At 48.4% G+C, this 142813-nt stretch overlaps 1 protein-coding gene, 1 long non-coding RNA gene and 3 other non-coding genes across 17 annotated transcripts; 4 read left to right on the top strand and 1 right to left on the bottom strand.

Annotated features, from left to right (window-relative positions):
• The first annotated feature begins 33801 nt into the window (after positions 1–33801).
• LOC105078618 (lanC-like protein 2) lies at positions 33802–138232 on the top strand. Of its 13 annotated transcripts, none has more exons than XR_012509697.1 (10): positions 33804–34281; positions 61829–61961; positions 69567–69653; positions 71161–71317; positions 81259–81368; positions 86287–86421; positions 87294–87431; positions 88776–88922; positions 134254–134351; positions 137901–138232. It is a non-coding gene; the product is annotated as a lanC-like protein 2 (long non-coding RNA). The 13 variants fall into 13 exon arrangements; XR_012509704.1 differs by lacking the exon at positions 137901–138232 and adding an exon at positions 97962–98068 and having other exon boundaries at positions 33805–34281; XR_012509699.1 differs by lacking the exons at positions 134254–134351; positions 137901–138232 and adding exons at positions 97962–98068; positions 104589–106474 and having other exon boundaries at positions 33805–34281.
• Positions 114777–115887, top strand: LOC105073876 (small ribosomal subunit protein eS7-like). The gene has a single exon (XM_074372477.1). The coding sequence runs from the start codon at positions 115219–115221 to the stop codon at positions 115813–115815; it is 597 nt and encodes a 198-aa protein (XP_074228578.1). The 5' UTR covers positions 114777–115218; the 3' UTR covers positions 115816–115887.
• On the top strand, positions 123738–123809 carry TRNAC-GCA (transfer RNA cysteine (anticodon GCA)). The gene has a single exon. It is a non-coding gene; the product is annotated as a tRNA-Cys (tRNA).
• On the top strand, positions 126289–126360 carry TRNAC-GCA (transfer RNA cysteine (anticodon GCA)). The gene has a single exon. It is a non-coding gene; the product is annotated as a tRNA-Cys (tRNA).
• TRNAD-AUC (transfer RNA aspartic acid (anticodon AUC)) lies at positions 129927–129999 on the bottom strand. Its single transcript has one exon. It is a non-coding gene; the product is annotated as a tRNA-Asp (tRNA).
• Positions 138233–142813: the final 4581 nt, after the last annotated feature.

Genomic DNA, 142813 nt, shown 5'->3' with positions numbered 1-142813 from the left:
GTTTCCTAAATCCAACATACAGAAAGGGAGAGGTCCCTGAGGCCCAGCCCAGATTCCAAGTAGACACCCTCCTGCAGGTGGTGCAGATGCAGAACCTGGGATGAAGGCTGTGTCCTGCGCGGGGGCAGAAGGGAGGGGAGACCGAGGCTGGGGCTCCAGGGGCTGCAACAGGGATGCTGTCCCCACCTCTACCCGGGGCCTGGTGGGAGGAGGGGAGTGGTGTCCTCTGAGTCGGGGAGGGGTCTCTCATGGGTCTGCTTGGGGTCCTGGGTGCTGGCCTACGGGATCATTACAGAGATGGAGGAGGAGGACGGAGGGGCTGTGCTGGGCGGCTGTGGGGTCAGGGAAGAGGACTGAGAAGACTCAGAACCTTCTAGTGACCGTGGTGCCCTTGGGCACTGAGTAAACTGGGTGATGACTCTGCAGGAGAGCCCTGGGGGTCTCTGGGAATAGAAGAGTGACCCCTGGAAAGACGCTTCTCTGAGGAGCTGAGTGTGGAATCAGATGTGTATCTGGACTCTACTTGGTTCCCCCACCCGAATCCTGGGGGTCTCACCTCCCAGCTGCTCCCCCAGCAGGGACTCCCTGGGCAGGGGGGAGGGACTGGGGTGCAGGGTGAGGATTCCCACGTGTGACACTCTTGCCCCCTGAGCAGAGCCACTGGGAGGTTCCCCATGGGGACACGAGATGAAATAGGTTTCCTCCAGCAAGTGCACATCCGTGGAAGGAACAGACTCGGGGATGCAGGAGCTCATGAATGTGGCCTTGGCACTCCCTGCAGGGCCCCGCCCAGTTCTCCATCTATCCCTGCAGCAGACTGGGGTGGGCAGGAGGTCAGGGAGGGCTCCCTGGAGGAGGTGGCCCTGAGGAGGTGTAGGAGTTCCCACCAGTGCTCTTCACCCACTAAAGGGCACAGGAGTTTCCTGGAGAAGTTGCTACAAAGTTCTCAGCTGGTCTGACCCTCACTGGTCCAGGTGGAGATGCCCAAGCCAGGAAAAGGCTGATTACCAGGATCCTTAGATGATCATGGGGTGGGCGTGGGGGAGGTCAAAGGGGCAGGGACAGGGCTATCTGGGGCTCAGCCTGCGCACAGCCTGGACGTGTGAAGAGCCTGGCGGGGCAGATGGAGGACTTGTGAGGCCCGCTGTGCCGGGTCTCGTCCCAGAAGCTCCCTCACCCAGACCAGTCTTGCCCTGAGGACACGGCCAGTTTCCAAGGAGCAGGATGGACCCGGAAGTCGGTAGTTTGGCTCTGATGCGAGTAGCTGTGTTTTTCCTCATGTTTACTCAATCTTGCCTGGGCTTGCTGGCACACAGAGATGGGCTGGCCGAGGACTCAGCGCTGCTGCAGGGCCTCCTCCTTCATCAGACCAGCCCGTGCACAGGCTGATGGTGGCTGCAAAGGCACCAGATGAACACACCCAGCTGCACACATGCCCCTCAGGCCTCTTGCACCGCACTCACCCACACCTCATTAGCCCGAGAGTAACCTGTCCGGGCGAGCGTCTGGACACAAGGGACCCCAAGTCACACGGCAAAGGCGAGGTCCCGGGGTGGTGAGTGTGGTCTGTCACCTCCATCCACTCCCCTCATCCTCAAAGCAGCCCTGGGACAGGTGTTCTTACACACTCTGGTTCCACAGAGAAGGTAGGTGGCTGCCCACAGCACACACCAGTCTGGAGCAGGGCGAGGACCCGAGAGCCCAGCCCCCGCTCCACCACCCTCTCTGAGGGTCACCTGCAAACTGGCCAGTTGAGAAGGGCCACTCCTGCTTCATCCAAGTCCAGGGGTGACACCCCTACTCCTTCAACTTCCACTATTCCTTTTCAAACGCAGACCCTGGCAGTAACGTGCAGGACCCCTGGGTGGTCCCCCCAAAGGACCAGTCCCCTCGGCCGGCCACGTGGGGAGTGAGTGAGTGGCCGGAGCCCCCGGGAGCTGAAGGCTGAGAGGCTGGGGGATGGATGCCTTGGCCTCTGTTACTGCTCCAGAGCCTGGCCTGTGAGAGAGGGCGTCTGTCAGCCTGGTCACCCTGTCCACCATCCCTGATGCCTCCAGGCCCCTGCCCCTCAGGAGGAGCTCAGCTCCTCAGCCACCAATTCCAATCAGCCTTCCCTGGGAAAGGGGGCAGGGCCGGGCAGGGAATCTGGGGAGATGTGAGGAACCCAGGAGGGCGCCATGTCCTCACAACAGGAGCCCCAACCCCCAGGCCAGGATGAGGCCCAGAGAACACACATGGGGCCACCGTGAGGGCGGGGCCACTGTGAGGGCAGGGCCCCTCCTTGGAGCTTAGGGGGCTCCGGGTGGGGAATAGCAGATCAGGGGCTTCGGGACAGGGCCCCCCAGGCCAGAGAGAGAGCTCCCACTCAGAAGTATGGAAACCCGCCCAGGTTCTGAAGGGCTCATGGTGGAGACACGGGAGGTCCTGGCTGTGTGACTTCCCTGGAAAGTCCTGCCTCTGGACCGATTGGGGGGCTGGGGGGAGGGGTCATTTTTCTCCTTCCATTAATCACAAACACTTGGGTTTATTACTGTGTTCTCTCTGACATCTCCTGTAGCCAAGGTTTATTTGCTAAAGGAAAAGAAACATTAAAACATTTTCTTTGTTACAAAAGAAAAGCCACATCCCAGGAAACACACAAAGGCCTTTACCCACCGAGAAGACTATAAAAGGGCACCCCCACCCCACCCCCCAGCCCGTGGGCGCAGCGCCTCAGACAGAAGGAAGAGGCTCCAGCAGCCCCAGCCCCTCCTGTTCCTCCCTTAAGACCTGGAGGAGGAAACAGAACGATCTTCATTGACAAACATATCACCCCGAACTGGAAAAAGTTAAAGCAAACCACATGGAGGGACACCCCAGCCAATTCCCTATTCCAGGACAGCATCCCTGGGGCCAGTCCTGGGCACAGCAGGCTGATTTCCATCCCAGGACCATGGACAGCAGGAGAGAGGCTGCTGGGACCCTCCAGGCGCCAACTGGACACAGCAATCGGGCTGCAGTCTGAGACCCCGCCTGGCTCACAATGCCAGCTCCCAGAGGGCCTGAGCCTGAGCCAACCCAAATTCCCCAAGTGCTCCCCCAGCCCACCCACCTCCGCCCTCCCAGGGGCCAGGAGAGGGAGCCACCACCACTCAGGTCACAGAAACAGGCAAAGCATCCCTGAGAGACCTCCTGCCAGCTGCTGATCTCCGCGCCCAGCCCACGCCCGGTCTCTCTTTAGTCTGCACCACCCGCGGCAGAGTCAGGTCGGAATCCTGCAGGGAGAGGGCTGGGAGCTGCGGCCTCCCACACGTAGGACGCCTGTGGACCCCTCGGCTTTGCCCCCCACCCCACCCCGTCTCCCCGTCCCTTCTCTCAGCCCCTCCGTCCACCTGCTGGCTTGTGTCCTAGCACGCACCTCCCCAGGCCCCTCAGACACAACAGACCCAAACCTGCCCTCCCTCCACCCTCAGCCCGGCGTCTGCCCACCTGACTGGACAACGTCAGGCATGTCAGCCCCTCAGGCCCGCGGCCCCCCAGGAAGGTGAGGACACCGGAGGTTACACACCCACAGGCTGAGGACCCCCCGGTGGGCGCAGAGCAGGGTCAGGCCCGGCCCCACTTGCTCCAGAGCCCATTTCGACAGACCCATCAAATGGACCCGGGATTTCCACCGAAGGATGGGGTGCTCCTCCCAGAAAAAAAAATGTTCCTTTTCCCTTCTGTCTCCCCAGAGCTTCAGAGTCTTGGTGCTAGCGCTGGCCTGGAAACACCCCTGTGAGCACTGGACTCCAGTCCCAGCTTCTCCCAACGACCCCTGTCGTCCCTAATCTGTCACCATCCACCCGTCTGTCCACACTCACATGATCACGCTCCCTGTCTCTGCTGCTGTTCTGTCAGGACAAGGAAGTGAGCATTTCCTCCCAGACCCCCCGCCTCCTGCAACCCTGAGGAAATGATTCCCCAAAAGAGGAATGGCCGAGGTGAGCTGCTTCTCCCGTGTGTCCTCAGGAGCCCTGGACGCCCAGGGCCCAGACGCCGCCCGCCCCGCTGCTCCCCATCAGATAGGTGGGTCGGCCCCATGCACCCTGCGCCCCCCTTAGCCTGAACCCCAGATTGGGGGGGAGGCTTAGATGAGGTTATTGGTTTGGGGGCACTCTGGCTGGGACGGAGGAGACGGGACTGTGCTGAGGGTGGGTCACAGTTGCAGAAAGCGGCCCAGCATCACCTAGAACCCCGACTTGCCCTGAGGGGACCTTGCCTGCAGCCCCCCATGGTGGGGGGAAGACCCTGCATGTGCCACATCTCCCCCATCCCCTAGTCAGGTCCCACCCCAGGGATAACGGCCCAGCATCCAGGGCACCTCAGCAGCCCTTTGTGAAGCCAGACGTGCAGGGAGCAGTCCCCCACCCCTGGCTCCCATGCCTGCAGGTGTGGGACGCACAGCCCAGAGGGCATTCCCTAAGGGGCCCACAGGGGCCTGGGCTGGCGGTCTCCATGAGCAAAGACCAGGCTCCCAGTGGTCTGATGTGGCCCATGAGATGGTCCAACATGTCAGCCCCGAAAACAAGCGGGGCCCAGGCGCCTTTCCTCCAGAGACTCCCCCATGTTTCATCTGCCCACCATCCACCTCAGAAGCACACAGTCCCCATCACTGATCCCCAGGTCCCAGCAAACAGGAGGGGAGGCAGGCGGGAAGGAAGGACACAGCTTCACCCCCGTATCAGAGACAGTCCGGGAGTCCCCTGGCAGAGGCCAGTGGTGGACGGTCAGCCTGATTCGGGCTAACTGGGAGCAAGGCTGACACCTCTGCCCCTGCAGTCCAGCCCCTTCTGTCACAGCGCAGGGCCCCTTGTGGCCTGGTCCACACCTAGATCTCCCCCAGTCTTGTCCCCCACAGTCTTGATGCAGGGGAGACCCAACTCACAGAGTGGCTCACGCCCCAAAGACAGGACATGGCCCACGCTACCTCGGGGCCCAAAGAGGGAGGTTCCCAGCTCTTGCCCCCTCGGGCTGCTCACCACGCAGCAGGTGGACGTCCTGTGGCTGGTACATGTCTGGTCACACAGGCCCCTGCGGCAAAGGGACGAGCCAAAAATTGAAGGAAGAGCGGGGGTATTGGCAATGAGGAGGGCGCGGAGATGGGGTGGCTCAGTCAGGCAGTGAGCTGGGCCTGTGGCTACAGGAACCAGAGTCCTTGATGGAGACACACAGCCCCAGTCAAAGTTCGGGGACCCTGTGTGACAATAAATCTCCAGCAGACGCTTTGCTTTTTTTCCAGAGACGAGGAAGAGGAAAGGACTCGCACAGGCACAGGAACCAGCATGTCCTGGCCCCACCTCAGGCTGTCCTGCCACCGAGAGACCCACCGGAGGCATCAGGAGTCCCCCCACTGCTGGCGGCCCCAACGTTAGGGTGTCAGCCACAGCCACCCTCCAAAAAAGCCTGTCTTCCCCTGGTAGCCAGAGCTAGCTGCCTTCCTTGGGCCTCACAGGTAGTGGCCATTGAGTGGCCTCCGTGTCTGCCCTCCCTGGTGGAGGACAGGGGAGTGAGCAGCACTGCGGGGGCGTCCTCAGTTGTCATAAGACCCTGGGAGTCCAGGTGAACCATAAGGCACTGCTTAGTGACAAACAGCCCCAAAGACCACAGGTCCTATGAACCCATGAACATGCGCTCACGTGGAACAGGAGTTTCTGCAGACGCAATTCAGTGAAGGGTCTTCAGATGGGGACCTCCTGGGTTGGCCTCACTTGTGATGACAAGTGACCTGGGAATGGGAGGCAGAGGGAGAGGTGACAGAGAAGCGGGGCCTTGTGACCACGGAGGCAGACAGGGGAAGGTGGGAGCCCACGGCCACACCCCTGGAATCGCCAGGAGGAAGCGCTGCCCTCCTCGCCCTCCACTCTCACTCCTTTGCACATTTGTATGGCCGACCTCAGCCAGGACCGCTCCTGGCCCGGAACCAGGGCGGCACAGAAGTGACCTTGCACTTGCGCCTGTTGGCCATGTCCCAGGCTCGAGGTCCATGCCCTGGGTCTCCATCCTGCCTGTACCTGGCTGCAGGACGCCACCCTTCCCTCTGTGGGCTGTGGTCCCCATGGATGGTGGTCCCCTTGGGCCATGGTCCCCCAAGGGCTCTGGTCCCCTAGGAGCGGTGGCCCCTCCTGCCCTCCGAGGGGCTGGGTCTGGACTGCTGTCTCCCATGGCCCCGCAGCCTGCAGCCCTGGCCCCTCCAGGGCAGGCCTTCCCAGGAGACACCTTCTCACTGAGTTGGCAAAGCCCTCGTCCTCCAGGAGCTCTGAGCAGCTGGCCCCTCGGAGGGCCTGCTCTGACTTTTGCCTGGAGACAGGGCTAAGATTGGACAAAGCTGAGGTCATGCCCTGTGATGCCTGGTGGCCGTGGCCAACTATGCGGGCTATTTCTGAATCACTCTGTTCTGTCTGTCCTGCCACTGACCCCAGGAGCCTGGAGGCCGAGGTGGCCTTGGCCGTGGAGGAGCTGGGGCTGGGGCTGAAAGGGGCTCCATCCTCCATGGGGCCTGGGCCCCCAAGCAGCACACGGGGGCTTTGTTCTCCAGTCTGAGCCCGGGAAGACCCCCTCCTCCAGCTGGGGCCCGCGGGGCCATCTGGCAGGAATGGACATGTTTCTCCAGGCCGAGGTGCGGACTGACGGGCTCCTCCCAGAGTCACTGCCCAAGGGTCGGCCAGTCCACGGTCCTCACCCTTCCCTGGCCATGGGCCAAGCCGGTCTGACGCCCTGTATGAGGGACCCACCTGCCCTGGCCAGGGCAAGGTGTGCCAGGTCATGGTATATACTGCCCAGACTCGCGGGAGGAACCAGGGTGCCTGGGACACCAGGGCAGGGGGGTCACACGCCCCTGTTTCTCTCTCCTATGCCTCCCTTGCTTCTGCTGTCAGTATTTTATCCGTCTTCTTCAAGATGCGTGCTGTCCCTGCAATAAAGCGGTGCTCACACCTTAGCAGGGGGCCCTGCTCATCGGGGCTGACCCCCAGGTGACCCAGCATCTGCCACCACTCCTCTCCTGTGGTCCAGTCAATTCTGCTCAGAAACGCCACGGCTGCCGTGATCATGGCCCCAGGAACCCCGAACCCCCTACACAGGCCCTGGTCTTCCCCCCTCTGCCCACCCCATCCTTCAGAACCCTTTCCCTCAGGACTTGCCATGAAAGGGTCCTTGAGTAGCCACTAAAGGGAAGACACGTGCCCGGGCCTTCTGGCAAGGGCCTGCTCCTTCACCCCTACGTCTTCCCTGGTAACTAAGGCGCTCCTAGCTGGCTGAGCGGGCGGCACCCTCGTCAGGGCCCAGAGGTTCACAAAGGCCCCACTCCATGACAGGGCTAGCACCAGGCTCCGGGCTCAGATAGGCAATAACTCCCAGACCAGCAATGCTGACCTCTTCTCACAGCCCACCAGCTGTCCCCAGGCTGGGACACCTACGTCTGCTCTTGGGTCTCCAATTCCTTACCTCTCGCTGTGTGTCCACTCGCCCAGAAGTCGGGGCATGTGCTGAGTCTGCTGGACCACACCCCGGGCTGTCCTCCCTGACCCACCCTTCAGCCACACTGGCTTCTCTCTGGTCCTGGACACAGGGCTCACGCCTGTCCACGTGTTTGCATCGGCTGTTCCCTCTCTCTGCAATGCTGTTCCCCCTGTAATGCCAGCCCCATCCCTCGCCCTCCTCCTGCCTCTGCCCTTGGGAATCCTCAAGGGGCCCCTTGGACAACCCCACCTGGAGTCCGACCCGGTGCCCACTCTGTCCTTGTCCCCGGCACACACTCTCAGTGCTGTGCCCCTGTGCCCCGGACAGTGCTGGCACAGAGGACTTCAGAGTAATAAGACAGTATAACAACAGGAGGGATGGGTGACACGACATTCGGACTCCAGGGCTGGCGAGCAGGACGGCGCAGGTTGTGTCTTCCCGTGATGCTTTTTACAGTGAGCCGCCATCCAGCCGAGAGAAGCAAGGAAGGACCTCACTGTTTCCACGGCTCAGCCTTGCCCAGCCTCTCATTTTTCAGGAGAATCTCCCGCTCCCCTGGCTCTGGTCCTCACTGGGCAGAGGCCCAGCTGCCTCCACCTGCTCCCCAGTTTCCCAGGCCTCTGGATTCACAGTTTCCGGGAAAACCTTCCTGGGAGTTGGGGTGGGGATCCGTGCCTGAGTGGCCCGCTCTGCTCCCTCTGTGCTGGTTGCTAAAGCTGGGGATCTGATCACCGAGGCCCCTCCCCAGCCCCTGGGTCCCCTCTTCCTTCTTCTGTCCTTGGGTTCATAATTCTCCCCACATCCTTCATTTATGCTCACGGTTTAATTAATTTCTATCTTTCCTGATTTCTAGTAAGACACACAGAAGCCCCTGGTGTGGACCAAACCCCCCAGAATCCATGGGGAGCAGGGTCTTTCCCGCGGTGGTTCTGGACCTGCACCCTCCATCCTGTTACCCAGACCTGAAGGCACAGATTTAATTGCACCTTCCCATCACGGCCAGAGCCCAGGCCCTTCCTGGTGAGACCAGGCCTCGGCTTGTGCCCCTAGACTCAGCTGTTGGCTTTACCAGCTGTGTTGGTTCCACCTGACCGGCTGGAGCGCCGGGCAGGTCTCTGGCCCACTGATTGCAGGGTCTGCCTGGACACAGGCTCTCAGGTCCGAGTCACCTCCCTCAGAACCTCCTTCTTCTTAAAGAGAGTTGACAGGAGGCAGGTGGGGGAAAGCACACTTTGGGTCCCTCTCCCACCAGCCCTGAGGGCAGCTGCGGGCTCTCTTCTCAGGTGGACGATTCTGGAGGCCCTGAGGGAGTCAGCCTGGGTGTCTGACACTCACCGGGCCATGGGCACAGTTGCCTTGGGGTCCATGAGAGAACTGGGGTGGCAGGTGCGAAGCCCTGTGGCCGCCCCCATGGATGGGGAAGAGCCAGCTGCATCCCTCCCACCTGTCCATGGCCCAGAGCAGAGCACAGGTGCAGGGGCGGTGACAATTGGCACCATGACCCCATCCCCTCAGCCTGAGGTGGGCGTCAAGCCTGACTGCAGGGAGGACCTCCAGCAGCCAGCGGGCAGGGCCAGGGAAATTGCACATCAGTGTTAACAGGTGGGACTAAGAGCCCCGTCAGGGCATCTGATCAAAGACCCCAAGGACCCAAGGCCACTTCCAGGTCTCTGCATCTCTGGCCGCAGCCCACCTGCACCCCCAGCTCACCTCCACTCGTGCCGCATCTGCAGCTGATCACAAACCCTCCCTTTGCCCAACTCTTCCCCCCAGACATTCCCCAGAACCCCTGGCACTGCATCTTCACACCCGTTCCCGGCATGTGGGGTCCTGGCCACTCCCTCTGCTCAGACCCTGGGTGGCAGCCCCCGTGGTCCCCATTCTGCCATGAGACAGCCTGGATTCTCTTTCTTCCTTCTTCCCTGGCCATGTGCTGCCACCTAGGATTTCCATGGGCCACTTTTACCTAGCTACAGCCACGGCTCTCAGAAATGCAGCCAAGAGACGCCTGCACCACGAGGTCTTGAGATGGGATCTATTTGGACATATCCTGGCCCTCTGCTCTCCTGGACAGGGCTCCCAGCCGCACCTGTGGTCCCCCACTCACCACCACAAGGGCAACAAGTCCACCTGGAGGTCAGCAGGTCAGCGTGTATGGAGCAGACAATGAGGACGGACTCTCCGGTGATGGGAATTCCCAGGATCACAGGCATCGAGTGGAGGCTCCCTTATGCTTCAAGAATGTTCCCAGAACCAGAAATCTGGACAAAGAAGTAGCAGTGTCACCTGTGGCAGCCCTATGAGGACTGGGGGAGGAGCAGAAAGACTCCGGGGCAGCCCCCAGCCCTCCCCAAATCCAAGCCCGCCCCTTCCTGGCCCAACACCCTCCTGCAAGTCAGGTGTGGCCACATGACAAGTTGGTCAGTGGCCATGGTGTGTGTGGATCTAGATCCTCCCTGGGGGCCCCTCTTGCTGCTAGGATAAAGATAGGACAGAAACCTGGAAGCCAGTGGTCCCTGGAGGGCTGCCTGGAGGCAGAGCCCCTGCTGACTTTCCCCACTCAGCACAAGTGTGAGCAACCGCCTTACCGTTTCATATCCTGTCCATTCGTTACCACGATGTCCAGTATCTCTGAAATTCAGATCTTTTGGGGGAATGGATTCTGAGCATTCTAGTTGCCTGAGTTCCTGCCTCGCGGGGTCTGCCTACCCTTGAACCCCCGCTGAGGCTCAATGCCAAGGACAAGGAGGGCAGGATGCAATGACTGCGCTCTAGGTAAAGTGGGCTCTGCCCTGAGGTCACTCTCCCAGGTGGCTCTGGGGGCCACTTGCTTGCGGCTGCCAGACTCACCTCCCTGGGAGATGATGACACCTTGTGAGCTTGAAAGCGCTGTGCCACCCCAACTCCCCAACCCTTCAGGACCAGAAGGTCACCAGGACGGGGCCAGTTCTGGGAGGGCGCCGCACTAGGGGTCAGAGCTGGTGCCTTCTTGACAGCTGACCCCACAGGGGTTCAGCCGGCTGCTTGGAGAGGCTCAGGCGTGCCAGCATGCGGCAAGAAAGACCCTGTCTGTAAGACAGACTTGTACACTTTAACCAAAGTTTGTGATTGTCTGTCTGCTCCTCCACTCACAGCCATGGGTGCTGAGGGGGGAGGTGGCACTGCCGATGATGCCTGGTAACAGGAGGGGACACAAGTGTATGTGTGGAATGCAGATCCCAGCCACCCAAGAGGGCAAGGGAGGGGAGGTGGGTGGCCCCTCTGTGAGCGCCAGGGAGGACCCCAAGCCTTGTCTCTTGGACTGGGGGAGATTGGTCTTCGTGGACATCCATGAGGCTGGCCTGTTCCCAGGGGTGCAGTCCAGACTCCGCCCTGGCCCTTCAGTTCCCCAGTTCCCCAGTTCCCCAGGCCCTCAGACTGTGGCCTTCTGGCATCTCTTCCCCAAAAGGACCAGCGCTTCCTAGGGAAGGGCTAAGTGCAAGGAGGGCTGGACAGGAAGCCCCTGGAGCAGTCCTAGGTCACCCTTCCCCCACCACCATCTCCCACCTCCCCCTCCATAGCAGTGATGGAGCCTCAGGGGACGCAGTTCCCTGGCCTTGGTGGGGAGCACAGCCCTCCCCGCTGGAGGGAAACTTCACTCAGGAGAACAGGCCTCCCCCAGGGACAGGGCCCCCTCGCTCGGCCCAGACCTGCCCCTGTGCACACAAGGGGTCCTGGCCTGGCTCTGCTCTGACAACCTGGGTTTCCTGTGGGGCCGGGCGGGGGCCAGAGTGGCCCAGCTCCAGGCTGGGATCAGCCCTTCCGCCTCCCCCGGTGCCTGGGGAACTGACAACACTCTAACTCCAGAGCCAAGTTGGGGGAACCATTTCCTAGAACCTGGCCTGCCTCCCCTCCCCCGGCTCAACTGATGGTCCGCCCTGGTCGTCAGGGACCTGTTTACCAGGAGACAGAATGCGCCACAGGGTTCTGAGCCGTCAGTTGTGGCCCACAGGACCCTGGCCTCAGAGGCAGAGCTGTGGGCCCTGGCAGCCATGGGGGACCTGCTCCCTGCCCCCAGGCCCGCATCCCCACTGATGCTGGAGTGCCAGTGGGGCACTCTGGAAATCCTGACCCTGGTGTTTCCTTGGGGGACCCTGGTGTGTGTGGCAGGGCTGGTGTTTCTACTACACAGACGGTACACCTCCCAAAGTGGGGAGATGCCAGGTGAGGCGTGCTCCTCCCACGTCGAAGACTCTGTACAACAGACCGAGAGCGCTGGACCCACGACCCAGGGCGAAGGAGCCGGCAGGCCACCCGGTGGGGAGGCCAGTCCTCCTCTCTTACAGACTTTGTGTTTGGCTTCTCTCAACACGAGCGTGAGCAGGCAATTTTCTAAGGGCACCGGGGACTTGGCAGAAAAGACTCGGAGGAGCCCACCTCCTCAACTCCCCCCAAGGGAGCCGTGAGACCCCCAGCCTCCCAGCACCAGCGAGCACTGGGGAGCAGCTTCGGCCCAGACAGAGGGAGGAAAAGCCTGTTTCTCCACCAAGTCAGGAGCTGCTGGCCCGGGACATCATCAGATGGAGGCAGCTAGTCCAGGAGAAGGAGGAGGAGAAAGAAAGGCTGTTGGAAGCAATTACCAGAAGGGAGCGGGCCCTGCAGGACAAAGTCACCCACCTGGAGTCCCTGGCTGAGCACCTGCTGAGGGTCACCCCCCCGGCCCGGGCCCCAGGGAGACGGCGGGAGGGACAGCAGCGCCAGAGGCCAATGGGGCGTGGGGGCAACACAGGCCCTGGAGGTGGGGGGCCCCGGGCATCGGGCCCCCAGCAAGGAGGAGGTGGGGGCTCAGGGCTCCAGGCTCACCTGCAGGGGTGACTCAGCTCCCAGCGCCAGGTCTGACCCCCACAACCACCGCACCACGTCCTCACGTGTGTCCGGGGAGGACCCGTCCATCCAGCCCTCCCTCATTTGTCCCGGTTGCACATCGATGCCACGGTGTCTCCTGCTAGGAGAGTGTTGTAACTCGCCGGGAGCAGTGTTTAAACGTTAATGTTTTCTCTTATGTACCCACTTTCCCCATTCAAACCCTTAGGAATATAGTCTATAGTGTTGTATTTTGGTGGAAATTAAATGCCCACTATGATCTAAACCATCCTCTAAGTTTGTCCGGGTAGAGATGTTGGAGACAATGGGAATTCTCTGCATATTAGCTACTATTTACAATGTAGAAGTAACTGCTGGATATTGACCTGAAGACGTTTTGGTTGGTTTCAAAACCTAAGCAGAAAACCCCCCCTAAACAAACATTAAAAAAGGAAGAAAAAAAAAAAAAAAAGAAACTGATAAAAAAGAAAATCTTAAGCAAGACAACTCCATTAAAACTATTTTATTTATATTATTTCTATTAGCTTAGTCTTAATTTATAGTTTGTCCTGAATTCATGAGTAGGTCTGTACTTAATTCATAAATGAGAAAATTTTGAGATTTTGCAACCACTCTTTCCTGTTTTGTCATTTCTTGTTCACCTCCCTTGTTTTGTTTAAGATAGTGTTTGTCATTTAGCATTTCTAAATATCTGCAGTCAAAATTAAAACGTTTTCTTTTGATGTGAAACATACACACAAACAAGGCAGATACTGGACAATTTTAGTTGTTTCATAGACCTCAAAAATGTGAGAGTTGCAAATTTCTAAAACTGTTTTAAAATAAAGGTGATTGTAGAGAAACAATTGTGTGCATAGAATTTTATAGAGATACACGTTTCCTAAATCCAACATACAGAAAGGGAGAGGTCCCTGAGGCCCAGCCCAGATTCCAAGTAGACACCCTCCTGCAGGTGGTGCAGATGCAGAACCTGGGATGAAGGCTGTGTCCTGCGCGGGGGCAGAAGGGAGGGGAGACCGAGGCTGGGGCTCCAGGGGCTGCAACAGGGATGCTGTCCCCACCTCTACCCGGGGCCTGGTGGGAGGAGGGGAGTGGTGTCCTCTGAGTCGGGGAGGGGTCTCTCATGGGTCTGCTTGGGGTCCTGGGTGCTGGCCTACGGGATCATTACAGAGATGGAGGAGGAGGACGGAGGGGCTGTGCTGGGCGGCTGTGGGGTCAGGGAAGAGGACTGAGAAGACTCAGAACCTTCTAGTGACCGTGGTGCCCTTGGGCACTGAGTAAACTGGGTGATGACTCTGCAGGAGAGCCCTGGGGGTCTCTGGGAATAGAAGAGTGACCCCTGGAAAGACGCTTCTCTGAGGAGCTGAGTGTGGAATCAGATGTGTATCTGGACTCTACTTGGTTCCCCCACCCGAATCCTGGGGGTCTCACCTCCCAGCTGCTCCCCCAGCAGGGACTCCCTGGGCAGGGGGGAGGGACTGGGGTGCAGGGTGAGGATTCCCACGTGTGACACTCTTGCCCCCTGAGCAGAGCCACTGGGAGGTTCCCCATGGGGACACGAGATGAAATAGGTTTCCTCCAGCAAGTGCACATCCGTGGAAGGAACAGACTCGGGGATGCAGGAGCTCATGAATGTGGCCTTGGCACTCCCTGCAGGGCCCCGCCCAGTTCTCCATCTATCCCTGCAGCAGACTGGGGTGGGCAGGAGGTCAGGGAGGGCTCCCTGGAGGAGGTGGCCCTGAGGAGGTGTAGGAGTTCCCACCAGTGCTCTTCACCCACTAAAGGGCACAGGAGTTTCCTGGAGAAGTTGCTACAAAGTTCTCAGCTGGTCTGACCCTCACTGGTCCAGGTGGAGATGCCCAAGCCAGGAAAAGGCTGATTACCAGGATCCTTAGATGATCATGGGGTGGGCGTGGGGGAGGTCAAAGGGGCAGGGACAGGGCTATCTGGGGCTCAGCCTGCGCACAGCCTGGACGTGTGAAGAGCCTGGCGGGGCAGATGGAGGACTTGTGAGGCCCGCTGTGCCGGGTCTCGTCCCAGAAGCTCCCTCACCCAGACCAGTCTTGCCCTGAGGACACGGCCAGTTTCCAAGGAGCAGGATGGACCCGGAAGTCGGTAGTTTGGCTCTGATGCGAGTAGCTGTGTTTTTCCTCATGTTTACTCAATCTTGCCTGGGCTTGCTGGCACACAGAGATGGGCTGGCCGAGGACTCAGCGCTGCTGCAGGGCCTCCTCCTTCATCAGACCAGCCCGTGCACAGGCTGATGGTGGCTGCAAAGGCACCAGATGAACACACCCAGCTGCACACATGCCCCTCAGGCCTCTTGCACCGCACTCACCCACACCTCATTAGCCCGAGAGTAACCTGTCCGGGCGAGCGTCTGGACACAAGGGACCCCAAGTCACACGGCAAAGGCGAGGTCCCGGGGTGGTGAGTGTGGTCTGTCACCTCCATCCACTCCCCTCATCCTCAAAGCAGCCCTGGGACAGGTGTTCTTACACACTCTGGTTCCACAGAGAAGGTAGGTGGCTGCCCACAGCACACACCAGTCTGGAGCAGGGCGAGGACCCGAGAGCCCAGCCCCCGCTCCACCACCCTCTCTGAGGGTCACCTGCAAACTGGCCAGTTGAGAAGGGCCACTCCTGCTTCATCCAAGTCCAGGGGTGACACCCCTACTCCTTCAACTTCCACTATTCCTTTTCAAACGCAGACCCTGGCAGTAACGTGCAGGACCCCTGGGTGGTCCCCCCAAAGGACCAGTCCCCTCGGCCGGCCACGTGGGGAGTGAGTGAGTGGCCGGAGCCCCCGGGAGCTGAAGGCTGAGAGGCTGGGGGATGGATGCCTTGGCCTCTGTTACTGCTCCAGAGCCTGGCCTGTGAGAGAGGGCGTCTGTCAGCCTGGTCACCCTGTCCACCATCCCTGATGCCTCCAGGCCCCTGCCCCTCAGGAGGAGCTCAGCTCCTCAGCCACCAATTCCAATCAGCCTTCCCTGGGAAAGGGGGCAGGGCCGGGCAGGGAATCTGGGGAGATGTGAGGAACCCAGGAGGGCGCCATGTCCTCACAACAGGAGCCCCAACCCCCAGGCCAGGATGAGGCCCAGAGAACACACATGGGGCCACCGTGAGGGCGGGGCCACTGTGAGGGCAGGGCCCCTCCTTGGAGCTTAGGGGGCTCCGGGTGGGGAATAGCAGATCAGGGGCTTCGGGACAGGGCCCCCCAGGCCAGAGAGAGAGCTCCCACTCAGAAGTATGGAAACCCGCCCAGGTTCTGAAGGGCTCATGGTGGAGACACGGGAGGTCCTGGCTGTGTGACTTCCCTGGAAAGTCCTGCCTCTGGACCGATTGGGGGGCTGGGGGGAGGGGTCATTTTTCTCCTTCCATTAATCACAAACACTTGGGTTTATTACTGTGTTCTCTCTGACATCTCCTGTAGCCAAGGTTTATTTGCTAAAGGAAAAGAAACATTAAAACATTTTCTTTGTTACAAAAGAAAAGCCACATCCCAGGAAACACACAAAGGCCTTTACCCACCGAGAAGACTATAAAAGGGCACCCCCACCCCACCCCCCAGCCCGTGGGCGCAGCGCCTCAGACAGAAGGAAGAGGCTCCAGCAGCCCCAGCCCCTCCTGTTCCTCCCTTAAGACCTGGAGGAGGAAACAGAACGATCTTCATTGACAAACATATCACCCCGAACTGGAAAAAGTTAAAGCAAACCACATGGAGGGACACCCCAGCCAATTCCCTATTCCAGGACAGCATCCCTGGGGCCAGTCCTGGGCACAGCAGGCTGATTTCCATCCCAGGACCATGGACAGCAGGAGAGAGGCTGCTGGGACCCTCCAGGCGCCAACTGGACACAGCAATCGGGCTGCAGTCTGAGACCCCGCCTGGCTCACAATGCCAGCTCCCAGAGGGCCTGAGCCTGAGCCAACCCAAATTCCCCAAGTGCTCCCCCAGCCCACCCACCTCCGCCCTCCCAGGGGCCAGGAGAGGGAGCCACCACCACTCAGGTCACAGAAACAGGCAAAGCATCCCTGAGAGACCTCCTGCCAGCTGCTGATCTCCGCGCCCAGCCCACGCCCGGTCTCTCTTTAGTCTGCACCACCCGCGGCAGAGTCAGGTCGGAATCCTGCAGGGAGAGGGCTGGGAGCTGCGGCCTCCCACACGTAGGACGCCTGTGGACCCCTCGGCTTTGCCCCCCACCCCACCCCGTCTCCCCGTCCCTTCTCTCAGCCCCTCCGTCCACCTGCTGGCTTGTGTCCTAGCACGCACCTCCCCAGGCCCCTCAGACACAACAGACCCAAACCTGCCCTCCCTCCACCCTCAGCCCGGCGTCTGCCCACCTGACTGGACAACGTCAGGCATGTCAGCCCCTCAGGCCCGCGGCCCCCCAGGAAGGTGAGGACACCGGAGGTTACACACCCACAGGCTGAGGACCCCCCGGTGGGCGCAGAGCAGGGTCAGGCCCGGCCCCACTTGCTCCAGAGCCCATTTCGACAGACCCATCAAATGGACCCGGGATTTCCACCGAAGGATGGGGTGCTCCTCCCAGAAAAAAAAATGTTCCTTTTCCCTTCTGTCTCCCCAGAGCTTCAGAGTCTTGGTGCTAGCGCTGGCCTGGAAACACCCCTGTGAGCACTGGACTCCAGTCCCAGCTTCTCCCAACGACCCCTGTCGTCCCTAATCTGTCACCATCCACCCGTCTGTCCACACTCACATGATCACGCTCCCTGTCTCTGCTGCTGTTCTGTCAGGACAAGGAAGTGAGCATTTCCTCCCAGACCCCCCGCCTCCTGCAACCCTGAGGAAATGATTCCCCAAAAGAGGAATGGCCGAGGTGAGCTGCTTCTCCCGTGTGTCCTCAGGAGCCCTGGACGCCCAGGGCCCAGACGCCGCCCGCCCCGCTGCTCCCCATCAGATAGGTGGGTCGGCCCCATGCACCCTGCGCCCCCCTTAGCCTGAACCCCAGATTGGGGGGGAGGCTTAGATGAGGTTATTGGTTTGGGGGCACTCTGGCTGGGACGGAGGAGACGGGACTGTGCTGAGGGTGGGTCACAGTTGCAGAAAGCGGCCCAGCATCACCTAGAACCCCGACTTGCCCTGAGGGGACCTTGCCTGCAGCCCCCCATGGTGGGGGGAAGACCCTGCATGTGCCACATCTCCCCCATCCCCTAGTCAGGTCCCACCCCAGGGATAACGGCCCAGCATCCAGGGCACCTCAGCAGCCCTTTGTGAAGCCAGACGTGCAGGGAGCAGTCCCCCACCCCTGGCTCCCATGCCTGCAGGTGTGGGACGCACAGCCCAGAGGGCATTCCCTAAGGGGCCCACAGGGGCCTGGGCTGGCGGTCTCCATGAGCAAAGACCAGGCTCCCAGTGGTCTGATGTGGCCCATGAGATGGTCCAACATGTCAGCCCCGAAAACAAGCGGGGCCCAGGCGCCTTTCCTCCAGAGACTCCCCCATGTTTCATCTGCCCACCATCCACCTCAGAAGCACACAGTCCCCATCACTGATCCCCAGGTCCCAGCAAACAGGAGGGGAGGCAGGCGGGAAGGAAGGACACAGCTTCACCCCCGTATCAGAGACAGTCCGGGAGTCCCCTGGCAGAGGCCAGTGGTGGACGGTCAGCCTGATTCGGGCTAACTGGGAGCAAGGCTGACACCTCTGCCCCTGCAGTCCAGCCCCTTCTGTCACAGCGCAGGGCCCCTTGTGGCCTGGTCCACACCTAGATCTCCCCCAGTCTTGTCCCCCACAGTCTTGATGCAGGGGAGACCCAACTCACAGAGTGGCTCACGCCCCAAAGACAGGACATGGCCCACGCTACCTCGGGGCCCAAAGAGGGAGGTTCCCAGCTCTTGCCCCCTCGGGCTGCTCACCACGCAGCAGGTGGACGTCCTGTGGCTGGTACATGTCTGGTCACACAGGCCCCTGCGGCAAAGGGACGAGCCAAAAATTGAAGGAAGAGCGGGGGTATTGGCAATGAGGAGGGCGCGGAGATGGGGTGGCTCAGTCAGGCAGTGAGCTGGGCCTGTGGCTACAGGAACCAGAGTCCTTGATGGAGACACACAGCCCCAGTCAAAGTTCGGGGACCCTGTGTGACAATAAATCTCCAGCAGACGCTTTGCTTTTTTTCCAGAGACGAGGAAGAGGAAAGGACTCGCACAGGCACAGGAACCAGCATGTCCTGGCCCCACCTCAGGCTGTCCTGCCACCGAGAGACCCACCGGAGGCATCAGGAGTCCCCCCACTGCTGGCGGCCCCAACGTTAGGGTGTCAGCCACAGCCACCCTCCAAAAAAGCCTGTCTTCCCCTGGTAGCCAGAGCTAGCTGCCTTCCTTGGGCCTCACAGGTAGTGGCCATTGAGTGGCCTCCGTGTCTGCCCTCCCTGGTGGAGGACAGGGGAGTGAGCAGCACTGCGGGGGCGTCCTCAGTTGTCATAAGACCCTGGGAGTCCAGGTGAACCATAAGGCACTGCTTAGTGACAAACAGCCCCAAAGACCACAGGTCCTATGAACCCATGAACATGCGCTCACGTGGAACAGGAGTTTCTGCAGACGCAATTCAGTGAAGGGTCTTCAGATGGGGACCTCCTGGGTTGGCCTCACTTGTGATGACAAGTGACCTGGGAATGGGAGGCAGAGGGAGAGGTGACAGAGAAGCGGGGCCTTGTGACCACGGAGGCAGACAGGGGAAGGTGGGAGCCCACGGCCACACCCCTGGAATCGCCAGGAGGAAGCGCTGCCCTCCTCGCCCTCCACTCTCACTCCTTTGCACATTTGTATGGCCGACCTCAGCCAGGACCGCTCCTGGCCCGGAACCAGGGCGGCACAGAAGTGACCTTGCACTTGCGCCTGTTGGCCATGTCCCAGGCTCGAGGTCCATGCCCTGGGTCTCCATCCTGCCTGTACCTGGCTGCAGGACGCCACCCTTCCCTCTGTGGGCTGTGGTCCCCATGGATGGTGGTCCCCTTGGGCCATGGTCCCCCAAGGGCTCTGGTCCCCTAGGAGCGGTGGCCCCTCCTGCCCTCCGAGGGGCTGGGTCTGGACTGCTGTCTCCCATGGCCCCGCAGCCTGCAGCCCTGGCCCCTCCAGGGCAGGCCTTCCCAGGAGACACCTTCTCACTGAGTTGGCAAAGCCCTCGTCCTCCAGGAGCTCTGAGCAGCTGGCCCCTCGGAGGGCCTGCTCTGACTTTTGCCTGGAGACAGGGCTAAGATTGGACAAAGCTGAGGTCATGCCCTGTGATGCCTGGTGGCCGTGGCCAACTATGCGGGCTATTTCTGAATCACTCTGTTCTGTCTGTCCTGCCACTGACCCCAGGAGCCTCGAGGCCGAGGTGGCCTTGGCCGTGGAGGAGCTGGGGCTGGGGCTGAAAGGGGCTCCATCCTCCATGGGGCCTGGGCCCCCAAGCAGCACACGGGGGCTTTGTTCTCCAGTCTGAGCCCGGGAAGACCCCCTCCTCCAGCTGGGGCCCGCGGGGCCATCTGGCAGGAATGGACATGTTTCTCCAGGCCGAGGTGCGGACTGACGGGCTCCTCCCAGAGTCACTGCCCAAGGGTCGGCCAGTCCACGGTCCTCACCCTTCCCTGGCCATGGGCCAAGCCGGTCTGACGCCCTGTATGAGGGACCCACCTGCCCTGGCCAGGGCAAGGTGTGCCAGGTCATGGTATATACTGCCCAGACTCGCGGGAGGAACCAGGGTGCCTGGGACACCAGGGCAGGGGGGTCACACGCCCCTGTTTCTCTCTCCTATGCCTCCCTTGCTTCTGCTGTCAGTATTTTATCCGTCTTCTTCAAGATGCGTGCTGTCCCTGCAATAAAGCGGTGCTCACACCTTAGCAGGGGGCCCTGCTCATCGGGGCTGACCCCCAGGTGACCCAGCATCTGCCACCACTCCTCTCCTGTGGTCCAGTCAATTCTGCTCAGAAACGCCACGGCTGCCGTGATCATGGCCCCAGGAACCCCGAACCCCCTACACAGGCCCTGGTCTTCCCCCCTCTGCCCACCCCATCCTTCAGAACCCTTTCCCTCAGGACTTGCCATGAAAGGGTCCTTGAGTAGCCACTAAAGGGAAGACACGTGCCCGGGCCTTCTGGCAAGGGCCTGCTCCTTCACCCCTACGTCTTCCCTGGTAACTAAGGCGCTCCTAGCTGGCTGAGCGGGCGGCACCCTCGTCAGGGCCCAGAGGTTCACAAAGGCCCCACTCCATGACAGGGCTAGCACCAGGCTCCGGGCTCAGATAGGCAATAACTCCCAGACCAGCAATGCTGACCTCTTCTCACAGCCCACCAGCTGTCCCCAGGCTGGGACACCTACGTCTGCTCTTGGGTCTCCAATTCCTTACCTCTCGCTGTGTGTCCACTCGCCCAGAAGTCGGGGCATGTGCTGAGTCTGCTGGACCACACCCCGGGCTGTCCTCCCTGACCCACCCTTCAGCCACACTGGCTTCTCTCTGGTCCTGGACACAGGGCTCACGCCTGTCCACGTGTTTGCATCGGCTGTTCCCTCTCTCTGCAATGCTGTTCCCCCTGTAATGCCAGCCCCATCCCTCGCCCTCCTCCTGCCTCTGCCCTTGGGAATCCTCAAGGGGCCCCTTGGACAACCCCACCTGGAGTCCGACCCGGTGCCCACTCTGTCCTTGTCCCCGGCACACACTCTCAGTGCTGTGCCCCTGTGCCCCGGACAGTGCTGGCACAGAGGACTTCAGAGTAATAAGACAGTATAACAACAGGAGGGATGGGTGACACGACATTCGGACTCCAGGGCTGGCGAGCAGGACGGCGCAGGTTGTGTCTTCCCGTGATGCTTTTTACAGTGAGCCGCCATCCAGCCGAGAGAAGCAAGGAAGGACCTCACTGTTTCCACGGCTCAGCCTTGCCCAGCCTCTCATTTTTCAGGAGAATCTCCCGCTCCCCTGGCTCTGGTCCTCACTGGGCAGAGGCCCAGCTGCCTCCACCTGCTCCCCAGTTTCCCAGGCCTCTGGATTCACAGTTTCCGGGAAAACCTTCCTGGGAGTTGGGGTGGGGATCCGTGCCTGAGTGGCCCGCTCTGCTCCCTCTGTGCTGGTTGCTAAAGCTGGGGATCTGATCACCGAGGCCCCTCCCCAGCCCCTGGGTCCCCTCTTCCTTCTTCTGTCCTTGGGTTCATAATTCTCCCCACATCCTTCATTTATGCTCACGGTTTAATTAATTTCTATCTTTCCTGATTTCTAGTAAGACACACAGAAGCCCCTGGTGTGGACCAAACCCCCCAGAATCCATGGGGAGCAGGGTCTTTCCCGCGGTGGTTCTGGACCTGCACCCTCCATCCTGTTACCCAGACCTGAAGGCACAGATTTAATTGCACCTTCCCATCACGGCCAGAGCCCAGGCCCTTCCTGGTGAGACCAGGCCTCGGCTTGTGCCCCTAGACTCAGCTGTTGGCTTTACCAGCTGTGTTGGTTCCACCTGACCGGCTGGAGCGCCGGGCAGGTCTCTGGCCCACTGATTGCAGGGTCTGCCTGGACACAGGCTCTCAGGTCCGAGTCACCTCCCTCAGAACCTCCTTCTTCTTAAAGAGAGTTGACAGGAGGCAGGTGGGGGAAAGCACACTTTGGGTCCCTCTCCCACCAGCCCTGAGGGCAGCTGCGGGCTCTCTTCTCAGGTGGACGATTCTGGAGGCCCTGAGGGAGTCAGCCTGGGTGTCTGACACTCACCGGGCCATGGGCACAGTTGCCTTGGGGTCCATGAGAGAACTGGGGTGGCAGGTGCGAAGCCCTGTGGCCGCCCCCATGGATGGGGAAGAGCCAGCTGCATCCCTCCCACCTGTCCATGGCCCAGAGCAGAGCACAGGTGCAGGGGCGGTGACAATTGGCACCATGACCCCATCCCCTCAGCCTGAGGTGGGCGTCAAGCCTGACTGCAGGGAGGACCTCCAGCAGCCAGCGGGCAGGGCCAGGGAAATTGCACATCAGTGTTAACAGGTGGGACTAAGAGCCCCGTCAGGGCATCTGATCAAAGACCCCAAGGACCCAAGGCCACTTCCAGGTCTCTGCATCTCTGGCCGCAGCCCACCTGCACCCCCAGCTCACCTCCACTCGTGCCGCATCTGCAGCTGATCACAAACCCTCCCTTTGCCCAACTCTTCCCCCCAGACATTCCCCAGAACCCCTGGCACTGCATCTTCACACCCGTTCCCGGCATGTGGGGTCCTGGCCACTCCCTCTGCTCAGACCCTGGGTGGCAGCCCCCGTGGTCCCCATTCTGCCATGAGACAGCCTGGATTCTCTTTCTTCCTTCTTCCCTGGCCATGTGCTGCCACCTAGGATTTCCATGGGCCACTTTTACCTAGCTACAGCCACGGCTCTCAGAAATGCAGCCAAGAGACGCCTGCACCACGAGGTCTTGAGATGGGATCTATTTGGACATATCCTGGCCCTCTGCTCTCCTGGACAGGGCTCCCAGCCGCACCTGTGGTCCCCCACTCACCACCACAAGGGCAACAAGTCCACCTGGAGGTCAGCAGGTCAGCGTGTATGGAGCAGACAATGAGGACGGACTCTCCGGTGATGGGAATTCCCAGGATCACAGGCATCGAGTGGAGGCTCCCTTATGCTTCAAGAATGTTCCCAGAACCAGAAATCTGGACAAAGAAGTAGCAGTGTCACCTGTGGCAGCCCTATGAGGACTGGGGGAGGAGCAGAAAGACTCCGGGGCAGCCCCCAGCCCTCCCCAAATCCAAGCCCGCCCCTTCCTGGCCCAACACCCTCCTGCAAGTCAGGTGTGGCCACATGACAAGTTGGTCAGTGGCCATGGTGTGTGTGGATCTAGATCCTCCCTGGGGGCCCCTCTTGCTGCTAGGATAAAGATAGGACAGAAACCTGGAAGCCAGTGGTCCCTGGAGGGCTGCCTGGAGGCAGAGCCCCTGCTGACTTTCCCCACTCAGCACAAGTGTGAGCAACCGCCTTACCGTTTCATATCCTGTCCATTCGTTACCACGATGTCCAGTATCTCTGAAATTCAGATCTTTTGGGGGAATGGATTCTGAGCATTCTAGTTGCCTGAGTTCCTGCCTCGCGGGGTCTGCCTACCCTTGAACCCCCGCTGAGGCTCAATGCCAAGGACAAGGAGGGCAGGATGCAATGACTGCGCTCTAGGTAAAGTGGGCTCTGCCCTGAGGTCACTCTCCCAGGTGGCTCTGGGGGCCACTTGCTTGCGGCTGCCAGACTCACCTCCCTGGGAGATGATGACACCTTGTGAGCTTGAAAGCGCTGTGCCACCCCAACTCCCCAACCCTTCAGGACCAGAAGGTCACCAGGACGGGGCCAGTTCTGGGAGGGCGCCGCACTAGGGGTCAGAGCTGGTGCCTTCTTGACAGCTGACCCCACAGGGGTTCAGCCGGCTGCTTGGAGAGGCTCAGGCGTGCCAGCATGCGGCAAGAAAGACCCTGTCTGTAAGACAGACTTGTACACTTTAACCAAAGTTTGTGATTGTCTGTCTGCTCCTCCACTCACAGCCATGGGTGCTGAGGGGGGAGGTGGCACTGCCGATGATGCCTAGTAACAGGAGGGGACACAAGTGTATGTGTGGAATGCAGATCCCAGCCACCCAAGAGGGCAAGGGAGGGGAGGTGGGTGGCCCCTCTGTGAGCGCCAGGGAGGACCCCAAGCCTTGTCTCTTGGACTGGGGGAGATTGGTCTTCGTGGACATCCATGAGGCTGGCCTGTTCCCAGGGGTGCGGTCCAGACTCCGCCCTGGCCCTTCAGTTCCCCAGTTCCCCAGTTCCCCAGGCCCTCAGACTGTGGCCTTCTGGCATCTCTTCCCCAAAAGGACCAGCGCTTCCTAGGGAAGGGCTAAGTGCAAGGAGGGCTGGACAGGAAGCCCCTGGAGCAGTCCTAGGTCACCCTTCCCCCACCACCATCTCCCACCTCCCCCTCCATAGCAGTGATGGAGCCTCAGGGGACGCAGTTCCCTGGCCTTGGTGGGGAGCACAGCCCTCCCCGCTGGAGGGAAACTTCACTCAGGAGAACAGGCCTCCCCCAGGGACAGGGCCCCCTCGCTCGGCCCAGACCTGCCCCTGTGCACACAAGGGGTCCTGGCCTGGCTCTGCTCTGACAACCTGGGTTTCCTGTGGGGCCGGGCGGGGGCCAGAGTGGCCCAGCTCCAGGCTGGGATCAGCCCTTCCGCCTCCCCCGGTGCCTGGGGAACTGACAACACTCTAACTCCAGAGCCAAGTTGGGGGAACCATTTCCTAGAACCTGGCCTGCCTCCCCTCCCCCGGCTCAACTGATGGTCCGCCCTGGTCGTCAGGGACCTGTTTACCAGGAGACAGAATGCGCCACAGGGTTCTGAGCCGTCAGTTGTGGCCCACAGGACCCTGGCCTCAGAGGCAGAGCTGTGGGCCCTGGCAGCCATGGGGGACCTGCTCCCTGCCCCCAGGCCCGCATCCCCACTGATGCTGGAGTGCCAGTGGGGCACTCTGGAAATCCTGACCCTGGTGTTTCCTTGGGGGACCCTGGTGTGTGTGGCAGGGCTGGTGTTTCTACTACACAGACGGTACACCTCCCAAAGTGGGGAGATGCCAGGTGAGGCGTGCTCCTCCCACGTCGAAGACTCTGTACAACAGACCGAGAGCGCTGGACCCACGACCCAGGGCGAAGGAGCCGGCAGGCCACCCGGTGGGGAGGCCAGTCCTCCTCTCTTACAGACTTTGTGTTTGGCTTCTCTCAACACGAGCGTGAGCAGGCAATTTTCTAAGGGCACCGGGGACTTGGCAGAAAAGACTCGGAGGAGCCCACCTCCTCAACTCCCCCCAAGGGAGCCGTGAGACCCCCAGCCTCCCAGCACCAGCGAGCACTGGGGAGCAGCTTCGGCCCAGACAGAGGGAGGAAAAGCCTGTTTCTCCACCAAGTCAGGAGCTGCTGGCCCGGGACATCATCAGATGGAGGCAGCTAGTCCAGGAGAAGGAGGAGGAGAAAGAAAGGCTGTTGGAAGCAATTACCAGAAGGGAGCGGGCCCTGCAGGACAAAGTCACCCACCTGGAGTCCCTGGCTGAGCACCTGCTGAGGGTCACCCCCCCGGCCCGGGCCCCAGGGAGACGGCGGGAGGGACAGCAGCGCCAGAGGCCAATGGGGCGTGGGGGCAACACAGGCCCTGGAGGTGGGGGGCCCCGGGCATCGGGCCCCCAGCAAGGAGGAGGTGGGGGCTCAGGGCTCCAGGCTCACCTGCAGGGGTGACTCAGCTCCCAGCGCCAGGTCTGACCCCCACAACCACCGCACCACGTCCTCACGTGTGTCCGGGGAGGACCCGTCCATCCAGCCCTCCCTCATTTGTCCCGGTTGCACATCGATGCCACGGTGTCTCCTGCTAGGAGAGTGTTGTAACTCGCCGGGAGCAGTGTTTAAACGTTAATGTTTTCTCTTATGTACCCACTTTCCCCATTCAAACCCTTAGGAATATAGTCTATAGTGTTGTATTTTGGTGGAAATTAAATGCCCACTATGATCTAAACCATCCTCTAAGTTTGTCCGGGTAGAGATGTTGGAGACAATGGGAATTCTCTGCATATTAGCTACTATTTACAATGTAGAAGTAACTGCTGGATATTGACCTGAAGACGTTTTGGTTGGTTTCAAAACCTAAGCAGAAAACCCCCCCTAAACAAACATTAAAAAAGGAAGAAAAAAAAAAAAAGAAACTGATAAAAAAGAAAATCTTAAGCAAGACAACTCCATTAAAACTATTTTATTTATATTATTTCTATTAGCTTAGTCTTAATTTATAGTTTGTCCTGAATTCATGAGTAGGTCTGTACTTAATTCATAAATGAGAAAATTTTGAGATTTTGCAACCACTCTTTCCTGTTTTGTCATTTCTTGTTCACCTCCCTTGTTTTGTTTAAGATAGTGTTTGTCATTTAGCATTTCTAAATATCTGCAGTCAAAATTAAAACGTTTTCTTTTGATGTGAAACATACACACAAACAAGGCAGATACTGGACAATTTTAGTTGTTTCATAGACCTCAAAAATGTGAGAGTTGCAAATTTCTAAAACTGTTTTAAAATAAAGGTGATTGTAGAGAAACAATTGTGTGCATAGAATTTTATAGAGATACACGTTTCCTAAATCCAACATACAGAAAGGGAGAGGTCCCTGAGGCCCAGCCCAGATTCCAAGTAGACACCCTCCTGCAGGTGGTGCAGATGCAGAACCTGGGATGAAGGCTGTGTCCTGCGCGGGGGCAGAAGGGAGGGGAGACCGAGGCTGGGGCTCCAGGGGCTGCAACAGGGATGCTGTCCCCACCTCTACCCGGGGCCTGGTGGGAGGAGGGGAGTGGTGTCCTCTGAGTCGGGGAGGGGTCTCTCATGGGTCTGCTTGGGGTCCTGGGTGCTGGCCTACGGGATCATTACAGAGATGGAGGAGGAGGACGGAGGGGCTGTGCTGGGCGGCTGTGGGGTCAGGGAAGAGGACTGAGAAGACTCAGAGCCTTCTAGTGGCCTGCTGCCCTTGGGCACCGAGTAAACCACAGCGATGACTCTGCAGGAGAGCCCTGGGGTCTCCCGGAGCAAGAGGGTGACCCCTGGGCAAGCCGATTCCCTGAGGAGCCGCGTGTGGAGTCAGACGCATCTATCTGGACTCCACGTGGTTCCCCCACCCGAATCCTGGGGTCCCACCTCCTAGCTGCTCCCCCAGCAGGGACTCCCTGGGCAGGGGGGAGGGACTGGGGTGCAGGGTGAGGACTGCCCCTTGAGCAGAACCACTGGGAGGCTGCCTGTGGGGCTGCGAGATGAACTAAGTTTCCTCCAACAAGTGCGTATTTGTGGAAGGAACAGACTTGGGGATGCAGGTGCCCATGAGTGTGGTCTGGACACGCCCTGCTGGGCCCTGCCCCACTCTCCATCTGTCTCTGCAGCAGACTAGGGTGGGCGGGAGGTCAGGGAGGGTTCCCTGGAAGAAGTGGTCCTGAGGAAGGATAGGAGTTACCAGCAGCGTTCTTCACCCGTTAAGGGGCACAGGAGTCCCCTGCAGAACTTGGTACAGAGGAGATCCTGGGTCCCAGGTTCTCAGCTGGTCTGACCCTCACTGTTCTAGGTGGTGATCCCCAGCCGGGAACAGGCAGGTTTACAAGGATCCTGCATTAGATGATCATGGGGTGGGTGTAGGGGAGGTCAAAGTGGCAGGGATGGGTCTGTCTGGGGCTCAGCCCGGGCACAGCCTGGCTGCATGAAGACCCTGGTGGGGCAGTTGGAGGACTTGTGAGGCCCGCTGTGCCACGTTTACTGGACACAAGTACAGCATGGCCAGTGGAACCCCATGGACATTATACTCCTGTTCTGAGGGCTGGAGGGGCCCTGGGAGCGGTGCTCTGAGCCAGGCACCTCTAGCCAGTGGTTGACATCTCATCATAGAGCCAGCCCACAGCTGCTGGAGGCTGGAGCAACCTTGGGAAGTCTGGCTGCATTCCAGCCCCACTGCGTCTTGTCACCCACATCTGTGCCCCAGCCTAGTCCCCTTCCCAGATTCCAACGCTGTCCCTCAGAGCAGAAATCTTTTCCAACAGCTGCTTGTAAACAGTGTCAGCCTCTGCTGCCAGCCCCCATCTCTGCCCCTGGGCAGCAGGGGGACATCTTGTCCACTTACAGTCTTCTGTTTCCCAACAGGCAGAGCAAAGCCAGACGCTGGGGAGAGATGGTGCGAGCCCCGCCTTTCAGCTGGGCTCTCAAGGGTGTAACTGGTGGTGACTGAGAACCGAGTTCCTCAGTTCACCAACTGCCCGCTCTGCACCTCCCAGGTGCTGGGCAGAGCGCTATGTCCTGGAAATTTAAAGTGAGAATGTCCTGTGTTGTTGCCCTGGTGAGACCACCAAGTCACCCTCCACCCCTCTCATTTATGCTGGGAAAGGGCTGGGAGCTGCAGTTACAGGAGCTCCATGGATTACAAAATAGTTCTGCTGATCATCATCTATAAAACCTCAGATACTTCTCAGCTTCAGACTCACCAGCATGAGTCCTGCTGTGTCCTAGAGGTGTTGTTTGTGTCCATTCTATTTCAGACAGTTTTCAAATATCCCTGCAAGGTCTTTGACACTCCTCCCATCAAGAGGTCTAGTTTTTTGTCTTAGCTCAGACGGCTATAACTAAATAACACAGACCAGGTGCTTAAATGGCATTCACTTTCACAATTCTGGAGACTGGAAGTCTGCGATGAAGGTGCCAGCGTGCTTGGGTTTTGCTGAAAGTCCTCTTCCTGGCTTGGAGATGCCAGTGTCTTGCTGTGTCTTCACATGACAGAGCCAGAGCGACGGGGGACAAGCTGTCTGGCATCTCTTAAGGGCACTAATCCCACCATGAGGGCCCCACCCTCATGACCTCATTTAAACATAATTATCTCCCAAAGGCCTCATCTCCAAATATCCTCATATTGGGAATTAGGGTTTCAATATATGGATTTTGGGGGTGACACAGTTCAGTCCCTAGCACCTTTGTCTTAGGCCTTTGGGACTGCCTTGATGATAAAGTGTGGTGGTGGTGGTGCATGACTTCCACAGCTGGCTCAGAAAAGGTCCTACAGCTTCTGATGGTTTCTCTTGCACTGCTTACTTTTGGAACACAGCCACCATGCTCTGAGGACGTCCAGGCCATGTGCGACGTCTGCATGGAGAAGCTCCACCTGCAGCCCCACAAGAGGTCCAGCTGATAGCCCCTGTGAGGAGCCGTTTAGAGAGGACTCCAGCCCCAGCCACAGTCTGGCTGTAGCCACATGACAGTCCCAGTAAGCACCATCTGGCTGAGTCCAGTCAACCCCTGGAACCCAGAGTGCTAATCCCTGTGACATTCTTTTCATGGTAGTTCTCTGCCCTCTTTCCTCCTGTCTCAAAGTCACTCATCTATTTTCTGTCTTTGTAGACTAGACTATTTTGGACAGTTCATACAGCACATGATGAAGAGTAGGAGGAGGAACTTTCCATGCCATTATCTGCTAAGGAGGTCAGGTAGTTAACTAGCAAGCCAGCTCTTTCTTTATGAATGGGAAGGCTGTCCCAAGGGAAGTCCAACTTGCATTAGGAAAGGCCTCTTTCTTTGCATGGAGAAGAGCTAAAGAAAAAATTAGCCAGATGGAGGCAGAGCATCCAAGCAGAAAAGGTATCATGTAATACTTGTTAGTGAAAAATACTGTATTTTTTTCCTGGAAACATCTTATCTCTGCAACTGCTCTGTGTACCAGGTAGGCCAGACACCTTAGCTTATGAAAAAGACATTCTCATGAGCAGTAGTAAGTCCTATTTCACTGTCATTACCTGCAACCCAACCCCCCTTGCCCGGAGGAATATTTATGGAAATTTAAGAGTGTGTCTCCTGTGTGCATGGAGAAGTCTGCTCCTCCAGTGCTGTATCTACTTCTCAGGGCCCCAGGCTACCTCTGCCACCCCACAGCTGTGCCTGGTCTGAGGTGAGGACAGGGAGGTGCACAGTTCTCCGTGAAGCCCATTCTCTTTAATGGTGCCCATCAGGGTTGAGCTGGGGATGAGCCCCCAGTCCACATTGCTTTTGGAATCCCACCAAGTCTGCAGACAGCTGAGGTTTTGTTCCTGTGCAGATGGTTGCACCTTGCCCTCAGAGGGTAAAGGAAGACAAATTCCTTGCAAATTGACTGCAGTGGGGCTGCCCGTATGTCCCCAGACCTTCGTGGAGACGGCTGAGCCCCAGTAAGGATCTTCTGTCTGAGTCAACCTTTCTGTCTCTTATGTTTGGGGGCACTCCAGATGAGCTGGTGCTGGGAGCCTTCTGCTGGTGGTGTGGCCTTTCTCCAGAGGCAGTTCGGGAAGGACAGTAGAGGCGGGGTGCACCACAGATACACACTCAGGCAGGACACATCGGAGGTGGTGACCTCACCACGGCCGCCGCGCTCGGACTCCTGGGAGAGGGCCAGTTACCATGGTTTCATGGTGCAATGTTGCAGGTTTGGGTCCTCATTCCACCTCAGGCCCTGGGCTCGCCTTCCTTGGGGGTGGGGGTGAGGGGTTGGGGGGGTGGCCTGCCTGAGAGCTGGGGAGCCCTGGGGAGCCCTGCAGAGCTGCCACTTCAGTGATGTCTCCTGCTCCTTTAAAAAATTATTTTTATTTATTGTAAAATGTTAATAATTATTGTATTGTTGAATTATTTTATTTTGGCGGTGGGGGGAGTAGTTAGGTTTATTTATTTTTAGAGGAAGTACTAGGGATTAAACTCAGGGCCTCCTGCCAGCTAAGCATGTGCTGTACCCCTCGAGCTATACCCTCCCCCGCTCTTGCTCCTTCTCAGTCTTTCCTGTGATCTAACCAACTTCTGGCTTTGTTTTTGCCACCTTATCTATGTGCTAGTTTAGCACAACTTAAATCCTCTCACTGATTCCTGTAGAGATCCAGAAATCAAATGAGATATTTCAGGCAGTCATGGTAGGTTTTGAGCCCATGCTGAAAGACAGTATAGAAGGGTTAGAGGTTACACATTTTGACTCAAAAACTTTCAAGGATAACCACGCCCTCCTCTGGTGAGAGCCATTGAGCGGTCCCCACCAGAACTCATATGAGAGCAGGGGCTATGTCCTCGGTACCCGGGGCCACTGCCACAGAGCACCCGTGCCGAGAGCAGCCACAGAGGACAGGGGAATAAGACTCCCTCCAGTCCCCCATCGCTTCTTCCTGCAAAAACTTCCAGAACCCAAGATCGGTTAAAATCTGAATCGCTTCTGGTTTCTACAACTATCACATAACCACCATCATCCAGCTTACATTTTAAATTTTGGCACCAGCTCTGCAGCTATTCATGCATCATGACCACACATACCATTTGGGTCAGGAACCTCCTAAATTTCCTTTTACATATTTGAACGGACACCTGGCCTTTCTTTGATCACCATATTCCAATCATACATTGAGTCCCACAAAGCAACAAATTATACACATGACATCAAAATACACACGTGTCACAGGGAGACCTACTCAAAAAGACCACAGGAAATAGGAGACACGAGCAGGTGAGGGTGGTGCCCTTTGCAGTATGTCTACACATTGGACCGCCTTGAACGTTCCGTATCCCTGAAGTGGAATATGGCTGATGGAACAGCTTGCTGAAGGCGGCACTTCTCAAATCTGGGGCCTCAGAACACCCTTTACACTCTTAATAATCACTGAGGACCCAAGAAAATTTTTATGGGCCATATTTATCAATATGTACCAAATTAGAAATCAAAATGGAAAAAATTTAAATACTTATTATCAACATATTAACATAAATGATATGCTACAGATAAACATGCTTTTATGAACGATAACTATTTTCAAAACCAAAATAATATGCATAAGAAATTTGAAAATATTGGTTGTCTTTCAGACAGGTTTGTGTACTTGCCACAGTTGTCCACGGCTGTCCACCAGATTTGAAAGAAGAACGAGAAAACCTACCTTAACCTCACACCAGCTTGTGGATCCAATGCTGCCTGCCATTCAGTAAACAGCCATCCTTGCCCACCATCAAGACCTCAGGCACTGCACTGGAGCTGACCCCAGCGATGCACCCTGAGGGGAATTCATGGAGAAAAACAGGACACTGGCCTTAGGTAGTTAAGATGCAGATCAAAGGATAATGTCAGAGGAGCATCTTCACCACACAGAAAGTCCACAAAAATGATCAACTTGGATGTCTGGAGGGCTCTGTGTTTTATTAGCATAATGTTTTGATACTCAACTACAGTTTTCTTCTTTTTTTTCCAGCAAAAACACCTGATTCTCCTGGCTCCTCTCTTACCTCTTTGAAACAGTTCCTCAGAGCAATCTGAGAGGCTGCCATCCCAGGCTGTAGTCTTCAGGAAGGCTGACAATAAAACATAATTCTCCTATTAGGGTGTGCATTTTTTTTTTTTCAGTCAACAAGGGGTAGAGAGAGATCAAAGGTCACCAATCTTTACATAGCAAAGCCAGCAGTGGGGTTTTCTGCCGCACCTACATGTGTGTTACGGTCTCAACAACTCAGGCTTTGGGAAACACCTGCTGTGGGTTATTTTGTCTGGTAAAGTCCCAAAGATGGGAGAGGGATGGCTTCTAAGTGTAATAGGAAAGAACAATTCTGAATCCCTGTTGAATCTGTTGTTTTTTTTTCTTTTTCTTTTTTAACTTTTACCTTTGTATTCCATTGCTTTTGCTACAAGGCTGCTGCCTATAGCCTGAAACATACAGGCTAGCCCATTCTCAAGGCTCTGATCGTTAAAGGTCATTCATAGAGATACCAAGTTGCAGAACAGAGAATAACATTTGTCTTGTTGGAGGTTTACAGGAACATTATGACCTGAGTGAGGTGGACAGCTTTAAGAGAAAAGGATTCCAACTCCAAGAAGTTTGCAACAAACACCTCCCCCCCATTCCTTATTTGGCATAAAAGCAGCCTGGATTCTAACTCTGGTAGAATGAATGGTTCTTTCAGACACTAGTCCACCATCTTCTCAGTGAGCTGGCTTTCTGAATAAAGGCACAAATCGTTACTCCAACAATTTGACCCTGGATTTATGGGCTGTTACACGGCCAGGCATACAAGCTTGGGCTCAGTAACATAAGACAGGTGAGCATCGGTGGTTAGGGGACTGAGTTTTTCACATGGTAAGGGCATCAGAAGGGAGCAGTTAGGAAATGTCCTTCACTAAGGGTGGGAGAAAGATTGACCCCAGGACAAAGAAATGAAGCAGGAAAGTGGAGCAGGCGCTCAACACATCGTGTGATATCGGTTCTGTTTCCTTGAGCTCTGAGGATACTTATGCTGAGTCACCACCTTATAATGATTTTCTCCTACAGCGGAATTTCCCATGGTCCTCCTGTAGGTAGGGGCTAGTTGATACGTCCAACCAGGTACAGCTCGGGGAGACAACAGGACAGGAGGATGGAGCCTTTCCTGTGCTTTGTACTGTTCTCCATCAGGTCACTTTTTGTCACATTCATATACACCTTGCTTGGTTCCAGGAAAGTATCCATATCATGCTGTACTATGATTAGCTTTCTCATCCATGATCTTGGAATCCTCAGGACAGAAACTATCATTTGTCATCACTTAGTACCATATGGCATTTGACATTTAAACAGAATCAATGTTTAAACAGAAAAAAACCTGGAATAAGATGTTTCCCTCAAGGAGGAGAAATCATGACCTATTTGTTTCCAAGTGACTTAAGGAATGACAAGAACAAAAAGAACCAATAAAGACTGCTAACCATGTTGTGATTATATAAACACAGATTTATTGGCTTCTGTCCTTTTATTATATATGTTATGCTCCTGCACAATTAAACTAATATTGGAGGAACTTTGGGATCAATGAAATATTTAGGTGATTAAGTATGCTTTAACATTACCCGCTATTACCAAAGATATCCGTTTATTCAAACTAAAGGGATTGAAAACAAAAAGGAAAAAAGGCAAAAAGGCGGTGGCTTCTCCACCAGACACTCCCCACCCCCCTACCCCGCCCCGCGGAAGGATTGGGAGGGATCGCGACCTCCCCGCAGACTGTCCTCGCGGCGCCTCCGGCCAGCCGGAGCATCCTCGGCGGAGGGGTCCCCGCCACCGCGGCGACCCGGAACGCCGATTCCGCCGCAGCCTCCCTCCCCGGAGGGCCGGGCCAGAGCCGAGCCGGGCCAGGCCGGGGCGCCAGCCGTAGCCACATGTGCCCGCCCCGCAGCGACGCCCGCCCGAGGCCCGGCCCGAGAGTCCCGAGGGAAGCTTGTCCCCGCTCGCTCGCCGTAGGCCGCGCGCGACCCGCGGGAGCGAAACCAAGTCCTGGAGGTTCAAGTTGCAAGTGGGCGGGGACGCGGATATTGTGGAGTGGGCGTTCCCAACCCTTTCTCGGACTACGAGGCCGCCGCCGGCCGGCGAGCAGCAACCATGTGCTCGCCCCGCGCTCTCCCGCGACGAGCTGGCCCTCCCTTTCCACAGCGCCGGGAAGGTGAGTCGGCGGCCAGCAGCCGGCGGGCGGGCGGGCCGGGCGGGGCGGTGGCGGGGGTGAGGGGCGCCGGCGGGCGGGCGGGCCGGGCGGGGCGGTGGCGGGGGTGAGGGGCGCCGGCGGGGGTGAGGGGCGCCGGCGCGGGTAGCGGCCACTCGCCGGCCCCCGTCGCCGCGCTGACGTCACTCGCTCGCGTTTACACGTCACCCATGCGCGCCGCGCGCTGCGCCTGGGTAGTGCGGTGGGGTCTCCGGGAACCCGGCGCAGAACTGGTACTTCCCGGGCGACGGGGCCCTGGAAGGCTGTGGACCTTTGTCTTGTCGCCACTTTCCTCCCGGTGGGCGCCTCCTGGCCCCTCGTGCCTGGGCATTCGGAAGTGTGGACCCGGCTCAGGGGTCGGTGACACGCGGCTTGTTTACCGTCGCGGCCCGCCTCCAGAGCCGCAGGGCGGACCCGCTGACCACCTGCTGGTCGTTGTCCTGGGGCCTGGCCCCTGGTTCCCGCCCCCGTTCCTGTGTTCACGGCACAGGAACAGCAAAGAAGACACATTGTTCATACAGAGTCGTGTCACCCTGACGGGTTTGATCCCTGCGCCCCGGGGTTGGACATGAGTAGTCTGAATAACCATTAAGTTGGGAGAGAAAGCGGGCGTGAAAGAACACGTGGGTATGTGCTGATGCACAACTGTCTTAGTGTTTGGTAAAACCATACGTTTACTGGTGAGGTTTCTGTCTTCCCACCGATCTCTGTTCCAACCCTCACTTTACCTCCCCGGCTTCCGACGTATTTTGTCTTTGGAAACGTGTAAGTTCGCCCGTTTTAGAAGGTAATTTTGAAAGAGCTGTTCTGAATATGGAATCTTAGGCAAAAGACTTCTTTAAACTTCTGTTCTGTTGTATGTGATTAAGAAGTGGAAAACAGTCCCGAACTCACAGGGATGTTGGTGATTGGATTAGGTAAAGTGTATAAACGGCTTGACAAACTGCATTATGTAGTACCTAGTAGGCCCCCAATAAATGCATCTTTTTTTCCTTCCTCTTGGAAAGTCAGCGCTTACGATTTAGAATTCAATATCGTCAATACTGTTTTTTCTGATTTTCTTCTGTTTTCACATACATTTCTGTTATATTTGTGGCTTTGTGTTTAAATCCTTTATAGTCAGTATTTTTAAATTCGTCATTCATACTATCAGTTGCTATCTCAATACTATCCTGTGAGTAAGGAGGCTACTGCAATGCTTAGTTAAAAATGAGTGAAAGGCACTCCTGACCACTATTTCAGTCTCCATGAGAACAGTAAAGTGGTAGGAATAGTTGAGTTTCATTTTATGCCTCACAGAAGATAAATACTTGTTCTGAATTTACATGTTTTTCTTTCTACCCTTTATATCTGGGTGGTTTTGGTCTCAACTGTCTACCAAACCGGCTTATGTAAAAGAAAATTAAAGCACAAATAAGTAATGGGGTTGTGATATCTCCATGCAGTTAAACAATTAAAATGAGTCAAGTGGGGATCCTTGCCAGTGGTTGTGATTATATCAGAAAGGAAATGTTCTTTTTTTTTTTTTTTCCTTTTCTTCCATGTTCTTGAACTTGAAAATGAGAGCACGTTAAAGGGAGAGAGGGACTTCTGATTTTAAAAGATGGAAGGAATGCTTCTTAGGTTTAGGAAAATCGTTAAGATAAAATGTATATGAATTAAGTTCCACTGTCTTCTGTGTAGATAACGATTGGCAGAATATTACGTTTTTAATTGTTAAAAAATATTAAGAATGTAATAAAGATAGATGTTACCAAACTATGCATTTGTTTTGATAGACATGAAGTTTCATGAAAATGAGGGTGTTAATGGGTTGAATTGTGTCTCCCAAAAGGATGACATTCTAACCACCTGAACTTCAGAATGGGAGCTTATTTGGGAATAAAGTTATGCTGAGTGTAATTAGTTGAGATAAGTTCATACTGGAGTAGGGTAGGCTGTTAATCCCATATAACACAGGGAGGAGGGAGAAGGCAATGAAAGGATGGAGGCAGAGATTGGAGTAGTGCATCTGTAAGCCAAGGAACGCCAAAGATTGCCAGCAAACACCAGAAGGTAGAAGAGGCAAAGAAGAATTCTGGCCAGAGTCTCAGGGAGCATGGCCCTGCCAACGCCTTGATTTTGGACTTATGGGCTCTAGAACTGTGAGACTTAAAATTTCTTTTATTTTTAAGTCACCCAGTTTGTTTAGCACCCCTAGGAAACTAATTCAGAGAGTATTTGTAAAGTAGGCATTGAATAATTTTATCATGATGATGTGTGCTGTTAGTGAGAAAAGGCTACATAAAATCTACCAACCTGATAACTTTATTAGTAAGTTTTCTTCAAGTCATTTATTGGTCTCATTTAGGTTAGCTATGTATACGTGTGGTGTAATCAATCAATGAAATTCACCTCAACTTCTAAAGCCAGCTCGAGTCTACTTCACTGAATTATGTTTCCATAAGTAGGCTTGTGTAACATTTTGACATCAGTTCAAATATTATGGAAAGCACTGAGCCAGTGTAATAGCAGGGTTTGTTTTTTTTTTTAACTTATGAAAGGTATCTAAAGTAGACACTGTTGGCCATTTCTTCCCTTCTTTTTACTTGTTTTTGTCCTGGCCGTGGACTTCAGGATCTGATCCTGGTTAGTCTACACCACCATTTCTCCAAGTGTGCTTCTCTGATCAGCAGCATCAGCTCCCTTTGCTTTATCATCAGGAGACGGAAAACCACACAGGGATTTGACAGGGAAAATTTAATATAAAGAATTATTACTAACCATAATGATTGGATGAATGAGATATTGCCTGTAAGAAGTAAAGAGAACTCGAAAGAATACAAGAGTGGCTGATGTGAGGAGCAGCCCCACTCCTGGGGCTAAGAGGGCACTCAGGGAGAAGCCCCTGTTACTAGCCGTCTATTGCTGTGTAGTAAATGATTCTCCAGCTTAGTAATTTAATAAACATATATGGTCTCACATAGTTTCTCAGGGTCAGGAATCTAGTTGCTATAGCTTAAGGTCCAGTTGGCCGTGATTGGTTGTCCTCAGATTTTGATTTCGTAACCTTGAGGCATTTACAGGTCTGGGTTTTGGTGTGCATAGGTAGGTTGGAAAGGTGTTAGAGCCACCTTAGCTAAATGGTCTCCTTGTTTAACTAACTTCATAATATTCTGCTTTTGGTCCCCCTCTCATTCATGAGAGAGTGACATCAAATTGTGTGTAAGTGCCACCTTCAGTCACCATCGGAGTTAAGTTTCTCTTGTCTCATTGTGAAACTCACAGGCTGTGATGTCAGGTCCGTGGAAGAACTGTTTTTGCTGTTCATCTCGTTCAGTTGTTTGTTTCTCCAAGAGCAGAGAGACCACTTGCTGTGCTGCTGGTGGCCATGAATATGCGTTTAAGACCTTTGAGAGGCTACAGACCACCAGGGAGACTATAATGATGACTGTTAGGAGGATAATTACCCTGAGACTGAAGAATAGTCCTTAGCCAGGGCCCCACCCCCATGAACCAAACCGGTTGGTATCAAATAAATCAAAGAATATACCTGATGGGGCATCAACCTGATTTAGCCGAGTGGCTTACTTGCTGATTTGTTTTTATTTGCTACAATAGCAGAGGTGTTGATGCAGGTGTAGCAGGAGGTATCGCTGGCCTGATTAATGCGGAGATCTCCTGGGGGCCTTTAAGGGCCTCCTTTGATTTCCTCTTCTGACAGCAGAACTGTTAAAAGATAAACTTGGGACATGTTACAGATTTTAAGAGATTTGTGAGCACAAACCGATTTGAATCAGGCCGCGCCAAGCCAGATGTGGTCAGGGGCACTTCTCCAGCGGGAGCCTGGGGAGCAGTGTTGGGGTAGGGGCACCAGCCCTCCGGGCAGTCAAAAGCTTAACTCTGTGTATGTGGGTCTTCTGTACTGAGTCTTCCTTATCCAGGGATTTAGCCAACCAGGAATTGTGTAGTACTGTAGTATTTACTATTGAAAAAGATCCACATAACAAAGGGACCCTCGCAGTTCAAACTCGTGTTATTCAAGGGTCAACCGTGTGGAAGCAAAGTAAGGGCATGATTGATTGGCTGTAGCTTAAAGCCTAGTTGTGGGTCTGTGATTGGTTGTCCTTAGTGTTTCGATTTCCTAACCTTGAGGCATCCACAGGCTTAGATTTTGGTTTGCTTACTTGGGCTGCCAGAGCTTCAGAGCTACCTCCGCCCAGTGGCCTCTGTGAATGAATCTCTTGGTGGGGCTTTGCCAGAGCAGAGAAAGGGTGCACCTTGAAGAGGGATGGCAAGGAGTGAGATATGCCTGGAGAGGGGGCGCGTGAATGACACTGGGGGGTCATGAGGCAGAAAAAGTGGACTGGAGCCAATTTTGAAGGACTTGATGGGTCCTGCAGATTGTAAAACTTTTCCACACAAACATAAAGACTAAGAAAATTTTTACTTGGGATCTATAATTTGGCATAATCTTGAGCTGTTGGAAATGCTCCATTTTATCATTCTTCACTTAATTTTCTATATTTCTGTTTCCAAGTTTAAGCTTTTTCACTTCAAAATTTGTTTAATGTCATAATATGTCCTGGAAACATAAGGAAATATTGCACTTTTCAGTAGCCCAGAGAAATACAATTTTTCTTGCATTCAAAATGAACTAAAATGGGGCTGAGGGAGGGGATATACCCCTACAGCCTTTCTCTTCAGAATGAGATTTGTGGACCAAACACTTCAGCCTTCCCTGAAAGCTTGTTGGAAGGTGCAGCTTCCACCCTACACCCGGGGAACCAGAATCTGCATTTGGTTCTGAAAGGGTCCCCAGGCCAGCGGAGGGTCCATGTGCCCGTTATGTTGGTGAGCACCGCTGACAGCTTGTTGAATTTTCCTGTAATGTGCACTTCACCTGCAGCCAGTTTTCAGTTCCCGGTATGGGGTATGGAAAATATTGACGTGGGAGGATTATGGAGGGGAGACTACAGAATGTTTGTTGTAAATCAGTGTTTCCCATTGCTTGGCAGTGAAGTGTGGTGCGGTTGAGAACTTGGATAGGCCTGGGTTGGATGTCTACTTTTATGCCACTTATTCGCTATAGACTTCGGGCAATGATGGTACCTTCCTGATAGATTATGGCAATTACGTCAGTGTCAGTTAATACATGTAAACACTTAGAACAATACCCATTAACATAGGATAATAGCATTTATCTCATCAGCTTATAGTAAAGGGTTAAATTGAAAAGGTACTTGAAGTTCTTAATATAATATTGGTGTAATATATTGGTTGAAAACATATGGTAATGTAGTTGTGACACAACCCCTTCCTCATTAGGTTGCTAGGGTGTTTGAGTTAGTCTATTTAAAGCACTCAAAACAGTGCCTAATACAATTAGTACCTTGTTACACAGTTACTAACACATGGGTGAGTAGTTGAAGAGGTCAGTTAGTGGTAGCTGTTAGCATTATTATGCATCTATTAGCATTATTATCTATCTTATTTTTTATTATTAGAGTGTAAAATGTGATCATGAAAAATTTCGTAGTTTCTTTCTTTCATGGAATATTAAAATGTTACACATCCTCTCTCCTTAGAGAAGGGCTTATTCTTGTGCCTTTTCCTTCTGAGGAGAATGTAGTCAGACGGGCAGTGTTCGTGTAGGTGTGTTCACAGATTATCAGCAGTTCCCAGATTTCTAAATCCCACACCGCACGCTTTCCTCACTGTCATCATCTCTGCAGTAGGGGCACTAACGCGCCTGGTGGTGAGGGTGAAAAAGGATTATTGGATGTTGGAAAGTCAGCTCAACTGTCTGCCCACAGCTCTGTCAGCTCATCTTCTGTTTTCATTTGGTCCTCAGCGTCATTGAGAATTGTTGTATATCGTGACATGGGTCTACAGAATCACATGCTTATGCTTGAAACCTCAAATAGGAGCTCTGAAGGTTTAATCCATGATTAGTGAGGGCCTACTGTAATTCCTTTTTGTTTCTCTTCCCCACTTAACTTTACTCTTTGAGACAGGAATTTTTTCTTACCTATGCTTGAATTACTATTATTAAAAAGAAAAAAACTTCACACTTGATACCAAGCCAGGACATAGTAGATACTGAGTAAATGTTTGTTGAATGAAGAATAAATGTACTAAAGTAAAAAACTCTTATTGTTTTATTGGAATTATTTTTATATATTATTTAATAGCATCATTTTATTTTTAAAATCTCTTCTGTGTCTAGAATGTTAGGTAGGGTCATGATCTAGGTCCTCTAGACAATATTCTAAACTAACGTAAGACTGTAATGTACCTTATGGGTGTCGCAGGTGAGGCCTGTACTCTGTAGTGCCACCTGGTAGTCTTCTGGGGCCAAAACAGGTTTTGAGCAAATTTTACTTGAATAGAATTGAATATAGCAAACTGAGTTGCCTTCTCAGAAAGTGCTTCTCTTCCATAGATTTTAGCTAATACCATGCAGCAATTGTGTAATCAAAATAAAGCCTAACTTTTCACTGACAGCTTTCCAAAAGTAAGTATAGTTTGACCACAAAGTCCCACTGTCCCTATGCTAACTATAATCATGTGTGCTTTGAGCCTTTGGGTGCAGTTTATTAATATACCATCACTTAGCCATTGTCCTTGGTTCTTTATTGAGATTGTAAACTTTCTTGTAGTTATCATATATATCCCTTAGAGTATACACAGCAGGTTATCAATTCATTTTTAAGATATGAAATAAATACATCAAAATTGGACAGTTGCATGTGTTTAGAATATGTAGTCTAGAATATTTTCTGTTAATAGTATTACTGAGCTTGAAAAAAGGAAAAGAGAACAGACCTGATTATGTAAATATATGTTTTTTTTTAAAAGAATGAACAATTTTCAAACACCTAAGCCAACAGCATTTCCTCGACACACATTTGGTTTAGATAAGCATCCTTCTGTTTCTTGAAAACACTAGTAGTGAAGGTAGGAGTCGCACCACCATCTCATTCTTTACCGTCAACGTGTACAGCGTTTCCCCTTTTCTCCTTCAGTAACTTACTTTGAGGTCTCGATCGGGGTACTTTTGCTTATTCATTTTTGTTTGCAGACAGAGTCTTAGAAAACCAAGCCCACCTTCCTCATATGTGTAAACCATTCTAAAGCATCTTCCCCTGGGAGATCCGAGATTATGGAATGCTGTTTCCTCAGCCTGTGCCCTAGAGGAAAGAGGTCTGTGAAACCTTTCCTGTGAAAGAATTCCTGGCTGGTGTCTTACATGTGCACGTATCCTGGTGTGTGTACTCTGTATCATCACATACACAAAACTTGGGTCTATTTTTTATTCTCTTTAAAAACGTAGGTAAGTTATTATTTAACTTTAGTTTCTTTGTCTGTAACATGGGGATGATAATGCTGTAAGTTATCAGAATTGAATTAGATGAAGTGTCCCAAGTGCCGAAATGTATGAGGAGTGTAATAAATGATTGTATTCATAAGCTCTCATGGTACATTTAAAGTATTCATGCTCAGAAGTTTGACTCTAGAATACAGGTTCAAACCCTTACCTTTTGCTTTAGGAGTTATTTATATGTGCATGTTAAACACCTATTTTGAGAGTTTCTACTCTCTTCAAAGTTCAGATCATGATTTTTTAAGGTTGTTAGTTTTTTTAAAGATTTCTGTGTTTTTATATTTGGCGGTTGTATTTCCTCGAACACAACTTTCATGAAAAGATACGGAAAAACATCAGTATTTGAGAAAGAGAATGATTGCGTATTCCTTACTTTTCAGCCTGGACTGCTTATCTCTTCAGAAAGGACCACACGCTCTTTGTGCGTCGGCACAGAGTGGGGCACCTTCCACGTGCGGACTCCTGACCCTTCTAGAAGCCTCATGTCAGATGCTAGTTTCTCAGTTTCTCAGACTTGTCCAGGGAGACTTCTTTACTCGGCCACACACAGGCCATTCAAAGGGTTAAATAAGAAAGTCGTGTTATTTTCCTGTTGCTACCATAAAAAGTTACTACAAGTTATTGGCTTCAAACAGCCCATTTATTTCCTCACAGTTACGTGAGTCGGGAGCCCGGGTGCAGTGTGGCTGGTCACCTGCTCAGAGGCTCACAGGCCAAAGTCAAGGTGTCGGCAGGGCTGTGCTCCTTTCCGGAGGCTCTGGGGATGAGCCGCTCCAGTCTCAGGTGGACAGGGAACTCAGGGCCCTGGGGCGTAGCAGTGTGGCCCCTGTTTGCTTGCTGCTGTCGACTGGGGCTTCTCTTTGTTCCCAGGGCTGTCTGACTCCTTGTCAGGCTTCCACGTGGCCCTGCAGCCACATGAGAGCTGGCGTCTCACACTGCAGAGCTCTCTGCCAGCACCTTCGGCCACATCCTTTGGCTCCAGGCAGAGGAAGGACTCATGTGGATAGATTGGCCCCACTTGAATGCCCCAGGACACTCCCTACTTTAAAGTCTGTGACACGTTTCAGATTCCAGGGATTAGGGCGTGGACATCTCTCGAGGCTCTTCTGCCTCCCCTGAAAGTCCTCAGCATGGTGGTTAGAAGCGTGGAGTCGAGCTGGTTGCCTGGGTACCACTCGTGGTTTGTATCATTTTGGGCCAGTCTGTGCACCTCATGTTTGTCATCTGTAAGATGGGGATAATACTTGTACCTTGGCCATGGGGTTGTTTGATGACAGTGACAATGCCTGGTGGGAGGACACCCACAGACTTGGACAGGGCATGTGTGTCCCCGTCGTGGAGCTCAGGGGACAGTTGTCCACACACAGACAGCTGTGCCGAGCAGACTCGGAAGCATGTTCCTGCTTGAACAAAGTTCCATGGCCTTTTACCCCACTGAGGGCTCCTAGTCCAGGAGACGTCTCTTAGGTCCCACGAAAGCCCCTTTCCAGGCTCACAGTGGTGGTTAATGCCCTTCCGTCTCCTCTTCACCCTTCTGAGCGCCCTGCCTACACACTTGTCTGCCTCCAGGAGCAAGAGTTTGAGAACAAACCAGGAAGATTTCCCAAATGCCTTCTGCAAGGGTGAATCAAAGCCCGTTTTCCAAGATACACCATATTCCCAGCAGCTCCAGGCTGTAGACATGTCTGAAGTGTGTATGTACAGACACCTTTCCCTGCATATTTCAGATTACACATGGCTCTTCAGGCATTTACGATGTGACGTCATAATTATGTTTATGTTTGTCCCATTAGACCGGGAACTGTCGAGGGTGGGGACCCAATCTTAATTCAGCTTTTGTCCCAATAACAGTGCCTGGCACGTGGAGAGCAAGAATTATTTATTTTTCAGAAGAATAATAAAATAATGTAATGTTAGACTGAAACTTTGCTAATGATCCACATTCTTTTTCCTCAAGTATTTCTGTAGTGTATTCATACTGTGTGATTGAGTGAAAGCTATAAACCTTTCCAAAATCTAAAGGTAAACTGTAAACAGAATCAAGCAAAGATTTTCACAGTAAGTGCTTAGCATGTGGAGGCCCAGGGACTTTGGAATTACACGGTCCAGTCACAGCTCCAACAGCTGTCTCTGTTATGTGACCTTGAGCTAGCCTCAGGTTTCTCACCTAAAAATCAGAGAATCATTCGGTGATGTGAAGATTAATTGAGATACTGTGTAGAGCACTTAGTGCCAGGCATATAAATGCTCAATAATTATTCTCTTTATAATAATACCATTGTTAAATAAGATGAACCAGTTAAAATTTCTTCAAATACAATTACAGCATGATAAATTTTCTTCTTTGTTCGTAAGACTTTGATTCCAATATACGCAAATTAGAAGTCTCTTTTATGAGAGAGAGTTAGAAAATTGGGAACTAGAAAAGATACTGTAAAGCAAAGGTAAAGAAGTTATTTTTACAGTGAAATTTTGTCAAGTATGAAAAGGAATTAGAGCAAGTTATCATAAGCCTTAGAACTATACTCCAGTAGCATTTACGAGGAATAAAGCATATGCTTTGCAATAAAGTAATCCGGTCGGAGCTGAATCTGTACATAAATGTGCGTTAGGCCTGCATTCAGCTACAGTAAACAGAAGAGTCAATTTGGGAATATCTTAGTTGGATTGTTTTTCCCATAGAACAAGAAGTCTAGAAGTAGGCAGCTGTTGGCATTGATTTCAACCAAATCAGGGTTGAAATAATTGCAATTTGTGCACTTATGTTGGTTTTTCTCATATTTTTTGTGTTGTAAGAGGGCTGCTGCAGTTCCAGATTTCTTGTCCAATTTACACCAGGATGAAGGGAGAAAAAAGAAGGGCATGCCAGCTGCATCTTTCTCTTTTATCAGGAAACATGAGAACCTTCCAAGAGCCCCTAGAGGACTCGCACTTGTGTCTGGTTGGTCAGAACTGTGTAGTGCCTGCCGCTGGTCATAAGGGAGTGGGGGAAAGCAAGAGCTCTCCTGGGGCTGGATGCGTTGCTGCTGTGAACACAACCAGGATTCTGATCCTAGGGAAGTAGAGTTAGGGGAGTAGACACCAGCTGGGTTCTACCTTATGGGTTCCATCACATCAGGTTATAAAGAGGTCGTACTCCAGTGTTTCTTCTTCCCATGAAAATTATTCTGCATCTCTGATTCATGGGAGAATCCAAAGAGCAAGACACCGGAGGCTTAAATTGCTAACTTGGAGTGAAAAAGTTGTGTAACAGTTGGATGGGGAATCAGACAACTAGGCACATTTATTAACAGCAGTACGTACTAGTTCTTCTGATCCATGAACGCAAAGTATCTTTGCATTTGTTTGTGTCTTCAGTTTCTTTCATCTGAGTCTTACAGTTTTCAGCATACAGGTCTTTCACCTCCCTGGTAAAATGTCTCCCTAAGTATTTTGCTGTTTTTGATGCTGTTGTCATGGGATCGTTTTATTTCTTTTTTCAGATAGTTTATTGTTAATGTATAGAAACACACCTGATTTCTATATGTTGACTTTATATCCTGCAACGTTACTGAATGTATTGGTTAGTGGTGTCGGTTTTGTGTTTGAGTCTTCAGGGTTTTCTGCATGTAAGATCATGTCTGGGGGCCAGGCGCGCTGACCTGGAGCGCGTGTCCCGGGCGGTGACGCCGGCGGCGGGCTCCACGTGTGCGGCCGAGGGGCGCCTGATCCGGCCAGCGGGCGGCGCGCGGGGGAGACTGGAGCGGCGCGGGGTCAGGGGGCGGCGCGCTGTGCGAGACCCCCGCGTGGACATGGAAACGTGAGAGCGGGCGACTCCTGCTCCTTGTCTTCAGGGGGCGCCTTCCTCGCGCTCACCCGGGAAGTCCCGCGCTCCGCCGCCGCCTGGGCGTGTGGGAGCCGCGCCGGGCGGGGGTCCCGGAAGGTCGCGGTGTCGCCCCTCTTCCTCCTGCGCGTCCTTCGGGGCCCGGGGGAGGGGTCGGGACGGGCTGGGGGACAGCGGCACGTGGGCGCGCGGGGCGGGGGGCGCTGAACCCCGCGGCGACGGTTGCTGCGGATCCCGTGTCGGAATGAGAGTCCCCGGGCGCCCGCAGGGCCAGGCCCCCCCCCCCCCCCCCCCGCTTGCGCCCTTACGGCCTCACCTCCGGGAGCCTGGGGACCCTTCCCCCTGTGTGGGTCACACAGCCTTTCACAGGGCCGCACACTTTAAATTGGCCTCCCCATCTAAGACAGTGGCTGTATTGATTTCCTTTTTCCCACCTGCAAGGGGGGCGGCATCAGTGAGTAGACGGCAGCAGCTGACCCTTTAAAGGGATTATTGCTGAGAATCGGAATTGATCACTTCAACCTGGAAAGGTTTCTGGGCAGGGCCCAGGCTTAGAGCGGGACTGACACTTGGTGTTTGCGCAGACGCTGGGACCCAGAAATGATGGGGACCCTTCCTTCAGGAATTGGATGACACCTGGGGTGCGCGTTTCTGCCCTACACTTGGAGTTTTGCAAGGACTGCTTAGTTTTGTGTATTTGACCCTACACCTTTAGGTGTGTGGTTCATCCTTATGGTAAGAGCTCTGCATTCTTCAGCTCAAAGTCCGAGTGAGTCACTTGAGCCTTTGAGTTTCTCTCTTCCTCACCCTTTTACTTCTCTCAGTTTTCTTGGAGACAGTACTGGTTAAGTCTCTGGTTCTGTGTGTCCATTTCACACAGTGACGTCTTCTGGCGGTGGTAGCACAGAGAAACGGAGGGAAGCCAGCCTTGTGTACAGTTGCTTCAGGCTTGGGCCTATTGTCCTGTTGACGTTCTTTTTCTTCTGGTAGTGGTTACAAGTCTTCTTTTAAGTTAGTTTATATGAAATAATGTTTTCTGGCACCAGATCAGTCCATCGAGAGCAGTAGCTTGTTAGATCTGACAGCAAGCAGTGGAGGAAAGCTAGCAGATCATACTTGCCTGGATTCAAGTGCCTCCTGTGTGTCAAGCTCAGTGCGTAGACATATTTCAGTGCCCCTAGCAATCCAGTGGGGAGGGGAGAGTATGGTCCCCACTTTACAGATGAGGAGACTGAGGCTTCTGGAGGCCAGGCTGCTTGCCCCAGACTGCTGAGTAGTGGAGAGGCAGAGCTTGGCTTGTGTCTTCCCTGCAGGGCAGCAGAGCCCAAGAATGCTCCTGTTTGCAGGTCCAGTGTATGAGTATTTCCTGAGGGCTCCTAAAACACAGAGCCATTTACTTGTCCAGGCTCCAGTGCACCTCTGCTTGGAGTTGGGGGATGACCTGGTGACACCATTTCTAGCCCTGCTATGTCCTCAGAGAGCAGAGTTATAACAGCTGGCTTTTAAGAACCAAGCCACAAGGTCACTCCTTTGGTTTCCTTCCATAGCCTGCAACTCAGAAAACAATGTCCCTTTTCTGGGAAGCAGTGTAGATTGGGTGTTTTGAGAGTGATTTGCTAGACCCTCTTCTTACATACTCTCCTCCACCCTTCGTCTTTCATCCAGTTTCTTCCCTAAAATTCTGAAGCTGGTTTTTACAGAGGATTGCTTCTCATCTGGGATGTGGTGTAGAGAATGGGATGGCTCCTGTATCAATGATTTGGATACATTGTTATTTCTATTCAGATGACATCATTTTTTTAAAATGCCAAGTCATCTCTGTTAATGCAGTATTATTTGGCAGATCCTACAATCTTACATTTTGATAGTGAGGAAAGAAGTAAGGCTGCTCTTGGTAGAAAAAATCCTGGAAGGATTTGTACCAACATGTCAACAACAAAAAATCTTTGGATTAGGGTTAGCAGTAGGGTTTTGTTTGTTTGTTTATTTGTTTTTGTGTTTTGGTTAAGCTTTTTGGTATCTCTATTTTCTGATTTTTTAAAAGTTAAGGAATATTGTTTATTTCAGTAATAAAACACATTTTAAAGACTCCAATTCTCAGTTCTTCAGTAATTCTCACTTGTTTTGCATCATTTATTTTGTGAATTTCTACTGTTGCAAGTAGTGATTTCTGGATTGATTTAGTCAATAGATACCAGTGTGCGTACTGTGCCTCCAGTGCTCAGCGGCGTTTGCTGTGAGATTAGTGGGAGAGAAGTCATAACTAATCTCATAAACTTGGGGAAACTTACAAGCGCCAAGGAGAGAGGGACCCTGTGACCTGGTGAGCAAGACTTGAGGGGGGGCCTTCAGCTGGGATCAGAGGATGTGTAGGAGCTAAATAGGTAAAAGAGAAAAAGAGTTTTTCAGGCAGAGAGAGTGCTTGGGACTGAAGGAAGATCAGTGTGTTTGAAGCAGAGAGAGACAAACAGGCAGTCACTCCCCAGGGCTGAGGGGGTCTGGAATTTACCTTGAGAGCAGTGGAACCCCATTGAAGAGGATAAAGCAGGGGCTGGTGCAGTGAGGGTGTGCTGAGGCTCATAGTTAGGACCTCGTGGCCCTTGGATACCAGAGGACTGAAAGATGCACCTGAAGGAGGTGAGTGGGGAAGGAGCGAAGCCATTCTGAAATGTTGGCATTTTTTTCTGGTGTTTTGTTCTCTTGAGAAAAAATCAAGAATGACCCGCAAGGTCTTGAATATGTCAGTTTCCATGGGGGGAAAAAAATGTCACACCCTTAGCACTGAATCCATTTAAGGACTGTTGGTGTGCTAATCTCTGAAAGTGTGGACAACTCAAATGATTGGAGAACTACCTGTTTGCACTTGGGATGCTTCTGTGCCGTCAAATGGAACAGACAAGGCTATTTTCCTGAGGCTTATCCCCCCCCCCCATCATTGAGTTAATCTATACTCATTGTAGAAAACTAGGAAGATGATGAAATAGGTGAGTAGGTGAGGCCTTTATGAGCAGTTGTCCTGGGGTAATAGAGCATCGTTGGGATTTGCTTATAACAAATGTCAGGTTGGCAATAGTGGCAGAAACAGCAGAACGAGTTGGCAGTGTCGTTTTTGGAGGCTTACGGAATTGTGCTGCCACCTAAGTGTGGTTGTCAGAATGGATTCTCTTGAATTATCTGAGCTGTTCTAGGAGGTGAGTTAGACAATCTGGCCTCCGACTGCTATTCTTTCAGGTAACGAAACGTGTTTCATGTGCTAACTGTGCAAAGCTGTGTCTTTTCTTTGAGTTATGAAGGTAACGTGTTAGGATGGTTGAGTTAAAAAAAAAAGATGGGGGACCTGAAGTGGTGGCAGTGAGGTGGCAACAGTGAGATGGTGTTAGAAACAAAAGTCCCAGCTGGGGACAGATCTTGCATACTTGTGGATTCCAGCAAACAGGATCCAGGACATTTTAGTCAAGAGGAATGTCAGGCCACGGGCTTCTTGCCCCTTCCCTGGCTTTTGATGCTGTATTTGTGACTTCTTTTTGTCTGATGAAAGCGTAGGTTAGTCTTTTAGAAGACAAAGGAACTTACTCTAATTAGATACCTGCAGGTAGCCTTAGGAAGTGACTGGGAGTCATCTGGGAACCCTCCAGGGCATGTAGGAAAGGATCCTTGCAGCTTCAGTGTGCTGCACCCACTTTCCCTCTGTCTTCACAAATGTACTTGTTTCACAGGTGAGTTTGTCAGAGGCCTTGCTTTCCTGTTCTCCTGATTCCCAGTTCGTGGATTACTTACATAAAAGGACTGGAGACTTGATACCTAAGAAACAGAGGCCAGCATTTAAGGTAGAATGTGCTGGCAGGGGCTGGGCTGCACCCGAAAGGGGGGCCCCAGAAAGCTGAGGCAGGAGTTTGGGGGAAGGTTAGAGGCTGTAGGACTTTGAGGCTGCTTGGCCTCAAAGACAGACAGGCGCGGCTGCAACCAAGGGCAGGGAGGGTGGAGGCGGAGGCAGCATGGGGGACTGGGGAGGAGGTCTTCACTTGTTTGAGGTTGAAGAATCTTTCTGCCGTTCCTCCTGCAATTCCATCTCTAGATCTGGCACCACCCGACCCACCTTGCTGGACAGGTCTTTTGGTTTGAACCTTCAAACATAATTCTTCCTAAATGAGGTAATGCCTTTGAGTGCACTTAAAAAACTCCTGCTGCACTGTAGTGGTCAACCAGCTCCTCCTGGGGCCGGGGAGGTCGTTCCACAGCCAGTGCCTCCTGCTGTGTGCCAGGTGGGGCTGTGGGCCTGTTCCCAGGCAGCAGGTCCCTAGAGTGGTGGTGTGGGCCAGCTCTGGCTTTGGCTTGGACAGGTTGGGTGTGAGATCCACCGGCCACTTCCTAATGACTTGACCTTAGTGAACCTTGCCCTCTGTTTCCCATTTCTAAACAGGGAATAGTAATGTCTACGTTGAATAGCTGAGTTGGGAGTGAGATAATAAATGCAGGTGGCATAGCACAGCACCTGTTGTGTGTACCTGCTCAGTAAATTGGAGTCCAGGGAGTGTAGCATCGTGACTAGAATAGAGGAGGCAGAGCCCAGAAGCACGGTGACTCCTCCGCTTCTCTCGTGTGGAGCACCTCCATGCTTGTGGGAGAAACCGTCACTGTCTGCTCTGTGTCCCTTGGAGCTACAGCCTCTCCCCACATTTCAGATGGAAGAAGGTGAAGTCCTTACAGAGGGTGGTACTTGTCAGGGCCACTTTGGTGATTTTTCTACAGCTGGGGTTGGGCCCTGGCCTTTCTGATGTCAGACTGTGAATGTTTTTGCCACCAGCCTTGGCGCCTCCCTAGAGATACAGGGTGGCTGGGGTGGTGATGCCTCACCAGGGCAGAGGAGCCACAGCCCCTTTTTCTGACCCGGGCTTACTGAGCCCCACATTCTGACTTTCAGGGAGAGCCCCTCCATCTGTTAAGATGGGAAGATGTTTGCCAGGCAGCTCTCTCATGGGGTCCTGCCTTTGAGAATCAAGAGGGTCCCCTGTACCTCTGGTTTTACCCCTGAGTAGACTCTGGCCAGGTATGGGAAGTGGACTGCTGGATGGTGCTTGCAGTGACAGATGAGAAGGTCCGGGCCCGGATCCCGTCCTTCTTCCACACCTGCACTTACAGCTCTCTAGCCAGCTCGGGAATTTGACGGGTCTGGCTTTGTCGCTGACTGCAGCTTCCTGCTCTTCAGCTTTGGGTGGGTTGTCTGGACACCTGGCTTCAGCTTTCCCATCCATAGATGGGGACTGCGTCTTTAACTTCATGGGATGGCTGTGAGGACAAGTGGGAAATGTTTGAAAGTGGTCAGGGGTACCCTAGCCCTTGCTCCTCCATTCACCTCTGAGACAGAATCCTTTTCCCCCTAGTTGACAACTACATGATGATCCCCCTGGAGTCTCGCATCTCAGTTACCACGCCCAGTGAACCACTCAGATCGAGGAACTAGATTTTGTTTGTCATAAAATCCCACCACAACCTCACCATTTGGAGGTCTTCAGGAGTCATTGTAAGGAGATCTCACCTATAAAGGTCAGTCAGGTTATCCCAGAAAGGAAGTGAAAAAAACCCTGTGGCCTTAAATCTGCCTATAATCCCAATATAACATTTCCTCCTGTCCCAGTTGCTCAGTGCGGTTAGCCTTTGAGTCAATGGCTCTTAAACTTGACAACACATTTTTACGTTAGAGGCAGCTGCTCACCAAAACCTTGGAGGGGAGCAGGTTTCAGGCCAGGATCTTCACTTGAGTTTCCGTATGGTGGAATTTTGTAGCAGTGGCAACAGATTTTAAGTTTTCTTGTGTATTTTGGGCAGGCTTAATCTGCCAGCCAGTTCTTTTGTTTGTTTGTTTTATTTGGAGGGGGAGGTATATAGGTTTATTCATTCATTCATTTATTATTATTTTCTTAATGGAGGTGCTGGGGATTGAACCCAGGATCTGGTGCATGCTAAGCATGTACTCTATCACTGAGCTATACCCTCCCCCTGCCAAGCAGTTCTTAAGGCTTTGCTGCTACGACCTTCATTCATCCTCAGAGGAAACACATTTTTCCCAGTTGCTCAGTCGTTTGGGGAAAGTAGGAGCAGGCAAACTGAATTCTTGGTTTGAAGACATTGACTGAATTGGTTCCGTCACTCCAGACCCGTGATGTTCTCAGGACTTGCAGGTTATTGACCGAACACCTGAACTTCATTTTCTGTTCTCTCGTCTACTGTTCTTGTGCATGCAAAAGTTTAATGCCCATCGCCTTCAGTGGCAGGGGGTTCTTTCAGAGGATTCTGGAATCAGATTCCTCCCTGGGATTCTCTTATACCCACTGGAACCCTGGGATATTTTGAGGATTTCATTACTGTTTTCCTTAACACTTACTTAATTAGCTGACCTTGTCAGCAGTTTTGTATGTGGATCATCTGTCTTTTGCTTCCCCTCCCCAAACCTTTTAAGTTTTTACCGTTAAGTTTTTATTCTGTCGTTCAGCCTTACAAGTGACATTGCCTGATGCTGGAGTCTGGGGAGGACACCGGAGGAGCCTCAGGTGTCAGTAGTAGGTACTGCTTGGTCTGCTTTTGAAGTTTTCTTGGTCAACGATATTAATGGACTGAGTCTGGGTTGAAATGTAATTGCAGCCTTACTGTCAGTTTATATTTGTCAGGCAGAACGTTAGAAATGTAACCACTCTTGGTCCTTGGGCAGCAGATAAGTTTAACATTCACCTGGAGCTGGCTAGCTTGCTTCTGTGTGCTGTTTTGCTGAAGCCAGCATGCAGCATACAGACTTCAAGATGAGCGGGGCATCTTGATGTTTAGAACTGGAAAACTGAGGCCTGAGAGGAGGAGTGGCCCTCCCGGGGTTGACCTGCAGAGGAGGAGAACATAGATCTCTGTTCCCTTCCGGAGTGGTCTGATCTCTGTCATTCTTATTTCTTCATGGCTTAGTTAGTTCAGTGTTTTTTGTTTTTAGGTTCTTCTCTTTATTTACATAGGTCCATAGGCAGGTTTCCTTCCTCAGGGCCTTGTCTTTTTTAGGTCATCGTTGTGTTTCTAATGTGAAGATGGGACAGGGCACAGTGAAGAATTTTGGAATTCTTCACTCAGGGCTGGTTCTGAATCTCAGGGCTGCCTTAAACAAACAAACAAACAAAACCCCCGAAACTCGATTCCTGTTCTGAAATCGAGTGGGTGATGGCTTTCAATTTTAAGAGCATTAAACTGCTTTTCCTCATCTATTGAAAAAGAGTAATGGCACTTATTATTGAACTTCAGGTGAACCATTTTGGGTGATCATTTCAAGATTCAAGAAAGCAACCCGTATAAATTAAACAAGGTGGAGTGGGCTAGACGTCAGCTCCTGTGTCAGGCTCTGCTGGTCAGCTGTGCGAGAGTCCAGGGTGAGAGCGGAGGGCCTTAACACTTAGATAAGGGTGAGTCTAGAACAGCATAACCCAGCTGCTGAAAAGCTTTCAGGGAGGTTATTTCTCACATATTCTTTGTATGTGGGGGAGTATGTCCTGCTTGCTGAAGTGGTCATTTAACCATTTCACAGGAGAACTGGTTAGAGGAATTGAACATGCTTTTGGAAGAGACAGTATCGGGGGTTGGAAGTGGGGAAGGAGTTCTAGGAGGCCCACTGGTGAGTTGGGATCTGGGCTCAGGATTGGACGGTAGGCCTTTCCTCCTGCTGGTGCCATTAAGCACCCACTCACCCTCTCAGGGAAGTTGGAGGGGCTCTTACTTTCCAGAGGTGAGGTCAGGTGACCTTGCCACCAAAGGCAGCAAAAGTGGACAGGTCACCACCGGGGGAAGGTGCTCAGCTTTGGGTGAGCAGGTAAGAGACATGCACTGGCCTTTAAGTGAAGTTTAAGATGGTGGGAGCATGTGCACTTTGTTGCCTTGGTTTATTGCAGAAGGGAGAAGAAACTTAAATTGCTTAGAAAAATTAGGGTCACTCTGATCAGTTTAACCAGTCTTCTGAGTCTGTTGAACCAGTGTTGGCTTATTTTAAAAAGCTATTTTAAAAAGTTAACCCATTGACATTAAAAGAATCTGAGTACGTGCTTTTTAAAATATATATATTTTTATTGAAGTATAGGCAGTTTACAATGTGTCAATTTCTGGTGTACAGCACAATGCTTCAGTCATATGTAAACATACATACATTCGTTTTCATATTCTTTTTCACCGTAAGTTACTATAAGATACTGAATGTAGTTCCTTGTGCTCTACGTATGAACTTGTTGTTCATCTCCCATTGACATTTCAGAGCTTAAACTACTCAGGAGGTGCCACATGGAGTGAAACGCAGCACAGGCTTCTCATTACCGCACAACGGGATGGCCAGAGCAGGGGATGCTAGCTGTGTGACTCTCTGAGCAGAGCTTCTGAGCCAGCTGGCCGAGATGGGTGGGGGGCAGGGATGTAGAGAAGTCCTTGTGACCAGGTGGTCCCAGCCCCAGGCCAGCCCCTCAGGCTTCAGTAGTCCTCATTTTAACTGAAGTGTGTTGTGCAAATATACTTTTTGTTACATGCCATGATGTGAGAAAGACGGGGGATCTGATTTGTGCCCTCCGTGCACACTATTCTGAGAAGAGATGGTTTTCTTGGTCTTGGGTTCACAGATATTGTGAAGAAGGTTTGTCATGCTGGGCTAAACTGTTTACAAGGAGTATTCCCTGCACTGGAGTGTCAGGAAGGGATGGAGTTGGCAGATCCACTTCCTGGACCTCAGGGTTTATGTGAAGTCTTAGTGGAGGTAAGGTTGAAAAATGATTATTGCTGATGACCTTAAATGGAAGGCTTTTGACACCTCATCCTGAAAGAATGGGGAGCCCTCACATTAGTGAGGAGGAGAATGTCGATTTGAAATGGGCAGGGAAGCCAGTGAGGTAAAAGGGTGATTGATAAGAGGCCGGCATGAACTAATATGGCCTTGAATTTGCCTGATAGGGAATAAAAGGCAGGGACAGGTGCCAGAGACACTGCATGGAGATTGGGTGGGGATTCACTTGATACCAAGGGCGGAGGACAAGACATCTGCCTATCCAGCAACTGGGGTCCTTTCCCTGCTGGGTGTGTGCTGTGCCCCTGGGTTCTAGTGATGGGTGAGATGGCCTGTTCCCATCCTGGGGGGTCTTACCACGAGACAGGGCAGGACACCGTGGGAAAGAGGAAGGACGGGCAGGAGTGTGTCTGAGAGGTGGCAGCCGAGTGAGAACTGGAAGGTGACACAGGCCCTGAGATAGTGGGTCTTTGTTTTTAGGGGTGCTGAGTTTGAGCAAAGGTGAGGTGAGCTGGGTCGTGGAGAGGATGGTCTGAGATGTTTCTACTGCCTGGGAGAATGGGAGTATTGGTCAGACAGCCTAGCCTGTGGCCCTGGATGGCCACTCCCTGTTTCCCTGGGCTGGGAGAACACAGTGGGTTGAGATGTGGAGGTCCTGTGTGACCATCAGGACCTAGGACCCACATGAACTAGAGGGGTGTGTCTTTGACTCTGGCAAATCTCAGCTGGCTCTGTGGATTGGGTGCAGAACTTGATAAAAGAAAAAAAAAATCATGTCTGTAGGTATAGATAGTTTTACTTCTTCCTTTCTGAGTTAAATACCTTGTATTTCTTTATTTTGCCTGATTGTATTCTAGCCAGGACTTCTAGTACTATGTTGAACAAGAGTGGTAAGAGTGGGCACCCTTGTCTTGGTTCTGATCTTAGGGGAAAAGCTTTCAACCTTTCAGCACTGAGTATGAAGTTAGTTGTAGCCATGTAGTATATGGCCTTTATGATGTTAAGATGTGTTCCTTCTAGAACCAGTTTGCTGAGAGTTTAGTCATGAAAGGATGTTGTTTTTTGTCAAATGCTTTTTCTGCATCTGTTGAGGGGATCATAGGATTTTTATCTCATGTTCTGTTAACATGGTATGTCACATGTATTGATTTGCATGTATTGAATCATTCTTGCATCCCAGCGTTAAATCCCACTTGATCATGGTGTAAGATCCTTTTAATATATTTTGGAATGCAGTTTGCTGATATTTTGTTGAGAACTTTTGCATCCGTGTTCATCAGGGATATTGGTGTGAAGGTTTTGTTTCCTAGAGTGTCCTTATCTGGCTTTGGTATCAGGGTCCTGCTGGTCTTGTATTTGGGAGTGTTCCCTCCTCTTCAATTGTTGCGAAGAGTTTGAAAAAGATTGGTGTTAATTACTCTTTAAATGTTTGATGGACTTCACCAGTGAAACCAACTTGTGTGGGGTTTTCTTTTTTGGGAGGTTTTGGATTACTGATTCAATCTCCTTATCCATCATTGGTCTACTCTTATTTTTTATTTCTTCCTGATTTATGCCTTGGTTAGTTGTATGTTTCTAGGGATTTATTTTTTCTAGGTTATCCATTTTGTTATATATAATTGTTCATAGTACTCTCTCATGATACTTTGTACAGTTGACCCTTGAACAACTCAGGGATTAATCCATGTAGAATTTATAGTCGGTCCTCTGTATTCTTAGTTCCTCCACATCCCTGAATTCAACCAGCCATGGACCTTGTAGCGCTGTAGTATTTACTACTGTGCTGTTACTATTTGCATATAAGTGGACCCATGCATTTCACGTCTGTGCTGTTCAGGAGTCAACTGTATTTCTGTGGTATCACTTCTGTTTCTATTTATTGAGTTTTCTTTTTCTTAGTCTACCTATAGGTTTTATTTTAAAAAACAGTTCTTAGTTTTGTTGATCTTTTCTATTATTTCTCTGGTTTCTATTTCATGTATTTCTGCTGTGATCTTTGTTATTTCCTTTCTTATGCTAACTTTGGGGTTGGTTTATTCTTTTTCTAGTTCTTTGAGCTGTAAAGCTAGGTTATTTATTGAAGATCTTCCTTTTTCCTTACTGTAGGCATGTATCACTGTAAACTTCCCTCTTAGAACTGCTTTTGCAGCATCCCATAGTTTTGGTATGTGCTCACATTTCATTTGATTCAACATACTGTTTGATTTCCCTTGTGATTTCTTTGACTTGTTGGTTGTTCAGGAGTGTGTCATTTAATTTCCTCATATATGTGGGTTTTCCATTTTCCTGTTTTTGATTTCCACTTTTATACCAGTATCAGTAAAGATACTTGGTGTGATTTCAACCTTTTAAATTTGCTAAGATTTGGTCTGTGCCCTGTCATGTGATCTATCCTTAGCAATACTCTGTGTGTACAGAATTCTGTTGTATATTCTGTTGTTGGATGGGGTGTCTTATATATGTCCATTGGGTCCATTTGGTCTAACATATGATTCAAGTCCAGTGTTTCTTTATTGATTTTCTGTCTGGATGACCTATCCATTGCTGACAGTATGGTATTGAAGTCCCCTATTAGCGTATTGTTGTCTATTTCTCCTTTTAGCTCTGTTAGTATTTCCTTAATATATTCGGGTGCCCTGGTGTTGAGTGCATATATATATTTCCAATTGTTAATTCCTTTCCTTTTTGACTCTTTCTACATTCCTTTGTGAATTGGTGATTTCCCTCCATTGTGCACCTCTGATTTCCTCGTCTTCATCTTTTGTGAGCCTACTCAGATTTTTTGCTTTGTGGTTATAATGAGACTTACATAAAACATCTTATAGATGAAACAGTGTATTACTCTGATAACAGCTTAACTTCAATCACATACAAATCTTTACTCTTTTATTCCTACTACCTCTTTTATGTTTTTATGTCACAGTTTGCCTCTTTTTGTATTGGGTATTCATTAGCAAATTATAGTAGCTATAGTTATTTTCTATACTCTTGTTCTAACCTTTGTACTAGAGTTAAGTTTTAACACACCATCATATTAGAGTTTTCTAAGTTTGGCTATGTATTTATCTTCGTCAGTGTATATGTTTCATGTTACTAGTTAGCCTCTTTTCATTTCAGCTTTAAGAACTTCTTTTTAGCATTTCTTGTTAGACATTTCTGTTGGTGATGAATTATATCAGCTTTTCTTTTTCTTTTTTTTTTTTTTGTCTTGTCTGGGAAAGTCTTTATTTCTCCTTCTTTTCTGAAGGATGACTTTGCCAGATGGAGTATTTTTGGTTGAGTTTTTTTTCTTTCTTTCATCACTTTGAATATATCATCCCACTCTCTCCTGAGCTGTAAGATTTCTGCTGAGAAATTCACTGACACCCCACTTTGGGTTCCTTTGTAGGTTACAGTCATGTTTTCTCTTGCTGCCTTTAGGTTTCTCTTTTTAAAGTGTTTGATTTTTGACAGTTTTATTATAATATGTCTTCGAGAGGACATTTCAGGTTGAGATAATGGGATAATCTATTTATTAGCTTCATGAAGTCTGTGTCCAAGTCTCTTCCCAGGTTTGGCAAGTTCTTAACTATTATTTCTTTAAATAAATATTCTGTCCTCTTTCTTCCTTCCTTTTCCTTCTGGAACTCTAATGATTTGGATTTTGCTCTTTTGAAGATGTCTCATAGATCCTGTAGGCGTCTTCACTCTTTATCATTTTTTTTTTTCCTTTTTTTCTCTTGAGACTGGATTATTTCCAAGTTCCTGTCTCATTGACGCTATCTTCGATGTGGTCTGCTCTGCTTTTGATGCTCTATTGCATTTTCCACTTCATTAAATTCTTAAGCTCCAGAATTTCTTTTGTTTTCTTTTTAATGATTTCTGTTTCTTTGTTATATTTCTCATTTTGATTGTGTACTGTTTCTTTATTTCATTAAATCATCTTTTTGTGGGTTTCTTTGTTTGTTTTTTGTAGCCCATGATGTTTCCTTAAAACAGCTATTTCGAATTTTTTATTGTGTATGTATTAGATTTTCGTGTTTGAGTTTGGTTACTGGGGGATTATTGTGATCTTGTGGTGATGTCACATCTCCTTCAGTTTTCATGCATCTGATGGAGTCCAGAACACACCAGCAGGAACTGCACTCCTTTAATGCCCTCCGGGAGTCTCATATGCTCTTCTCATGATTTGCTCCCTCTCCCCAGTCATGGACTCCCTCTGCAGTGCTCTGGATGCATGGTGAGAAATGAGAGAAAGGAGTCTCTTCAGTAGAGTCCCACACAGATTTAGAAACCAGGCATTCGGTCGGTGACTCTCCCTGTTCCCTGCAGGAGAAGCCACTGTCCATCTATTTAGCCATACGCCATACCTGTAACCTTACGTGGTGCCGGTAGAGACAAGCTGTTCCACTTACCCATTCCATCCAAACTCCTTTTTCTTCCCTCCAGTGGAGTGTTGGTCCTTCTCTGGAAATCTGGGCTTCCACAGAGGCTCTCTCATCTGAAGGTGACTGCCTGAGTCACTGCTCGCCCTGCACTCTCAGACTGTAGCTGAGAGGAGCTGGAACCAGTTCAGTCTCCTGTAGGTTTCACAGCTGGTGCTGAAGTCTGTGTGCTTATTACCCGGTGCTAGACTTGCCGTGGGTCCCGTGGGGTGAGGTGCTGGGCGGCACTTGTGTTCATGGATGATGCCTATTTTCTGTTCTTAAAGGGGCGGACGAAACAAAGGATGCAGTGCACCACTGTGGTGCTGATGCCATGCCAGTGGAAGTTTTAATATTTGCACTTGTTAATTTTTTCTTGAATGTACAGAAGAGGTTTCTGGATCATTGATTTCTTGATTTACCAGACAGAAAATAACCAGTGTGTGGTTCCCTGAGTCCCAGGTCTCACCTATGGGGCAATGGAAGTCAAATATCCTACATACACAAACTCTGTACTGTACTCAAGGGATGAAGAAAAATAAGTTTTCTGTGCTTTTTACAAAGGGGGAAGGGGCAACTGTCTCTCTTTCCCTTTCTGAGAGAGTTTCCCTGGAAATGTGTAAGTCTTTGGAATAAATAAATCTCTCTGAAAAAGACAGGCCCATTTGTTTTCAATTTTCAGAAATGTAGACACATCCCTCCAGGGTTAAGAAAACCTCTGGAGCTTTCACAGCATGTACATACAATTGTAACTAATTGTTAAGGTTGCTTTAGCTCAGAATCCCAAATTTCTGTAAAGTTTGCCCTGACAGCCCAAACTATGCAGTAGTGAGAACATTTTCCCTATAGTCCCACAGAGGGACGTTTCTTTATGATAAAATCTGTCAGGAAAATGTAAATTTATCTATGCCAAATAACAGAAATGCAAATGCATAGGGGAAAAATTAGGCAGAATTAAACGGAGAGACAGTTTCATAAGCACAACTGGAGATTTTGCTACACGTCAGGTACTGATGTAGCAGCTGGAGTTTTCAAAAATCATCAAAGGCAGAAAAATCTGGACACACTGTCAGCTACATGTTTAAGAATGTTGGCAAATTTCCCTTGAGAAAGATCACTAGCAATGAACAAAAATACCTGTTTCCTTAGCTCCTAGCAGCCTTGGGACTTAATATTTTTTAATTTTTTATTTGTTGCTCTGATAGGCAAGGGTTAGTACTTGTACTTATTTGCATTTCATTAACTGCTAAGTGATTGAACATTTTTGCATATGTTTGATTTTTTTAAATGGAGTACATTGCTAATTTTAGGTGTATTGTTATAGTTTTCCTTTATTTATATTTTATATTTGCAAATATTTCCCCCTTGTCATTAACTTTTTTCCTTGTAAAAAAATTTTTATGTATGTATTTATTTATTTTAACATTTTTTATTGATTTATAATCATTTTACAATGTTGTGTCAAATTCCAGTGTAGAGCACAATTTTTCAGTTATACACAAACATACATATACTCCTTGTAACATTTTTTTTCACTGTGAGCTACCATAAGATCTTGTATATATTTCCCTGTGCTACACAGTATAATCTTGTTTATCTGTTCTACAATTTTGAAATCCCAGTCTATCTGTACCCACCCCCCACCTCCTTGGCAACCACAAGTTTGTATTCTATGTCTATGAGTCTATTTCTGTTTTGTATTTATGCTTTGTTTGGGTTTTTTTGTTTTTTGTTTGTTTGTTGTTTTTTAGATTCCACATATGAGCGATCTCATATGGTGTTTTTCTTTCTCTTTCTGGCTTACTTCACTTAGAATGACATTCTCCAGGAACATCCATGTTGCTGCAAATGACGTTATGTTGTCAGTTTTTATGGCTGAGTAGTATTCCATTGTATAAATATACCACATCTTTATCCAGTCATCCGTTGATGGACATTTAGGCTGTTTCCATGTCTTGGCTATTGTAAATAATGCTGCTATGAACATTGGGGTGCAGGTGTCATCCTGAAGTAGGGTTCCTTCTGGATATATGCCCAGGAGCGGGATTCCTGGGTCATATGGTAAGTCTATTCCTAGTCTTTTGAGGAATCTCCATACTGTTTTCCACAGTGGCTGCACCAAACTGCATTCCCAGCAGCAGTCAGGGAGGGTCCCCTTTTCTCCACAGCCTCTCCAGCATTTGTCATTTGTGGACTTTTGAATGATGGCCAGTCTGACTGGTGTGAGGTGGTAACTCATTGTAGTTTTGGTTTGCATTTCTCTGATAATTAGTGATATTGAGCAATTTTTCATGTGTCTATTGATCATTTGTATGTCTTCCTTGGAGAATTGCTTGTTTAGGTCTTCTGCCCATTTTTGGATTGGGTTGTTTATTTTTTTCTTATTGAGTTGTATGAGCTGCTTATATATTGTGGAGATCAAGCCTTTGTCGGTTTCATTTGCAAAAATTTTCTCCCATTCCATAGGTTGTCTTTTTGTTTTACTTATGGTTTCCTTTGCTGTGCAGAAGCTTGTAAATTCCATTAGGTCCCATTTGTTTCCCCTTGTCATTAACTTTTAAACCATCCTTCTTACGTTCTTTAACTTAAAGAAGTTATAATATTTGTGTAGTCAAATCCACCTCTTTTTTTTTTTTTCCTTGTTTTTTTCATTTGGTTTCTGCAACTTATTTTCCGTGATTCTACTGATGACTTACAGTTCATTCAGGGTGTTATCTCATTTTAAAACTTACCCTGTAAAAGCAAGGAAGACTCCCTCCAATCAATGAAGCATTGAAGTGGGCCAATTAATTTCTGTCTGTTTTTACCACTTAGACTGTTAGTTGAAGTATTTGCTACAGTATTATTCCTGTTCTATTTTATTCTATCCTTTCTTTCTTTCTTTCTATCTATCTATCTATCTATCTATCTATCTATCTATCTATCTATCTATCTATCTATCTATTTATTTTGCAGGGCGGAGGGGGTGGTACTTAGGTTTATTTATTTAGTTAGTTTTTTTGATGGGGGTACTGGGGATTGAACCCAGGACCTCATGCTTGGTAAGCAAGTGCTCTACCACTGAGAGATACCCTCCCCCACCCTATCCTATTCCTGTGCAATTTAAATGTCTGTCTTCTTTTGGTTCTCAGATCATTCATCATTTCACAAAGCGGATCCAGACCAAAATGAAGGATCTTCTACAGCAGATGGAAGAAGGGCGGAAGACAGCTGGTCCCCATGATTGCTCTGCTTATACTGGTTGGACAGGTAACACTCTGGGCTGTAAGTAATTGATATGTCTGATTTTTGGATTATGATATGTAAGACATGGATTTGAAATGTTTTCCTTTTAAGATGACCAAGTTTTATACCTTTTAAAAGAAGTTTTAAACTGTCTTTATTGATGAGATGCTTTGTAATTTTATTTGTAAAGAAGTTCTTTTCTGTCTGAAGCTTAAATGTCATATGAAGTTAGTATGTCGTATTTTTGTAACCTTAATTATCTGATGTAATATGTGGCTGTTTTTGAAAATGTAGTAAGAGCAGACTTACTTTCAGTGTTGCCAGTGACTAGGTTCTTGTCCTGTCACAGAAAGAATTCAGAGATGGGACGCAGAAGTTAAGAAAGTCAGGTAGGGATTTATTAAGGGATGGATAGCACACTCTCAAGGGGAGAGCGGGCAGGCTCCGGTGAGCGGCTGCCCTGTGTTTCTTTGGCAAGTTGATTACATAGGGTGTAAAAATGAATGGGCAGAATATTCATTGGGAGGGAAGGCTTTGGGGTCGTATTCCCTGATTTTCATCCCAGCTCCACCTTCCCAAGGTGGGAAGGGATTTTGTCCTTACTTAGTCCGGATTGGAAGTATCAGTGCATGATGGGTACTTCCAATCTGCAAGGCTAATTTTATTGAAATGAGGGCATAATGAGCAAAAGGTTACATCGGGACACTGAAAAGTCCTGTCTTTCCCCACCTTTCTTTGTTAGTCTCCAGGCCACTTGTCATCTCAAAATATGTGACCACTTAATCAGCCCGGAGGGTCCTGCTTTTCTTTCTCTGCCCAGGGACCCCTGTTGTTTACATGATGTAGGGTTTCCTGAATTTGCCCCTCTTTTCTGCCCAATTCCTGCCATTTGGGCTGTGTCCCCCTTTCTCTGCTCATGTCTTAGCCATCTGCCTGCTCTAATATAAGGTCAGTTTTTTTGTTTGCTTTTGTGTCTTTGATCTTTGTGACAAGCTGTATTTTGTGTGATTTCTCTGGTCCTGTATGTATATGAATGATTTAACCTACCTCTTGTTCTCATTTGACTCATTTGGATACATAAAGATTTTAATATTTATCTTGGTGTTAGTAATGAAACAGGCAAGCAGTAATACACTTCAATTCAGAAAGTTTAATTTCAAAATTAGCTTGCATCATTAACTAGTCTTTACATTCATCTCAGTATTTTGCCATGTAGCTAGAACATTCTAATAGGTATTTAGGGAATATAAAAGAATGAGACCAACCTTGTTCAGAGGGATTAGACTAGAGTGTGATTACTGCTAATGACAGTTCGCATATAAATTTATAGGGTTTTCTTGCTAAATGTTTGTAGTTCAGTCAGTGAGCAGCGGGGACACAAGGGTAGGTGTCAGAGTCCCTGTGAAATGGCTCCTGGCTTTGCTGTGTCACCCACACATGAGGGCCCTGCCCTTTTTTATTGTTTGTGTTTGTGTTTATACTCATTTGTGTGATGCTTTATTTATGATTTGCCTGTTATGAATGTAGTATTATGTAGTGACCTCTTCTCACTGAGCATTTCACTGACTGCTCGTTGCTCAGGGGCTTCACCACACTGGGGGGCTCAGGGGTCCAAGTTCCCCCATCTTTTTATTCCACTCTCCCCTGTTGGGCGGGGGATGCCCACCTGACTTGGAAAACTTGAACTTGGAAATGACAAATGCCACTCCCCTCCCTCGGTGGGTGCGGGGTGGGAATAGGGGCTGAAGAGTCCTGTGAGGCACCTCCTCTCAGCCCAGCGGCCACCCTGCACTGTGGAGTGGGGTGCCCCGGGGCAGAGGCTGCCTCTGCCCACAGGCTCAGTCTTTTTCTCTTTCCTAGACCCCGTAAAACTTGTCTGTCCCTCCCCCACAGCCATCCTATTGTATTATTATTGTACTGTTATTGTTTACAACTTAAGGCTTCTTCAGGGCTCTGGGGCTCCCAGGGAGGGAGAGGTGGGTTAGGGCCGGAGCTGTGCTGGTTCGCAATCTGGGGAGCTTCCAGGGTGAAACCTGAAATTGGCTGGGTCCCCAGTGGGCGGGGAGGTGCAGAAGAAGGGGCAGGTCCCTCCAGAGGGATTCACCTACAAGGCGTGTCCTGGGTGCCGCCAAGTGAGCAGATCTCCGCGCCGCCCGCCAGCATCGTCCTGTTCCCCTGGAGGCCTTGCTGGGGTTCAGCCGCGTGACGTTCAGCACCACATCACCTCTCCCAAAGTTGCGCTCTGGGATCCCCCGGGTGGACCGTCCGCTCACCGCACAGGGGAGGCGCGAGGAGCCTCCGAACGCCCGGGTCAGCTCTGGGTCGACTGGCGGTCACGTCCTCTCCGTGACCTCGACTGCAGACCACCCCCTGGCTGTGCACACGTGCGTGGCTGAGTGCGCGGACGCGCTGGGAGGTGCTTGGCCCTGGCCGTGCGCGCAGGAGGGACGGGAGGCCGTGCGTGCACAGAGGAGCCCGCGGTTTCCAGTCATATCCAGTGACCCAGCAGGTGAGGTGCGCGTGTGAGCCCCTGGGGAGAGGACACCCATCCTGCTCCCAAAGACGGGGCTTCAGCGGCTCTGCCCGGAGTCACAGGAGTGAGGACCTGGCAGCTCACACAACTGTGGGGCTCCAGACGCAGAACGCTCCGGCGGCACCGCCCGCTCAGGCTGTTGTGGGCATGGCTACGTAGGAGAGCGAAGCGGAGAAGTTCGTTTAAAGAATAATTTATTGAAATTGAAATTCCCATAACGTAAAACAAACCATTTTAAAGTTAATATTCAGTATATTCACAATGTGCGACTTCCCACCTGCTTCCAAAATCATGTCCTTCACTCAAAAGGGTGACCCTTCACCCCTGTGAACTGTTTCTCCCCACCGGCCCTTCCTTGGCCACCACCAGTCTGTGGGTTTACCTATACCTGCGTGGAATGAGACGTTATGTGGCACTTTGTGCCAGGCTTCTCTCTCTGGCTGTAGTGTCTTCCGGGCTCATTCACGTTGTAAAGGTGTCAGCGTTTCTCTCCTTTTTATGGCTCAACAATAGTCCGTGTGTGTATTTGCCACATTTTTTTTATCCATCATCTTTTGATGGACAGTTGTGTGGTCTCCACCCTTTGGCAAGTGTGAATATGCTGCAGGGAACACGGGTGTGTGTGTACTTGTTTTGAGTCTGTTCAGGATTCTTTGGGAGTCGAACTGCAAAGTCACATAGGAGTTCTTGGCTTAACTAAAATTGTCGTCTTGAATCTTGGAAAACTGTTCTGGGCAGCAGCACATCCTCATGGGTGCAGTTGTGCTGTGAATACCACATGCACCCTTCCCTGAAAGCAGTAGATGAAATCATGTGCAAGGGCCCCAAACGCTGGCTGCTGTGAGAAGGAAACGGGGAAAACCCCACGGGTAGGGGCTCGTCCTTACACTGGAGGTTTAAAAAAGAATGACAAGCTCCCTGTGAAGTAGTGTTTTCAGTGCCACCTGCAAAGGGAGCCAGGGCATCAACGCTGAGACTGCGGGACCAGGCTTTGGAGGGTGACAGCCAAGGGGGATCTTGGCGGGTGGCACCAGGCAAACCGTGCCTGTGTGCCAGCCCGCCGCCCCCGCCGGGGAAGGGCTCTCACCCTGGTGCCACAACATATGTAATCGGTGAGAGAATAAAGATGTTAAATTATGTTCTTTTTTGAAAAAAAAGTGGATTTACAGATCATTGACTCCATTTCTCTGCTGAAGCCTTTGCCATTTCCTGTTGCAAAAGCTGCCCCCCAGAGAGGGCTTTCATTGCTTGTGAAAATTGCTTTATGAAATGAAGACCAGAGGAGTCTGGTTGCCTGACATCCGTCAGACCACAGCTAGAGGCAACAGGAACCCAGGAGCCCAGGCCCCAAGGACGATGGAGCAACTGCTGCTCAGCTGAATCCATCATTCCAGTTAAGATGGAACCTGTGTGCAAGAGTCCCCAGGACCCAAGTGACCCACCCACTCCCCTACCCTCTGAGGGGTGGGCCCCCACCGCGGATGCTCCCAGCTCTTTGTCCATAGCCTTTCTGTCGGGCAGCAGTGAAGAGTTACAGGTGGGAGAGTGACAGCGTTCCTGCTTTCCCTGGGCATCCTGGGTTTACTCATGGACCCCCTGCTCTGCCCTGCTGCTCTGGGAAGCACAGATCCTGAGCTTCTGGGGAAATGGGTGAAAGAGGTGGTTGAAGGGAGTGCTTCAACATAGCCATCCTTGAACTTGAAACCCCCTTCCTCGACTCCCCCCCCCCCCCCCGGCCCCTCAACCTGCCCCAGACCAGCAATGTTTCCATCCTTCCTCTGATGGTCCATCTCAGGACCTGCACAGAAGGCACCGTTTTGGTGGATTAGTGTGTTTGTTGGACTCTCAGGAGGGGGCAGGGGTAATTCCACCCAATTAACATCAAGGGAGAGGGAGGCTCAGGGCTGGAGGCAAGCATTTCTTCTGGGCACATGCATCAGTTGTGTGTGTCCTGGGAAATGTGCGTGCCCAGGACAGGGCCTGGGGGCTGCCTCCTGTATCCCAACCCTCCCGGAACACTGGACGGCCAGTGGGAAGGAAGCATCTCCACACAGAAGCAGAATAAGAGGGCCATTCGCTGCCCGCCTTATTCAGTCCCCAGTAATCTGTCTTGCATCACTCACTTTTGTTGGGATTGACTAATAAGCACCATGCTTTCGCCCAGCCTGGTGGATATAAGCTGGGTGCTGGGGGCTGGCGGGGGCTGGCTCCCTAACCCAGTGCAGGAGGCCAGGCATGGGGTGGGCTGGGCACCAGTTCCAAGCCCTGCTCTGGAAACACTGGCTCTGCAGAATCAGACACCCCGTGAGTGAGTGCAGCGTGTCCCACAGAGGTTGGGGATGAGAGGCTGGTCCCCACACTGCCCACAGGGAACTTAGGGGAGCCCCGACAACTGAAAGCCAGAACCCCCCCTCAAGGCTGGAGTAGCTGAACAACCATCATGACCAGCTCGAAATCAGGGCTGTGGCATTGGGTCAGAATAGGGCTAATTTAGAAAACCTCTTAAAAAAAGGGGAATTTGAACTTTAATAGATGTTTTGGACATCTGTTGTAAAAACTGAAGTGTGGATCTTCTTGAGGGGACAGGGAATGAAATGCATTTAATACAGAACCACAGCCTCACGGGTAGTGAGTGCAGTCCGTGAGGCTGCACAGTGTCTGTAACCGGAGGTGGTGTGAAGCATCACTCAGTGTAATTCTTCGATGTCAGATCTTGAGTGTTAATGCACTTCTTTTGGAAACCATATGCAAATTGCAAACCGTATCCTAAGTAGCTTGGACTTGCTCAAACCCAGTGTGCACTGATGCTATGTAAATATTCTGTAAGAGGGTGTCTTAATGAAGTAGAAATCTTACTACTATGATTGGCTAACCTTTATTCCTAATGCTACTAGATTAATATGAACACTAGTAAACGTCCTTTTCAGTAGAAGTAGCTCTGTCATTTCTGATGTTAGGGTCCACGCTTAGCTTATGGAGTTTTTGTTTGTTTGTTTTTTCCTGCTGACCCATTCTTCTGTTGAAAGAAATTCAGTAATTGACATTGAATTTCATTTTGCTGATTCTCATATGCAGGCTGTTCTTTCATCTTCAAAGTAAGGGAAATGTAAAAATGTAAAAAAAAAAAAGGTGTTTTCTCTCATGCAAAGCTCTTCAGGATTAGAAGAATTTCAGTTGGAAATTTGCACAGAAGTTGTAAAGTCAGAAACTAACAAGTGAGATTTCTGCTGTTGCTGGATTGTTAGTGTGTTGGGTGTCTTAAGTGTTTTTTCAATTTATGAACAGCATAATTTATTGATATACTGTTGGTTTTCGGGAACTAAGCCTATTTTTCTATGAAAGAATTTTGCAGGTCGAAGTTAGATACCCAGGCTCCACTCTTTCTGGTTTTTTTGGAGAGGGGTGTTGTGGTTTTTTTTTTTTTTTTTTTTTTTGGCAGGGCGGGGAGGGAGGTAATTCGGTTTATTTATTTATTTTTAGAGGAGGTACTTGGGATTGGACCCATGCTGTGCATGCACTCTACCACTTGAGCTATACTCTCCCCCTCTTTCTTGTTTTTGTTATCAACTCGTTTAAACCTCAAACCTGCTGAGTGGGACAGGTACCAGGACTGTCTCTCCTTTGCTATTGGACACTTGAATTGTTTAAATGTTTTCATGGTTATTAATGCTGCTGAGATCAAAACCCACATCAGAAATATTTTATGCATTTATGAATTTGATGACCACTTCGTTAAATGGTAGCTCAGGCATTGCATCATTCTTTGCCTTATTTTTCTTGTTGGTATTTATCACTTCTGACATCACATGGATTTACCTATCAGTTAATTTCCTCTGGAGCTTGGATTCCTTAGGGCAGAGTTTTTTCTGATTTGTTTACTAACGTATTCCCCAGCACCCAGAACAGTGTCTGGAACCTAAGAGGACAGATGTCCAGTAGATACTTGTTGAATGGGGGAGAAAGCAAAGAATACAAGATTTATTGCATCTCTGCTGTGTGCTTGATGCTGGGTGAGCCAGCCAAATGCCTGCCCAGAGCTCCAGGCGCTGTAACTCAGGACAGAGGAAAGCAGTGGGGTGTACACGTTTGTACTTAATGAACCTGCTTTTGGGGGGGGGGTCCTGTCCTATGTGCGTCTCTGCGCGTGTGCGAAATGGTGTTTGCGCCGGTAATTCGTTACAGCAAGAGAGAGAAAACGACCCGGGGGTTTGATGCTGAGACCTGGGAGCCCGTCCCCGACTGGACTCACGTCCCAGTTTTGCCACTTCCTTGGTGACTCGTGTGGGCAAGTTTCTTAACTTGGTTTTCTTCCCTGTGCAGTAAGATCGCTGGTAAGGATTAAACGAGTCTGTCGTGCTTGTAGTGTGAGAGCTGTTTTCTTACTTGGCCTCTGGCAGAGATGGGAGTGGTAGAAACAGGTGGTCTTGGGCGTCCACAGGGGCAGGAGATGGCCCCATGGAATGCAAGGAGGGGGACAGAGCCAAGGATAACTTACGCCTGTACAGATGGGTTAGAATGGAGCCCAGTGTGGCTTCACATCTCCTCACGCTATTGCCTTGGAAATACTGAGGCCGGACCCCTCTAGGCGATGTCTTTGAACTGACCTCTTTATCACAGCTTTCTCCTGCTCTCCAAAACCTGTCCATTCTTTGTTTCTGCACGGCTGCTTCCCAACTGTGTGTGAAACGGGGTGTAGGCATAACTGGGGGGATAATCGGTCTGACCATGAGATTAAATGGCCTCAAAGAAATGTTCATTTAGTAAGTAAAAATCAAGCAGCATTTGTCAGGTGAGTATACCATTGAGGGAAACATGTTTCATTTCATATTTAATTAAGAAACTCCATGTTATTATATTTTATTCCTATAGTTCCTGTAGAAAACCTCTTATTATGGATGGGCATTTCAGACAGAATAGTATGAGTATTGTAGAATGAATGAACAGTAACCATCACACTTGTATTCATACTTACTTAGCTTTACAGATTGTTGAAATTCTCCTATTCTTGGAAAAAAATTAAAGTAGAAGCATTTAAATGTTTGGGGGAGGGCAGGAGAAGGTAATTAGGTTTTTTTATTTATATACTTTTATTTTTCTTTTTCTTAATGAAGGTGCTGGGGATTGAAGCCAGGACCTCGTGCGTGCTGAGCCCGTGCTCCACCACTGAGCTGCACCCTCCCCCCTCGAAGCACATTTTTGTAACTACTTTAATACCACTTTTTTTTCCTCTTGAATTTTATTTATTGCACAAACAGCACTACAACAATAAGGAAACATTTAAAAATCTAAGCAGAAGCATATTTTTGTAACTACTTAAAAACTGCTTGTTTTTTTCTCTTGAATTTTGTTTATTGCACAAACAGCACTAACAATAAGGAACATTTAAAAAATCATCTAAAATTGCATTATCCTAATGTGCCTGCTATTTTTGTGCTTTTTTTCTTGCTATTTGTTCAACTTTCGGCATCTGAAAAAATTAAGGATTGGTTAAGTAAATAAATAAAGTCTCACAAGAAATAATAGAAAAAAGTCTCCAGTAACAATTTTTTTTCTTGTTTCTTGCTATCAAGAAAAACTTGATATTTAAACTGGAAAGGTAGGAGAATTAGCAACAAAAAGAAAAAAAATAACACCTAAAATGTCAGAAAGAAATGAGAACCCAGGTTATATAAAAAATTGCATCCTTAAGAACATACCTGATGTATATTTAGTACTTAAGGATTAAGGTGAGGTCTCAGAATCCTGTTCCGTGTCTTGAGAAATTCCTGTAGCCTGCAGGTGGGGCCAGTTTCAAAGGGAGGAAAACCCCATAAATTGCAGAATAATTGTGAACAGGATGCTAATCTCCAACATTAAATCATTAAAATGGTATTGTTAACCTGAATAGAAGAATGGGCATTGTTTGACGCTTTTGTAGGTTTTACTAAAAAATGAATTATGCTCTTTAAGCCAATTTAACTTTTTTCTTAAAAAAAAAAAAAAAGACATGAAGACTGGGGCTGCCAAAATGTTTATTTGAACTAAGTATTTGAAAGGTCACTGATGAACATGTAAATACAAAGAAAACACCTCCATCTTATATGCTCTAAACTCATTTTCTTCATGCCTCAGTTAAGGGGCGGATGTCTGCTGACAAGAGTTTCTAAAACCCTACTACACAGACATCATATTTTCTGATTTAAGAGGATGTATCTTTCTACCCAGGGACAAGTACCATAGATCGTATAGAAAAGAAACTAGACTAAAACAAAGAACTCGATCCGGCACGGTGCCCGTGCAGAGGGCGCTTTCTGGTTTTATCTTTTTGTTTTTTTTTTTTTAAACATCTTTTTATATAGAGCTTTCCGCTGTTGATAGCTTTTCATTCTCACTCTCACAAACAGATATTTCTCCTGCTTTATGGAGGGGAATCAAAGCAAAGGAGCGAGACTAGGCTTGCCCCTTGTGGGGGGACGGCGGGGCTGTGGGCTGACTCCAGATCACATTGCTGCAAGCCCCGTCCCGGCCTGGACCCTACCCCGGGCTCTGCCCGTTAGATTACAGCGTCTTCAGAAGCCCCTGAAAATGTGCTTTGTCTTCAGAAAATCCTGCAGGATTTATTCAGTAAAATGTGCTTCTGCTCACTGAGTGAGGAAAAATAACCAGACGAACAAACGCTTTATACCGCTGAAGAAGAGGAAGGTGATTTTTCACTCTACTTTTCAGGTATGCGACTTTTCCTTGGATGTACCTGATCTCCAGAATCTTCTCCAGTTCCAACATTGCTTTCACCTCCTACAAGTCCTTGGACTTCATCTTTGGCCTCCGCACCTTGCTGATGACCGTCATGCTCCGGCTGCTGGCCACCACCTCCAAAGTCCAGGTCAGTGAGTTTCAGTACTGCCGCCCCCAGGGCGCAGGGAGAAGAGAGTGCTGACTCATGCCTGGTCTGTTACTTTCCAACTGAGATTAAATGAAATGTGCTAGTATCCACTGCCTTCAACCTCCAGGAAGAGAAATTGGCTCTAAGTAACAGAAACGTCTGTGTCATGGTAAGAGCCTCCCCCAGGCTGGTGACCACAGACAAAGCACGAGCATTTGGTGCTGTTCCCTTCGTGAGGCCAGACCCAGAGGCGTGCTCATGGCCGCATCCATGGGTGCGTTTGTGGATGAGTCACTGATTGATGGTTGAAGAGTGGATGTGGATGTGAAATGTGTCCTGGCGAGGTGTCATGGGAGAGGGGTCAGATCTTCCTCTCTTTGGGGTTGGATGCTCCAGGGTCATAGGTCCTCGGTGTCAGATGCTTCAGGGTCATCGGTCCTTGGGGTCAGATGCTTCAAAGTGGGATTGGCCACAGTGGCAAACCACACTGTTGGACCACAGCAGGTCCAGATTATCTGGGTGATTCTGCCCTTTCTCCTCTGACCCCTGGAACTTATTTGGATTTGCTGCTTTCAAAATGTTGGAGCAAAGGGCTGCCCTGAGAAATGTCTCCTAATTAAGGAATGTGTCTCCTGGTGGGGAGGATGCCCTTCTCAGAGAACCCTCTCTCCAGCAGGCCATTGGCATCAGCAGGCCAGTTTGGGTATTATCCCAGCAGGTGTCTAGATCAAGTGGAATCCACTTGTGCTGACACATCCTTCTTGTCCCCTCCAGGCTCCTTCCGCCCATCTCCTCCTGGGAGGCCTGCCTAGGTCTTGCCTGCTTCAACTCACCTTCCGTTTTCCATCTTCCGCAGCCTACCCTGCGCTGCTTGTGGAGTAGACTCAGAGTTCACCCTCTCCTTTGCGTTTATGTCAACTTCTCTTTTACTTTCTCCTCTTGGCTCTGAGCACACTGTGCTCTCCTGGCTCCCTACTGTACAGACCCCCATTCCTCATGTTACTGAACCAAACTCAGGTCCACTGCCCACGAGCAGTGAAGCCAGTCTTCTGACCCCTGGTGGTGTTGAAGGAAAGTGCAGAGTTTATTGCAGGTGCCCAGCAAGGAGTCCAGGCAGCCAGTGCTCAAAAGACCTGAACTCCCTGGAGGCTTTCAGGGAAAGATTGTCTTTTAAAGACAGGATGAGGGAGGGGGTCGCTGGGGGCATGATCAGCTCATCGACAGTCCTCTGACTGGTGGGTGGTGAGGTCACTGGGAGTCAACATCATCAACCTTCTGGTTCCAGCTGGTCTGGGGTCCATCCATGGCAGCATGCACCACAAGCTTCTTCCACCTGGTGGGGGTTTCAGTGTCTGCAAAACAGCTCAAAGCCCTTTGAGCTACAGCCCTTGAGGAGGAACTAAAGATGCTTGACTTTGTTTAGTGGCTAAACTAACATTATTTTGTCTTGCTAGACTGTTTTCTTTCCATTCTGCGTTTTCTCACTTCTCCGATTAAATGTGCTCTTTGGAACTCAGGGCAGGCCTAGCAGGCTGATGTTTTTCTACAGACAAGAGGCGGGTGGAGGACATGGAGGGGGGTCTGTTCCAGGAAGGCCCTGTGGGGTCCTCAGTAGTCCCGGTGTGTGATTGACTCACAGGCTGAGAAAACAGTGTGGGAAACGCCCAGCCCTCCCAGTTCTGGCGGATGTGCTGCTGGTCGTGTCTCAGAGGGGTCCGGGACTGAGGCCTGCGTAAGTGGGGCGGGCTCGCTTCCTGACGCCTGGACTTGCCAAGACTTGGTAGGCTCTCCACTGATGGCTCCTATTAATTTTTGTGGTTATGCCTCATGTTTGTTTAGAAGCAGTGAGTTATGTAAACATCCATTATGCATTCAGTAAAAGGAACGATTTATTTTGGTGATTTTTATAGATCTGCTATTGACACTAATCTGGATTAATGTGTCTAAACTTTAAATAGAAAACTAGCAAAACCATTAGTTGGTTGTAGGTTGAGGAGAACGTTGAAGTTAGCAGAGGCAGAACACAGATTTCCTTGTCCCCAGCAGGTCCCTAATGTCATGGATGGGGCAGAGCTGAAGCAGTTGGCCTCACCACTGATGGTGACACGAATGAGAAATCAGTGCTTGGTGTAGTAATAAGCACTGAGATTTGGGGGATGTTTGTTACTATAGCAAAGCTAACTTATACATCATTAAACTGAAACCAGCTGCTGTCTTTAATAACAACAACAAAAAATTATGAATGTCAGTCATGAACTAAGATGGGGAGGAAACCAGACTCAAGGTAGATGGACCTTATCGTGAGAACCTCGCAGCAGGATCTGCTCCAGGGGTCAGGATCTCAGATGGAAAAGGAGAGATCTTCCAGACCCAAAGAGGATCTAGCCAGGAACCTTTGTGTGGTGAGATCCTAATGCTTAGGTCGGTGGGAGGCATTGTTCCCTTCTGTTGTAAACAGAGTTGCTCACTTGGAGAGAAAATCAGCAGGTAATAGGTTGTTTGCAAAAAAAAGGGTCAAGCTCGATTGTTAACAGATAATAAAAGGCATTTTATTGCTGTTCCTCAGGACTTTCTTTTCCTTTGCTCTTTATTTTGATGTTGTTTGCTTTAAAAACTCAACGTTATAAATAGGTGGTTTCAAATATTCATTTGTAAGTTAATGGAGCAATTGATACACGTTCATGGCATCAATAGAAGAATCCAAGAAAGGTGACTGGAGTGTCAGATCAGTGCCAAAAGCCAGTACAACTGGTATTGACCATTGCGTACACAACCTATAATGTTAATAAGAGCATTTTAGTTTTTACCACATCACAATTTATAAGCCAATGTCTATAGGAAATACATTTTGGGTTCTAACTCAAGGGCTGGGGCATCTGTCTCTCCCACTGGTGAGGCTTCCTTTTAAGTGGAGAGGGAGACTCACAGTTTCAGTAATTTATTTCTCTGGATACTCAATCTCTAAGTATTGTAAGTCAGACACTTGTGAATTGCTGTTCGATGAATTTGTGTAGCTGCCCGCCTCCACGTGTGGATTACTTGTCAACTCAGTGTCCATGCATCATGGACAGCTTTGTTCATGGCGGGGTAGGTACCTGGGGGTTCGTCACATTCAGATCTGAAGTCCTTATGGTTATTTCCTGAATTGTCACTTCCTGAGTTAAAAGCTACAAAAGTCTACCGTTTCCATCTTACCACTAGTAAGACAAAAATCCTTTCATGTGGGACATTATTTGATACAGAGACTTTGTTTTATGAAAAGTTGGATTAATAGACCCCTTTAGGACTGGTTGACATCTGTAAATAGTGTCAATCAAGACAGGAATTGAAGGGAAATTAAATGAACCTTTTGTGTTCTTCCCTTGTCTCTACGCGGAAGACGGTAAACCATCGTATAATAATACACGCCCCGAGAGGCTTCATTGAATTTTCTGTTGTCCCCAGTCACGTCAGTTGAGACTACTAATTGTGAACACCTGTGAGTGTGCATTACAAGGGAAAACTGGACCTTTTTGGGTGTGTAATATATAATTGACACCTTTAATATTTTATTCTTTAATTTTCATATAACATACCCTGCTGTGTGTGATTAGGTACACATGGTGAGGATTTGACTTCCCTATAGAATATTATTGTTTGAACCAATTACTGAGTTTGAACATAGGGAGAGAAGGGCTCTAAAATGTGAGTCTGATTCTCAGTGATACTTGCATAGCATCATTTGTTAGTTGTGGTTCACGTAGCCTTTCTGGGTTAAACTCTTTAGCTATACCGTATCTAAAAGTCAGTTCAACAAACCACGTTTTGGTGAATTTTCTCCAAATGTTGCGTTCCTTGGTGGAAAAACCTTATTCTTTGGACCCGACAGGTGGGGGTTGAGTCCTGGCCTTCCCACAATGTGGTTTGGACACATTAATCAGCCACTTGAAACTGTGTTTGCGAATTCGTAACTGAATTTACTTCTTAGTACCTTGTACATTTATTGAGAGAATGAAATGCAGTAAAATTCAGTAAAGCGGGGAACATACAGTACTTCACAGAAAGCACCTAGTAGACAGTGATTAACAGAGCAATAACTTGAATTTCATTATAAAACACCAGATTCACAAAACATCAGGTGGTAGAAACAATAATGAAAGTTATGGCAGATTCGTTTTATATATATATATATTCAATTTCAAATTGTATTTTTCAAATATCTTCATACTTTTTGGTTTCTCTGCAATTACATACTAATTGTTCTCTTTCCATCTCCTTGGCCTTGTAATACTATTTAATTTGAATGTTAATGACAACTACGTATATTTAATATCTACTCTATGCTAAGTGTGAGCTATTTTTCATGTTATGGAAATGTTCACAGTCACAGCTGTTGACGAAAATGATTGACCTAAGAAAGAAATGGAAAATTTTATTTGAGCCAGATTTGAGGATTGTAACCTGGGGAGAGCATCTCAGAAAGCTTTGAGAAGTGTTCCACCCATTACAAATCAAGGTGGTCATATACGTTTTTTGAGACAGAGGGCTGTGCATCAAATGATGTATTATTGATAGTTTACATCATCCAGATCTATGCGTCATCCTGGTGGGTCATGTGACCCCTAACAGAGTCAAGAAGGAATGTTATCTTTTAAGGATTTGTCTTGTTGGCACTAGGAGAATGTGGCTCTTTATGGTTGACCAGGTGTCCTGATCGATGCAGAATGCAGACACATGGTGCACAGTGCCAGGAGAGGAGGTCAGAGGGCAGAGAAGAATTTTTTATGTTTCAATTTTTGTTGTCTTGCCATAACATACGAATTTTATTTTACGTGCAATTTTCTTGTCTTGCCATAAAATGTGAACTTTAATATTATCCACTCATTTAGACACTCATGTCCTCCCACGAAATTAGCTACTCAAGTTCTTAGTCAGTTCGGGCTGCTCCAACACAATGCAATAGACTGAGTGCCCAAAACAACAGACTTATGTTTCTCATGGTTCTGGAGGCTGGGGTGTACCACGGTGCTGGCAGGTTCCTTCTCGCTGTGTCCTCGCACCGCAGAGGGAAAGGATGCTCTGGTGTCTCTTCCTCTTCCTGTAAGAACACCGATCGCATCAAGGGTTGTACCTCAGACTTCCTCTAAACCCAGTCATCTCCCAAAGCCCCATATCGTAATACCATCACATTGAGGGTTAGGTCTTCAACACGTGCATTTGGGTCGGGGGGCAAACAGTCTATCAGATTCCCCTCCTGGCCCCCCCAAATTATGTCCTTCACGTATGAAAAATACATTAATCTACCCCAGCAGCCCCCAAAGTCTAAACCCGTTCTAGTCCAAAGTTCCATCTAAATATCATCTACATCAGAGATGGGAGAGACTCGAGGTACATTCATCTTGAGGCAGAGTTCCCCTCGCCTTGTGAACCTGTGAAACCAGGTAAGTTACGCACTTCCAAAATACAGTGCTAGGACAGGCATAGGTGAGATGTTTACATTCCAAAAGGAAGACGTTGGAAGACAGAAAGAGGGGAGGGGTCCCAGCGGAGTCTAAAACCGCGCAGGGCTGAACCCTTAGGGCTTCAGGCTGGAGAATACTCGTCTTGGATTTGATGGCTGTCTGCAGGTATCCTTGAGTGGCTGGGATTGGGAGTTCCAACAAGGAGAAATGGGAATTATGAAGCACTTTTCATTTGATTTCTCTGTCTTTCACTGCACAGAATTTGCAGAATATCTATGATGTCTTCAAGTGAGTGTTCACTATTTTCCCTCAATTCTGCCTGGGCCAAGGATTGATAGAACTCTGTTACAGTCAGATCAAATATGACTTGACCCACAACTTCAGCTTGGATTCCTACATGAGTCCCTTTGAGATGAACTTCTGGGCTGGATCTTTGTGCACCTGGCCTCACAAGGCACAGTTGTGCTCCTCTTGAGGATTCTGCTGCACTGGGGCCTTCTGCAGTGGTCTAGGTACATCCCACAGGGCGCATCCTTGAGTGGTACCCACTTCTGGATGAAGAGGGAGGGGAAACTGCATCCTGGAGGTTGCAAGATAAGACGTGTGTCTGATCAGTATTACACACTGCTCTAATAGTTCAGATTTTATGTTTTCTTGGTTTGTTTTGTTGGTTGGGAAGTTCAGTGCTGATAACTTATATTAGTAATAATGCATCCCCTCATGAGCAGTGGCCCATGGTCTGCTCCTGGTGTGGAGCGGAGTGCAGGCCCAGAGGCCACTGGGGTGCCACCCTCACGTCTCTTGCACTTGCTCCCATCCCGCGGCCCTGCTGGTTGTCCTCTCAGCTCTGGCCACATACCAGTGAGGTTGGGTGGGTTTGGGGAGGTGCCCTGTTTATTCTCTGGTCTGGAGCTGGACTTTGTGCTCTGTACCCCAGATGCCGGCTGGGTCTGGGCAGTCCCATGGCCCAGGGCCGCATGTGCCTTCTGACCTTAGGTGTACTGACCCTCTGGAAGGTTCAGCCACAGCTAGTACCTGTCAGGTTGCTTCCTTTGTAGAACAGTGACATTTTTTTATGGTTGCCACTGGAAGATGACTAAGGGGCACATTTCTGAGTGCAGGTGAATGGACTGCGTGTTGGATCATTGCAAGCCCAGTAGAAGTGACCCCTCCCATTGTCCTTCACCCATCAGAGTAACTCGAGATGTGAAGAAGTGTGCGGGACCCTGATTTCAGAGGCTCTAGGGGTGGGACCCAGGGAGGATTTGTAAGTCTCCGAGGAGAGTGTAACGAGGAGAGGGTCAGAACTGCTGTTGTGGGTGCCTTGGGGTGGGTCCTGGAAACAGGAAGGAATAAGGGAGTATGGTTTCCTGGTAGAGTGAGAAAAGACCTCTGGAAGGCAGGCCAGGCTGAAGGGTCAAGGAGTGCACTCTCAGCGGGGGAAGGGGAAGGTAACTGTCAAGCAGAAATGAGTAAAACTTGATGATTTTCCACAGCTTGAACACACCTGTGCTCCCTTCTTCCAGACTGAGCACTCTCAGCATCTCCGCAGCCCCCTCACAACCTGCTCTAGTCAATGACCGCTCCGCAGAGGACTGCCTTTCTTATTTGTGCCCCCGTCGGTTCCTGTCTCATGCTTTTGGAAACTATGTAGATTACATGGTATTACATAGACGCCAGAGGGTCTCCCTGTATTTTCTCATCACCTCTGTTGTGTTGAAAACATCATCTGTTTGTCCAGTGGTGATTTCAGGTATGGAAAAGAATAGTACAAAGGAAAGATCTGGGGGCACCTGGCTCTGGCAGTGGATGTTTTATTTTATTTTTAATCCTTTTTATTTTAAAATAGTTTCACTCACAAGAAATAGCAAAATAAGTACAGAGTTCTTATGTCCCCTTCACCCAGCTTCTCTCAATGATGTCATGATAATGTAATAATACGTTACATGACAATATGACATTGAGAAAGCCAGGAAATTGATGTTGGCACAACACTCTCGGTGATCTGTACTCATTTAGTTATTAAAATATTGGCATATTACAGTTTGCAGAAATGGAGATTTATGTGAAAGCTCAAATGCACCGGAATGAAAAACACAAGGAAGATTGAAAAGTGAGCAGCTCAGATTTAGAGTAAATAAATTAGACTTGAAAATTAAATTTGTATTTGTCCAACAGACATGTAAGTCTGTTGGGCCAGGCATTGAGCACAGGGCTTGCCGTGCAATCCTTTTATACAATCCAGCATACGCTATAGGACTATATAGTGTTTGGGTCCTTTTGTGTGTAACCTACTTTATAACATTACTGTTTGCTAAAAGTGCTTACATGAGTTGATCTCTTTTTATTCTAATAAACTATTTGTCCCTCCAACACGAAAGTCTGGCATGACTTTATTATTCATCAAATTGAAGAGTCGTTCTAGTTTGGTGTCCATCCACGTCGCTTTCAGGCACACGCACATTTCCTTCACGTTAAGGGATGAATACTGACTCTGTGGTTATCAGTCACCAGGATGGCAGAACTGGGGTGCATGCACCCCAGCTGATACTGCAGACTCGGAAGACCATATCTTCTGTTTGGGTGACCTCTGAGCCGCCCCCTCTCTGGATTCTTCCAGCCCCATTTCCCAGGAGTGAATTAACTCTCACTTCTCCAGGCGTCCTTCTGCCATTCAGGGCACAGTCACATTTTCTAAGGACATAGATGTTGGAAAGGAGTAAATGAGGGTGTTGAAAGGAAGAACCTATGGAGACATTCTCATGTTGTACAACCTTAGTAAAAGTTACAGAAGCTTTTTCAAGAGAAGCACCGCTGTGCAAGACATAAGCTTGGGTGTAAGAAGAGGAGAGGTAAAAAAGCTGCTCTTTGTTACTTTTCTGCTGCAAACCCCTCTTCCTCTTAATTGTTGACCTGCTTGTGTAGTCTCAGAATACCTAAAATCAGCTAAGAGCAGCCTTCACATTTCAGAAATTTCTGCAGAATCCGAGTAGAGAGTCAGTCGGCTCTTTCCTAGTGAAAACTTTGCTGGTTGATGGGGTTCATTCCATTTCATAATTTTTTTTTAATGTAAGTGATTCAGGAGTTTCAATTATTGGGCTAGGGGATTTTTCTATTGAGTGCAAATATTTTATAAATGCAACTAATGAAGGAAACCACATCTAACTCTTGCTTGGGCATCAGTACTCTTTAAGTGGCCAGTTCAACCCACCCAGTGAAATGCTGTTCTGCAAAGGTAAAAACGCTCACACCCTATAATAATAACTCAGAACTTTTTTTCATGAATACGACACTAATTCTAGTAGAAATATTCAATCTGAATGGACAGGAGCCGTATGAATTGTTTCTGACTTGTGCTTCATGCGTGAAGGAAAATAGTTCTGGAAATAATTACCTTGAATTAACTTAAAAATAAGAGAGTACCTTGCAGTTGTATTGTTCCAAGCTTCTGAGAAATTCAAAGTAGGTTATATCATCACTCTGCTGTGAGTGGCAAACAGGCATTTCAGAGCTGAGTATTCTTAGGTGAAGAGAAGCCAAGAGATTGATCTGAGTCAATCCAGGAACCCCCTTACATCCAGCACTGAGGTGTGTGGTCAAATGGGAGAAGATGCTGAAATTTTTTTTTTTAATAGTTTACTACCCAACTTTAAGACCAGCTACACAAACTTCAGCATCCTACTGAGCTATATTTTTTTAATCTTCGCTTTAAAAAAATAATCTTTAGTTTTGCCGCTACCTCTCCATGGTAATTTTAGACTCAAGGGTAAGAGAAGAACTTGGAAACCTTCGTAAGAGAGGTGCTCCAGTATCTGAAATGATCCAAGATGTCATTTACATCTGGGTTCTCTTTGCTAGACGTTTTCCCAGCATCTCAGTTTAATTACTGAGTTGGAATGGAAGAATCCGCAGAAGAGACAGAGATGGCTCAGATACGTCCCTGTCCCTCCATTAATGAATAACTGTGTAAGATCTACAAAGCAGAAACAGGTTCGCAGACGTAGTAAACAATCTTATTTTTTTTTTCCATTAAAGGTTATTACAAAGTATTGAACATAGTTCCCTGTGCTATACAGTAGAAAATTTTTTTAAAGTCTATTTTTATATATAGTGGCTAACATTTGTAAATCTCAAACTCCCAAATTTATCACTTCCCACCCCCTTTCCCTGGTAACCATGAGTTTGTTTACTAAGTCTGTGAGTCTGTTTCTGTTCTGTAGATGGGTTCGTAATTGTCTCTTTTTTTGTTTGTTTAGATTCCACAGATAAGTGATATCATATGGTATTTTTCTTTCTGACTTACTTCGCTTAGAATGACTATCTCCAGGTCCATCCATGTTGCTGCAAATGGCATTATTTCGTTCTTTTTTATGGCTGAGTAGCATTCCATTGTATAAATATACCACAACTTCTTTATCCAGTCATCTGTTGATGAATATTTAGATTGCTTCCATGTGATGTATTTTGCTTATTATTGTTTACCTTGTTTTCCCCTCTCAGTTCTTTGGGCTCCTGGGGTGAACGGAGCTGGGAAGACCACCACGTTCAAAATGCTTGAATGGAGACATCCCTCTGACCTCCAGACACGCCGTCATCAGGACACCCATGGGGTAAAGTCCAGATTTAATCATTTTTGCTGCTTATTGAGTAACTGTCGGTCCCCAGCATCCCCTCCCAGCATCCTGTGCACCAGAGTCTGTGGATGTCATTGTCCTCCAGATTTACCTTCCGGTGAGCACTCCTCGGAAGGGGGAAAAGAGCCTCCAGATGCGAATGAAATGAACTTGGTGTTTCTGGCCAAAGGGTTGAGGAGGTGTTGGCAAGAAGCAGCCAAGGGCTGACCCCTTTCAGAGGCACCAGGTGGGTTTTAGGTGTCCAGCTGCTCCCTGCCTTGGGTAGCTCAGGTGAGCAGGAAGCGGCTGGGGCTGGTTATTCCTGCTTTTTGCCATGGGGTGGAGCGTCAGGTCCCCTCGCTAATGTGGAGGTGCCGGGAGGGGCTGGGTGCTTTCATTTGTCTGGCCACCCGGACCTGACTTTTGGGTGGTACAGTAATTCTCCAGCTCCTCCTCCACAAGCCACCCATGTGAGTCCCAATACTTTATTTGTTCCTATATTCCATCCTATATCCCACTTTTCTTATTTTCAGTATGCTATGAGAAGTTCCTGGCATTTTTTTTTTCTTTCTTTTTTAAATTGAAGTAAAGTCAGTTTACAGTGTTATGTCGGTTTACAGTGTCTTGTCAGTTTCTGGTGTACAACATCATGTTTCGGTCACACATCCGGCATTACATCTTTTCTCTTTGTCCTACTGAGTGAATTCACGGTAACTTGATAACAGATTTCCAGAGTCTGTTGTTGAACTGAAACAGAGAACGCTCCATGCCTGCTGTCTGCTCTCTAAAGGTCATTGTAGAAACAGCCATCGAGTTCTCAGCACTGTATTTGAGTTCAGTCTCTCTACTGCAGATCTTAGAGCTATTCTGAAATAGACTTGGAAATGATTTGCTTGGGATTATCGTATATTGGTGCCAATATAGTCATTGGAAAGAGTTGTTCAAAAAAATCATAATTACTCATTAATTAGCCAAAGTTCTGCATCGACAAATACTAATTGTCCATCTCTGATGTGCCTGGTGCCAAGAAGACGAAAAACTTTCCTGTAATCCTAAAGTCCAGTGTTAATATTTATGCCTCCTACTAGTTTAAACAGACATACATATCTGTGTGCATAGATTTAATTTGATCTGTTATCTGCTGTGTATGTACATTCCAAATCCTCTTCAACAATACTTATTAAAAGGTTAAATTTTTTGCGAGTCTGGTGGGCATGCGATCGCATTGTTAAATTCATCTGTGCTCCCTTAATCACTCATGAACTTGATTACATCGAGTGCCTTCTCCACGTTTATTTGCTGCCCAGGATTTCTTTTGCCAATTGTCTGCCACATCCACTGTCCTTTTCCTATAAGGTTGTCTTTTTGTCACTCATTATGTACGGGTTTTTAATACATTGAACTGGCAACAAATCCTTTGTGTGTGTTAAGTATTATCTTTCAGCGGTACCCTGTGTTTTAACTTTGTTTTAAAAGTGTACGTAGAGAAGTTCTCAGTTTTGATAGAACCAGTTGATCATTTTTCCCTTTCGTATTTCTTGCTTTTCGAATTCTTGCAAATTCTTCTTTTTCTAAGGAGACAGAACTATTCTTCATATTTTCTCTTCAAAGGCTTATTTTCTACATTCATGTCTTTAATTTATGTGGAATTCATATTTGAATATATTGTGTAGTACAAATACAGTTTTCTTTTTCTGTCCAGAATTCCAGTTTGCCTAGTGCTGGTTTCTCAACAAATTATCTTTCACCCATCAGTTGGGAACACTTCTGTTGCACACGGAGCTCTCAGATAGACTGGACCATCTTAACTCCTCTTCCTTCGGGGTGCATCCTAGTGGTTTCCAAAACCTCCAGTCTTTCCAGCTCTTCATTTTCAGAATTGTTTGGACTATTCTGGGCCTTTATTAAGTACTATTTCTGGAATCATTTTGCCAACCTGCATAAAAATGTCACAATATTTGAATATTGTTGTCTGCCTTATCCTTAATTTAAGCTTAACTTTATACAGGTCACTTTAAAAACATCATTCAGTTGCGTTGCACTTTTCTTTCTAGAGTCCTCCCACATCTTTTTTTTTTAATTGAAGTATAGTCAGTTACAATGTCAATTTCTGATGTACAGCCTCATGTCCCAGTCATGCATATATATACATATATTTGTTTTCATATTCTTTTTCACTAAAGATTATTATAAGATACTGAATATGGTTCCCTGTGCTATACAGAAGAAATTTGTTTTTTTTAATCTATTTTTATATATAGTAGTTAATATTTGCAAATCTCAAACTCCCAGATTTATTCCTTGCCACCCACTCTCCCCGGTAACCATTAGATTGTTTACTGTGTCTGTGAGCCTGTTTCTGTTTTGTAGATGAGTTCATTGGTTTTTTTTTTTTTTTTTTTTTTAAGATTTATTCATCCAGATGAATTAGGAGGGAGGTTATTCATCTCTTAATTGTTTTTGTTTGTTTGCACTTTCTTCTTCTTTGATTTTTTCCACGGCTTTTAGATTTTGCTGGCTCACCTTGCAGGTGAGTTTATGTGCTTTTGCTGTCAGTCTGTCTTTTTCTATCTTTCCCCTTCTGTGTTTCAGTTTGTTGCTCCTTCTGCTTCTTATCCCGTGGTCCAGGGCCAGGTCTTAATATGGACAGTTCGGGGTTCCCTTTTCTGGTCACTGCAGGTGGGCCCTAGTCCTGGTCTTGCACCAGGACCTGGCCAGGAAGATGAGCATCTTGGAGGTAGCCTGAGCTCCAGGCAGCATCCCTAGCCTCCTTCCAGGAGAGGCAGGGCTGGAGACCAGGTACCACTCACTGAGCTTGCTTTTGGTCCCTCTCCACCCATGTATGAGTGCTTTTAGTTCCCACCACCTCTCAGGGGCCCAGTTCCTAGCTGCTGTATGTAATTCAGGACCAGAAGATGGCAGCCAGTGGCTATAGACCTGCTTCCTGCATCCCCTTGTTTCTGCACAAAGATACTTATTTTGGCGTGTGTTTTCTTATTCTAGACACTAGTCACAAAGCAGTGAATGAGGCAGATGAAAATCTATTCATCATTTTTGCGTGGAGAGGGAGAGAAATGTAAAGCCTGGTGGCCACAATTCTCATTGGAATTTTAATTGGTTTTATGTTGCATTTATAGATTAACTTGAAAAGAGCTGACAGGTTAATGTGTTTTCTCATCTGCAGACCTTGAATATTTTTCACATACTGAAATAAATTAACTCATTTAGAAAAGTTTTAATCCATCTAGAATACAGTGCATGTCCCAGGAATTCATGAAACAAGCATCTCCTTCTTCTCTTATGGTTATGAAACCATAACCATAAGAGGTTATGAAACCTCTGATTTCAATTCTCCTTTTTTGTTCTCCCCAGAACTATCGAAACAGTGTAAAAGGCTAGTGCATCTTATTACTCAGTTAATGGTAGTATTGTTACTGAGTTCCAACTTGTTCTGCTCGCTGCACAACAGGCCAATAAATTAGAGAGGAGGTGTTGGGGCAAGGAAAAGCGACTTTATTCAGAAAGCGGGCAGACCAAGAGGACGGCGGACTAATGTCTTGGAGAACCATCCTCCAGTCAGAATACAGGCTCCTTTAATACAAAAAACAGGGGAGGGAGTGTGGTTTGTTGCTGCAAACTTCTTGCTGCAGGAATTCTTTGTTCTTGCAGCTGTCCATGTAGGTCAGGCCATGGTGTCCCTGCAAACCTCCAACAAAACAAAGGTTATTCTCTATCTTGCAACTTGTGTTTCTATCTAAGTGCAGAAGTGCTAACATCCTTCAAGGTCAGAGCTCCCAGAATAGGCTCTCCTGTCTATTTCAGGCTAAAGGCAACATTGTTTCATAAAAGGTGCAGAGCTGGCAAGAGTAGAAAACAGGGCACAATGGTCAAAACTAAAGGAACAGATCCAGTATGGAGCCGGATGTGTTCTCTGTTACAGATGGACGCTGAGGGATATTTAGGAGAAGTTCGGGACAGCTCATTGATTTGATATGGGGGGTGGGGTGCAGGCAAAGAGACCAAGACGATCCCTGGGCTCCCTTCTGATTGGGAAGACAGCTTTGTCTGGACTGTTTGAATTTGAGGTGGCCTGTGCGACCTCCAGGAGGGGACCCTGGGCTGAGGGTACTTGGCATTCAGGGTCACTTGACATCTGCAATCTTTACCTTTTCTATTTGTTTCTTTTCTATATGTAAGAAATGAATTTTCCTAAACCTTGATACTTTTCAACCTAGTGTCCCACTGTTCTCTGTCTCATCAGAAGCTTCCTGAAAGAGTGCCAGCGCCCCTCTCTATCCTGTGCCCCATCACGCTGTGACACTAGCCGTGGGCTCTTGCCACAGCCTCCAGTGGCCTCCTCCTGTGCCTTCCCCCTCCCCCAATTATTTGAGAGTCCCAAGCTCACCCTCCCCCTGGCATTCACCTGCCAACCCACTCCAGCCTCCACATCCCCACCCCGTCCTGACTCCCGCCCTCCTTTTCAAACCCCCCATCCTCCTCCCGGGTTGAGGCCTGGGTCCCGCGGCAGGGGCCCCGGGGACCGGGCGCCTATGCGCGCCTTTCGCCGGCACGGAGCTGCGGTCCTTCCTTGGCGACGTGGCCCTGGGAGGCTATGGACACAGACGAGTAGTAGGTCTGTGCTTCCCTTGTCTGGAGGCACCGCCTCTCTGTGTGAGAACAATGAGCAATGTAACACCTTTAAACTTATTTTAGCTTTTTTCTATCCTGAGTTTTTTTTTTTTTTCATTGTTAGGAAACATGTAAGTTGTTTGATGTTGCCTCTTCTGTAACATAGGCTTTATGTAGGCTTTTCATGTAATCATAAAATAATGTTCTGAAGGTAAAAAGGAAAGGCAGTAATGCTTTTCTTTTGGGGCGGGCGAATCCTCCAGGCATAGCCCTTTTGTGCCTGCAGCTGTACCGGGTCGCTTGTGACCAGACCTGTCTGCTGCGATCCCTGGACCACGGAAAGAGAACACTTCGGAATCTGCACAGCTGGAGCCGCACTTTCCTCTGTGGAGATGCTGGGCCCTTTGCCTTCCGAGCTGTGGTACATCATAACTTAAAAGTGATTGCGAGTCCTAGGGGTGCATCACAAAGTGAGTTATTAAAGCTGAAAGTACTTTCTCCAGTTTCTCCGTCTTGCTGTAGAAAGAGATTAAAAAACAAAATTAGTTTTTAATTCGTCTACTCTTGCAAACAGGTCTCTGCAAGAAGCGAGGAGTTTGTGTACTAATCTAGATCACATGCTCCCTTTCTGTCCTAGCATGTGTTTGCCTTGATCTGAGGGCGGACTAAACATGGTTTCTCCTAAGCAGTTTTTGGTTGCCTTCAGTGCGTGAAAATTAGCTTGTACACCTTTGATGCACTGTGATTGTCTATGAAACAATTAGAGATTGTGAACTTTTATTGCACCCTGTTGGTTCGTATTCTCTTGAAGCAGCAGAAATCAGGGCACACTGCCATGGTCTGGAAGCATGTTTGGCAGGTGCCAATCAGTTAATGTTTGTTAACGATGAGATGATTCAAGGTGATTTCCAAACATTGGCTACATTTTGGTAACATTTTCCTTAAGATTTTAAAGCACTTCCTTGTATTTCTAAATTTCAAAATTGAGTGTTTTATATAGTTTGGAGCACCTTACATGGTTCAGATGTATATATCTTACACATTTTAGATATAAATGTAGAACTTTTAAACAAAGAATTTTTTATTGTTAATTTTGAGAGAAATTTGGTTTTGTAGTGGGGAAGTTTTTGTTGTTTTCCATGGGTTTTTTTTTGTATTTTTAAAATAAGATTTAAATTAAAAGTAAATAATAGGTAACTTCCAAAGTGATAGGGTTACTTGTAGCTTCAGGAACAGTTATTTTAGACATTCTCTGGGAAAACAGAATTTTTCTTGTTGGGTCGACTTTTGCAGCTCCAGAGAACCATCGCCTGCCAGGATTCAGACCTTCCCAGCGAGCTGCTCTATGGACAGGCCGGTTATCTGTACGCCTTACTCTACGTGAACTTGGAGATGGGTCCCGACGCCCTGTGCGAGTCAGCTGTCAGAGAGGTACTGTGGGATCCTGCCGCCTGCAGAGTCCTGCCCCATCCCCCTGGCTGCTTGCACAGAGTTATAGGAGTGGCTGGATTCTGCTTCTAGGTGGGAGTAATTTCCTAAGGCATCTCATCAGATTCATAAACAGCCCCTTTTTCTCCTATCAGGGATTTTTTTTTTTTAATTAGGTCTGTATTAATTCAGCCGTTTTTACTAGAACCAAACAACAGCAGCTTCAGAAAGAATGTTTATTTCTCTTTCACGGGGTCTCTGAACAGCTCAGCTGGGCAGTCCAGGCAAATACAATTCTTCTGTCTCGCTCCACCTTATTTTAGGGCCATGCCCTTCTCTGCATGACCAAAGGCAGCTGAGCACCTGCAGCCCCCAGGGTGGTGAGGGGTTGAAGGGTGAGCACTTTCCTTTTTAAGGCCGACTGGAAGTTGCCCACCTCCCTTCTGCTCATGTTCCACTTCCAGACCTCAGTCAGATGACTGTGTCTGGCTGTCTGTATCTCTGAGGCCAGATGCCCAGCTAAAAGTTAGAGCATTGTTAGCAAGAATAGACAGGGCAGAGGATATGAAGAAACAGTTAATGTCTTTGCCACATAATCATTACAGATGTGATGTTCTTCTTTTGTTCTAACTAGAATCCTGCAATACACCTCATTTCTTAGCCTTTCATGAATAAAGCCAGTTCCTCCAGCCTTGGAAGATGTGCAGTCACCCCTCAGCACCTGCTGGGGATTGGTTCCAGGAATCCTCTCCTATACCAGAATCCTGGGGTGTTAAGGTCCCTTATGTAAAGTGGTGTAGTATTTGCGTATAACCTGCACACACCCTCCCCTGTATTTTAAATCATCTCTAGATTGCATGTAATACTTAATATAAATGCTAGGTAAATAGTTGCACGTGTGCAGTAAATTCAAGTTTTGCTTTTGGGAAATTTCTGGATTTTTTTCCCCCAATACTTTTGATCTGAGGCTCATTGAACCTGTGGATGTGGAACCCGCAGTGGATACAGAGGGCAGACTGTATTTGCCAGTCCTTTGCAGGAAACATTGAAGCTACAAAGCAACTAAGAAGTCTAGGATAGTTTTAATAGGAAGCTTTTCTAGATTCTAGTAAGCTCTTCATACAAAGACCTTTTGAGTTCTTGGGTCTACTTAGTATCTTTTTCTATTGAGATTGTCTTCTGATTTCTCTCTGCCTATATTTATTAATTTATAAAATAAAGATAAGTGTTGGCTACTAACTAAAGATTTTTACATTAAGTCACCTGTCTGTATAAAGATGTATTGTTATTTTTAATTAGACTAAAACAGATTTAAGTTTTTGGACTTGTGCTGTCTCATCTCCGTAGGCAGTCGCTGCTGTTATTAAATCGGGCAAGACTTCATCGAGGGAAGAAAAGAAGGCTGAGCGCCATCCCCTGTTGTATCAGTGGCGCAGGAAGCAGTATGCTGGCGTGGCCCATGGCGTGGCTGGAATGTACTGCATGTTAATGCCGGTGAGTGGCTAGCGCAGTGACCACATTATGACAGATCCCCGCTGGGACAGGAGATGGGAACTGAAGGTTTACTACAAACCAAGCAGGTCAAAATGAAACGAGGATCCTACTTTGAGTCCTGGCTCCCTGAGCTCTTCTTCATCCCCAAGCAGTGACCTCCTGAGAGCACATTCTGTGTGCAGGCTTGTGCTCGATTAGGTGTCTGCTGCCCAACCTTATTCTGTCTATGCCCTCCTGCTCTGATAATAGGGGAGAACCTTCATGGGGCTGAAATGGCTTCCAGAATCCACACCAGGGCAGAGACTGTTTCCTATTCAGATACCTCCAACTTGCTATCAGTTGTGTTCAAAATGTTTAACCAGTTTATTGTTGTAGTTAAGATCTTGTCTCTGTAGTGAGTTAAGTACTGACTCTTCCATCACATAGTCAGAGACCTCTCCCCAAACATTGCTGCAGCCTGCTTGCAGCCTTACCGTCTGTGGGTCCCGTGGCCCCTTTCTCTGCTCTGTGCATGGCCTACAGGCAGACCTTGGGGACATCGTGGGTTCAGTTCTAGATCACCACAGTAAAGCAGCTACTGCAGGGAAGCTGGTCACAGGAATGCTTTGGTTTCCCAGTGCATATAAAGGTTATGTTTACATGATCCAGTGGTCTCTTGCGCAGTTGCATTATGTCTTAAAACATGTACATACCTGAGCTTTAAAATATGTTATTACTAGAGAACACTTAACCACCATCTGAGCTTTCAGTGAGTTGTAAGCTTTCTGCAGTGGTATCATCAAGATCACTGGTCCCAGATCACCACGAGAAATACAGTGGCAATGAGGCAGTTTGAGAGAGAGCGAGCTTTACTAGAAAGTCTCCCAGATACAGACTGAGCAACTGCTGTTGGAAAACTGGTGCCAGCAGGCTTGCTCCGGGCAGGGTTGCCACAGTCCTTCAGCTGGTAAAAAGCACAAATGAGGCACGATACAGCAAGGTCTGGCTCCTAGCTAAGTTATTCTACCACACCCATAACAGAGTGGTTAAATAAATTTGTTCAAAAAACTTGTTCAGAATTACAGAAATAGTAAGTCAGGGAGCATTGATTAGAATTTAGATCTTTTTAACTAAAAGGCCATATATTCCTTTTAAAAATTTTTACCATAAATTCCTTTTTTATTTTTACCTTCTGCACCATCCTGCTACTTGCTAAAGGAGATTCATGTCTGCACAGGACCAAACTCCCTTTTCTGCTGATTAGCTGTCTTTGTTTATTGCTGTAGAAAGTAAAACGTGTATATTCCAAGATGTAAATTTTGTTTATAGTGCAGACATTTCCAAAATATCCAGAATTGTATCATTTAAAAATGGTAGTGTTATTCTGGTTAGTTGGCAGATTGTCCATTTTTTGGTATTTTTAAAAGAGAGAATACCCTTAGGGAAAACATAATGAGAATCACACCCATAAAAAATGACCTTTAGATTCCGATGTTTAGGTTCATTTTGTTAGGTATTAGAGGGTTCCTTGTGAGAATCACAAGTCATAAAAATTTCAGCTCATCTACTTATAAAGTGGAGAACATGGAAACAGTATTTAATAAGAATTCAATTTAGAAATTGGTGTCAGGGAGGGGCTTCCAGATGGTGGAATAGAAGGACATGGGGCTCACTGTCTCCCACAAATATATCAGAAGCACATCTGCATGTGTAACAGTTCTCAGAGAATGCCTGCTGAACTCTGACAGGAAGTATGGTACAAGAGGGACTACAAGGAAAATCTTCCCAAAACTGGGTAGGAGTTAAAAAAAGAAAAAAGAAACTGGGACAGGACCTCCTCCCCGGGGAAGGGGAAAGGAGCGGGAGCGGCCAAGGAGGAAAATCGCCCTCCCCCTGGGAAGCCCCGCCGCAGTGGGGAGGTCATCGGGGACAGAGGGAGCCTTGGAGGCTCCGAGGAGAAAGCAGCAGCCGCTTGGCAGGCAGGACAGAGAGAAGTCGTCACAGAAGGTCCCTGTGATCCCTAACCCGAGACGTAAGCCCGCAGAGTGGGCTGGGACGGGGTGCTGGAGCTTGGGCTTCAGAGGACAGATCCGGGGAGAGACCTGGGGTTGACTGCACAGAAGCAGCCTTGGAAGGGATGGGAGTGTGCACAAAAGAGCCTGGGTCCACCATGGAGAGCTGCACTGTGGCGAGCACAAGGAGGAGGGCTGGAGCAAGCAGCCAGAGCAGCCTCCTTCTCCGTGAGCCCACAGGGCGCTGCTGGGGCGCAAAGGGCCGCACTGTCAAAGCACCCTCGCAAAGGGAGATGCGCAGTGCTGCCCTTGGAACCTTCTCCGTGAGCCCGCAGGTTGTGGCCTGATACTAAACGCCCCATAGTTAACAATTCTGTGAGCCCGTGTGATGAGGGGACAGGCAGCAGCACAGAAGGCTCTTCCCGGTGGACATGCCTTGTGGGAGGACACCTGGCAGCTACTCTAACGGCAGAACCTCTCTCCACCCGCACGGGTTGCTGTGCCTCTGTCCAAATGCACAGAAGTCACTGCAGCAAGAGTGAGCCCTGCCGGGTATGACTGTGAACTCAGGGTGGTGGTGATGTGTAAGTCACTGATGTCACGAATGTGCCACCTCTCCCAGTGTTGAAAGTTTTGAGTGTGTAAGGACTGGGTATAGAGGCGAACTCTCAGTACCGTTAAGTCAATTAGGCTGTGTACCCAAAGATGTTCTAGAAGTAAATCCTTTTAATGAAAAAACTGTAATGTCTGGAACACGGGCCATGGAAAGACAGGGCCCCAACGCTGAATCAGTGGACAACCACACCAACGCCCTGGGCAGTATCCCCATCCCTGCTGGACACAGAACCCACATGGGAACTTGGGAAAATACAGATGTCTAGGCCCCACCTGCAAAAAGTGGGTCAGAGTCTCCCAGGGGGCCCAGAACGACGCCCTCCTGCCTTGGCCTCCTGCTGCGCCGTCTTCCCCGAGCCCCTTGCAGACACAGCAGCTTCATGTCTCACGTTGTGTCCTGAGTCTCAGCGTCTTCTTACACCGCAAGTGCCCTGGAATCGAAGCAGAAGACTGTTGTCCACCTCTGGTCCACAGTGCACGTGCAGGCTGCATCCCAGGGACTCTGCATCAGAAGGACTTGTGGGAGAAGATTTCCAATTAGAGGCTCTTGTTCTTCCACAGAAAATTGAGGGTGACCCTGGAGCCCTGAGCCCTCACGGGTAGACCGTCGTCCTTGCTGGAGGCCTGGTTCCTGGAGCCCCCACCTCTGGCCCCCTGGTGGTGGCGGCCAGGGCAGCCGGAGCACCAGGGCCCCACAGGAAGGGCCAGGGGTTGCCCTGGACCCGCAGCGCCTGCCTGTGGTGCTGGCTGTCTTCTCTGAGCTCCTTGAGCTTTCTGTCCGTCCCAACGGCTGCCATCCAGCTCTTCCGGGCTCTCTTCTCCATGAAGAGGCTCTTCCGATGGTAGGGGGGTGGGTTTCCTCCCAGTGCTGGCCCAGGGCCTCGGCCATCTGCTTGTAGACACTGCGGAGTAGCTGCATGGAGGTCACCTGTCTGCTCGCGGCGGCCAGCTTCCTCTCCACTTCTGAGCAGCACGTTTTGTCCTGGCACCATGTGTCCTGAAGCTGAGTCAGGTGATGCACGTGGACTGCGGGCAGCATCTGGAGGCTCTGGCGCAGCTGCTGAATCTCACTGTCGAGCTGGGCGCTCTCTTGCCGCAGACCTGCTTCCCCCTCCTGTAGACTGGCTGTTTGTCCTGCCAGCTGTGCACTCATCCACTTTTCTTCCCCCACTTCTCTGGCTCTTCCTTGAGGCTCCAGCTCAGGATCTGGATGGGACAGTCTGATGTCACCCCGGACAACCTGAGGTCCCCTTCTGGCCAAGGGACAGATGGGGGGCTGTGTGCCGTCCCTGCGCCCTGCTGGCCTCTGGCACTGCCGTCCGCCCTGCTGTGTCCCAGGATCCTGGGCCGGGGGGTGGCCCTCAGCAGGCGCTCAGTCAGGGACTTTAGCTTGGTGGCCTTGTCCTCCGTGGCCCGCTCTCTCCGCGCGTTCGCACCCACCAGCCTTTCTTTCCCCTCCTCCTCTTCGACTCGCTGCTTCCATGTGGTGATACCTTGGTCCAGCACCGCCTGCGTTTGTGGAGAAAGAGCGTTTTCCTTCAGGTCATTCCTCCGTCTCTGCTGAAGCTGCTTCCAAGTCCTCTTAGGTGCTTGGACGCTTGTTTTCTCACCAGTCACTTGGGAGATTTCAGGAGGTGGATTCTTCTGAGCCTTTTCCATAAAGTCTGCAATGCCCTGAAATGATGACTTCCTCAGGTTGTGTTCGTAGACGAGAAGCACGAAGTCTGTAAGAAGGGAGGGCTGGCCTCCCCGCTGGGCAGCCTGCCGGCTCCATGGGCCTGGGTCATGGGTCCAGCACTCTTGGTTTGTTGTAGAGTCTTCGTCGTGGGAAGAGCACGCCTCGCCTGTTATCTCCCCACTTTGGGACATATACCTTCTCCGTAGTAGAAACACCAGCCCCAGCACAGACACCAGGGAAACACCAGAGTCAGGCTTTCCCAAACCAGTAGCAGAGCGCACCACAGCCACACCAGCATCAGTGGGGATGTGGGCCTGGGGGCAGGGAGCAGGCCCCCCATGGCTGCCAGGGCCCACAGCTCTGCCTCTGAGGCCAGGGTTCTCTGGGCCACAACTGACGGTTCAGAACTCTGGGGGTGGTCCATCTCTATGTAAACAGGTTCCTGACGACTGGGGCGGACCATCAGTTGGGCCGGGGGAGGGGAGGCAGGCCAGGTTCTAAGAAATTGTTCTCCCAAGTTGGCTCTCGAGTTACAGTGGTGTTACTTCCCCAGGCACTGGGGGAGGGGGGAAGGGCTCTTCCCAGCCTGGAGCTGGGCCACTCTGGCCCCTGCTGGCCCCACAGGAAACCCAGGGGTTCAGAACAGGGCCAGGCCAGGATCCTTTGCACAAGGGTAGGTCTGGGCCGAGTAAGGGAGTCCCGTCCCGTGGGGAGGCCCGTTCTGAGTGAAGGTTCCCTCCAGCGAGGAAGGCTGTGCTCCCACCCAGTTCCAGAGATCTGACTACCCTGAGGCTCCATCTCTGCTGTGATGGGTGATGTGGGAGACAGTGATGGGGGAAGGGCGACCCAAATGATAAGGAAAGCCCCAAAACTCACCAGCAGGTCCCTTGATCAGGTGGCAACTGGATGGCCAGGATGTCTTAGTACAGTAGCTGCCACTGCTGTGTTAGTAGATGTGGCCAATAGCACCCTGGGACAGCCACTGGAAGTTCTAACCCCCAACCAGGTATAGGGAGTCTTAGAGACAGAAGGACACCACTGGCCGACAGGTGGGCGAGTACTTGGTTCCCCAGACAGCACTCTTACAGTTTGTCAGGTTTCACTTCTGGCCACTCTAATGCCAGATCCCGCATCCCAAGAATCCCTTATTGCCTCCTGTGTGGAGACCATGGAGCAAGTGCACTCTAACCGCCCAGATCTCAGGGAGGAGCCCCTGTGCAGCCCGCTGCAGAGTGGGTTACTGATGGAAGTGGCTTCACACAGAATGGGACAAGGAGAGCTGGTTACGCTCTAGTAAACCAGACACAGCTTTTGAGTCTGGAGCTGTGCCCTCCCAGACTTCTGCCCAAAAGGCATCGAGGCACTTATCCAGGGGAAGACTGGCCAATGGAGTTTACCCAGATGCCCCTTTGTAAGGGATGGAAATAACCTGTTGGGATCCATAGACACCTTGACAGGATGGGTAGAAGCTTTCCCCACCAGAACAGAAAAAGCAATACAAGTGTCAAAATTTATGCTCAAAGAAAAAATCTGAGGTTCGGGCTACCAAAATCTTACAGAGTCATAATGGACCCTCCTCCACTGCCAAGGTGACTCAACAGGTTTCCTCTGCTCTGGGTATTAACTGTGGCCTCCACTCTTCCTGGAGTCCCTAATCCTCAGGCAAGGTAGAAAAAGCCAATCATGTTCTAAAGAGAACATCTGCTAAGCTGTGCCAGGAAACCTCAGAAACCTGCGTCCCCCTCCTGCCTATAGCCCTTCTAAGAATAAGGACGGCCCCTAAGGGAATTTTAAAACTTAGCCGATTTGAAATGATGTATGGAAGGGCTATCTGAACTTCAGCTTTCCTGTTTGATGAGGAGGCCCATAGATTAGTCTCCCACATTGTTAGCTTGAGCCAAGTTCAAAGAGCCCTCCACGAACGTGGAAGCAAAGCATTGCCCTGTCCTGCCGAGGAAAAGGTTGAAGTCCCCCTCTAGTCGGGGGACTTTGTCTTACTAAACCCTTGGAAGGAGGGGTCCCTGAAGACCAGCTGCAGCCACAATGGAAGGGAACGTATCAGCTCTTGTTAAGCTACGAGGAATTGCTAGTTGGGGCCATCTGTCCAGAATAAAGCCTGTAACTTACAGGCCCCAAGAGGAACCAGGAGAGAGCTAGTCCTGCTCGACAACACAAGACCTCAGGTACTTGTGTAAAAAAGACAAATAGCATCCTGTAGTGGTGATTACAACAGCTCACATTGCTTAAATGTATCCAATCAAAGCTCCTAAAATAAGAAGTACTTAGTATGCAGTGGAAAAGATGTATATTCTCAGTAAAACAGTTTTGTTAAGAAGAAATACTAAAAAAGAGTTTCATGCATAATCAGGATTTTAAGTATTTAACAAATTCTAAAAGTTCTTTGTAGCTCCTGCTAACTCTGAGAAGTTTTCAAGGAAACCTGAGGCATCGTAGATATTAAATTAACTAGGAGTATTTGGTATGTTGAGTTAAATTTGGTCAGTCATAGTGCTACTAACTGTAAACACGTCTCTCTTTGTCAGTTACAGATGTTTAACCATCCCTTATAAGTCTTTGTCATTATAGACTGTTAAGCTGCTGTTACAAGGTGCTCCATCTTTAAGAAGATACATCAGAAGTCACTGGAAACAGTGGGTTCCAGAAGCCCCGCATCAGATGATGGCTATGGCAGGATTCCACCCATGACTGCCCTCAGAGGCAAAAAAGGAAAGGCTGCCCTGCCCCTGGGCCCCTAGATTAGGCATTCAGAGATTTTTACTCCCTGATAGGCAGGGTCAACGCCCCTACTCAGCCTGGAAGTAGTTTCGGAAGACAGACCTTCGCCCCTCTGCAACCCCATAAGATTATGGGAGTAAAATCTCTGAGGGGGGAATGAGACAGGAGGGAAGGGGGCAGGGCACAGCCATTGAGGAATGACAGCAGTTAACACTAGGACAGTGGAAGATTCAACCCCCAGTAGGCCTTGAGGCTCAAGACGATGGGAGATTTGACTTCTAGTAGACCCTGAGCTTCATTATACGCCCTTTGTAATACATTATGGTGAGTAACATGCCCACAGGTGTCACGACAGCTCCAAGGCTGACCATAGGAGGTCCACAGTGGGCAGTGGCCCACTTCCTGGGAACCCCAGCCCCTTCCTCAGGCTAGTTAGACTGGTCCTCCCACCACAAGACCATAAAAAGTGGCAGCACCTCACTTTGTGGCTACCCTTTTTGTTCCCTCCTCTTCGGAAACGGCCTGCAGTCTGCCTGTGGAGTGTGTGCCTACTTTTACTCTAACCTCAGCACCCAACTCCCACACCTCGTGGCCTTTCTCTTGTGTAGCCCCCTGACTGTGAGAACAAAGGAAGGAGCCTTGGGCCGAAATGGTAAACAAGTTCTAAAAAGCTGCAGACTCAGAGGTGAGAAGGCTGGTTAGCCAATGACGGGTAAGATCCCCAAAGGGGGAACCTAAGACGGGCACAGCCACCTGAGTCCGAGAAGAACGTTGTGAAGCAGCTGTTTCTCATACATTCCGCCCTGATAAACTGTAAGGCTCGCTGGTGCCAACACGAACATGATTTACCAAAAGAGAAAGGGTCTTCTGACCTTGAGCCAGACGCTGCCTGTTAAGCATTCCCCTTATCATTCTTCTTTGCTATGTAAGACTGTGTAACTTAGTGAGGCTTTAGAGTAGCCGTCAGCTCTCTCCGCGTACGGTGTGTATGTGAACGTGATACTGCGACACCAACGTCTTGCCTTCTGAAACAGCCTAAGCTCTCTGCACTATGTATCTCTCTAAGTTATCTCTCTAAATGAATCTACCTTTACTCAACTGTGGCTCACTCTTGAATTCTTTACTGTAGGAAGCCAAGGACCAACACTTGGCAGGGCACGTCCCAGGGGCTCAACCGAGACCTGGGACGCTGCCTTACGCTGCACGTCCATTTTTCCTACATCAGTGTGGCGGGGGCAGGGGGGCTGGTAACATTGTCCCCACCAGGTCCGTGCTGTGGGTCTCTTCCCACAGGACACAGGTCTGGGGAACCCCAGGCTGGGGTCTCCCTTAGCCTCCATGTGCATACAGCAGGCACTCAGTGCACTTCACTGAGCTGCCCCAGGCTGAGTCCTGGTGGCCAGACCCCCAGTTCATGTGTCAGAGGCCATGGAATTGGTCTCAAGTGACCACAGGCCAGATGCTGTGTGCCAGGCCACAGTCCCACTTACACCTCAAGTGACCTGCTGTGAGGAGGGTCCTGGGTGCATCATGACACCCATTTTACAGATGAGGACTTTGAGGCACAGAGAGGTCAAGGTTTGCCCAAAGGCACACAGTGAAAAGGAGGTAAGAGCCTGATGGTCTGGCCCTGCACACAGGGCCTTAACCACAGTACTCTGCTCTGCCTCTGGTTCAGACTTCCTGGAAGGCTGATGAAGTGATGTCTTGGGGCTGAAGATGCCCCCAGGGGGAGCTGGAGGAGGGCTGGGCACTCCTGCAGAGGCCCATGGACTTCCAGTCTGAGGGATGGGTAACCCTCCAGAAGGGGGTTTGCAGCCGCCCTCTGGCCCCCAACTGCCAGCCCCCAGGATCTGGGACCCCAGCACCCTGTTCAGCTTCTTGACCTACACGTCACCAGCAAACGATATATAACCCGAGTGATAGGGCAAACCACCCCGAGTTTGATCAGTAAGTGTATTTCCTTTCACTTTCTTCATTAAGGTCCTTCTTTTAATCACTCTTACATAATTTTTAAAGCTTTTATTAGGAAAATGAACCCCATGTGTGTCCTCCTGTGGAGGGTTCTCAGTCAAATCGGAGACGTCCTGTCACTGCAGCCGCAACGGCCTGTGTCCCGGGACCAGGTAAGTGTGCTCCTTTTAAAACCCATGGTGAAATCGATGCCTGGGTGTTCAGTCTGCCTAAGTTCCCCTGACTGTTTCATTAAGAGTTTTCTGTGCTTGTTTCTGTGGACCTGGATCCATGCAGTGGCCCTCCTTGGACTTGGCCGATGCTGCCTCTTTAACCCCATACCTCTCCATTCCTTGTGGGAGCTCAACTCTGGGTTTGGTCACTGTTCCCCCCAAACCCCGGCTTGTCCCACAACTTCCCCTGTCCCTGCACTTCCTGAAACCAGGGGGGTAGGGGGGTTGATCTAGGGTCCTGATCAGACTCGGAGCAACAGGTGGGGGGGGCGGCTGCATCTGGGGGCAATGGTGTGTTTGCCATTGTGAAGGAAAAATATCGCAAACCACATCAGCAAACAAAGAATGCTGAAGCCATGAAGTCATCAGTGGCTGCTGCCACCCCACAGCGAGGGCAAGCCTGCAGCCCAACCTCTGCAGCCACTCACAGTGGTGCCCTCTGAGGGAACTCAGAACAAGAAAGGACACTGGCCCTAAATAGCTAGGTGCTTGTTAAAGGAATGAAGCCAATGAGCCCAAATGTCTGCTTCCTCCCATACATAGAAAAGTGCTAAATTCTTTAACATGAGAAGCCTTGTTTTCTTCCGATAATAAGTAATCTTTTAATGTTCCGACTACCTGCTCTTTGTTGTAAAACTCCTGTATATCCTAGCTCCTCCCCTACCTCTTAGGAGCAGTCCCTCAGAGCGATCTGAGAGGCTGTCATTCCTGCTCGAGTCTTCCCACCAAATAAAACAACTCTCTACTTTTAGGCAGTGCATTTATTTCAATCGACAGTTGCAATAACATATGATTGTAACCCTGAGAAATGCAGTTTTAAAGGAATTTGCAACAATAGAAGGAACTGTCATTGCCATGTAGGCTGGGATCCTCCGTATTGTGTAAATAAAGGTGCTGGTGGAGCAGAGATAAAGGACTCCCGCGAAGAATGATGTGGTCAGTAAAACAAAGCCAAGAATCAGTGGTGTATTTGACAGTGATCTTCGGTTACATGTATGCCTTCATAGCTGCATTCCTGTTTGGCATAGCCAGAAGTATAAAGTTATCAAGACCTCCACAGTGCAGGAAGTGACAGAAGGTACAAAATAAATGATAAACCAGCCTCCCAAGCCCTGTACGGCCATAGGCAATACAGAAGTAAACCCTGTGATTAAGTCAGTTAAGATGGCAAAGCTGAATTTCACGTTCTAGGACCCTTGAAGAGACACTGGAGGACTTGCACATATCGGGGGTGGTCAAGAGGCATGGACGTCTCCACCTCAGGTCTCTGATAGGTCGCTGATCAGCTCACTGAAAAAATCTTCAAAAATCATTTGTTTGTGTCCTCTAATATTTTGTAAACTCTCAGTGAGCAAACCAAGCCTGGGACTTCGGCCAGCGGAGGAGATGTGGGACAGCAGCTGGGTCTGGACCTGTGTTTGCTGGTCCCAGTGTTAACAATAGTTGCCACGGGCTTCTTTAGGGACAGATTGAGGACATTCTCTAAGTGAGTGCTCTTGCACACTGGGATTGTCCTCTCCCTCTAGGTAACCTGAAATGGGTTCAGGGTAACAGAGGGCTGCTCCCAGCCAGCATCGTCTGTCCCCTTCTGGAGTGGCTGTGGGTGATTGTGATGTGGGTTCAGCTCCCACCTAGTGTAAACTATGACACTCTGGAGAGACCAGGAGGTTGAATGTTGCATTCACTGGAATTCCACCAGAAAATTAGATAGATGTGCCTATCAGGGACTCTGGCATCCAGGGGGGAGCCATTCCATGAGCACAAAAGATCTCATTTGTTTGTGTCTTCAGTTTCTTTCATGGATGTTTAATAACATTGCAGTGTTCAGATCTTTCACATAGTTGGTTAAATTTATTCTTGGGTATTTTATACTTTTTAATGAAATTGTAAAAGTATGATTTTCTTTATTTTTAGTTCTGAAGGTTTGTTGTTATCATATAGAAACTAAGTTGACTTTGTATATTAATTTTGTATTCCACAACTTTCCTGAAATGGTTTATTCATTTTCACAACTTATTGATCGGGCCTTCAGGGTTTTCTATAAATAATATCATGTCTTCTGAAAATAAAGACAGTTTTCTTTCTCTCTTTCTAATTTGTATATATTTTGTTTACCTTGTCTAATTACTCTGGCTAAAATTTCCAGTGCCGTGTGGAGCGTAAGTGGTGAGAGTGGGCTTTTTTGTCCTGTTTCTGATTTTAGAAGAAAACACTTTTAGCTTTTAGCTGTGGAGTATAAAGTTACCTTTGAGTTGATCAAATGTGCCTTGGTTATGTTGAGAGATATTTCCTTTTTACCCATTTTTTAAGAGTGTTTACCATAAATGGATTTTTTTTTTCTTTCTACATCTATTGAGATGATCATATGGAATCACCATCACTGGAAGAAATCCCATTTGATGGTGTTTGGTCTGTGTAACAGTTTGGTGAATTTAGTTTGCTGAGAATTCATGCATCCATATTCACCAGTGTATTGGCTTGTACTTTTTTTTTTCTCCTCTAGTAGTGTCCTTTGTGGTTTTGGAATCAGGATAATGCTGGCCTTACAAAATTGGTAAAACAAAAACCAAAGAACAAAAAAAAAATTCCATCTTCTAGTATTGGAAGAGTTCATAAAAGACTGGTATTCACTCTTTTTAAACTGTTGGGTAGAATCCATTAGTAAGGCCATCTGGTCCTAAAATTTTCTTTTGTTTTGATGTTTTTGATCACCAATCTTCTCACTCATTTTGGTGTCTTTTGGATTTTCTGGGGTTTTTTTTTTTTTTTTATTGATTCAACCTTGGTTGATCTAAGAGTCAAAGGACTCACCAGTTTTTTCCTGGGTTATCCACTCTGTTGGTGAAAATTGTTCATAGTGGGCTCTCGTGATCTTCTGTATATTTGTAGTACAAGCTATAGCATCTCTTCTTTTGTGTCTAATTTTATTTATTTTGAGTCCTCTCTTGGTGAGTCTACCTGAAGGTTTGTCTATTTCCGTTCTGATCTTTTCTGTTGTCTTTTTAGTTTCTATTTCATTTCTGTCCTCTCAACTCTTTGTTACTTCCTATCTCCTATTACCTTTGGGCTTAGTTTTCTTTTCTCTTTCTAGGCCTTGATGTGTAAAATTACTTTGGGTTTTTTGTTGTTGTTGTTGTTGTTTTAGGTTTCTTCCTTATTTCATTCTGTGTTTGCAGGAGGCCGCAAGGCAGGTGAAAGCATGCGCCGGTGTACTGGCTGGCTGTGGCTGCTATAGCAAATTACCACAAAGCTGAGGCCGTGCAAATTTATTCCGAAAGTCAGAAGTCCAAAATGGGTCTCACTGAGCTAAAATCAAGGTATTGGCAGGGCTGCCTTCCTCCTGGATGTTCCAGGGAAATACTAATTCTTTGTAAAATTTCTTTGTTTATTGGAGATCTTTTCTGTTTCTTGAAGTAGGTATTTATTGTTACGAAGTTTCCTCTAGGAACTGCTTTTGCTGAGTCCCATATTTTGGAGTTCTGAATTTCCATTTTTATTTGTCTCTAGATTTTTTTGATCTCTCTTTTCTGTCTTCTTTGACCCACTGACCGTTTAGTAGCATGTGTTTTAATCTCAAATATTTGTAACTTTTCTAGTTTTATTTTTGTAATTGTTTTCTAGTTTTGTATCTGTGATCAGAAAGAAAATGCTTAATGTGATTTCAGTCTTCTTATATTTATTGAGACTTGTTTTGTAACCTAACATACAATTAATTCACCTTGGAGAATGTTCCACATGTGCTTGAGAAGAACGTGCATCCTCCTGTTCTCAGGTGGAATGCTCTGTGAGGGTCTGGTGAGTCCGTATGGTCTCACGTGTGGTTCAAGAGCATTGTTTCTTCATTGCCTTTTTTAATCTGGATAATCTATTCTTGAAGGTGAGATTTTAAAGTTGCCTACTGTTACTGCATTTATGCCTATGTCTCATTACAGGTCTGTTAATATTTGCTTAATATTCATGTGCCCCTATGTTGGGTACATAAGTATTTACAAATGTTATATCCTGTTCTTGGGGTGACCCTTTTTCGTTATAGGCTGACCTTCTTTGTCTTTCATTACAGTTTTAGGCTCAAAGCATTCTTTTGTCTGATATCAATATAACTTTCCCTGCTTTCTTTTGTTTTCCATTTGCATGAAATATCTTTTTCCATCACTTGACTTTTAATTTGTGTGCACCTAAGAACTGAAGTGAAACTTGTATTGGCAGGATATAGCCAGGTCTTCTATTTATTTGGCTATTCAGTATCTTTTCTTTTCAGAGCTTCTTTTTCTAACTGAAGTATAGTTGATTTTCAATGTTGTGTTAGTTTGAAGTGTACAGCAAAGTTATTCAGATTATATATATTATATATAATATAATGTATATTATATTATATTCTAATATATATATATCTTAAGAATCTCTTCCATTATGAGATATGGGTTATTGTAAGATATTGAATATAATTTACTGTGCTATACAGTAGGTCCTTGGTTGTTTTTTTGTTTTTAATCTATTTTATGTATAGTAGTGTGTATTTGTTAATCCCAAACACCTAATTTATCCCTTCCCCCCTCCCCTTTCCACTTTGGTAGCCCTAGGTTGTTTTCTGTGTCTGTGTACCACTCAGTATCTTTTGATGAGAATTTAGCCCATGCAAGTTTAAGGTAACCATGGATAACTGCAAACTCGTGTTGCTCTCTTGTTCATTGTTTCCCGGCTCTTCCGCACTGCATTTGTTGCTAACTTCTTTTCCTCTCCTTTGGGGATTTGAAGATTTTTCTGTAGTGGTATGTTTGATTCTTTTGTCTTTATCTTCTGCGTATTGATTATAAGTTTTTTGCTTTTTGGTTGCTGTCTGGCTGGTGTGAAATACCTTACACTTATGTCAGTCTATTTTAAGATGATAACTTCTTAGATTTGAATGCATACTAGAGCTCTTCATTCTCACTGTCTCTCTCATATTTTATGTTTCTGATATCACAATTGTCACCTTTTTATCCTTGCTACTTTATGCACTTATAGTTAATCTTACCACTTCTGTCTACAGCCCCCATGCTAGATTTATAAGTGATTTACCCATCACTAGTACAACATTAGCGTATTCCGAACTTAGCCATACATTTTCCTTTGCCATTGAGATGTATACTTTCACACGTTTTCCTGATACTAATTAGCAATGTTTTGGCATGAACATTTTTCTCTAAGAATTTTTGTAAGGTTGCTCTAGTGTTGACGACCTCTTTTCAGCCTTTGCTTGTCTCCAAAACTCTTCCCTTGCCTGCAGATCTGAAGGACTACTTTGCTGGGTAGAGCATTCTTGGTTGGGAGGGCTTTCTTTTTCTTTTCTTCAAACCCTCAAAGTTTCTGCTAAATACTCTGCTGATTGTCTTATGGGGTTTCCTTGTACATAACAAGTCACTTTTCTCTTCTTGCTTTTACAGTTTTCCCCTTGCTTTAACTTTTGATAATTTAATTTTAATTTGCTTTGGTGTGGGTCTCTTTAGATTCATCTTATTTCAAACTACCTGGGCTTCCTGGATCTGGTATTTCTTTTTTCCTTCATGTTAGAAATGTTTTCAACCATTAAAAACAAACAAACAAACAACTCTTTCTGCCCTCTTCTCCCTCTTTTCTTCTTCTAGAACCTGTATAATCTACACATTGTTCCACTTGATAATGTCTCGTATGTCCCTCTAGCAATGTTTACTATTACATTTATTTTTGCACCACTGATTGAATGTAGTTCACTGCCCTGCCTTTAAATTCACTGATTTTTCCTTATGCTTTGTCTAATATGCTATTAAACCTCTCTACTGAATTTTTCAGTGTAGTTATTTTATGCTATAGCTCTGTAGTTTCTGTTTGGTACTTCCTTAAATATTCTATCTTTTTTGAAATTCTCACTTTGTTCATGCATTTATCCCAAAGTGGTGGATATCAGTCATCATGAAAAAAACCAGACTTCTTGGCAGATGTATTTCTCTTCCTGGTATGGAGGCATCTTTGCAACATGATTTTCTTTTATACTTGTAATTTCTTTGCAAAGGGGGAAGATTATGCTTTATTTTTAGTCACAGTGAGTTCCCTGTGTCACTTATGGTGGGAATGCAAAGTGACTAAACCACCTGAAGACGTCTTAGCACTTTTCTGCGGAGATAAACCTGGACTTTCCATCTGATGGGGTAGTTGTGCTCTAATGTAGCTCCTCAAATCACTTACAGACTTAAGTCCACACAAAAACTTCATGGGGATGCTTGTATCTACATTAATTCCTTTAGCTTCTCCTCACTCCCTAAGTTTTGCTTACAGGGCATTTCTTGTATGGAACATCACAGGGAACACATGTTTCCAACCCCATTTTCAAAGGAAGCCTTTAACCCCGTCATCCCTGTGTCCCCTCCCCCTGCACAGTCTCCTTGTCCCTCAGGGTTCCTGACACACTCAAGATGTGGTTTGTCTCACTGTGTCTCTCACACAGGAGTACATAGCCATGTCCTTGGATATCAGAGGGCTCACCTTCATGTCAATTGTGCTGGTGGACGTGTCCTTGGTCAAGGTGACCCTGCCCTGGAACTTCTCTGCATAGCTTGTGGCACCGTCTTTGAAGTCAGTTCATCCCATTGACTCAAGCTCTTCTCCAGGGGCCTGCTCCACCCAGTGCACGTTGTAGCTGGCGAAAGTGTATCAGGAAGCCTTGTAGGAGACCTTTGCTGAAGCCCCAGGCTTCCTCAGCTCAGCCCCAGACTGCAGCAGCTGGACCTGCAGGTGGACGCCTGTGCACAAGAGGCAGAGCTGGATGAGCACTAGTTGACGGGTCCTGGATCCCTCCTCATCCCAGAGACTAAGGAGCCCCTGACTTGTAACCACTGCCACCAGGGGGAGGATTCTTCAGCTGCAATCCATGGTGAGGGCTGTGCTCTCAGGGCGTCTGTGAAGGAGGGGGTGTGACTGTTGCATGATACTCCCACAGCTCAGGTTATCCATATTTAACCTAGGAGACCTCAGCTCATTTGTATATTCAAGAGGTTGAAAACTCTGTACTTAACAATCTGGTGCAACTTGAAAAGGAGAACATAAAGGACACAAGGACACACACTCCATGGATGCTGAGGGTCTTCATCCTCATCCTTGTTTGAGAATGTGCATCCCCTGCCACATCCCTGAACTCTGTGCAGAAAGAGCTCTTCCCACTGAGGGCCAAGCCCCCACAGGACAAGGCCCTCATTGTGACCCGCCTTTGAATGACTCAGAGACACCTGAACCTGTTCTGGGCTTTCATGTGTGAATGACTTACTCCTGGGACTGGAAGGCCGCACACTTTTTCACATTTTGAATTAATAAAACCATCCCTGTCTTCAAGCTACTTACTATTGAAATAGCAGGAGCCCTAGAAATTCTCTTTTTAAATGTGGTCTTCACTGACTTACTAAGGCATGCAAAAGCTCTCATTAGAATCCAATATTTGAAGACACATCAGTAGTCCTTGTCAAATTGTTAGTATAGACTTTTTTTTTTTTTGAAAAAAGAAAACCATGGCCCCCAAGGAAACCCCTCCAAGGCCCTCTGCCCCTGCTCCTGGGCTGGAGGCCCGTGCCAAGGCTTCCTGAGCGCCCTCACGTGGGAGGGCCCTCTGAGGTCACAGGGTGTGTACCTTCTAGTCCAGTATTACATTCCTCTGCCCTGAAATCAGGGAGCACTTTCAGGGACATCAGGTTTTCTTTTCTTTTCTGTTTCTGTTCTCAGTTATTGAGGATGTTTTTGTTTTTTTTTTTTTTCCGTGTGTGTGTGTGTCGGTGTCGGTGTCGGTGTTGGGGGTAATTAGGTTTATTTATTTATTTTGTGGAGGTACGAGGAACTGAACCCAGGACCTCATGCATGCTAGGCATGCACTCTACCACTGAGCTGTATCCTCCCCCCATTATAAAATACGGAATGTAGTTCCCTCTGCTATACAGTAGGATGTTGTTTTTTATCTGTTTTGTGTATAGAAATTTGTATCTGCTAATTCCAAACTCCTAAAGTGTCCTTCCCCGATCCCATTTCCCCTTTGGTAAAAATGTTTGTTTTCTATGTCTGTGACTCTGTTTATGTTTGTAAGTAAGTTCATCTCTATCATATTTTAGATACCACATCTTAAGTGTTATACCAAATTTGCATTACTCTTTCTGACTTACATCACTGACTATGAAAATCTCTAGGTTCACTGATGCTGCAAATGGCATTATTTCATTCTTTTTTTATTGAAGAAGAGTCAGTTACAATATGTCAGTTTCTGGTGCACAGCACAATGTCCCAGTCATGCATATGCATACATATATTTGTTTTCATTTTCTTTTTCATTAAAGGCTATTACAAGATATTGAATCTAGTTCCCTGTGCTATACAGAAGAAATCTGTTTTTTATCTATTTTTATATATATAGTGGTTAACTTTTGCAAGTCTCAAACTCCCTGATTTATCCCTTCCCACCCCCGGATGCTCACTTTGAGCCGTGCAGCTGTGGTGAATCAGCAGATGAGTTGAGTCTGCTGACATCAGGTAGGATCTCTCAGCTTAGGGGAACTTCACATGGGTAGCGCCCCATCTCATTTGCTGTATTTTCGGTGTCAGGAATTTTTTCTTGCCTGTCAATAGTAAGAGTAATAATGAAATTTCCTGCTCAAGATGGGTGGCAGAGCGTGCCTGTTTACCTGTCCTCCTTTCCCAAATCGCATTAGGAAAAATGGGGCACAAGAGGATGGCTATGACAAGACGCACCCCACCGAGTGAGGGTGCTTGGCTTCACACAAGAAAGAATTCAAGAGCGAGCAATAGTGGAGAAAGTAGGTTTATTCAGAGAGACATATACTCCATAGACAGAGTGTGGACCATCTCAGAAGGCAAGAGGCGGCCCCAGGGCATGGGTCATCCAGCCCAGGGGGGTGGGAGTGCTCCATTTTTATGGGCTCAGTAATTAATGTCCTAACAAGTAGGAATATTTTTCCTTCTGTTTGAGGAAGGGGCGGGGATTTCCTGGAATTGGAGCACGGCCCACTCTTCGGCCTTTTGTAGCCTTGGAACTGTCATGGTGCCCGCGGGTGTGTCACTTAGCAGCTAAAGTATTACAATGAGCCTATAATGAGGCTCACAGTCTACTAGGATTTGAATCTTCCGCCATCTTGGGCCTGGTTGGTTCTAACAAGTTTATGTCCTATCCTCAATAGCTGTATCATTCTTTTAATGGTTGTGCCCTGCCCCTTCCCTCCTGTCTCATTGTGAGGTCAAGAAGAAACTCAAAGACTAAAGATGGTGCCCTATCAGGGGTAGTGGTGGGAGTGGTCCCCTCTGGGTGCTGGCAAGGGCTGGATGCATTGTCTATAAAGAGTTTAAAAATAATAATAAAACTCAAAGTTAGTCTGCTTTTTATTATCACCATGCAGTAATTCTAAACAGTGTTACTGACAAAAACACTTCTCTGTGCCTCAGCTGATGACCCCACCCACCCACCGCCCACTTGGAACTCCTCTGCCCAGCAGACACCAGATTGCCAGGCTTCTCTCTAAAGTGAAGTAAGTTGAATTTGCCTTCTGGGTGAGAGCATTAAAATAGCATATCATAGACCTCTGTTTTCTGCTAAGGTAGCCACTAGCTAGCTACACGTGGCTATTTACATTTAAATCAATAAAAATAAAATTATATTAAAATTCACTTCCTAGTCTCACTAGCCACATTTCAAGAGTTTATCAGCTTCAGAAAACAAGGGGCTACTGTACTGGGCAGCGCAGACATAGGCTATTTCCATCAGTACAGAAAATCCTGTTAGGGTTGCTGTGGACGCTACCAGGTGTCTGACCATAGGAAAACGTAAATTAACTGCATGCTACTCATGCATATGGTTGCCAGAAAATCAGCCTCTGCACCCCAGAAAGCGAATTCAAACGTGGAGACAGAGTCTTGGGAGCAAAGAAGAGAGCCACTTCACTGCAGCGGGCTCATGCCTTAGAGACTGTGCCTCCATCCCAGGGCTGGGACTTGGTGATTATATAGGCAGACGGGACCGAGCACATCAGTGATAAGGAACAGTAGAGGCTTTTACTGAAGTTTATCTTGTGTTGGGAATTTCTGGTCCCGAGGCCTTGGCGTTGTCAGGTCTGACCCCACTGGTGTCACAAGGGCTTTTGGAGGCCCTGGCCATTCCTTCAAGGTTATCGTTCTGTGACCTTTCTGGAAAACAGCCTCTGGGTTTTGGATACAAGTTGTTTAGGGAAGGGTGTAAATCAGGGTTGGGTTGCTAAGCACGTAACCATTCGAGCAAGTTAAACAATAGCAGTAGCAAGGAGGAAAACCAGTTAGTCAGTTAGAACTCTGAGAAAACAAGTGAATCCATCACAGGAAACTCTGTAAGCTGTCTTAGCATCAGGGAAGCCATTCTGTGACTCCTTCAATATCGTGTATAATAGTATTTCTGAAATGAACTGTGGCATAATAAATCAGCACTGCCTGGGGCAGCATTAAATCTACCCCACAGACATATGTCTCTACCTATGGAAGTCTGAGAATAGTTCAGTTCAATGCAGATATGACTGACTGCCCACTCCGAGCCAGGACTGGTTAAGGAACTAGAGATGAGTCCGATTCCTGCCAGGAGGAGTTGATCATCTCCAGATGATGAAGAAACATACAGGTAAACAATAGTATGTTGCAGGATGATATGTGTCAGAACTGAAGGGTGCTTGAAGTATAGAGCCAGCACAGAGGAAGGTTTAACAAACTATCTCTACCTCGAAGGTGGGAGGAAGTTGGTATTTGAAGACATAAAGGCAAGCCCTACCTTTGTGTTACAGAACTAAACCAATTATTGCTAATAAATGTGTATTGCAAATTATATAAATCTTAAAGCCCCCAGCAGAGACTTAGTGGAAATTGAGGTCTTTGCTGCAGCCAGCGTTCTGCTTCTCCATGGCTCTCAAAGACCCTTTTCAAGTGCCCATGAGGAATGTTCCCACCTCAGATGAGAAGGCAGCACAATGTCACCATAGTTCACCGTTCCTGATCTGCCCTAAACTTCCTTTCTGACCAAAATGAAAGGCTCTGGGTTGAGGTATTTTCATGGAAACATGGTGTCTCTGGACAAGAGAAGGTGCTTTTCGATGCTCTGTATCCTTGGGGATTAAAAGAGGGCAGAGAGGGTATCTGGGTGTCTTGGAGCAGAACAGGGACCAACGCTAGGTGTTTTGACCCTCTGTGGCTTCTTTATGTTTGATCTTGGACATCCCTTACAACTCCATTTAATTTAGTTATTAAGTCCTTAAAAGAAAAGTGTTTTTCCTTCTTGGGCGGATGGGCAAGGGGGACTTAGGTGGACAGGATGTCTTTCCTCTCTAATGGGATGGAATTCCTGGGAAGGCCGTGGATAGGCTGATGGAGACAGAGGTAGTAGCCTCCCGAGAGGTTAGAAAGTGGAAATGCTTTAGAAGTGCTGAAAATCTCAGTTGTGATTGCCCTTAAGCAGAGTTCCATCTGCATTTGTTCTGGGCTGATAGGTGCAATGCTCTCTCCTTCCAGACGGGGGTGGAACTACTGAACCCAGGGAAGGGATGGTGGCACTGCCAAGTGCGGCCCCTCACCACCGTGCTCAGGAAAGAGCAGGAAGTCTTCCTGTTCCTGAAAGTGAACTTTTTGGGTGTCCATTGTCTAGAGGGCTGGCTAGGGAAGATACCCCTCCTGCAATCCAGGCAGAGATTGGCTGGAGGCTGAGGCTGAGGGACAGACTAGGGAAACTCAGGGCTGATTAGAAGGAAGCACAATGGTTGATGGAGGGTGGAGGGGGCAGAAGTGAGCAAAGAGTGACAAGCATCTTGCTTGGGATATCTGCTCTTAAAGCATCACCTCTGAGGCTCTTCCTCCTCCAACCTCCAAAGCCCCAAATAAACCATCGGACTCACGATGTGAAGACCCACGTCACTCAAGAGCACCGTCGATAGCAGCAAGGGAGGCCCTGGCTCTGCGGGACCGCTGCCAATGCAGCGTATCTTCTCTGGGTTTCCAGTCTGAGGAATCTGAGAACAGAACCAAAGTCTCAACAGGTGCTCCTTAAGTCCCTGTGGAAGCTCTCTCGTCGTCTGAGGCAGCGGTTCTCCAAGTGTGGTCCCTGGACCAGCGGCGTCAGCACCACCTGGGAAATGGTTAAACACGCAGATTCTCCAGTCCCACCCTGATCTACTGTGTCAGACCCTCTGGATTTTACTTTCGAGCCTTACAAGTGCTCAACACGTAGCCCACCTGAAAACACGTCTCACTTCAGTTTCTGTAAACCCCGGGTCCCTGAGCCAGGTTACAGTTTTGGAGTTTTTAGGAATTTGCTGGGGGGCACGTTTCATCCCTCTCACTTGGAGCAACACAAGGGAACATCCGATAAATTGAACAAACGCCATACTTGTCTCTCCTCACCCATGGCAGGAGCCCTCAGTGCAGAAGATAAAAATAAAAGACGACTTTGTTAGTAAAGAAAACCCACAGAAAATTGGGAAGCTGCAGGTGCAAAGTCAAGATCAAAGTCTTGCCAAATGTAGGTTTTTCCCTGGGATGTACAGGTATTCTGCAAAGTTAACAGAAAGGGAAGATGAAAGCAGGGTGGAGAGCCGGCGGCTTCAGAGTGTCAGCACCACCCACTGCGCAGCCTGTGCACCTTCCTGCAGGTGCCCCTGGGGCGCGCCCTTAACAGTGGGCGCTCAGCCCAGCACAGCGCTCTCCCGGGAGGCCTGCCTCTGCCTTCCTGGCGCCTCAAGCACCAGCTGTGTTTTCTCCCTCTGCCCCCACTTCCTTCCTCTTTCCTGTAGGATTGCCAGGACATTCCTGTCGGTGCTGGACCAGGCAGAACACACCTTCCTACCTCTCCTGGCCTATGATGACTTGTCCCCTCTCATTACCTTAACTGGGGTCCTGATGGGATGGAGCTGCATTCCTGGGCCCTTCTAGGCTCTCTTTTGGCTAAAGAAGGACTCATTTCTAATTGTGCCTTTCAGGGTTGCTAGATTTCCCACGTAAAAGTATAGAAAGCCCAGGTAAATTTGAATTTCAGACAAATGATGAAAAAATTGTGTAATATTTGGGACCTCCTTAGATTGAAAAAACTATTCATTATTTATCTGGAATTCGGATTTATTATTGTCTTGTATTTTAATATTGTCTTGTATTTTACATGGCAAACTGACTTCCGGGGGTCCCATTTCAGCTGCTTTATGCAGGAGAGACACTTTCTTTAAGAAAGGAATGTATTTAGTCATAAAAAGGGCAGGCTTCCCTACCCACTAGCTATGTGGTGCCATATACTGATTACATACTGAAATGATAATGTTTTTCACATATTGGATTCAACTATATTGTGAAAATTAATTTCACCTGTGTCTTTTTATTTTTTTTCCTTAAATGCAGCTACTAGAAAATGTAAGCTTTTATATGGTGGTGACATTTGCAGTCTGCATTCCATTTCCAGTGGACAGTGCTGGCCTAGAGCCAAGTTGGGGGAACCTGATGACTGTCAGGCCGGGAGCTGGGTGCCCACTGCTCAGGAGTTAGACTCTCATCATTAGAGTCTCATGCAGCCTACCTGGCTGGAGACAGACAGAATCCTTGAGTGTAGTTTGTGTTCACAAAGTTTTCATTGCTTTTATTTAGTCTTCTGACCAAACCTCGGTGATTTCTGAGTGGCTCCAGCACAAACAGGATTGGGGCTGATGTCTCCTATGAAGTGTGTTTGGCCGATGACTTATGTCTTGAGGTTGAGACACGGTGGGAGGGGGCAGGATGGGGCTGTTGGGAAACGCGGTTCCGAGTTGTTCTTTTTACTTCTTTTTCTTCCTTTGATTTTATGACTGCAGACTGGTGGTGGCAAGACAGCTCTGACTATATTTGCTCAAAGCAGATGTCCCCATTAATTTAGAATTTGAGAGACTGAAAACCAAAGAGGGTGGCACTAAGAAATGTAGAAATTTCAGCAGCCAAACCAAATCTCTGCAAGTCTCCTGACTTCTGAACACTATTTACAGAGCTGGGTTCTGGGAAGTGGGACATCTTTTTATAACTGGCGGTATTTTAGGGTTTCACAGTTTAGATCTAGGACTTAAATTCTCAGTCTGTCGCTCCCTTCCTCCCCCCACTACCTAACCTCCTTCTGAAGTTCTTGGAAAGTAAAGAAACATGAGTGAAAGCAAAGCAAAGAGTCAAGACCTTGCAGAGACCAAGGTCGGACTGTGGTCAAACAACTTGCTGTTTACCAAGTTCCATTTAGAATCTGTGTGCCAGCCATGTCAACCTGCAGAATCTGCTCTCGGGTGCAGAATCCACCATCTGTCCACTTCCACTTTTTCTTCTGAGTCTCACCACCCGCTGCCCGGGTTGCCACATTGCCCTCCGTGGTTGCCTTGTCCCTGATTCTGGGATGCTATTCACGATCTCAGGCCAGTGAGAGGGGGTTGCTGCCGCCTCCCTTAGCAGTGAGCCTAGTGAGCTAGTGAGTCTAGCGGTTACTTCATCTAAGCCGAGCCCTCCCCCGACCCTCGGTCCTCTTGTTGGCATCACTGGCATCCATGTGAGGGGCTGTTGCTGTACATGTGTGACCTGTGGCTCTGCAGTGAGAGGAGCACTAATGGCATCGGCTGGCGGAATGAGGACCAGGGGCTGAGTGCCAGACTCCATTTTGGGAGGACAGCATCTCACGTCCACGGAGCCTTGAGATCTCAGACCCAAAGGAGACGGAGGCCACGTGTGTAGAAGGGGTGGTGGGTGCTGGCCTGGAAATAGGCACACGTGAGAAAGTTGTTGCTACTGGGCCTGGAAATAGGCACACGTGAGAAAGTTGTTGCTACTGGAGTCCTGGCTTGTCTAGAGAGGGGTCTGGAGCAATGGCATCTGGCTTGGAGTTCTGCCAAGTGAGGCTGGAGATTTGCCAGAAGCTCTCCATCCCCTGCTCACTGGCCCTTGTGCTAGACCAGCAGGAAACTGGAGATGAGACGTAACTCTCCAGATAGAGGCGCCAGGACAAGCGAAAACAAAACCCAAAATTCAGCAGTCTCATGCTCTGCTCGCCAGACCACGCTGCCAAGGGGTAGCTGTTAGACTGCGCCTTTCTTTCCCTTATGTACCTCCCACGATCGCCACTCACCCTTGTGTCTGTGCTATCTTGGGTTTCATCCAGGCAGCAGTGCGGTTTGCCATGTACAATCAGAGCAAGTTAGGGGAAGGATGGGGCCTGGATCTTAGCTTTGTGTGTTGGGATGGTGGTGGGGGGTGGCCCGCAAGCTGGGAAAGGACCAGGACCCCAGGGCATTGCCATCTCCAGTCCCGGGTGAGGCGCGAAGCGATGGAATGTCCCAACAGCTGAAGTACAGACGGTGAGTATGGACAGGCACCTCCAGTTACGTGTTGCAGCGTAATAAACCAGCCAAAGTTACTGGTGTAAACAAAAGTTACTGTGTTATGCTCATGTTAGGAATTTGGAAAGAGCAGGATGGGCAGGGCTTATCTCTGGTCCACGTTGTCTGGGGCTCAGCTGGGAAGACTTGAAAGCTGGGGAGGACTTGACAGCCTGGGCTGGAATGACCTACAGTCCTGCTCACTCACATGTCTTGCTGTTGGACTTCAGCTTGGCCTGTTGGCCTGAATGCCTACACATGACCCTCCCACATGGCCGCCTGGGCTTCCTCACAGCATGGGGCTGGGGTCCCAGAGCAAGAAGCCCCAGAGAAGCAGGGGGAAGCGGCGGGTCCCTTTCTGGCCTAACCTTGGAAGTCACACAGCACCACTTCTGCAGGGATGTACAAGCCCCAGGCCCTGGTCAGAGTCAAGTGGAGGGGACACAGACACCACTTTACAATCCGAGAAGTGACACAGATGTGAGGGGTCATGTTTTACATCAGAGTATCCTCTGGCCACAATTACTTACATTCCTCCCAGATGGAAAATAGGTTTCCTCCTCCCAAGTCCCTACAGAAGTCTCACCCCATTGTGAAATCAGGTTCAGCCTCGAGGTCTAGGTGCCAGTGAGGCTCCCTGGGTCTGGCTCCTCAAACCCAGCTCCCTGAGTAGCATCTGTCTGAGTCTGAAGACCTGAGAACTGAAGAGACTGATGCTGTCTGGTGGGACAGGCATGGGCAGCTGCAGCAGACATTCCCATTCAAGAAGAGGGAAAACAGGAGGCACTTAGCAGCCGCTGGGCCATAGCAGTTCTGAAACCCAGCGAGGCACACGTGACGGATTGCTTACTAGGGCTCAGTGCTGCCACCTGGGAATATTAATTCCGTGGCTCTTGCGTCTGCTCTCTGGGCTCTCAGTTGTACCCTCTGAGTAACTCTTCTTTGTCTGCAAGAAACAGACTCCAAGGTAATGCCAGGAGGTTTGGTAAAGGAGGCAGGAGACATGTGGACCACCCGTCCACGGGGAGCAGAGTTTGGCCCCTGGGTTTGGTTTTGGAGCATGAATCCAGATTCCTGTTTCTGGGCATAGAGACTGGTAATAAAGTGACACACACAACCTTGGTCCTTGTTGAGGGGACTGGATGGAAATTTGCGTCCGACATCCCTCACAAAAGTGAGGCGGGGTGGAGGACCCAGGGAGATGGAGTTTTCTTACGTACAAAGAGTGAAGCTATTTCAGTCTGTGTGAAGTTGGTCAGCTCAGCAAAAACTTTACGCTGGTGTTTTTCTAAGCTTAATTCACTTCCCAAAAGTCAATCAGGGCCCTCTGAGGACTGTGCACTTCCCAGCAATATTAATATATGATGCTTTGATTTGCTGTTTCCAGGTGACACAGTAAAGGAGTTTTTACCTGAAGTAGTTTGCCTGCAGAGCTACCAGGACAGTTTAATTATCTCCTTACAGTTTATATGTCACACACTCAACCAGGGCTGAGGCGGTTTGCATTAAAAACAAGATTGTCTGGGAGGAGAGGCACAGCCCAGTGGTAGAGTGTATGCTTAGCTTGCATGAGGTCCTGGGTTCAATCCAGAGTGCCTCCATTAAAAAAAAAAAAAACACCCAAGATTATCAAAATAAAAATAAAGGGTCAAAAACCATGTAGACAAGTGTCTGCCGAGGCAGCCAGTGCTGCCTGCACCCGCCAAGGTCAAGGCCATGTTCAGCCGGAAGATGGTGAAGCCCAATGGCGAGAAGCCAGACAGGTTCGAGTCCGGCATCTCCCAGGCCCTCCTGGAGCTGGAGATGAACTCAGACCTCAAGGCGCAGCTGCGGGAGCTGAGCATCACCGCGGCCAAGGAAACTGAAGCTGGTGGTGGCTGGAAAGCTATTATAATCTTTGTTCTGGTCCCTCAACTGAAATCTTTCCAGAAAATCCAAGTCCGGCTAGTGCGCGAGTTGGAGGAAAAGTTCAGCGGGAAGCACGTTGTGTTTGTTGCTCAGAGGAGAATTCTGCCTAAGCCAGCTCAAAAAAGCCACACCAAAAATAAGCAAAAGCGTCCCAGGAGCTGCGCTCTGATGGCCGTGCACGAGGCCATCGTGGAGGACCCGGCCTTCCAGAGTGAGACCGCGGGCAAGGGGCTCTGCGTGGGGCTGGACGGCAGCCGGCTCATAATGGTCCATTTGGATAAAGTGTGGCAGAAAGACGTGCAGCACAAGGGTGAGATACTTTCTTGTGTCTACAAGAAGCTCACGGGCAAGGATGTGAGTTTTGAATTTCCAGAGTTTCAGTTGGAAACAAAAATAACTAAATAAAATAGTATTCACAATGAAAAAAAAACATGTAAACAATATGCTAAAAATTAGAATTAATTTAGTAACATTGAATATTGAATTTGTTCTGAGCTTCATTCTGGAATAAGCTGTCACACAGCTATGTCTGTGGGGCACATCTTTGAAAATGTGCAGAAGTCTAAGTATTTGCTTCTGGAGATATGTACTTCGGCTCCTCTGAAGATGAAGCTTCTCTGAGTGTATTTAGAGGGTTATTTAGAAGTTTGTTTTGAACAGGATGTTTGAAGTTGGAGGGGTCTTGAGAGATTCTTTCCATCTGCTGACGAAGGTCGGATGTGCTGAAGATGCAGGGCTTTGCTCAAAGGTCACAGTGATGGAACAGAGCTGGCTCGACTGCGTCTCCCTCTTATGTAGAGGAGAGAGTCTTAGGTCTGAAGCTGCTAAGAAAAGCTTAAAGAGAAATTAAAAAAAATATATATTTGCAGTAAGAAAAAATGATTTGATATACACTGGTGTTATTTCAGATATAAAGGAGTTCTAAACAGACATGACCCAGCGGGTTCCTGGCTGGACGGTGGTGAGTGCCAGGGAACAGAGGAAGCAGAATACAGAGAGAGGTAAGGGTGAGGTTGTGAAGAGAGGCCCCAAGGGAGCCAGAAATCCTTCTCTTGGTTGCTGCCTGGCAGGGAGGCTCCTGAGAAAATGAGAGATTAAGTCTGAATACCACTATCCTCATCTTCAGCATCCACCGAGGTGAACACCGGGGCAAAGCAGGATTTGGTTGGATCAGAGAGTTTCAGCGTCCACGCGCTAGGATGTTCTTTGTCCCTCCTCCCCGCTTCAGTGAACCTGACATGCACCAGTCCCAGACTTTCTTATCTGTCTCAAGACTTAACAAAACTTGACTACATGCCACAGGAGAGAAGCCCTGGGCACCGGACCGGTGGATTTGCAGCTTTGTGCACTGGGCTAAATCCAGAGGCTGCTTCTTCAAGAACAGAAAGTAGAGGATAACATTAGCTTGATTTGCTTTGTTGTTAAGTGGATACTGAAAAGGGGCTGAAATCAATGACCCCCTGAGCATCTGGGGAATGGAGGGAGTCACGTGGTGGTGTACCCTGCGGGAAGCAGTGAGAGGCATCAGGTTTGCTATTGGATTAGAGGCGAAGCTTGTCTTGGTCTGCCATTCAGGCAAAATCTGTTCACTGAGTGGGAGGTTGAGGAGTCTCCCAGCAAGTGAGACATGCACTTAGCCACGTCTGCTGTTTCTACAGTGTGCGTGTGGTTGGTTTTTTGAAGTGGCGTGCTTTGTTACTCAAGTTCTTTCTATTTGTGAGAGCACAGGCTTTTTTTTTTTTTAATATATAACATAAAATTTATCATAATCATTTTTAAGTGCACAGTTCATTAGCGTTAAGTATATTCACAGTGCGGTGCAACAGGCCTCGAGAGCGAACCTCTGTACTCAGTAAACACAGATTCCTTCCTCCCCGAGTCCTTCACAACCACTTTTTTTCTTTCGTTTTAAAAAAAAAACTGCTTTATGGAGATACAATTCCCATTAAAAAAAAAAAAACTGCACATATATAAACAATGTATACAATCACTTGAATTAGGAAATACACCCATGAAACTATCACTACATTCAGGCCATCTACCACCTCACTTCCAAAAGTTTCCTCCTACCCTCTTTATTTTTAAATATGTATTTACTTATTTTTTAACATATTTTTCTTTTGTAGTATGAGCACTGAACACAAGGTTTACCCAATTGGCAGATTTTTAAGTATCCAGTTCAATATTGTCAGGTATATATAGGCCAGTGTTGTATGGAAAATCTCCAGAATTCATTCATCTGGTTTGACTAGAACTTTGTGCCTTTTTACCAACGCCCCTCTCGTGTCCCCCTCTGCCCAGCCCCTGGTAACCACTATTCTATCTACTTTCTCGTTCTGAGTTTGGCATAAAAGTGGGATCATGCAGTATTTGTCCTTCTGAGTTTGGCTTATTTCACTTGGAATAATGTCCTCCAGGCCCATCATGTTGCAAAAGGGCATGATTTTCTTCTTTGAAAAGGCTGAATACTATTCCATTGTAGGTACAGACCACAGTTCCTTTATCCACTCATCTGTCTGTGGACATCCAGGCGGCTGCAGTGAACATGCAAATAGCTCTTCAAGATCCTGTTTTGAATTCTTTCGGGTAAATACCCAGAAGTGGGATGGCTGGATCACAGGGTAATTTCATTTGTAATTTTTTGAGGACTCTCCATACTGTTTTCCATCATGGCTGCACTACTTTACATTCCCACCAACACAAGCGTTCCAGTCTCTGCGTCTTCACCAACAGTTGCAATCTTCTGTTCGTTTGGTAGTGGCTGTCCTAATGGGTGTAGGGTGATAGCTCATTGTGGTTTGGATTTCTCTTATGATTGGTGATATTGAGCATGTTTTCAGTGAGCATAGGTGTTTATAAGAAAAAAAAAACTTGTGCAGAATAAAATGGGAAAAAGTCAAGGGAGTAAGGTTGATGGTGAATCTTATGGCCATGGTGAGGACACATTTTGTTTCTTTTTTATGTTGCACTGTATTTGAAACATCCCACATGGTTTAATCACTTTTTTCTGCTCTTATTTATTCAGGTCCTTTTTTGCTTTCATCAGAATTTTGTAGTTTCTAGCATAGAAATTTGGTTAAACTTACACTTTAGTATTTCTTTTTTGTTATTGTAAATGGTACTACATTTTAAAATTTTGGTATTCATGTATTCATCAACAGTATGTAGAAATATAATTGATTTTTGTGTGTTTATGCAATATCTTCCATCCTGCAAACCCCCTACTATATTAGTTCTAGAAGTTTTTTATCTAGATTCATTGGGATTTTTCTGTATAGATAATCATATCTTCTACAACCAGAGAAAATTGTCTTCTTTCTTCTTTAAGCTGCATGCTTTTTAATTTCCTTTTGTTGCCTTAATGCAACTTCCATCATTGTCTTGAATAGAGTGGTGAGACCTGGTCCCCCACTAGAAGCTAAATTTTGAATTTGTGAGTCATAGTTTGCTGGAATGGAAAGGATATAAGAGATCTTCCAATGACAATAGCTCCATTTTCCACTTGTGGAAACTGAGGATTAAAAAGTGAAAAAATTCAACTGGGAAGCAATATCTTAATACAAGAGGAAAAAAATCTTTCTAATTACTGCAAAACTTAAGTTCTGATTCACTCCCATTATGAAGCAGTCCTACCAGGTCTGGAACCAGGAAGACTCAGCTGCTCGTGGCTGAGCACATTTTGAGTCATTACCCCAGTTTTCCCGAGGTCTCTGCAAGCTGTTTCGAGCTGTCATCCCCTCCTCCTTTGTTGTTGCTCCAATATGAACCTTGGTGTGTTAGGCTTTGGAACTCAGGCCAGATTATGTGGCTTGTGTGCCTTCTAGTTAAACACAGACTAACTTGTACTTTTGTTTATGTTTTGACAACGAGAGCAGATGCCCGTGTGCGATGTCATGGTGGTGGAGGGAGCAGGGAGTTAGGAACACACAGCAGGTCAGCTCAGCCATCGTCACTGAGCCCCTGCCTTGTGACAGGTGCTGTTCTGGGCCTCGTGAGGCATATGAAATCTCGACAAATAGGGGCAGGATCCTGAAGGCCAGTACAGGCCCACCAAGTCTTCCCAGAGTGTGCGGTGTGTATTAGGGGTCTCCAGGGAAACAGAACCAGTCGGAGGTACAGACATACAGACAGAGACTTGTGACGAGGAAGTGACTCACGCGATTATGTGGGCTGACGAGGCCCGAGATCGGCAGCCATGAGGCTGGAGACCCAGAAGTGCTGGTGTTTCAACTGGATCCTGAAGGCAGGAAAAGATTGATGTTCCAGCTCCAAGTGGTCAGGCAGAACAAGGTTCCTGTCCTTGGGCTTTTGTTGTTGCTGTTGCTGAGGTGTAGTTTACAATATTATAAATTGTATCAGTTTCAGGTGTACAACAGAGTGACTCAAACTTTTTACAGACCATATACTCCATTTAAAGTTATAAAATCTGGGCTCTGTGTTAGAATATACCCTTGTAGCTTATGTACTTTATACACAGTAGTTTGTGTCTCTTAATCTCTTTCCCTTATTTTGCCCCTCACCCTTCCCTCTCCCCTCTGGTCACCACTAGTTTGTTCTGTATATCTGTGTGTCTGTTACTGTGTTGTTATATTCCTTTGTTTGTTTTATTTTTTAGATTCCACATGTAAGTGATAACATACAGTGTTTGTCTTTCTCTGTTTGACTTACTTCACTAAGCGTAATACCCTCCAGGTCCATCCATGTTTCTGCAAATGGCATTATTTCATTCTTTTTTATGGCTGAGTAGTATTCCATTGTATAAATGTACTACATCTTTATCCAGTCACCTGTTGATGGACATTTGGGTTGTTTCCATGTCTTGGCTATTGTAAATAGTGCTGCTATGAACATTGGGATGCAGGTACCTTTTTGAATTAGGGTTCCCTCTGGATACATGCCCAGGAGTGGAATTGCTGAGTCATATGGTAAGTCTGTTTTTAGTCTTTTCAGAAATCTCCAGACTGTTTTCCATAATGGCTGCACCAATTTACATTCCCACTAGCAGTGCAGTAGCTCCCTTTTCCCCACACCCTCTCTAGGACTTGTAATTTGTGGCCTTTTTAATGTACTTGACCTTTCTAGTCAGCCCTTCAGTGAATTGGAAGAGGCCCACTTAAAACAGAGGCTCAGGCTGCTCTACTCCTTTGCCTATTCAGATGTTAATCCCATCCAGAAGCACCCTCACAGACACATCCAGGACAACGACACCAAAATCTGGGCACCCTGTGGCCCAGGGTGGGCACATAAAATTAATCATCACACTGTTATCACTGAGGTTTCCAAGATGACTTTGGGCACCATGGACAAATTTACCAGCTGTGTGACCTTAGACAAGTGAGTTAACTTCACTGTGCCTCAGTTTCCTCACTGTAGAGTAAAGGTGATAATAGTCCCTTTCTCACTGGGTTGTTTTAAGGATTAAGTGAATCAATATTTGTAAAGCATTTAGAGTGGCACATGGCAAGTTGTAAATATAATGTGTTAAATATAATTTTAACTTATTTCATAATCTATGTATTTATTTTGATGTGCAGCAGAAAGAAATGCAATTGGCATGATTTCAAGGGTATTTTTGCTTAGGATGAGGCTAAATAAAAAAGCGGTGCATTGATTTCCACACGATTATTGACTAAATACTAGTTGAGGCAGTACATGAAAATGGTAAAATAATTGAAGCAATAGAAATAAAAGCAAAAATAAACAAATGGGACTGAATTAAACTTACAAGCTTTTGCACAGCAAAGGAAACCATGAGCAAAATAAAAAGACAACCTATGGAATGGGAGAAAATATTTGCAAAAGATGAGACTGACAAGGGCTTGATTTCCAGAATATATAAATAGCTCATATGACTTAATAACCAAAAAGCAAACAACCCAATCCAAAAATGGGCAGAAGACCTAAACAAGAAATTCTCCAGTGAAGACATATGAATGACCAATAGGCACGTGAAAAAATTCTCAATATCAATTGAGAATTATCAGAGAAATGCAAATCAAAACTGCAATGAAGTATCACCTCACACAAGTCAGAATGGCCATCATTCAGAAGTCCACAAATGGTAAATGCTGGAGAGGCTGTGGAGAAAAAGGGAACCCTCCTACACTGCTGGTGGGAATGCAGTTTGGTGCAGCCACTATGGAAAACAGTATGGAGATTCCACAAAAGACTGAAAATAGACTTTCCATATGATCTAGCAATCCCAATCCTGGGCATATATCCAGAGAGAACCCTAATTCAAAAAGACACCAGCACCCCAATGTTCATAGCCACACTATTTACAATAGCCAAGTCATAGAAACAGCCTAAATGTCCATCAACAGATGACTGGATAAAGAAGTTGTGGTATATTTATACAATAGAATACTACTCAGCCATAAAAAATGATAAAATAATGCCATTTACAGCAACGTGGATGTCCCTGGAGAATGTCACTCTAAGTGAAGTAAGCCAGAAAGAGAAAGAAAAATACCATATATCACTCATATGTAGAATCTTAAAAAAAACAACAAAAAGCCCCCAAATGAACTTATTTATAAAACAGGAACAGACTCACAGACATAGAAAACAAACTTACGGTTACCAGAGGGGAAGGGGATGGGAAGGGATAAATTGGGAGTTCAAGGTTTGCAGATACTGACCTGGTATACATAAAATATATAAACAGGTTTATACTGTACAGCACAAGGAACTATATTCGATATCTTGTAGTAGCTTATGGTGAAAAAGAATATGAAAACAAATATATGTATATTCATGTATGACTGAAGCATTGTGCAGTGCACCAGAAATTGACACAACATTGTAAACTGACTATACTTCAATTAAAAAAAAGAGAAAAAAAAAAGAAAATGGTAAAAAATTGAGACGTGGAAATACTGTGGATGAGAAAAAAAACTGGGCCTATCTCCAGTGACCAACCAACCCCATCCTGGTTTTCTGAGGGATTTCCTGGCACGCAGGGCATTCAGTGCTAAAACCAGGGAAATCTGCAGTAAACCAGGACGTTTGGTTTACCTCCATATAACTACAGTTTGGTGTTTATCCCACAAACATTTGTTAAGCACCTTCATCATTCCAGGCACTGAGGGCTTCCAGAGGGCCCCTGCCCCCAAGGAGCTGGCCGTGGAGTGGACCCTGGGTCCTGCCCCTGCTACTGTTATGTTTGTGCCTTTAAGCAAGGCTGTTCATCTTCCCTCCACCTGTTTCGCAGTCTGCAAAGGAAGTGGTTGGAATCAGTGACCTCTGAATCCTTTCCAAGGCCAGGGTTCTCCCTTACAAAGCACACAGTGCGTCTGTTACTGCGAAAACCTCCACTTTCACTGACATCCAGGGTGAGAAAAGAACAATGAGCAAAGCGTGCCTTGTGATATTTTTTTCTGCTCTCAATTCCAGCCTGACATCGGCGGGAGCAACAAATGGAGTGGAGTTACTGCCCCTCCCAGGCTCCCAGACAACCACCACCCTGGCACAAAATGACCGGCCCTTGCTAGGATCCTTTGACCAGACCTCAGTATGTGTATGGTCTGGGGAACTGGCAGGAGAGAGACTTCTCAGCCGGTCTGAACATGTAAGAGTCCATCAGAAGCACCTGAAGGGTTTACTGGGGGAGAGGAGGTGTTTATGAAGCCATTCAATACCGGTTACTCCAACTATGGTTGTGTTTGGAAGTTGAAAAGGAATTTCGGGTGGTAGGATAAACACTATACTTAACCGATTAAGAAGAGGCTCTTGTTTGGAGCCTTGTTTCTCTTCATCAGTTGGCCTTTTGGGTTTGGTAGCATTCCGAGTGTCAGGCAAGCTGTGTTACACCAGAGTGCCATTCACCGACCATCCTGTTTTACGTGAGTAAAATCGTCTTACAATTAATGTCTGGGAAAAGCTAGCTCACACAAATCATTATTTACATGTATTTTTTCCCAGAATCAATTTGATGCCACACATGTCTGTTGAGTTCCAGTTATGAGCTTGGTTCTGTGAAACCAGACAAGGAATGAGAACTCCCGTTGCTGGGAGCGTGACCGGAGTCGAGTCACCTGCGTTTTCCTGCTGATGCCATTTGTGGGAAACATGCAACCAAGGTTCACTTCGTATGAAACATGGGGGACAGAAGAGACTTGGGGTTTGGGGAGCCTAAGGAGAGCTTCTCGGTTCAGAGAACGTTGTTCTCAGGTGCCCGGTCTTTTCTTCATAATAAACCTTTTCTAAGGCTTTGATGCTTGGACTCCTCCCAGGCGACAGTCTCTAATTATAGTTCCTGAGTCACTGCAGGTTTTACAGCCATAATGTTGAGACAGAGATAGATTATAAACAGGAGTTCAGCCGCTGGGGGTATAGCTCAGGGGTAGAGCATTTGACTGCAGATCAAGAGGTCCCTGGTTCAAATCCAGGTGCCCCCTGTGTGGTTTTCCTCTTTTGCTTAAGAATATGGATTGATTTTGCCTGTATTGTCTTGACCGTCTTCTGTAGTTCATGGCTGGTTGAACCATAACTAATGTCATTTGTGTATGTGCCAGACGGCACACTCAGTTGTCAACATTAATTATCTCCTCCATTTCTCACCAAAATGTTACAAGATACCTTATCTCCATTTTGCATGAGGAGTCTGAGACTCGAGATGCTAGAAAGGGCAGGTTCAGGATTTGAGCTCAGAGCCCCGTTCGTTCTCAGTGACTTCATTATATTACTCATAGTGGTCTTCTCTGGTCAAAAGCTTTGCCACAAAATTCCCCTTAGCAGTGCTCCCAAGGGCTGGGACTGTCCATAGAGTTCTAGAACCTTTGGGCTGCGGGCAAAGCCAGGAACTTAGTGACCATGCCCACCCTGTGCAATGTCCTGGGGACAGTCAGGGAAAGAAGCCTTTATTCCGAGAGCGCTGCTATGGATAAACTTACCGGAAGCTTGGGGAACTGTGCTCTTTTTTTTTGCTCTAAAGCTTGAGGGCATTCTGTTACCTTTCCATCCCCACATGGTTTCCTGCAGCTGAGCCCCCCGACTTGGGTGCCTGCAGTCAGGACCTAGGCTGGGGCTGGGCTCAGGCCTTAGTCCAGGCACGGCTGCGTCTTTAAATCACTTTGAATGATGTGTGCTGCGCACCGAGTCTGTGCCAGAACTGTGCCAAGTGTGAACTTAGACCTGAACAAGACACAGCGCCTGGGCTCAGTGTGCTCCTGGCCAGGAAGCAGGCCTGTCGAATAGGAGGGCAGACAGCTGTGAGCTGCGCCGAGCTGCAGGAACACAGAGGAGGCAGCGGCTACCTCTGTCCAGAGCAGGGAGGCTTCCAGGGGTTTCCAAGAGGGGCTGATTTCCCAGAAGACCGAGATCTTACCAGAAGGAGGGTGAATTACAGGCTGGGGTGCGGGGAGTGGTGCTTGAGTCCTGGGCAGAGGCTGGAGCCAGGTGGAGGCAGCTGGAGCACAAAGTGTGATGTGGGGAGTGTCAGAAGGGAGGTTGAGGCTGGAGAGGCAGATGGGATGAAGGTGTAAGAAGTCTATGTTGTGCTGAGAAACCTGGAGTTTATCGTGAAGGCCTTTTAAGACAAGTGACCTTGACAGAGTTGGTTTTCAACGGCTCCACTGGGAGTAGCAGGGGGATGGATGTGAGGGGTGGAGGCCGGGAGGCCACGTGGGAGGTGGCGGCCCTGCAGTGCAGCGGTGGGGATGGACGTAAGTGACACCAAAGGGAAAATCAGCCATACCCAGAGATCAAATGGAATTGGGGAAGAGAGTTGAAAGGAGCCCACAGTTGAGTTTAATGTTTCGGCCAAACAGCTGAATACACCATGGTCTCACCCACCAAGACGAGGAGGAGGCTGATGAGATGGCGAAGTAGGCAGGCCCGGCACCCCTCTCTGAGCCTCCCTGGGACCCGGGGCCCTGCCACCTCCCAGAGGTGTGGCCACGCTGTGCCTCAGTCTCCTCACTGACAAAACCGGTATGCTAACCATAATGCCCATTTTGTGGGATTTGGGGGTGATGATTCAATGGGAAGTTATGGCTAGAACTTTTAGTACCGAGCCTGGCACACAGCAAGTGTTCTGTGAACATGGACTATTGTTATTATAAAGAAGCAAAATTGCAGGATGGGCAGGTTTGGGCAGGAAGATAGCGAGTTTGGTTTGGGGCATACTGGGTCTGCGATCTGAGGTTTCTATAGAACATCAGGGTGGAGAGGCTGCGAAGGGTTGTCTGCGGCCCTCGGAGCTGTGAGCTGGGGCCCTGGTTACCCTCGGCCCCTGAGTTTCTCGGCAGCTGAGGGGCCTCCTCAGGGAGAACTTGCTGTAATGATGGAGATCTCCTCCACCTTTCTTCCCAGTCTTGGAGACACGGAAAAGTAAAAGTTCTCCAGTTGGAACTCAAAGGACTAGGAATTAGCGGTGTTCAAAGGTGGATTTGGGACTTTTTCACTCCCCCCTCAACTGTAAAATGAGATAGTTCACCCAGAAGAAGTCCCTTTGAAAATCTTCCTTCCTGAAGTCATGCATAATATACAACACACGCACACACACACACGCACACACACGACATTCACCTGTAATTCCCAGTTGAACACGAACCTCTGGCTGGGGGATACCCAGCTAAGAGCCCCTGTATGTCTGACACTTGGTGGCACCTGTGAGACTTACAACACCCATCTACCTGCCCACAGACGGATGGGCAGCTGCAGGCGTATTTTTAAACATTGGGGAACTAGACTGAGAACACAGCACTGGGAAGAGAGTGCACACACGTGGTCTGGGAAAAGCAGGAGGTGGTGTGACCAGAAGGGATTCAGGGATGAATGTTAATTCAGGAGGAATCTCAGCCACTAAGATATTTATCAAGTATGGTGTAATTCATATGAATGGAATGAGTACTTGTAGGAGGCATGTTACTGTCTGGGGGTATAGCTCAGTGGTAGAGCATTTGACTGCAGATCAAGAGGTCCCTGGTTCAAATCCAGGTGCCCCCTCTTTTTTTTTTTTTTTTTTTCCTCCTCCCGGCAGCTTCACTGAAAGACTGTATCTAGGATGAGGTAAACAAGGTGTCTCGGGCTCAAATTTTAAGGACACACTTTCAGTTTCCTGCAAACACCTTGGCTTATTAATTCCCTCCTAGGGGAATGTGTGCTCACATAAACTCACCCTGCCTGCGCCAGACACACACAAACACAGCCACACACCCAGAGACACCTCCATGCACACCCCACACCCGATGTCCCCCAACCACACATACACACACCCACACACAGTCACACACCAACAGACAAAATACACACACAAATGTGCACTTTCTCACATGCACCTTTATTTCTCTTACCCTTTATATAAGTCTTATTAACCAGACCATTCATCCTTCCTTCTGCAAACTTTTTTTGTTTATTTATTTTTTATTGAAGTATAGTCAGTTTATAATGTTGTGTCAATTTCTGATGTACGATATAATAATTCAGTCATACATGTATATTCCTTTTCATAGTCTTTTTCCTTACATGTTACTACAAGGTATTGAATCTAGTTCCCTGTGCTGTACAGTAGGACCTTGTTGTTTATCTATTTTATGTACAGTAGTTAGTGTCTGCCAATTCTGAACTCCCAGTTTACCCCTTCCCACCCCCTTTCCCCCTGGTAACCGTGAGTTTTTTTCTATGTCTGTGAGTCTGTCTCTGCCTTGTAGATAAGTTCATTTGTGTCTTTTTTTTTAATTCCACATATGAGTGATATCCAGGACATTTTAAAAGTTAATATGAACTGATTTTTTTCATTTAATAATGTATTCTGTACCTGATGTTAAATATTCTAAAGCTTTTCTAAAATATATGACTTTTGAGTGCTGCATGGTATTTATCGTAGGGATCATATAAGTATATGTTGAACTTTTCAGTGGGCTCCAGTTTTCCTATCCAGCTGTAATTAATGCAGCGCTAAATGGAGTTAGACAGGCGTCATCTCTGGGGCAGAGATACAGATGCGCAGGGCACGGGTGGGTCACCTGTGCACATGACAGGAAAGAAATAATCAGCATAGACACTCCCCCTGACTTCTAGTAGATGTTTCTAGAAGATTACTGTATAGCAGGGGTTCTTTAGGAAAAAAATCGAAGGAACCTCAATTAGATTCTACCTTAGAAGGAAATGAGCTGCATCCATGATGTCATTAAACAAGGTACCACCTCCGTCTCATTTCTCTTTGGAAAGAAATGACAGCTTAAGCGCGTTAAGTGGGACTCTGTCACCTGAGGGATTTTTCTGCGGGGAAACGCCTGCTTCCAAAGGGATCCACCCCTGTCACTGTCGTACAGTTAGGACAACTTCTAAAGGTTTATTGCCATTTCCTGGGTGATTTGGGGCCAGTTGACCACCTGCTGTAAGCTCTGGGTTCTCTCCATTTGGACCTTGGGGATAATAAGAGTATTCCCCTCACCAGGTTTGACATCAGAATTGTCAAACGTGCCGTCAGTAGAGTACATTAGAGGCTCGGTAAATGATAGTGATGATTTTACAGCTACTCCACGTTCAGTGGTGAAAAGATGAGCACAGAGCCAGGGGAGGGGGGCTTGAGAAATAGGGGCGTCAGGGCGGGACACGCAGACGTCGGACTAGACTCAGGGAGCACACGGATGGCTCTGGGCTCAAGGCCGTCTCCTCCGCAGATTCTTTCTGCTGTGACGGGCCCAGTCCCCTAGTCCTGCGTGAGCTCCGTCTTTCTGTCTGGCGCAGGGCTTCTCAGGGTGCCCCGGGAGCAGTTGGAGGACTGGGGACTCCTAGAGATGCAGATCACCAGGTGCCCTCTTTGATTTTAGGCTCAGGATCTGGAGGTGGGAGGCAGCAAGCTCTGTTCAAAATACAGCAGCAGATGCATGTAAAGGCTTGGTCCTTAGTACCTGGCTGGCCCTGGGGGTCCTGCCCTTTTCAGGTCCCCCCCATTCCCGCCTTCATCCTGAGATGTCTCTGTTCTGTGTCAGTTATATCCTCCTTTGCAGCTCTGATTTGGACTCCCCAACTTCCGAGTTGTCCTAAGACCTTCGGTCTGCCGAGGGGTGTGATTTCTACTCATCCCTCGGTCTCTGTGTCTGGTGGCACCAGACAACTCACCCTGGGGCCGTTTAGCCCCTGAGACCTCAGGCTGCTGGGGCCAGACCAGGAAGCCAGCATCTCTCCCGGGTTTTGGCCCCTGCAGGGGGACTGGCCCACTAACCAGCCCACCTTCCAGGCTCCGTCCTGCCCCAGGCTTAGCATCAAGGGTCAAGGGGACTCCATGGCAGGGAGAGATGAAACCCTCAGAATTCATGGCTCAACTCCAGGACTCAGGCCAGCACGGGGTTCCTCTTGCTCTGATGGCCCCTGGTTTCCATCTCCAAGTTCCTGCCTTGGTCCCCAGCTCCGTGGCCCCTTCTTCTGGGGCTGGAGTCCTGCCTCTCCTGAGTCTTGGAGGCTGGAGTCTTATTCCTCTCAGTGCATTAGGTCCCTCCTGCTACATGCACATCTACCCCAGCACTCACTGGCAGAGAGCAATGACGAGCCTCTGTTACCTGACACAGCTTCCCAGGGACAAGGACTTGGGAGCAGCTTTGCTGGGAGCTCCAGGCTCCAGTCTCCAGTGAGGCTACCGTGAGGCTGTTGATGGAGGAAGTCTTGGCTGTTTCCTGCGGTTGGCAGTCAGTACTGGCTGTTGACCAGAGGCTGGGCTCTTTGCCGTCCAGACTTCTCCACAGGAGTGTCTGAATGTCCTTACAGTGTGGCAGGACTTTAAGTGAGAAATCTTGGTTTCCTCTTTGGCTTCAGACACGGCTGGATCCAGGTACCCAAGTCATGTTACCAGGCATCTGTTTCTCTCCTTTTCTTGGATCTGCTTTTCTCTGTGACGAGATTAGAAAGATGCTCTCCAAGTGGTGGTCAGTGGACCAAGCTGACCTCCTTCCCAGTGGGACAAAAAAAAGTGTGTCTTCTGGAAAGTTCCAGCACAAGTCCTCTGATTAAGTCTCACTCGTCTGGTTCTGAACCAGTCCCATAGCGATGGCCATGGAATTCTCTGAAACCACTGGGCCTTCATTCTTTGCCCATTTCTAGAGCTGGGGGAGTTGATTCTGCCCCATTCAGACCACACTAAGATTGGGAGGGGGAGGTTATCTAAAGAAAAATTGGCTGCATTTACCAGAAAAGAGAGGGTGGATTAAGAACAATGCATTGTCATTACATCCACTCACCAAAGTGCTTCCATGGCTGGGGAGGGTATAGCTCAGTGGTAGAGCATGTGCCTAGCTTCAACCCCTAGCGCCTCCACTAAAATACATAAATAAATAAACCTAATTACCGCCCCCCCCCCCAATAAAGTGTTATTACGGAGTGAAATAGCAGAAGGGGACTGAGCAGGTGATGGAATGTTAGCAGACAGGTGGACGACTCCCCAGTGGGATTCCACAAAAGGAGGGTTTTGTCTGCCAGCTGGAAAGAATTCATAGGGAAACCTGCTTTAGTTGCTTAAGGCTTCTTTGTTTGGTTGGGAGGATGAGAAGATAATTAGATTTACTTATATTTAATGGAGTTACTGGGGATTGAACCCAGGACCTCATGCATGATAGGCATGCACTCTACCACTGAGCTACACACTCCCTCACAGTCTCCTGAGGCTTCTCTTCTTCCTCTCATTGGCTGCCCCTTTGCAAGCTCCTTCCTCCCTCTGATCATTCTTCTCTTTGGTGGAGAGAACCCTTTGCAGAAAGAAGACAAGCAGGCAGGACTCTCAGTGTGGTCCAACAAGTTAAGCTGGTGGGACATTCTGCTCCCTTAGGGTAACTTTTTCCATCACTCAAGCAAAAGCATCACCTGAGGCATAGGTTACATTTAAAGGATTCTCTAGGCAATGAGTTTCAGTTCCCTGGTTCCCTGCCTCCTTTGTTGCAGAAAGATCGGCCCTGTCCCCGAGGAGCCAAATAACCCAGAGACCGGGTCTTGGAGCTTAGAAGAAAAGAGGCAGCTTTATTACTTGGCTGGGCAAAGGGGACTTACAGCAGGGTGGGGCCTTCAAAGCTGGGAACCCACCTTGGGGATGGGGTGGAGTGATTGTATATCATAGCTTAAGCAAAACAGCAATCAACAGAATCATTCCTCTTGTCACAAGGTTTCTTGTGTCAGGACGTCCTCAGGCAGCAGTTCTATAGAGACTTGTAGTTGTAACTTTTCCAGTCTTTTTAGCGCGTTAACACCTGTGGCATGTTTCCCTTTTTGACAAATTAGCCTGTTTTGCAGGGTTACACTTCTGGGAACTTCTTCCTGGAGAACAACTCAGAGGCCAAACATGATTATAAATTTTAATTGCCAAAGTAAAGTTAAAAACAGTAAAATCAGTAACTTTTGCTTTAACCATGATGCTGGGGCTGGGAGCAGTGACTGGTCGGTCAGTCAGGTTTGCTGACTGTCCTAAGAGCAAGCAGCAAGGGTTAGAGCAGGCAGACAGCTAGATATGAGCAGAGAAAGAGACACACAGACCAAATGGCATGACTTGGGCAGAAAGGAGGGGCACAGGCCAAATACACCACACATCATGTAAGCACCAGCGGTCCCTGGGCAGAGAAAGAAAACAGGAACCTTTGGGCTGATAAGTGGTCACACCTTTTGGGGTGATGAGTGGCCTGGAGACCGACAAAGAAAGGTGAGAAAAGGCAAGAATTTCCAGTGTCCGAATGTAACCTTTTGCTCATTATGCCCTCATTTCAATAAAATTAGCCTTACAGATCAGAAGTACCCATCGTGCACTGACACCATGACAAGGCTGATCCAGACTAAATAAGGACAAAAACCCCTCCTCCCCTCAGGAAGGTGGAGCTGGGATGATAATCAGGCAATATGACCCCAAATCCTTCCCTCCGCAATGAATATTCCGCCCATTCATTTTTACACCCTATGCAACTAACTTGCCAAAGAAACTCTTGGGGCAGCCGTGACCAGGAACCCTGCCGCAGCCCCAGGTCCCTGGAGGTTCCTTCTCAGGGGACTTGGCAACCAGTCCCACAGGTCAGTCAGGCCTCTGGAGTCAGCAGTGTAACTGGCCCTCCACGCAGCCCCTGCATTTTATCTCGTTCCATTTTGTCTTCCTTCCAGTTCCTGCCCAGGGCCCCTTGCAGGACAGCAGCCTGGGTTTGAAGGACACTCGTGGGATGCTTTGGACGTGTCGCTCCTCAGTGCCACCAGACTTTTCCTTTCTCCTTCTTGTGCTGCCTCACTTCTGAGTGTGTAGTCCGAGGAGCAGGAGCTGACATTCACGGGTACAGACGCATCCGAACGAAGCCCGGAGAGCATCCTTCTCACGCACAGAAGGCAGTCTGAGCGCCTGAGGACGGGCCAGGAGGGCCCTTTCTCCTATTTCAGGCTGCGTGTCTGGGGTGGCCTGTCCTGGGTCCGGGTCCCTAAGCCAAGCAGAGGGTTGCCTGGTATCATTTCCTTAATTTCCCTTTCTGCCATTTCATTGTGAGTGTATAGAGGTGCAACTGGTTTCCGTGTATTAATTGGTTCAGGAGTGGAGTCACAACCCCGCGGACAGCCAGCACTTCCCAAAGGGGCTTTTTCTGGTTCTGTGGGGGAAAGGATCCTTTTCTGTTTCCTTCCTGCAGGCCTTGACCCTGCAAATACGCAAAACTGGTTTTGTTTTTTTTTTTTTTGGTGCCAAATAAAACCCCCAAGGGGCAGTCGGTTCTGAGAATGGAGCTGATGTGACATGGTTTCAGTCCCTGAAGAAAGTCACACTAGAAACTAGACAATTCCTGGACTTTTCTGTCCTGAGACATTTGGCTGGGGAGGGGGGGAAGAGCACAGCCTAAAAGTTGAGAATTATGTTTTTTTTGGTGGACATTTCTGAGGACTTGCACCCCCTTTGAACCTGGGATGGCAGCCTCTCAGATTGCTCTGAAGGGCCGCTCCGAAGAGGCAGGGGAGGGGTCGGGATATATAGGAGTTTTTGCAACAAAGACCAGGTAGTTGGAACATCAAAAGATTACTATTAATTGAAGAAAACGAGACATCTCAAGTTAAGGAATTTAGCACTTTCCTATGTATGGGAAGGTGTAGAAGTCTGGGCTCACTGAAATCATTCCTTTGATCTGCATCTAGCTGCCTGGGGCCAGGGTCCTGTTCTTTCCCACCCTGAGTCCCCTCTGGGTGCACCGGCAGGGCGTCTGTAGTACCGAGGGCTGGATGGTGGGCAACCGGTTCCCACCCCAAGTCCCCTCTGGGTGCACCGGCAGAGTGGTTGCAAGGTGATGACTCGAGGCCTGCAACATCCGTTGTTTACGGATAAGGCAGGCAATATTTTTCATTTGCAAGACCCAGTAAATTCCCTGTTTGTCACATTTCTGTCACCTGCAAACAAGATGCCTAGTGGTGGCGTCCTGACACCCTGCTGTGCCACAACAACTGAGGTCCCTGAAGGCCTGGGTGCCTCTCTTCCTGCCAAAAGCCCTGTTTCTTTCACACTAAACCCTCATGTCAGCATTCCAGGTACTCCCTCCACCCTCTAGACTTACCTCTCCTTATAAGTCTGCGATGCACCCACCACCTACAGGGGCTGAGGACTGACTGGAACCCTTGTGAAATTCTGTTTTACAAAATGTTAGCAAAAGGGCTCTGGGCATTAATATTTCCTCCTCTTGCTTCTCCTGCCCCCTCTTAAAAAAAATCACTTCTGCAAGATAAAATTTGTCTTTTCTTTTAAAAAAAAATGATCAATTACCTGGATTCACATCTTAAGGAACTAAAATACCCTTCTCTCTGGTGAAACTGGGAGGACTCAGGGCTGGACTGGCTGCCTGTCCCCTGTCCTGTCCCTTTCCTTCCTCGGTCTTCCTCATCCTTGACTTTTGTGCGTCTGGTGCTGGGAAGAAAGGCAGTAACACCAACACCGGTGAGACGTTAACTTGACCTTGTTTTGAATCTAGGTTTACCACACACCAGTCTCATTTTCCATTGATTTGTGTGAGTGAAACAGATTGACTGTGGAGGAGATTAACCATACGGTACAGACACGAGGAAGGAAAACGGGGGTGAAGTGTATCAGGACGGAGGAGGAGAGACAGAGGCTGAGTGGGATGGGGAGGAAGGTGACATGAACTGAGGTAGAAAATATACTTGGATCAATCTTTGATCATAGTGTCAAATTTTAGTTAGATAACAGAATATTGGTAGGGTTGCCAGATTTAGCAAATAGAAATACAGGACACCTGGTTGAATTTGAATTTTAGATAAATAAGATTTTGTTTTTCAGTCTAAGTGTTACCCCAAAAGGAAAGGAAAATGACTCCAGTCCTTGTCTTACCCAAAAGATAAGACTGCAGGGGGGAGACGGTGCGCTGTGTAGCGAAAGATTTTAAAGGGCTTATTTAAGAAAAGCACCCCTCCAAGAACGGGAGGCGGGCTGATCCAGGGGCGGAGAGCGGTGGTCTCTGCCCCCTTCTCTTACAGCCTCGCTTAGAGGTGGTCTCTTGGTTGGTTGACAACTCTTGTCCCTGGAGTGCTTAGTCATGTTTGGCCCCTTTGCACGTGTCCTTACCCGTGATGCACACAGAAACACCCATGGAGGGGCCTAAACCGAGGTGTTAATTATGTTACAGTGAGCACTGGGTCCTGTCTGGTTAGGTCCTTCTCGCTACCGCACAGTTGCCGCTTTTGGGTTCTAACCGGTCTCTTGCTGGTGCCCATTTAGAGGATGTGAAGCCCCTCTGTGCTGGAGGTGGGCATCTCCTGGACCCTCCCCCCTCTCCTCCACCTTATCTGTCCAGTGCCCCAGCTTATCTGACTCCTTAGCGTAAGTATGTCTGCTTCACTATGTGTGTGGCTATCCTTAAACGTACGAATTTGGGGATTTTTCTCTTCTAGGGTCAGCATTCTGGAACCTACAGGTGACAGTGACTTCAGCTCAGATCAAACCATGGTGTGGTTTAACTGCAAGTCCCTGGAACAGACGCCTTCAGCAGGTTCAAGTGTTCACATGTCTTACCTCTCATCTGAGCATTAGGATTGTATTTCTCTTTAAAAAAATTTTTTTTGAGGGGGTGGAGTTACAGCTCTGTGGTAGAGTGTGTGCTTAGCATGCACAAGGTCCTGGGTTCAATCCCCAGCACCTCCATTATAAACAAACAAACAAACAAACAAACAAACCTAAGTACCGACTCGCCCAAAATTAAAAAAAAAATCTTTATTATGGAAAATTTTCAAATACACACAACAGTGGGGAGACTTGTCCTGAACTCCCACTTCCCCTGTTTGAAGTTGTTAATGCTTTGCCAATCTTCTGAAAGAAGGTGAAATCTTTTCTCCACTCCTTTCATTTTGCCTGAGTGTTTTTTGAAACATCCCAAACTTCGTGTCACCCTTAGATACTATGTTTTATTTGAAAATCTTTTGTTTCCTCTCCTGGCCTTCAGTATACCTAATTGGCTTAAAATTGCCAAGATCCCACTTTTCGCCTCTGCCTTCCTTCGTGTGAGATAGAAAATATAAAATAATGTCTGTCTCCCTTCACAAGCTGACATCCGGCCATTGTCCCCTTCAGAGCATCCCTAAAATCAAGACTTTCCCATAACTCCACAGCTTGCGCAGGATGCCAGGGATCCGTCCCACACGTGCTAAGGGGCCCACGGACTGTGGTGGGTGGGAGGGGGGTGGGACTGGGATGAACATTTGGGGGAGTTTTCTCTCAAACTCCCTTCCTATGAGAAATACTAATCTTTTCTCTCTTTACTCCCGGCTTTATGCTCCAGGCAAGTCTCCACTTGTAAGGGTAACTCTTGGGTCGTCTGATTTAACGTTTAAATATTTTTAGGAGTAGTGTTGGGGGACACAAGGAGGGCTGGCGTCATGGGTGGTAAAAGACTTTACCAAGGGAAATTTGAGAATAAAGGAAAGTTTATTAGGTCCCAGCTACAGGCAACAGCGGGCCACACAGACGAGAGGGGCCTGCGAGAGCCGCGAGGGTGAGTGTGCAGGGCCTGTTACTGGGGAAGGGCTTGAGCACAAAGGGGAAGGGGACGGATTTCTGACTGGCTGTAAACGGGGTGGGGGCTTTGGTTCACAGGAGGAGAGACGATTTACGTCTCAGTAAGATGGAGACGTGGGCTGACAAAAGCAGGGTGGTGGAATTTATGATCCCAATAAGGAGCAGACGTGGGCTGTGACAAGTCGGCCTGAGGCACCGTGAGACTAGCCATTTCCCAGGGCTGTTAATTCTGCTGAGGCAAACGCCCCTCAGTAGTTTATCTCTCAAAGACGCCTAAGGGCTGGGAGTTTGAGGCCTGCAGGGCCTCAGCAGGCACCAGTTGGCACTGCAAGTAGGTTTCTCCTTTTTAAATATTCCCAGGATAAAGGAGGGTTGGAAGATGCTGAGGGCAGCATGGTAGAGGACGGCGGTTCTCAGACTCACATATGCACAGCATCCCCTGGAACACTTGTTAAAACACAGGTCCTGGGCCCACCCCCAGAGCTTCTGCTGCGGTAGGTCTGGGACAGGGCCTGGGAATGTGCATTTCTGCAAGTTCCCAGTGATAAGCTGCCGGTCGCCCTGGGAGCACTGTGAGAACCACTGTTCAGTAAAACTTGAAATCACACTGTATATAAAGTTTGGTTATATAAACCTGAAGAATGATCCTTATTCTGTGACCCTGGGCGGGTTACTTAACCTCTCAGATTTCATTTCCTCCTCTGCAATCAACACATGTTCACTTCTCTTTTTCCAATAGTGACTTGCTGCTTTTAAGAGCGAGGGCTCGCCTTTCCCTTGTATTGTTTTGTCAGTGGCAAACTGGGATTGATTTTGCCTGTATTCACCTCTCAGAATCCAGGTTCATCTCCAGTGTGGAGCTGTGGGTGGACAGGAGCACTGCTGAGCTCAAGGGACTGTATGCAGGCTCCTGCAGGGAGGCAGTGAGGAGGAGGTGGCTGCAACTCGCTCATTCAGCCAGTATCTATCCAGCATCCACTGTGTGCCAGGCCCTGTTCCAGCTGCTAGGATACAGTGAGAGGGGACCGTGCCCTAGGGAATTTGCATTCTAGGAGGAGAGTGGGAAGGAAAAAGGGAGCAATCTTGGTGCGGCCCTAATGAAATAGGAAAAATACAGCAATGAGTCAGCCAGGTACAAATCTGTATCATTCTCTCATGGTTCTGGAGGCCAGAAGTCCAGATTCAGTGTCGCTGGGCCACAGGCAAGTTGCTGGCGGGGCCGGGCCCTCTCTTATGGGTCTAGGGAAGAATCTGCCTCCGTGGCATTTCCAGCTTCTAGACCTGCGTTCCTTGGCTCACGGTCCCTGCCGCCATTTTCAAAGCCAGCATGGATGGCATCTTCACACCTCTCTGCTTCCAACACAGCACCCCCTCCTTTTCCTAGTGTATCAGCTGGAGATAATGTGGGGGTGGTGAAGACGGCGGGTTGGAGGAGGGTCCAGGAAGGACGGGACTGGAATGTCTGAAAGCTGAGATCACAGTCTAACGCAGATGTTGCGGGAAGTTGCGTCGTCTTGCGGCCATGATGATGTACATTTGTTGGAAGATTTCCACGTGCCCAGTTTTACGGGTTTTATACGTGCCTATTTTAATTCTCACACTAACCCTCCGTCCTGTTCTACACATGAAATAATTAGGCTCCAAGTTCACCTGGCCCCTAGTCACAGGGTTAGTAAGCAGTGACACCAGGATTGCCAGGCAGGCAGCCTGTGTCCAGGACAGAACCCAAAGAAGGCCTCGCTGCTCTGCGGTCCGAGGACTAGCACGCATCAGAAGCACCCAGGAACTTGTTAAAAAAATGCAAAATCTCAGGCTCCACCCTAGATCGGGCGAATCAGAATCTGCATTTTAACAAGAGCCCATGAGATTTCCATGCACAGTGAAGTCCGTGAGACACTACCCCCCCCAGGCACGGCCCCTGAAACGCACGGAAACTAACACCGGCTGCTGCAGAAGCTGGTGGTGTGCTTCTCTTTGGGGTTTGTCTTAACAATATGAGGGAGCCCCATTAGTCTGGTAAGTGTTCGTTTGAGTAAGCAAATAACCATTAAAAAAACACTTTTGGGGGTGGAGGGCCGGGTACAGCTCAGTGGTAGAGAGCATGCTTAGCATGCATGAGGTCGCGGGTTCAATCCTCAGTGTCTCCATTAAATAAATCAATAAGCCCATTGATCTCCCCCACTAAAAAAAATATAAATAAATACATTTAAAACGCACAACTTTATTACAAAAACAAAAACAAAACCCTCTTGAGTTCCATCTCCAGGCCTAAGGAAGGATCCCCACAGAGCACTCTAAAGGGCAGTTACCAGTCTCCTTGAAGGAGGATTAATAAAATGGCCACATTTAGGTTAACAGATTGCTTATTCTCATCCTTGCCCTTAAAACGGTCAACTGACCTGACTGACCGGTTGCTACTTACAGTTCCAGGCCCGTTGTTAAAACTAAAGCTATCGATCTTACTGTTCCTGCTTTATTCCAGTAATCAAAAGCTGTAATCATACTTGGTTTCTGACTTGTTCTCCAGGGAGAAGGTCACAGAACTGTAACCTTACAAAGTAGGCTAAATACCAAGAAGACCACACCTGGAGTGATTACAAGATAAAGAGATGGGAAGAGTGACAACCACTGGCCTCTATAGAATTGGTCTCCTGGAGGCATCATGACGCCCCTCTGAGACTTCTGATGAGAAAATGATTCTGCTGATCGTTATCGATGCTTTATTGTTTGAGCTCTGGCTGTATACCCACCCCACCCCAGCCCCAAGGTGGGCTCACAGTTCTGAAGGCACCAGCCTGCTGTGAGTCCCCTTTGCCCGGCACAGTAATAAAGCTGCCTCTTTTCTTCTAAGCTCCAAGACCCGGACTCTGAGTTATTCGGCTCCTCCTGGGGGCTGAAATATTTGCTCACTCAGTTATGTATCAATTCTGTGTGCTGCAGGTCCAGGGTGATAAATTATGGATGAGCATTATTAAATTATAGCACTCTGCCTGACATCAGATGCTAGTGTCGGGCACGTTTGGGGCACTTCCATCATCACACAGCAGGGAGAGAGAATCGTGATTCTTGTGCTTATAAAGGAGGCTTATTCACGGAAGCTGTCTTTACCCCAAGTCCTTGCTGGGCTGGTACTCTGTTTTGAAGCCTCGGAGTGTAGTTTTGGCAGAGTCAAGGAATGGGATAAATAGAAATAGAAGATGAAGTGTGGACTACAGTTTCTCATGGATCATTTACATCTGAATTAGCTAGTGCAGGTTAAAAACACAGATCTTTAGGACCCACCTGGAAAATTAGAGTTTCTTGGGGCTTATCTGGAAAATTTAACTTTTAACACGCTCAGCAGGCATTCTTATGTAAATTAATAGTTGAGAATTACCACTGTATACCATCAGATCTAACCTTTTATGTGGATAAGGAGTCAGAAAAAGAGCAACCTAATGAGTTGCATAAAATTTCAGTGCCCCACATAGAGTAGCGTTTTTCAGGAAAAGCCGGATACAGATGGATGACTTTTTAGCAGAGCCTTTGAGATCCAATAGTATCTAACGAAGGCAGGGCTAGCTGATTCTGAGTGGCTGCGTAAGAGATAGGCAAGTACTAAAGAAACAAAGTGAAACTTAAGAACATCTCTCATGTGCTGGATTTAAGGGGCCGTTTGTCACCAGGCACGCCCAATGCACAGGATTTCACCAGAGTTTAGAGAGTTAAGGCAACTGAGTTCCTTGAAAGACCTGATGTAATGCCACAAACTGCCAGGAGAGAGCAGCAGAGAGCTTCCGAAGGGGCCTGTGGAGTCTTCAAATTCTTTTTTTGGAAAATGCCCTAGAACGAAACAAAACAAAACAAAATGAAACAGAAACAAAAAACTTAAGGGAGAAGGTATAGCTCAGTGGTAGAGCTCATGCTTAGCATTCATGACGTCCTGGTTTCAATCCCTAGCACCTCCATTAAAAAAAAAACTATACCCTAAGGAATACAAGACAGTGCAATGATTAAACACTGCCAGACGGTGTAATCAATCCTTGCTCAAGAAACTTCCGTGAACAGGAAGGTCGGTGAACGTCTGAGTGGCCAAGGAAGTGAGAGTCCATCTGAGTCTTTGTGGACACGTGATTTAGAAAGGCAAGTGCCCTCAGTGAGCCAAGGCAGGAGGCAGGAAAGTCCAGTCTGTTCCCAGACCTGGGAGGGGGCACCCCCCTCACTCCACCCCCGTCTGCATCAGGGGTCTGGAGCTCATGGTGGGCTGGGGAACAAAGACATCTGTTTGAGCTTTGCCAAACTTTGTTTTGTCTGATGGTCTTCCACATGTTCCAAAGGAACAGGGTCCAGCTTCTTTAAGCGATGGGAACATATCATTCCCTTAGAGGAGTTGAACACTGATGTCACAGGCCTCTCGAACAGGTAGCTCATGGTGAGAGAGTTTGCCAGAGGACATGCCATCTGAATTCTTCCTGTGGGGAGGAGGGCACCATCATTTTGACTCTGTGAGTAGCTATGATCTGCCCAGTATGTGTCTGGATATTCAAGATTATACCCAGAATTTTATGACGATGACAAAGCTTTTACTGAGAATCCAGTACGGTTAGCTATGCAGTCACACAATAAAGGACATGAGTGACCCATCTTCTCCCCTCTAAGGGGCTGGCGGGCACCACTCACAATCGTAGTCCAGAGAGTAGTTAGAATGTAGCTGGGTCGACTTTCTTTGTATGTCCCCTCGCTCCTGGGATATTAGCTCCTTGCTTGTTGTTACTAATCACTGATAGGTCTTTTTGTCTTTGCTTATACACTAATTTAAAATACCATCTCATACTGTACAGCACAGGGAATGATATTCAATATCTTGCAGTAACCTATACTGAAAATGAAAAAGAATATGGAAAGGAATATACGTATGTGTACGTATGACTGGAATGTTATGCTGTACACCAGAAGTTGACACAACATTGTAAACTGACTCTACTTCAACTTAAAAATAAATAAATAACCCTGAAATTTAAAATAAAATAAAATAAAATACCATCTCCTTTTCAAGCAATGTTTATAGAGGGCTTCCTGTCCCTCCTTGCACGTTCTGGAAAGCGCTAGCCTGCATCTGATTTGTTGACACAAGAGCTCCTGTTTCTCTGATACATGTGGTTTCTCAACTTTGCATTTATTTGTTTACTTATCTGAGCAGGTTGGAAGATGAAACACTTCTGCAGCAGTAGCATTAGCTCCATTGGGCACAGATTCATATGGGAATGGAGATGGGGCTGGGACTGAAGCAGGAAGGGTGTGTCACCCAAGGAAACATCCCAGAGACCCTGAGAAATTCTCCTCTGGGGAAGGGTCTCTCTCAGTGGTAGAGTTCGTACTTAGCATGCACCAGGTCCTGGATTCAATCCCCATTCCCTCCACTCAATAAATAAATAAACCTAATTACCTCCCCCTGAAAAAAATTAAAAAAAAATTTTTTTAATCCTCCTCTTTTTTTTTTTTTTTTGAAATCTTCTTCTCTGCCTGCTGTGAGGCTTTTAGTTAAGAGGCATTGCTATAGCTTCAGAATCTGGACACTGTGTGTGCGTGTGTGTGTGTGTGTGTGCGTGTGTGTGTGTGTGTCTTGGAGTGATCAGTGTTCTTCATCTGTGGTTGGTTTGGGAGGGGTGTTTAAATCCCTTTGGTGGGTCAGATCACTCCCCACTCGGGATCCAGGGGAGCCCATGTCAGCGGCTTCGGTGTCAAGGATGCTGGGACAGCTCTTGGACAGTTCTCTACACCTCTTCCTGGCAGCCTAAGTTTAGAGGGAGCGCAGAGACAGTATGATTTAATCATTCAATGTCCGGTGTCAGGACAGGCATTGTTTCAAGAAGGCATTTCCCTTTGAAACATTCTTCCAGGTGTCAGACCACACACAAAAAATTATTTGAGGAAGAGAAAGGAGCTAAAGGTGGGGTCATTTCTTTAAAGTTCCACCTAAGAAGGGTACTTTTGACAAGAGGAAATTAACCACTTGGAGGCATTTAATTCCTCTAAAAGCCTGAGAGTCTTTGGACATAACTAACAAGCCTGAAATCACAGTGGAGCCCGGCTGTAGTGTGTCCAGCCAAAATAGACCACGGTTGCTGATCTCTAGAACTGGGACTACACCTCTTCTGCGCTTTGTTTCCTAATTAACTGCTGGGTCCCACTGTTTAGTCCAATGGAATTTTTTATTTTGAGGGTTTTTTTGGGGGGGGGTGGAGAGTAATTAGGTTATATATTTTTAATGGAGGTACTGGGGACTGAATCCAGGACCTCGTGCATGCTAAGCAGGTGCTCTGCCACTGAGCTGTACCCTCCCCCAACAACGGAATTATTTTAGTCCAACCCAGGAATTGATGCCACGTCTAGAAGTTTATTTTCTTTGTATAAACACTGTCTTCCTTTCCTCACCTATTGTGCCTCTTCAACGTTGTGGTGAGTACTTTAGGGCTGTGGTTCTGTGGCCATGGCTGGTGGGGTGGAGATGGGATTCAGGGCTGCATTGTCTTCTGGGTCTGCTCTGATCTCCGTGGGGGAGGGCCTGGGCTGGGCTGCGCCCTGGTGTGGAGAACTCCAAGGTCAAGGGCCACCAGCTCCTTCAGAGGGGAGTTGGGTCGATGTCTGTGGTGGAACCCAATGGTCTGGCCTCTCTCAGTGCGCCTGCTTCCCGGTTAACTTGGCCCTGACTCGTCCTGTGCTGTGGGTATCCCAGAAGTCTGACTGGGCCTCCCTACTGGAAGTGCTTCTGTGAAGCCCCCGCAGACTAACTCTCAGGGGCTTTGGGGAGCTTCAGGTACCACCCATGGGGCCACAAGGCAGCATTGGACAGTTAACTGAGGACTTCCCTCTGTCTCATCATTTCTCATCGTGAAATTTTGTTTGAGGCCAGGGGGCCACACTCAGGATTTTCATTCCAGCACTGGGAACCACAGCGGGACAGGATTCTTCCTTTTTGGAAATCCCTGGAACCCCTTCCTGGTGCACCTCTGTTCTTGGGGGCTCAGGCCCAAATAGCGGAGGCTGAGGTGCAACTTACCTTCCTCTGCCTCCTTTGTTCCCTCCACCTTCCCTCAGGTTGGAAGGGAGAACTCTGGGCTCCCCACTTCCGTCTTATCTTCTTTCTACCCTAGGGCAGCAAGCCTCACCGGAGCTGTCATACATCCATGGAGTGGCCTCCTTTCAGTATGTCCTCACTCAGGGTGTGGTCCCGGCATCACCTGGGAGCTTATTAAAATGCAGGATCTCGGGCCCTACTCTGACCTAACAGGTCAGATTCCGCATTTTAAAATTTTATTTATTTATTTATTTAACATTTTTTATTGAGTTATAGTTATTTTACAATGTTGCATCAAATGCTAGTGTAGAGCACAATTTTTCAGTTATATATGAACATACATATAGTCATTGTCACATTTTTTTCGCTGTGAGCTACCACCA

This window comes from Camelus bactrianus, chromosome 1 (genome assembly GCF_048773025.1).
Source record: "Camelus bactrianus isolate YW-2024 breed Bactrian camel chromosome 1, ASM4877302v1, whole genome shotgun sequence".
NCBI lineage: Eukaryota > Metazoa > Chordata > Mammalia > Artiodactyla > Camelidae > Camelus > Camelus bactrianus.
The sequence above is the reverse complement of the archived record's forward strand: the minus strand, read 5'-3'. Positions and strand labels throughout refer to the sequence as shown.

Excerpts from the sequence above, each read along its gene's own strand:
- LOC105073876 (XM_074372477.1), top strand. The coding sequence starts at position 115,219 with ATGTTCAGCCGGAAGATGGTGAAGCCCAATGGCGAGAAGCCAGACAGG.